At 37.1% G+C, this 118,576-nt stretch overlaps 7 protein-coding genes across 9 annotated transcripts; 1 reads left to right on the plus strand and 6 right to left on the minus strand.

Annotated features, from left to right (window-relative positions):
- Positions 1 to 1,165: 1,165 nt before the first annotated feature.
- Positions 1,166 to 6,432, plus strand: LOC148957191 (hatching enzyme 1.2-like). Its single transcript, XM_089115755.1, has 8 exons — positions 1,166 to 1,257; positions 1,478 to 1,538; positions 2,144 to 2,281; positions 3,077 to 3,194; positions 4,201 to 4,382; positions 5,085 to 5,333; positions 5,725 to 5,832; positions 6,234 to 6,432. The coding sequence occupies exons 2-8, from the start codon at positions 1,490 to 1,492 to the stop codon at positions 6,353 to 6,355; spliced, it is 966 nt and encodes a 321-aa protein (XP_088971881.1). The 5' UTR covers positions 1,166 to 1,257; positions 1,478 to 1,489; the 3' UTR covers positions 6,356 to 6,432.
- A 1,338-nt stretch (positions 6,433 to 7,770) lies between these two features.
- On the minus strand, positions 7,771 to 51,071 carry LOC135688255 (uncharacterized). 3 transcript variants are annotated; one of them, XM_065205029.2, is made up of 68 exons: positions 50,765 to 51,070; positions 49,361 to 49,470; positions 48,553 to 49,062; positions 47,053 to 48,084; positions 46,689 to 46,784; positions 45,983 to 46,162; positions 45,356 to 45,769; positions 44,502 to 44,648; positions 44,176 to 44,319; positions 43,698 to 43,853; positions 43,134 to 43,280; positions 42,616 to 42,771; positions 42,213 to 42,365; positions 41,457 to 41,627; positions 41,171 to 41,308; positions 40,792 to 40,935; positions 40,058 to 40,210; positions 39,403 to 39,432; positions 38,794 to 39,090; positions 38,030 to 38,230; positions 37,268 to 37,423; positions 36,775 to 36,867; positions 34,240 to 34,422; positions 33,877 to 34,047; positions 33,541 to 33,717; positions 33,160 to 33,327; positions 32,749 to 32,914; positions 32,089 to 32,333; positions 31,401 to 31,586; positions 30,964 to 31,134; positions 30,639 to 30,809; positions 30,133 to 30,312; positions 29,512 to 29,688; positions 29,031 to 29,198; positions 26,989 to 27,363; positions 26,393 to 26,578; positions 25,894 to 26,064; positions 25,280 to 25,462; positions 24,679 to 24,849; positions 24,275 to 24,457; positions 23,660 to 23,827; positions 23,111 to 23,509; positions 22,740 to 22,925; positions 22,377 to 22,553; positions 21,815 to 21,979; positions 21,278 to 21,448; positions 20,927 to 21,103; positions 20,492 to 20,659; positions 19,853 to 20,097; positions 19,313 to 19,448; positions 18,996 to 19,178; positions 18,417 to 18,587; positions 18,132 to 18,302; positions 17,860 to 18,009; positions 17,461 to 17,700; positions 16,943 to 17,278; positions 15,925 to 16,092; positions 15,148 to 15,405; positions 14,643 to 14,957; positions 13,940 to 13,966; positions 13,408 to 13,536; positions 13,113 to 13,295; positions 12,562 to 12,716; positions 12,057 to 12,288; positions 11,438 to 11,789; positions 10,443 to 10,627; positions 9,901 to 10,174; positions 7,771 to 9,457 (listed from the first exon to the last, which is right to left on the minus strand). In XM_065205029.2, exons 2-68 carry the CDS (start codon positions 49,422 to 49,424, stop codon positions 8,959 to 8,961), a joined length of 14,034 nt encoding a protein of 4,677 aa, XP_065061101.2. In that variant the 5' UTR covers positions 49,425 to 49,470; positions 50,765 to 51,070; the 3' UTR covers positions 7,771 to 8,958. The 3 variants fall into 3 exon arrangements, with proteins under 3 accessions (XP_065061101.2, XP_065061103.2, XP_065061102.2); XM_065205031.2 differs by lacking the exon at positions 45,356 to 45,769 and having other exon boundaries at positions 50,765 to 51,071; XM_065205030.2 differs by lacking the exon at positions 40,058 to 40,210 and having other exon boundaries at positions 7,772 to 9,457; positions 50,765 to 51,068.
- A 6,098-nt stretch (positions 51,072 to 57,169) lies between these two features.
- Positions 57,170 to 61,492, minus strand: LOC135688260 (small ribosomal subunit protein mS22). The gene is made up of 7 exons (XM_065205037.2): positions 61,202 to 61,492; positions 60,632 to 60,796; positions 60,174 to 60,317; positions 59,354 to 59,437; positions 58,896 to 59,041; positions 58,128 to 58,236; positions 57,170 to 57,316 (listed from the first exon to the last, which is right to left on the minus strand). The coding sequence occupies exons 1-7, from the start codon at positions 61,490 to 61,492 to the stop codon at positions 57,233 to 57,235; spliced, it is 1,023 nt and encodes a 340-aa protein (XP_065061109.2). The 3' UTR covers positions 57,170 to 57,232.
- A 3,402-nt stretch (positions 61,493 to 64,894) lies between these two features.
- LOC148957192 (uncharacterized) lies at positions 64,895 to 66,106 on the minus strand. The gene has a single exon (XM_089115774.1). It carries the CDS (start codon positions 66,104 to 66,106, stop codon positions 64,895 to 64,897), a length of 1,212 nt encoding a protein of 403 aa, XP_088971900.1.
- Positions 66,107 to 66,416: 310 nt separating this feature from the next.
- Positions 66,417 to 75,862, minus strand: LOC135688259 (uncharacterized). The gene is made up of 8 exons (XM_065205036.2): positions 75,732 to 75,862; positions 71,809 to 71,997; positions 70,477 to 70,600; positions 69,248 to 69,463; positions 69,055 to 69,117; positions 68,751 to 68,816; positions 68,479 to 68,532; positions 66,417 to 68,311 (listed from the first exon to the last, which is right to left on the minus strand). The coding sequence occupies exons 1-8, from the start codon at positions 75,768 to 75,770 to the stop codon at positions 67,992 to 67,994; spliced, it is 1,071 nt and encodes a 356-aa protein (XP_065061108.1). The 5' UTR covers positions 75,771 to 75,862; the 3' UTR covers positions 66,417 to 67,991.
- Positions 75,863 to 85,968: 10,106 nt separating this feature from the next.
- LOC148957193 (integrator complex subunit 11-like) lies at positions 85,969 to 111,398 on the minus strand. Its single transcript, XM_089115694.1, has 25 exons — positions 111,241 to 111,398; positions 110,058 to 110,069; positions 109,346 to 109,431; positions 109,014 to 109,087; positions 108,476 to 108,587; positions 107,969 to 108,028; positions 107,480 to 107,536; positions 106,598 to 106,696; positions 105,168 to 105,202; positions 104,482 to 104,562; positions 104,029 to 104,086; positions 101,176 to 101,240; positions 100,834 to 100,888; positions 100,522 to 100,617; positions 99,979 to 100,101; positions 99,415 to 99,504; positions 98,354 to 98,391; positions 90,899 to 90,941; positions 90,206 to 90,287; positions 88,722 to 88,838; positions 87,880 to 87,959; positions 87,479 to 87,621; positions 87,150 to 87,219; positions 86,691 to 86,750; positions 85,969 to 86,343 (listed from the first exon to the last, which is right to left on the minus strand). Exons 1-25 carry the CDS (start codon positions 111,266 to 111,268, stop codon positions 86,281 to 86,283), a joined length of 1,827 nt encoding a protein of 608 aa, XP_088971820.1. The 5' UTR covers positions 111,269 to 111,398; the 3' UTR covers positions 85,969 to 86,280.
- On the minus strand, positions 90,948 to 98,347 carry LOC135695775 (uncharacterized). The gene has a single exon (XM_065214954.2). The coding sequence runs from the start codon at positions 97,621 to 97,623 to the stop codon at positions 91,999 to 92,001; it is 5,625 nt and encodes a 1,874-aa protein (XP_065071026.2). The 5' UTR covers positions 97,624 to 98,347; the 3' UTR covers positions 90,948 to 91,998.
- Positions 111,399 to 118,576: the final 7,178 nt, after the last annotated feature.

Below are 118,576 nucleotides of genomic sequence, written 5' to 3' on the forward strand. Positions count from 1 at the left end.
ACTATACTTTTCGTTGGCCTTTTTAGCTGTCAATTAGATGTATCCAATTTTAAGCCTAATTTAAATAAAAAGACATAAACAGAAAATCTGAAAATTTAAAAAGAAAAATAGTAAAAATCCGAAACGGAATTATCGCCCGATTTCTTTGGGAAAATTCTTTAGAAAATGATATATGATACTCTTTACAAACATAAAGCAGCTAACGAGTTGGTAAACTTGAACCAATCGGGGTTTCGACATATTATTGGCGCTCGTTACTTAACCCTGATCCAACGAGACAAGCAGTTGAAGCGACTTTTTCAAGAAAAAAGGCTTAGGTCAGTTACCTTAAGCTTAGGCCAGTTAAGCTTAGGCGATGTCATTTGCCATATTCCCCAAAAAATGGGAATCCAGTCAAGATACCTCGCTGAATTATCGTATGAATTGCCTGAATCCGTTCAAAATTCTGCTGCACTTGCAGCGTCTGATGCATGGAAAGGAGCATCTGGCGAAGAACTCTACGAGAAACTTGGTTGGGAATCCTACGATGTTGGAGCAGGCGTCTTGTCTTTTTTATGAAATTGTAAACGATATTACTCCGGATTACATGGTTTCGTTCATGTAGCATAGTATAGTATAGAAATTTGTTAGGTAATGTAAGAAATGTAAGGTTTGTATTGTAATCAATTATAAGAATAAATAAAAATATACATTAATGTTGATGATGGTGATGGCTTTCAACCATCTTGTGAAATATGCTTCCGCTATAGAATTTTGGCATTAGCACGTAAGCATTGGGAGTACAAAAAACACTTGGCCTTTACAACGGTCATCAAAGCCAAGCAATCTTTTTATTCTTTGAAAAACATGGTATCGATCTTTCTTGATAAGATTTTTTTGGCTCCAAAGTTAAGGGTTTAAAGCAAATAATTGACATAGTTGTATCTACAGATTATGTTTCCTATGAAAAGTGAATTGGCTCTTCTGGAAAGGGTACTTTAAACGGCTGCCTGTATTTAGCTATTTGCTCTTCCATTGGCGTGGCAATGATGCAATCTTGATACGCGAACATGCATAGTATTTGAGTGTGTTGCTTATTTTAAAGCAAAGGACTTTGTGTGTTGACAAATAAAGAAGTATGGTTGCAAGAGCTCTTATAAATCTTCGATCTATTGTCAAATTTTGAATCATTTTCAAGTGCCTCAGAACGTATAAATGCAGCGCTTTTAAAAGATCTGCACTTACTAATTAACTGGGTAGCTTGCTGGTTGTGTAGTGGTAAGTGAAGGCATGACTGTATACAGGAAATTAGTAGTTAAAATATAAATATTCTAGGTGTAATTCTTTTTACCATTGAATATTCAACTTATTGTGAATTGTAGCGGTTCTTTGCAAATTATAGGAAAATGTGTTGATTTGAGCTTTAAGTTTCTTTACAATGAATTTTTGTTTTAAGATAAAAATTGAACTCAGTTTGAAGTTTGCATTCCTCTTTCAGGTACATTTCACAATGAGGACTTTCATCTTTCTTTCAGTGTTGGTGTGCATATGCAGTGCAGGTAAAAGTTTCAACTTTCAATAAACATTGTCTTTTAGATTTCTTAGAGGATATTTTAAGAAACAAAATTATTTTTTTTTAAATGATAAGGATGCAGACTGATTTTAAAATAGAAAATAGATGCATCGAAGAAAGCTTTTCTATCGACAGTAACTGATGTTGAAAGTGCCTGACTTGCATCAAAGAATTGCTTTTCCTGAAAAGCTTGTCTCTATTAAAAAGCAATCAGAGGCACCAGAGAGTTTCTAAATTTTAGCCAATTCTTTCCTAAGCTTAATGCTATCTTGACTTTTCTATTTTTTTAGTTTTGTCTTTAATTTGGTTAATTTGGTCATTGATCTTCAAAACTGGAGAACTAAAAAAGCTTAGCTATTCAGGCTCTTGCATCTTCATCGGTTATACCTGGAATTTTCAAACAATTTCTAAGCGAAATGTAAATTTGAATTCTCAATTCAAGCTGCGAGAGATAAAAATGCAAAAAAAAAAAAAAACCTTCACTTGATGCAAAAATTGTGCTCTATGGTGGTTGTTGCAGTCCGGACAAAAGTTAGGTGTTATAGATAACTAATAGATAGCTATATGATGTAACTTTTATTTTGCTTTTAGAACCCTTCGAAGGAGACATTATCTTAGACCCACACACAAGCGACATTGTCAACGGTAATTCCGCATATGACGCAATCAAGTCTGAAACACAAAAATGGACCAATGGAGTTGTCCCTTACATATTCGACTCAAGTTTCGGTATGTTCAGATATTTTTGTTAGCTTAGTTGAAATCTTGTTAATCCACGATTAAACGAATTCTTTAGAAAATACCCTGTTTCTAAAAAAAAGTATTTGCCTGCCTTTCACAAATGCAGATTCAAGTTTTCTTGTTGTTAATCTGCTAAAACGCTTGGTATTTTTTCGTTCCCTCATTTGCTTATCAATTGCCAAGTATATATTAGCGGAAAAGAAACGTTAAATATTTTCATATTTATAGTAGAGAATGATACATTAAGGTAAGCCTAGTTGTTGAATGTTTGATATTATAGGTTTGCCAGGACCTTATTTACATCTTTTTGTTGCCATCCCAACATTATGAACTTTCATTATTACTTAAGAGCTATGTCAAAACACCGTTTTAAGTCTATTACAAAGTGTATGTTTTATTTGATAGGAAGTAGTTATTACAAGAAATAGTTGAGAATACCAGTAACGTTGATAGGAGCTGAGTAAGGACTGTTCCAGAGTAGTTTACGTTTATGTATAATCCGCTATAGATGACTAGAGTCTGTTCTCTATCGCCGTTATAAAAAAAGGACATGATCTTACTTTCCTCAACTTCCTCTTCTAGCTTTAGATATGTAAGCAACCAATTTTACATATTTTAATGAATGATTACAGTATGGACAGACATATTCATATAAATAATGTACTTTAGGATGAACCATCAAAGGACTGTGTGGTTTTAATTTGCTCCTGATACAGTATAGCTATTTATTCAGTGTAGCTATCGATAAACTATAGGTACAATATGCGAAATGCTTTTTTATAGAAACCAGTCGCAGGGATGTTGTCAGGCAGGCAGTAGCTGACTTCAATAGATACACGTGTATTCGATGGGTGCCGAGAACCAGCCAGAAAAACTACATCAAGTTCATTGTTGGCGGAGGGTAAGAACCTTTCTGCTTTCCGTTTATTAACTTATGCTACATTTTAGCTGCTCTTGTAGACAAAATGAACATATTGTTTTTGGATCGTTTTCGTCCTAAACAAAAAAGTCTTGTTCTGCCCTCTTTCATTTTTTATACTGGCTTTATATGACTCGTTGGACATCCAGAGTTGATGTATAGGAAACCATCCCATCTCATTCCAAAACTGACATGTTTCTGTGGGCTCAGTAAAAAGGAAAGTTGTCCGTGAATAGACAAAATCTTTTATCATGGGCCACATTTTACAGTTACCGATGGTTTTACAAGCCTTTTTTGTCAAAATCACTTCAGAAAATTGAAAGGATACAGGAACGCGCCCTAAGATTTTTGTACAATGATTATCTGTACAATGATTCTATGATGATCCTCATACTAGGTCAAAAAAGTGTACAATGCAAGTTGCTCGTCAGAGAACCCTCTGTATCGAAATATTCAAGACAATTAGAAATTTAAATCCACCGTTCATGCCTAGCATTTTTAGTTCAAGAACTTTAAAACACCCTTCTCGGAATCCTAACAACTTAAATCATTTTCGACCAAACCAAGTAACTTTCGGTTCCAATAGCCCTAAGGCCATAGGACCTCAGATCTGGAACTGTCTGCCAAATAAACTAAAATCAGCTGACAATCTTAACAGCTTCAAACGTATGATAACACGATGGGATGGTCTAGCAGTGCAACGTTTGCAAATTTAATGATATCGATATCCTGTAAATCTTGTCTATTCATATCCAAGTTGCTTCTAATATCTAGCTTATGTATGTACGTATTTTTTTCCTTAGTTATTTCCTCTTCATTTGTTATACAGTAGATTCAATTTAGATTAGTTGTATATATGTATATATCCATATATGTATGTGTATTGCTAGAAGCAATATCGTATTAAAAAAAGGTAACAAACAAAACAAACAAGCCTAAGATGTTCTCATTGACCATCAAATATGCTCTACTTTCCTTCTGTGCACAGATGCTATTCGTACATCGGTATGTCTGGTGGTGAGCAAGTGGTGTCAATAGGCCAGGGATGTGAAATCAAAGGCATTGTGATTCACGAAATGATGCATGCAATGGGTTTCTGGCATGAACAGTCCAGACTGGATCGCGACCAATATATTAGGATTTTCTGGGATAACATCTCTAGCGGCAGAGGTATCTATTACAATTAAGAATTACTATACAATTAATATATTGCATAGTCAAAAATTATCAAGAATCGTCAAGGGGGTCCTTTAACTTAAAGTTTTATCCAGAAATTGATAGAAATTAAAAGTCATACAACCTTCATGTCCACCCGTCGCAAGCATAAATCTCTTTATCGTATGCTTGTTTTCTTTTTACCAGTTGAATGCATTGTTGTAGTTTCTAACTTCATTTTATGGGCACAGGGCAGACACAGTGTTTTTTCAGTTCACTGAATTGCCTAAAAAGAATAAATGAATCAAACTCTGTATGCAGAATAAGGAAGATTTTCAAGGCACTCAATTGGAAATTTTTCTTTAACCTGTCTTTGAATTTGTCCTTACAGGGTAGATACACTCCCTTGATCCTTGTGGCATCGTTTAAGTAGTGTAGTAAAAGGGTTTTTCAAAGGAAAAATTAGTAATTTTTCAATAAAGCGTTTTATGAAATTGTATAAAAAATCACTAACATGAAAATTGCGAAAATTCTAAAATGCTTACAAATTACTTAAGGTTTTTTCATTTATATAACAAGCTTACAAACATTTTTTGCTTAACTGCCCAATGAAAAACCGATATAGCGGGACATCTTATCTTTGATTATTAATAGTTAACAACATTTCATAAAAATGGGCAGTATTGTGACATTTTTTGTCAATCAATTTTCAACCAGCCAACTACAACTTCAAGAAGTACACTCATGGTCAAGCTGATTACTATGGTGAAGGATACGACTTTGATAGCGTGATGCATTATGGGAACTGGGCTTTCAGTACCAACAACAAGATGACAATCGAGGCAATTCAAGATCGCAGCAGAATGCTGGGTCAGAGAGACGGGTTCAGTCAAACAGACGTTAGGCAGTTAAACAAGGTGTACAAGTGCACTGGCTACGAAAACGTCCAAGTCCCTCCTCCTAAAGGTAAACTGAACCTCTTGTTGACCGCAAAAGCCTATTTTAATTGAACTAACCGCATTCAGCCTGATGGCACAAGCTACTAGCAAAGCTGAAAATATTGATTGCATTTCCATCAGTTTGGCAAGCAAACTTTGTTCTCATTTTGATGATTATTTTATTCAAATGTGTAATTAGAAATTTCAACTGTTACACAACAGACTAATAGATTGAAACAAACAAACTTTTTGACTGATTTATTTTCTTTGAAGAAAAACTGCAGCTGTAATACTACTTCAACATTTCCAGTGATTCATACGACCCAAATATCATTTAGACATAGATAAAAAGATTGTAAAGAGGATGGCAGTGAATCTTTTTGCATTACTTAAGATTCAAAAAACTTTTTTTTCCCAAGGTTGCATTAATCGATATGATAGATGTGCAGAATGGGCCAAAGCTGGTCAATGCCAAACAAATGAGCGATTCATGCTGCCATACTGCTGTCTTGCCTGCAAAAATGGAGGTATGTTACTCACTAACTCTATTGTTATTGCTGTTGAAAAAACCTGAATGTAAATGCTAAATACTGACGAATCTGATAAGAAAAGGAGCCCTGGAGAGACTTCACCGTGCACCAGACACACATGAAAAATGGAAAAACTGTTGCTTAAAATTGAAAATACCAAGCAACAAGTAAATTAGCAGCTTGAATCAGTGGTGCTTACCTTATCTGATTATTTGCCATCATTGCTCATTTGCGTTTTTCAAGCTGGAAGTGAAACAGCAATGTCACTGTTCTTCCCGACTCGATCCCTCTTTACATAAAATAGTTTACATAAAAGACTTCCTAAGACCTTGATGTTGCTTGAAAACTCCTTCATAACTTTATTCGAGAATTGCTGATATCTTATATTTACGACACAGGCGGTGGCTCAAATTGCTACGACAGCAACAGCAACTGCAAGGCATGGGCTGATGGAGGACACTGTCGTATCAACCCAGGTTACATGTTGAAGAACTGCAAAAAGAGCTGCAATGTCTGCTGAGTCAAATTAGGCCCTTTTTATGGAAATGTCTAATTAGAAATTGTCAATTTTTGAGTTTCGAGGAACTAAGAGCTCTATTATTTGTATTTCTTTATGAAAAACTGCTATGACGGTTCAACAAACAGAGCCGACAAAAAGGGGAACAAAGTTAGTACCATATAAAGAGGGTTCGGTCCAGAGCTGAAAATTCTCAACTATTTTATGGGAGAAAAGGCTCGTAAAATGCAATTTTCGCACAAATACTTCGTTTGCATAACACTCAAATTGGCAAACGGAATACATTCTATGATGAAAACAGTATTGCTCTACTTTTGGATAGTAAAACCCGCGACCCTTATTGTTTAAAGCAAAAAAGGAAATATACTTCAGTTTTAACAAGAACCTGAAAAGCTTTCTAGTTTTGCTTTCAACCGAAATAAACATTTTTCCAAATTAAAATGGGAAGCAGCAATCATAAGGGCAGACTTCCAAGGGGGGGGGGGCTCAAAAATTAATTGCCATCAGTAAAGGAGACTGCCAACGGCGGAGGGTAGAAAGAGGCCTTGATGAAGGGTCTAGGCGATTTTCTTTCACGTTGGTCATTATCGTTATCATTTGATCTTGATTAATTCTTGAGATGATTTCTATGCGTGAAACCAAGAATTTCTAAATTAGTGAAACAAATCGATAGCCAACTTTCTTATTTCCCAGGGCAAGGCTGGGTCTCCTAAATATTCTTAAGGAGGGGCTGAAGCCCTGCAGCCCCCTAAGTCTGCGCCTATGGTAGCAATGCATTCTTTGCGAAACGCTGAGATGTCAAATCTTTGATTCAAACACTGGAGGGCACATCCATATAGATTTAGAGTGTGCTCGAAAATTCAGATAATAAAAATGGTGGCTATCCAATGGAGCAATGCTTTATTTTGGTTTGTAGCTTCTTTGGTGCAATGTGGAAAGAGGTCAGCTCAAAATCAAAAATATAAAATTCTCTCTAGAAATTACTTGTAAACTAATAGATCTTGAAGTAAACTCTCCGCAACTTGCGATATGGATCAAAAAGTCAGTTGAAACGCTACGTACCAAATAGAGGAGAGATATTTCGTGTTTTATTCGATGCAGCAAACAAGCTAAAAGGAAGAGCCTAGAGTAGGTTAAGCATGAAATGGGCAAAGCTTCGAAAAGCGTGCTATGATTGAAAAGCACATCGTAAAGTTTGCAAAAAGTATTTCCCTTATCAGTCACAATGGCAAAAGTATTTGTTTCTGATATTCGCCTGCTTCTTCTGAAAAGACTACAATGCTTGCCAGAAGTCTTGGAACACTGACATCAATTTCTAAGGTCAAAATCAATCATCCCCCTCTCTTCTACAGAACAACGTTGGTTTACTATCAAACGGGTTAGGATTTTACAGGGGAAGGGGGCGGAAGTAGCAAATTTTTTTCATGAAAGGAATGAAAGATTTCAAATGCAGCGTAAATTGCTGGGTGTTCCAATAACTTTTGGCAGGCATTGTACTTCTATTATTCGACTACTGGATTACAGAGAACTTTGCAATCAAAAATGTAGAGAAATCCAAGTTCAAATTCGGTTTTACTATTAAGAGATAGACACAGAAAAACAGTTTGAGTTCATTGTGGGAATAAAAATTACGGTTAAAATACACCCTTATATCAACGAAATTAATATTTTCTATTGCTTGCTAGGAAAAATATTGATAATAGGCAAGCTTTAAATCTATCTTCATTAAATCTAGTGCAATCTCTATTTAAAACGTGCAGGCCTACATTATCTAGAATTGCTACGTCTATCAAGTAAGAATGCTGCGTCTTGCTTGATACCAGATCGGTGTTCGAACAGGCTTAAGTCTTTAGGTAAAAATTTGGATTGAGTTTAAACCAGTTGCTTTTATCAACAGGTAAACAAACAACATGAAGTGAAATCATTAAGCTACGGAATTCCTTACTATTGCTGGCTGCTTAGTCCATCAATCCGGCTTCTGTTTTTACTGATTAAAAAGGCTTTCTAATTTTTTAAACACTACTTCCCTAAAATATCTTATCACCTCTACGATGCTAAAGCTCTTACTAGTTCCTCTTTTCAAATGCTAGTAAGCACTGCAAAATAAATGATAAAAAGAGTATGTTTCTACTAACTTAACATCGACACGATGTTTTCAACCTGATTTTAGATTCACCGTTGGTAGAAATGAATTGATAGCATGCATCGTGCGTTTACAATTTGTTTCATTTATCTTTATATTAAAAATGAGTTGTAAGTATTTAGATACAGTTTATTTGTTTGCTAAAAGCTATTCTACGAGCTGATCTGAAATTTAGTATATTACAAAAGCTAGTTAAAATCTTTCATACTAACAAACAAACCATGGTACGGTGACTCTCAACAACATCCCCATCCTCTTCTTCTTTGAAAGGTTGTGACAATAATGTTTAATGATACTTAATACTACACTCTGAGAATCAAATTATGAATTAGCGATAAAAAAAGATGAGATTTCAACATCATCCACCATTCGTTTCCATTAACCTGCATTTTTGTCTCTTAAAGCCATGGAAACACTGATATAATGTTCATAATTGCTAGTTCCTTTTGTCCCTAGGACGATTTCAAAATGGCCACCACTTCCACCATCTGTTACCAGCACCCCCTTTGCGGTCTCTTTTAACCCGTTTTTCTTTCGCGGATCTTTTCATCCTTTTGTCTGGCGAAGACACTGGAGGCGGTATAAGGGTCTGCTGTTGCTGCTGTTGGAGGGTGTTGAAGCAAATTTCTGGTTGCAAGCGAAGATGATCCGAAGGCATGCACTCCGAACATGATCCTCCACAATGAGCTGTCACCACAGTATTTTCTGGTGATATTGTAAATTGTGTTATCCTGAAATCATCCTCAGGCATTCCTGTAGCCTTCCACTTTGGTGCTCCATCTAGCTTAAGATTGGTGCCATCTAAGTTGATTTTGAACTGTCCCTTGCGACAGTCCTCCGTACTCTTTGAATAGCAATCGCCAGCACGACCATACTCCATCTGCCTCCCTTCTGATGTAGCGAACGTAAAATCCTTAGTGTCTATCTGCATAGAGTTTCGTAAAACTCTAACTTTCTTGAACCTAAGCAAGAAAAATAGTAAATTGATAAAAGGAAAACTATTGTTATTCTAACATTGTGTATTACGAAGTAGAATAACTGTCTTTTCGGTGTATGGGGAGGCAGAATTTGACTTTGTGATGGCCAGCATTATCAAAAAACGCGTTGCCAGACTCAGTACATAAAAAGGGGACAACTCCTTCAATTACCAACAATATTGATTTATCCAGTTATTTATTTATGTACTCCCAACAGCTTGACAATGCAGCATAACATTGTATGGTGATTTGCTGCATCTTGTTAGATACACACTCCTTGTTTGTAAGCTAAACCCGAAATGACTTTCTTTAAGATATATGATTCATATTTTGAAACCCACTACGATTTCGCGCTCTAGTCGTGTATTTATTGGCGACAAAAACATTTTACAATACAAACTTTTGTAACTGAACGAAGGTATCCTTACCAGGTTTGGCCCCAATACGCAGTTGTTTCCATAGGTTTGGCGATTTCTGGGCCACTGCAGGTAGCATAGTTCTGCAGCCTTGGCCGATAATACATTGCAAAGTTCTCATTAGCTCCAGATGGTAAGGTGACATACTCTAAAGCTCTCGTTAATGGATCAGTTAACTTCATGTTGCGACAGTAAATGCTCACAGCATCGCAGGACGGGCTCATTCGAATCATATAATCGTCATCAGGAAGGTTATCGAACTGATCAGCAATTTCAGAGCAGTTTCCTGGAAGAAAACCAGCTTTGGTCATAGATCAAGCAGTGAACACAGATACCTTGTTTGTTCACATCCTGGACATCCTGGCATTCGGTAGCCAGGCAACGTCTTACTAATTCTTTAATTTTACAGTAAACATTATATGATTTAAGACTATAACATATGCATGACTGACCTCAAGAAACGCTGATTTCATGTTGAATAATCCCATTTAAAAATAGACTTTGCAGAGAAAATGCAACGCAACAATCAAATGCTTCACAATTAGGCAACTTACGGGGCAGTCTGGACTGCAAGTACGAGTCTTGAATTGGTTTAGAGGTGCACAACTCTGCTCCACCCGGGCAGTTCATCGTGAAATTGAAGTTCAGTGAGTTCATCTCATCACTTGATAACTGAAGCACTTCGTAGTAATAAAATGCTCCAGCTTGCATGTTAACCGACACATTGGCATTGCGGATACTAAAGGTATGTAACAAGCATTAATTAGCATTAAATCAGCGGTAAAAAGATATTTTTTGTGTCAGTTATTAACTTGTTGTCAAAGATTAACTTCTTCAATCTGTAAATTTTTATGGAAACAACCCTATTTGCTGGTTGTAGATTCTTACTGTATGCTTCTGTGTGTTCTCTTTCAATCGTTAGCTCCGCTATTAATTATTGCATACATAGAAGCCTAAGATAAATATCTTGAAGCAGATGCATTGCAAATGCAACAAAGTAACATTTAATTTCCACAGGATCTGTTCGCCAAGTCCTTTAAGAAACGAAAACGTAGACTGCGACTGGGAGCAAGCTACAACTGAAGCGAGTTGAGAAAGCTTCGTACAAGAAGGATTGCATAAAATTCTTCCAAAACTAAACTGGGATCAATCTACTCACAAGGTAAAACCAGCAGTTTTTACGAAACACTACAGAATGCCAAACCAGCGGAGCAATAGAAAGAAGTAGGTTGTATTTGGGTTTCTTTTCAAAGAGGCGCATGCGTATAGCCCGTCAATCAAAGGAGGAATTCAACGCTTGTACTCATGCATCATAGATAACGAATACAAACTCAACACTGCATCGCAATTGAACCATGTCTTGAAAATCTTAGTTTGGTACAACCCTAAATAGGCGAGTTATTTTAACCCCGGGTGCAAGTGGGTGGGTTGTTTTTAACTGCAGAGAAATTTATCTTGGTTGGTTCAACCTTTATTGAGCACTTACTAGGGTGGTATAAACAGTGTTTTAACCAAGATGGAAACTAATGATTAAATTTAAAACACCTACGTGGCTGTATCTCCGTTAAAGGAGGTCTGTCTTTCGATGCCTGTTTCTATGGACTTCTTTTCAACCGAAAATGATAGCATGGCTTGGAAGTGGCCTTCGATCACGAAATTGTACAGCCCAGTCAAAGGAGGCACAAAGTACCCAGAAATCACTGCAGCAAAAGCTCCGTTATAGATACTAGCATTAAATTTCTCCTTTATTTCTTTGAAAGGCGGAGCAGTGGCATGTTTAATTGTGAAAGCAGCCACTGGAGACACCTGCTTTACTTCGTTCTGGAGAGAGGCTAAGTCGGTACTCTTCACATTGCCATACACTTTGTAATTTGCACCAGTAAATGCACCACTGAATGGAGCTGTAGAAGAAGAAGGCAAAAAGTGAGTGGAATAGTTATTCATCTTTGACATGATATTAGTCATATTTGACAGCTTTATAATAAGAACGTAATGCCATGCAATCAAGTACTTTTCCTTTTCAGCACTTTATCATTCATGAACTTTTCAATAATGCTCCGTGTCATTCAACTACTATTCTCATATCCCCAGGCTTCTAATGACTGAAACTCTAATTTTCTTGAACTGTAAGACAAAGATTAAAAAAGAAAAACTAAGAAAAATCTCACCGTATTCGCCACAACGTTTTTGAATCGCAACGATATCAATATCAGATAATACACAGGGGAACAAGTAGACTTCATCGATCAGACCCAAAAACTGAGCAGTGGGATTCAGCTCATCATCAAAGCCAATGGCAACCAAACCGGCCCAATCCATGGAGAAGAACTTAGGCCCATCGGTCTTCACCTCTTCAAACTCGTTATCCTTCAATGCGACCCCGTTTATGTAAACAGTATGCTAGAAGAGAACGGGTGAGTGAATATTTTGTAGAAATTTGAAGTTAATAAAAAGGGAAAATGTCAGAATCAGGGTAATAATAAGTTCAGATAATTATTTATTTCAGGCCTTACTTGTTTGGCATTTGAAGGTATTTTCAGTTTCCAAAAAAGCATGATAATAACTAAATGAGCTATGTATCCCTGAAAATTTTATACATTACAAAATTTATTGGCAGTTTTTTTAGTAGATTTCAAAATGAATATTCTTTGACTAAATGACATGATACTCTACCTTCTTTGTCGCAATATCGACAGTAAATGCAACGTGAAACCAAGTAAAGAAGGTGATCTTGTTTGCAACAGTTGTAAAAGAGAAAACAGTTTGATTTCCATTGGTGATCATGGCATGCACTCTCTGCTTTTTAATAATTTGGAACGATATTTGAGCTGAAAACGAAACAGAATGCGTAAATTTCATAAAGACGATAATATTTATTTTCGCAATGATGTAGTGCATATAATGTAACGCAATAACATGATTATAACGATATATTCTGAAAAATCAAATATTCTTAAAAACATGCATATTCACAGACAGAGTCACAGAGTCAGTGCTTCAGTCGATAAAATCTGTAAGTCCCTTGTTTCCTATAACTGATGTTTTGTTAAGGCTAAACACTTACATATTGCAATCACTGTATTCATTGAGACAGCTTTCCTATATAACAATCCGTCCTGCCTTTCTAAAAAACATTAAATCTCTTCACCCCGACACGCCGGTAGGATGGCAAATCCTAACTTTGGTTTTTAGTCAGTATTTTATAATTCAAAATAAATACGTACCTCTTTGCTTTGAGTCTTTGGCTATAAATATCTGTTGGACAGCACCCTCGTCTGACAAGGAGTAAGAATTAACCCAGGCAGCTATGGTAACTGCTGACGATGGTTTGCTTCTAAAATTAGGACCATCAAGTTTTACTCCTCCACGCTCCAACATTTGTATATTATTCTGGCACTTTGTTTGATCTATGGAACGAAAAAACCGCTGATGAAAATGAAAGATTACTCCTTAAATCAGTAAACAAAATTCTACAACTACAATTAACAATCAACGAAGAAAAATAGCCCGTCAGATTACCTTGGGATATTTTCGGAGTTGAAACGATCTGTCCATTGTTGCCTTTACCGGATTCATCGTAAACAGTTTTGTCACAAATCTTATCAAATGTATACAGAAGCGATGGTTGGCAGCTGTAGCCAGTGTAGACTAAAAAAAAGCAAGTTGAGCTCATCACAATACTAAACAGGGAAGCTGTTCATGGTAAAACGCTGGTTAAAGTGACCGATATGTCATTAGTATCTGGCATTAATCATCAAAATCAGAATTTGTAGATATCATAAAAGATAAACCCATAAATGTAGCTGAATGTTCGTACTAAGCGTGAAGATCGGAGATGCAGATTAGAACTTTCCTGTTGTATACACAATATCCTGTTGTTGATATAAACAACATTGGTTTGTCGAAAAAAAATTGAATCAAGTATAAAAGAAATAGAACGTCATTTAGTATCTCCATTCTTATTCTCAAATTGAGAAAATTGTATCACAAAGTTTTTCATAGTGAAGATTACAAGCTGTTACAAGATCAAGTTAAAAATAAAGATGTTTACCTCTCTTTGGTCTTGGACGATCAACGACTGGAATAGAAAAATATGAGGATTAGAAACATTCATTGATAGAATTTTTAATGATAGTGCCCATTAAGCCTTGAAACTACCGACTCGGATGAAAGTAAAAATGGGCATTTGAAACCTTTGAAACAGTTTTTGGTACAGGAAAATTAGAAGATAATTAAATAAGCTTTTGGTACAGAAAAATTAGAAGATAATTAAATAAGCTTTTGGTACAGCAAAATTAGAAGATAATTAAATAAAATTTTTGGTACAGCAAAATTAGAAGATAATAAAATAAAATTTTTGGTACAGCAAAATTAGAAGATAATAAAATAAGCTTTTGGTACAGAAAAATTAGAAGATAATTAAATAAATTTTTTGGTACAGCAAAATTAGAAGATAGCACCGAAAAACGGAAGTAAAGCATACTAAAGAACTTTTTTCGAACACTCCTCAAAGTATAAGCGTCGGATAACGTCTAAAGGTAGTTAGAAATTTATATCCAGGTGCGAAATCGAAGTAACGAGAGAGGGAAAATGATGCGAGTTGTCTTAGCATCTTCCACAATATTTTTGACTTTTCAGGCGGTCTTGTGGCTCAAATATTCAGTAGGTTGTTCTCTTGGCAAAGATTTGATAAAATTTCGAAGCAGATATAATAAATGGAAAACAGTAAACGTAGAAAATAATTTAAAGCATACCCTGGCATATTTCCTTCGCAAGAGAGTCAACATATGTTACAAGTTTCTGGAGATCGCCAATCAAAACTGGTCCGGTGTCCTTGAACGTGGAGATTGTTTTCAATTCTTGGATATCAATATCCTTGCCAAGGCCAACAGATATGACATGAATTCCCTGTTCTCGCAATGGCTCTGATGCAGCCTCTAGAGGTTCCGAGCCCGGATCAGACTTGCCATCGGTCAGTACAACAACGAGGTCTGGAACGCCTGGCCGGTCTCCTTTGTCAGAGAACACGTTTTCAGAGGTGAATCGCAAGGCGAGGTCAATGCGGGTACCTAAAAACAAAGGTATATGTATAATTCAAAAGACGCTTTCTAAATATTGAGCTGTGACAATGAGCTGTACGGTATCGACTCGAAAATTGTAGGTATTTGATCAAAGCGGTCATCAGGTTTTCTGATGTGCAAAGAACAATATCAAGTAAATCATTCAAGAAAATCATTGAATAAATCATAGAAAACATACCTCCCCCAATCTGATCGAGATGCTCAATATCAAACTTGAGGATTTCCTTCGTCATTCTCGAATCGAAGCCGAAAACCTTTCTTGGGGTATCCGAGTAAGTAACAACAGACACGAGCACGCCATCTTTTCCAATTGAAAAGGCATCTATAACATTCTTAATGAATTCTTTGAGGTCTTTCCAGTGGTCTGTGATGCTGCTCGAACTATCAATCACAAATGCTACGTCGATGACCGAGTTACACTTGAAAGGGCCTGGGGCTAACAAATATTGTGATGCAGTTAATATCATGGAAGTCAATAGCTATTAACAAAACTGCAACAAATACAATTCAGGCAACTCTGAATTTTTGTACACTGCAGGATATTAATTTCGATTTTAAAATATAAATGGTGAATATAGCTCTTTTATAGGGGCGTAAACCAGTATTTTGCAATGTATTCAAGATATTTTACCTGAATTTCTCTAATATGATAGTTTGCCTGATATTCTATAGAAATAAACCCATACATTGATGGAATCGGCTTTCTAATAGAGGAGAATTAGCGGAAGAAATGAAATAAAAAAACCCCAGTTGATATTGCTTGTGAATTCCTGAAGTCAGTAGAGGCATGTAATTATTCTAAGGTCGAAAGTGGAACTTTGGCAAATGATTGACTAAAACTATTTCAAATGCTAAAAAATCTTTTCCGAAGGCGCGTCTGAGCAACATACATTAAGAATGGCAGTGCAGGCAATTTGCGGTGCACGGTTTGGCTATTGTTATGAAAAGAACATACCAACACACGGTTTATTGACACAGACAGTCGTTTCGTTTTTATTTCCCTGACAAGAACCGGATCCAACAAGGCCTCCTTGGCAATACCTCGTTCTTTCACGTGTACCATTGCCACATGCCACTGAACAGTTGGTCCAAGCAGTCCATTCGCTCCATTTTCCGCCTTCGACTACGAATGATATGAAACATTGCAATCAAAATAACAATTAAAGCAAGGATAACAAAAGAACAGGGCTTGCACAATTCCTGTCACGGAATGTGTGATGAGTTGCAATTGCAAAATTCAAATCAAAGCAAGTATTATTTTTTCGAGAATTAAATTTTAAACTGGCAATATGTTTGCATTTAGGAAATTCCTTAGAAGATTGTTGTTGTTGAAAGTTTATTTTAATTCGATATAAAAATAATAGCTAACAATATATACATAAATATACAATGTTAACCAATCAAAATCGAACATAGCTACCAATTATTACATTTAAGTAATTAAAGATACTAAGTTAAAGATTAATTTGCATTTACTGGCAGAAGCTGACAGACCCTACATTTGCAAATCGGCCCGTTCCACTGTTTTATTAGATTCTTAAAACTTTTCAAATTTTCTGCGGATTTCGTATCGTTGGGTAGGCCATTCCAAATCTGTGGCCCGATTGAGATAAGACTTCTGGATCCAAATGTTGTTTGATTAGGTCTAACATGGGCTAAGTTATTTGGATTCCTTAATGAATAATTTGACGAACGTAATTTAAAAATAAAAGGTAGGTTCAACTGTTTTACTGTTTTGAATATTTCAAAGCACAGAATTTTTTTGACGAGCAACGAGCATCGTGCATTTGTCTGACTGCGCAAGCAGATCGTTGTACGAACTTGCATGATCATTACAGAGAAGTCTTAAGAATGTCTAAGAATGACTGCATTTAGGAAAGAATGCTTGCAACCAAATCTCCATTACTTTTCTTTTCAGTCAGCTGCAGAATACCTCTAAATGTGTTTTTTAAACATGCTTGAAAAATATTTACCTGAACACAAGGCTGTGCTGACATTGTAGACCAATCGATAAACATCATTATACGAAAGTGTTCTGAAAATGTAATTGCTATCAGATGCAATTTTCGTAAGAGTTTCATTGTTTATCCTTCCTTCTTCCCCAATAGCCACAACCATAACAGTAATGCCTCGAGCTTTTAATGCATTTATTGCTTCATCAAGAGATGGGGGGTTCTTCCATACATCCATTGTTTGCTCCCCATCTGTTAACACCAGAAGGATATCGGGTACCTGTGGGCGGTCTCCATTCTCGACTGAAAACATCGTCTTGTTTGCACCACCAAGGGCAACGTTTATGTAAGAATAGCCTATGAAAAATATTATTTAGTCAAATTTAGCCGACTCCAAATGGTTTAAAGTGTATATCAAAAAGTTATTCCATTGCAGTTGTAAGACAAAACTGACAAATAATGAAGGGTTACCTACTGATAAATGAATTCAGTTTAAATGTATCCTAAAAACAAACTCTTAAGTTGTGGGTTTCTCTCACCTCCTTGTATGAAGGTCTGAATGTTTTTCTCGAAGTCGCTGTAAGAATTGTGTCTGTTGAAAGCAGCAATAACTTCATCAGGCTTTGTCGAAAATGCCAGGTACGATACTCTTGTATTCTCTTGATTGACAGTAAAAGTAGAAGCCAGCGACAAAATGAACTTTTTAGCTAGTTCATAATGATTTACAGTGCTGCCAGATACATCATGGAGAAACCCAATATCGAAATTCTTGTCACAACCTGTTAAGAAATGAAAAATAAAACATTTGTTTACGATATTCCAGAAAAGTTTTGCATTAAATCAAATGTCTAAATTCCTTTACGTAAGCGAATTGGCAAATACTTTGGTATTTCTTTGAAAGTTTTATAGAAAACATTTAATAAAGTAAATGAACTCACTTGTAGGGCAGTTCTGAATGTTGCAAGCCTCTGTTTCACTTAAATCCCCTGAACATATTTCACCTCCTTCGCAGGTTCTCCGACGTGTACGCGTTCCGTCTCCGCAAGTGTGTGAACATGGAGACCACTCTCCCCATGGCGTAAGCTTGCCTGCAAAAAAGACCAACTCTCACAACAAGGTGCAAACAACAAGCAATTGTTTATTAAATAGAAAATCACATGTTTCCTACCATTTATTACAAAATCAACTGATTCAAATTTAGATAGCTAACCGTAACATGGTTCCTGGTTGCAGGTAACAACTTCAATTGAATTGCCTTCGCACTGTTTGCCATACTCATTTGCGGCAGGGTTGTTGCACTGTCTCGTGCGTTGGCGCTCGCCCTCTCCGCATGTTTTGGAACACTTTGACCAGTCGGTCCATGGAGACCAGTTTCCATCAACTATGGAAGGAAATAGGATGTTTCACAGAGAAATGCAAGAAATAAAAAAAAATTTCTTTCAAGTCATATATCGTCAACATATTGAATTATTTTGACGCGGCAAAAAATACTAACCTTTGCATGGCTGTAGGCTGCACACAGTTGTCATGGTTGAATTACCAGGGCATGGAAGTCCCCCGTTCGCAGGGGCAGGGTTGCTGCACTCACGTGTTCTCGTCATCGTTCCATTTCCACACGTCTTTGAGCAGGATGAGGGTGTGTTCCAGGCACCCCAGTTTCCATTCACTTAGTAATAAATAGCAGTTTTGTTAAAATTACTGGAAAATTATTGAAGAAAATTATGCGAAAAACAAAATGACACTTGAATAGGTATCTCAGTAACTTTATGTACAAGTGTGTCTCGGTAATTTCAATTCATTTTAAAACATTTGCTAGTAGTATAACTAGATTTAAAAATGATTAAAATTTTAACAATAGACGAGGAAATACTTAAATTGAATACTATGACAATTTATCTGATATTTTTTCTGACAAACAAGATTTCAGAAGGTCTTTTGGCTAAAAAGAGTTTATCCTAAAATTTTGGAAAATCATGATTCGAAATGACTTTGAAAAGATTCTATAAAATTCATTGGGGAGAAAATATTGACGGTCATCTGATAAGCTTAGTGAAGAAATTGCAGAATATTTTACCTGGACAAGGTACCACTTGGCATGGTTTTACTTCGATATCGGCCCCTAGGGAAGAGCAATTATTGCCTCCGAAAGATGGGGCTGGGTTGGTGCAGTTCCGTACTCTCGATGTGGTGCCTACGTCACACGTTCTGGAACAGGGCTCCCATTCAGACCATTCAGTGTAGTTTCCATTAACTGCGGCTGCATTTAGGAGTGAACAAAAATGAATTAGCATCAAATAGTGCCACAGTAAATATATATTTAGTTTGTGGGTTGAATATGCAGAGTAAGTGAGAGGATCTTATTAGGATCGAGAAAGAAATGAAGATACGTACGATAATCGAGGCCATACACGAAATTTGCACCAGCCTTTCCTGCACAGTGTGGATCGGTAGAGCTGCACTTTAAGTGTGAATCACCAGCGGCCCCAGCTCCTGAGCTGGTAGACACACATTCTGATGAGCGGCCATCCTGCAAAAAGAATTCAAAATTTTCTTTTTCCAAAGTCACTATGCGAACATCAATATGTTAACCAATAAATTAATGTTTCCTTGTCCCGTAACATTTCTGTAGATATTGAGATTTTTCCATTCCTCTTTCTCTTGGGTTTAACATGGTAACATAAATTACTTGGGCATGGCCAAATGACAAACTCCCCCACCAAGGAATTTTGGAAAAAAATGGAGAAAAACCTTTTCCCATACTTAAGCTACTCAGAGCATGAATAAATTTATAAAATGTTGGCTTATCGAGATGGCTATTTCTGCTGACTGCTTAAGTTAATGATGCCCCATTTCAAGATATCAATTGGTAAAGTTAATGATATCAAATTTCAAGATATTTACTTTAAACTACTTTAGCAAAGAAGCACTTGCCTTATCATAGGTGGTCTTCACGTTAGAGCCACTGTAACACTTTCCATAGTCTTGTAAACCAAAATGGGTGTACTTTCTCTGTTTGGCTTGCTCTGCACATTTACAGACCATTTCAAGTAAGTAAACGTTCCATTGTTGTCCGCTGAGCTTCGATGCATTTGCAGATACGTCGAACAGGAGTTCGGGAAGAGGTCTTGTACCTCCTTTGTCGCTATAGCAACCCAATCTCTTGTAAGGAGTTTTGCCTAAAACGATAAAAAAATTCATACAGAATTAAGCTAGGAAAAAACTGCAAAATTAAAAGTGAAATATACCCAATAAAACTCAAGAAGAAACCTTCTTCAGGCGATTTAAAGTTCGGGCAAAGCTGAATTGAAAAAATGTGAACGATCAAAGCAATCTAAACAGTAAGGCTAGGCTTGTTTTAAATTTTCATTTAAACATGACACAAGATCATAAGACTTTCTTTTTTTAAAAGTATTTCATACCTCTTATAACCTAGGTATATTGAAATTGTTTGGAAAAAATCACGTGAAAATTTATTTCGAGCGAAACATCGGTGTTGATAAGGTCTTCAAATCATCGTCAAGGTATTTAACTTTATTTTTCAAATATTTTCTTGTTTTCGTTGAAACTTACAGCAATCCTGGATTTTGCATGCCTTGGCCCGGGTCCGCTCTCCCATGCAATCTGTTCCATTATATTTAGGCTCAGGGTTAGTACAGGCTCTTGAACTGTTCTGATAACCATCGCCGCAAGCTGCGGAACAGCTCGACCAAGAAGTCCATTCAGAAAAGCCACCATTTTCTAGCCATTCAAAAAAGAATATTATTCATTTGATAAGGTATATCAATTTATACCTACAGATTGGGTTAACTAATATACACAGTATGCATATCTTGATTTCTCCTTTCACTTGCAAATGTGGTAAGAATGGTATTGCCTAGGAATTCACAAACATTGTATGCTAGTCCATGGAGTAAATTGCTGTTAATATTCAAGTTGGTGACAAATATTCTGGTACACATTAGAAGCAGGTTGCACCTGGTATCAAGAATCTTAATTATAACTTACGAGGACACGGTTCCGGATTGCAATTTTCAGTTTCTGACGATGGTCCGAGATCGGAACAGCTCTTTCCGTTGAATTGAGGTGTTGGGTTCGTACAATAACGGCTTCTTTGACGAATTCCTCCTCCACACGTCACAGAACAATCGTCCCAGCCGGTCCAGCTAGTATAATTCCCATCAACTGAAAAATTTGAAATAATAAAAAATGCAAAAATTGTTTATTATTACTCAGTCAGTTTCCAAATCGTTTATTATATGTAAATGACTTATAGGTAAATGACTACAAGACTAAAAAATTCAGTAGGTGGAGGCAGATAAGTTTAAACAATATATTGCAAAACAGAAATCTACAAACTTGGACAAGGTGTCTCATTGCAGCTCAGAGATTCTGTTTTTGAACCATTGCAGCCCTGCCCTCCAAATTTAGGCTCCGGGTTATTGCATGTTCTGTTCCGGTTTTTCAGTCCTGAGTTGCACGAAGCCGAGCAAGAACTCCAAGGCGACCAGTTGCCCCAATTACCATTCACTAGAATGTAGAAGTATTATTTGTAATCTTGTCTATTTTCAATGAATTATAGGATTGTATAAACTAGTAAATAGATATGTATGTTATTCATTGGATTCCGTTACCCAAACTCGTATACTGTTACCCGGAAACCAAAATTGTTCCTCTTAAATTGAATCCGTCTGGCATGGAAAGCAATGCCATTGGTTGCTGCGAATTCGGGACATTGTTCGAATAGAGTAATCATCAATCAGCATACAATTATTATCATAATCATTATAAAAAACCTATTGAAGAAATGGAAAGATCATTCTAGACAAGCAAATCGGAATTCTTATGAGTCTATTCAGATCCGTAAAATACTCAAATAACTAAAAAGATATTTACCAGGACAGTCCATGACTTTGCAGCTCTCGCTGTCTTTCTTGCTGCACGTGCACACTTTTCCACCGTACAATGGCTTGGTGCAATTCCGTGTTCTCGTTTTGTTACCGACCCCGCATGTCACTGAGCAGGCGCTCCATGATCCCCAGCTGAGGCAATGACCATCAACTGCGGGTGAATTTTTTGTTCGTTAGCGGTGAAGTAGAATGTCAAGCAATATGAATTGAAAATATTTTTCATTAATCTGATAACTGGTAAGAACAGAAAATCAAGTGGTAAAATGGTTACAAAAAATCATAGTTATTCTTTTTGGAATCATCGCTGATCCCTTAAAAAGCCTTACTACGGGCAGGCAAAAAATGATGGCCTTGCTAAGGACAGATAAGAAAACCATGCTTGCTTTAGTACATACATGGTTCTAGATACATTAGCCTCCAAAAGCCATATGGAATAATCTGAATATCAGGCAGATTCAAAAAATAGCTTTACTAAATCCTGTCTGCAATATAAAGTTATCGATGTGAGATTCACGATAAAAGCATCTTCATAACATCTTATTCCTTACCTGGACATTGCCCTGCAAAGCATGCTGAAACCTGTTGGCTGCTCGCAGCATTAAAGCATGGATCCCCACCGTGCTGTGGAGGCGGGTTGTTGCATGCTCTTGTCCGGACCACCGTACCGTTGCCACAGGAGACACTACATAATGACCATGGGGCCCATCCACCCCAGTTACCATCGACTGTGAGAATAAATAAACGAATGATTAATTATCATGTATATAAACATGAATCATGTATAAAATCTTCCTTAATCATGAGCAACTCGGTACAAGAAATAACATATAGAACCAAAAAATCATATCAAATCAAATCGGTTCTAATCATATCAAATCGTAACATGATCATTCATTCAAAATCTGCTATACCTGGACACGGGTTTGTATTGCAACTGGCAGTGCTAGTATCCGGTCCAAGAACTGAGCAGTCTTTACCACCAAAGCTCGGTCGTGGATTAGTGCAAGTCCTCTCTCTTTGCTTCACACCTCCTCCGCAGGTCACAGTGCAGTTGCCCCATGCGGACCATTCCGTGTAGTTACCATCAACAACAGTCACTTAAGACAGAAAGAATATGATTGTTATTGGTTTTATCATCCTCATTCAAATAACCATGCATAGAAAAATGCACCTAGCCCATAAATAGTTCTTAAGAAAACACTCATTTTCATAAGCTAGGCATTAAAATTTCTTGCAAGAAGAAGACCAAATCGACACAATTGACGTGTTTTATTACATTTACCGTTTTCAACTCCATATACGTAATTAGTCCCCAGCTTTCCTGCGCAAACCAAGTTGTCTTTGAGGCACAGCTCATATTGGTCTCCTGTTTTCGATGCATTTGCAGTGGCATTAGCCAACGGCAGCCTTGTTGTGCTAATGCACTTCTCCGATGCACCATCTTTCTTATACGTGTCTTCCCCGTTCGGACCACTCCAGCATTCAGCAAAATTTTGAATGCCGAAAAAGGCATATTTCTTCTCTTTGGCAGCCTTTGCACAGGAGCAAATTAGGTCCGGAAGGAATTCTTCCCAACTTTCGGATCTTCGTTTCGCTTCGTCACTGAAGAGCATTTCGGGGAGAGGGCGAGCCTTTCCTGCGTTATCCGCGAAACAACCGATGTCCTTATAAGGAATATCACCTAGAAAAATCAATATTGTATCAATTGTACATTTTGCAAAGAAGGCTTTAACTGAGGGTGTACAAGCTCATGTATATGCTAATTTATTCCAAAATACGATAAGAGTTCTTACATATTCACTTATATACACATACATCTAGTTTTACTTACAACACTCTCCCAGTTTACAGTATTTCCTTTGACTCGAGTCACCAGCACAGTCAAGCCCGCCATACTTGGATGCAGGGTTACTGCAGGCTCGTTCTCGCGTTCGGAACCCGTCCCCACAAGTCTTTGAGCATTGCGACCACTGACTCCATTCGGTGAAATTTCCATCAACTAGCAAAGAAATCAGAAGGCGATAAACAAAGAAACAATGTGTGAAAGAATCGGGGATAAATCGTACAACCACTGATGTTCAGATATGTTTATAATGTGCAATGTGGAAACAAACCAACTGCAATGAACCCATTACAATTAAAATAGAAATGTTGTCGAAATAAAAATGATAATCAAGGGACAATACTTGGATCATTCAATCGGATAAATCTAAAGTTGCGTCCATATTGGTAATGTTAGCTTTTCTGAAATCGAAGTCAGTCGCAAACAGTCAAAGAACCATACAACAGAGATTCATCATTTTCATTTACATTTTTCTGATCGATTAACTATTTCAGTTCAAGTAGCTACATTGCAATTGCTTCTACTGAAGAAGTTTCCATCTCGAACACTTTGCATTAGAAACTCTCTTTTTGTTAAAAAGAATGAATATAAGATGCAAATTACTTGGGCAGTGAAGAAGGAAGCATTCTTCGTCCTCTATGTCCTCCCCTAGGCCTTGCTCGATGCACGTCTTGCCACCAAAGGCAGTCGAGGGGTTACTGCAACTACGCGATCTGGTTCGGGTGCCATTCCCACATGATTTGTCACATGCAGTCCAAGATGTCCAAGCAGTGTAGTTACCATTAACTAGAGAAAGGGAATAAGATTACTTTCGTAAGTCATGTTGTGTCTAAACGAAGAAAGTCAAGTTGCTTTACATGTCAACCGCTACAAAAAAGCTTCAGAAATAAGCAGCGAAGGAATCTAATTTGACAAGATGCTTGGCAAAGAGATAAAATCTTAAAGCAAGTATCTTAAATGATTCCTGATAATGAAAATACAGAAACTAAACAGCTAGCCATCAATACCTGGACATTCGACAAGATTGCAAGACTTGGCTTCTTCCCCACTTCCCGGGCATGTCTGACCACCGTTTGCAGCTCTTGGACAAGCACATTCTCTGGTTCTGTTTCTAGAACCTTGACCACAAGTTGCAGAGCATAGGCTCCAAGGCGCCCACTCGCACCAGTTTCCATTCTCTAGATGAACAAAACAAAGCAAGACATTGGCGTTAACTAGCAACAGATGAAAATTTGGTAATTGGAAGCATGAAAACTCAATGCTATTGAAGAGGATTGCAATGTGATTGGTTGGAGATGGTCACCGACACCTCTTCTTCTATATCCATACATATTTAAGCCGGTCAGTGATAGCCCATGATTGTCAATACGATTTTTGATATGTGCCTCTATTCTAATTTATTGTGATCGAGACAGTAACAAAGATTGAGAAACTTCAATTCAGTTCAATTGTAACAGAGCCTATTATTTGCGATTGAAAAGCATCACAAGCTTCTTACGCAATTGAGGGTGGCAGACCATCAGCGTTTACAGCTGCAAAAATACTACAGAAATCTCTTCAAGAAGCCCCATTCACAGCAGAACAACATAAGCTCTAGATAATACGTACGTGGGCAAGGACCATTACTACAGCGACGCTCCTCTGTGTCATCACCCAATCCTTGTTCAAGACAGCTTCTACCCCCATGGGCAGGCCTTGGGCTAGTGCAAGTCCTTTGCCTTATTTGAGTTCCGTTGCCACAGTTTGGGAAACATGAGCTGAATTCTCCCCACTCCGTGTAATTGCCATCCACTGAAACGAACATTGAGCCAGATAAGAACGAATAGAAATGTCCTTGTTTCATGAATAGAAAGGGGTGAAAAACTGAACAGAATTTTCAACATGCAAGCTGTTGTAACTTCCAAATTCATTTTTTATCCTGCAATTTGTAATTTCTAAGCTAAAAAAATTAATTTCAATGTCTGAAAAAATAATCAACACTTTAGCTATTTGATAAGATTAGAATCTAAAAATGGCTTTGAAAAAAGCAAACATTTCACAACACACTACTATAAACGCTTTTTCGTCTGACACTCCTCAGAGTATAAAACACCAGAATAAGGTTCTGAAAGAACACGATGGAAAATGTATACCCAGTTGTGGATCGAAATAGGCCAATCAGAAAAACGCAAGCACATAAACCCTAGTTGTATAACCTAAATCCCTGATTATTCAATCCTAACCTGGACAAGGGGGTAAATCGCATTCCTGTTCTTCGATGAAATCTCCAGTACAGTTTGCTCCTCCGTTGGCAGGTTCCGGTGAATTGCACAGTCTGAATCGGAAAGAATTCCCTTTACCGCAACTTGGGGAACATTCAGTCCAATTTGTCCATTGACTCATTCCACCATCAACTGAAAAAAATTAAGCATTGCCAAGATTTGTTTGTAAGTGCAAAAGGTTCTTAATCTTTAAAAATACCACTGAAAATGAATCAATTCATGGAGATCTATTGTCCTTAATTACTTATCAAGTTCCAAAGCAATGTGACTGCCTCTTATTGAACTGAATTAGAGAGATTCACATAACTAGCCAATTTCAAATTCAGAAAAAAGAGATTTACGTAACTAGCAAATTTAGTTCTTTGCCTGAAAAGATAAAATAAATACAAATAACTAACACATCATTGCATTAAGTTATACGAAAAGTGAACGTGAGAGCAAAAAAAATAAATCTTCGTACCTGGGCATTTCTGAATTTCGCAAGACTTTTCTTGATCTGGCTCGCCAATGGAGCTGCAGTCTTTGCCGCCAAATGCAGGCGCTGGGTTGGTACATGAGCGATATCGAGACTGGGTGCCTGGTCCACACGAGGCACTGCAGTCTGTCCAACTTGACCATGATGTGTAATTTCCATTAATAGCCGTTACTAAGAGAAAAGAATCATTAAGCTATATGAAACACGAATTTAGATGGACTTGTGTACTGTGAGAAAAAGCTGCTCACAAGAAAGTAATCGATTAACGGATCCAATAAGAACGACAAACAAGCAACAAAAGATGTAATGTTTAAAGGAAATGAGCAAGCAAAACTTTTAATAAACAATAAAAAAAGATGCCTGAAGTTTCTGGTGTGCTAAAGAATTTCTTTAGATTGTGCTAAAGATTGTAGAAAAACTGCCTGTCCAGAATAATTGGACATTAACAAAAAACATTGAACAGGTACAAAATATGCATTGGTACTGGTACAGAAATGCCCTCTTCAGTACAAAATTGAACGGCAAGCGCAACAAACTTGACTGTAGCTAAAAACGTTCCTTTACAAGAAATGGACACTTACCATTTGCTAAGCCATACACATAATTTGCTTTCTCTTTACCAACACAGACCAAGTCTGGTGACTTGCATGATTCGTACTTCCCTAGAGTTGGCGCTCCCCCTCTTGCGATGCATGAGCTAGACGGGCCATCCTTATTGTATGTCTTCGCTACATTAGGCCCCGAATAACATTTTGACAAAGACTGGATTGCAAAATGCGTGTACTGCTTCTGAAAGGCTGCGTTGGCGCATAAGCAGATCACCTCTTCGATGTACTGATCAAAGTTTTCATAGTCAAGATTGCTGCTATCATCAAATAACAGTTCTGGCAATGGCTTCTGCACCTGCGCCTGCAAAGTGTCCGCAAAACAACCGATGTCTTTGTATGGAACAAGGCCTGACAAAACAGAGAATTGCCTTCAGTAAAATTGCAAAACACGGCCTGAAATGCTTTACCGAATAGTTACAAAATTATTTTTTTCATAGAGCAGCTTAAAGTTTCTGTTCCCCGATACTTATATTGTGAACAATTTTTTTTGCGGTACAGAATTTGAAAATGGCTTTGAAAAAAGCAAACATTTCACAACATACTTAAAGCTTTTTCGTCTGACACTCCTCAGAGCATAAAACGTCAGAATAGGTTCCGAAAAAACACGATGGAAAAATATATACCCAGTTGTGGATCGAAATAGGCCAATCAGAAAAACGCAAGCACAAAACCGGTATAGTTGACCAATCAGTGCCGCGAGCCTAAAGAAAAATTACCAATGGAGTCCAAAAGAGAAAACGAACTCCTTTTGTCTACACAATGGCGGCTTTTTCGTTTTTATGTAGATTGACTCCAAAACTGCTAGATGGAAGGACGACCGGGCTCTGCCAATTATCCGAAACATGTCGTCATTATAGAGTTTTGCACAATCTGGGTTGTCTAAAAGATGTTGACCAATGGCAGAATCACTTGTTTTAACAGTGTTTCTAGACCTACAAGATCGAGGAGGCTGTTCTCTTTGAGGGGCAGTTTTGTTTCGTATGTTGGAAGGAACATGCTGTTTTATCCTATCCCCCAATCTTTGGGTTGTGCGCCCTACGTAGCCAGAATCACACTGGCACGTAAATTCATAAATGACGGAACTTTTTTGTTGGGTAGGGACGCAATCCTTTTGAATGGATGGAAGGGCTCTCCTAGTGCTGTAAACAATCCGAGGATTGACAGCAAAGAAACAATTGGTTATGGCTTGCCTAATCTGACTCTCAAAAGGGCGCACAACCCAAAGATTGGGGGATAGGATAAAACAGCATGTTCCTTCCAACATACGAAACAAAACTGCCCCTCAAAGAGAACAGCCTCCTCGATCTTGTAGGTCTAGAAACACTGTTAAAACAAGTGATTCTGCCATTGGTCAACATCTTTTAGACAACCCAGATTGTGCAAAACTCTATAATGACGACATGTTTCGGATAATTGGCAGAGCCCGGTCGTCCTTCCATCTAGCAGTTTTGGAGTCAATCTACATAAAAACGAAAAAGCCGCCATTGTGTAGACAAAAGGAGTTCGTTTTCTCTCTTGGACTCCATTGGTAATTTTTCTTTAGGCTCGCGGCACTGATTGGTTAACTATACCGGTCTTGTGCTTGTGTTTTTCTGATTGGCCTATTTCGATCCACAACTGGGTATATATTTTTCCATCGTGTTTTTTCGGAACCTATTCTGACGTTTTATGCTCTGAGGAGTGTCAGACGAAAAAGCTTTAAGTATGTTGTAAAATGTTTGCTTTTTTCAAAGCCATTTTCAGATACTTATATTATAAATTTATTTACTTACAAGCACTCCCTAAACATTTAAAAATGAGCTGTTTAATGACACCGTTAGTCTGCGAGTTAGCGGCGTCCAGAAACGAATACTTTTCCTGTCGAAAATCTCTTACATCATTATCTAAAAAGAACCCATCCAATATACATTAACAATGCACGCGGTCGGAGCCTCCAAGGACAAAATTATTGCACGGTGCTAAACTGGCTAAGAAGGCACTTATTTGCATGTTCCTACAAAATAAATGATACTCACAGCAAGGTCCTTCATTGCATGGCTTACTCTCCGTATCATTACCAGAACAAAACTTCCCACCGTATTGAGGCAGGGGGTTGCTGCAGGACCTAGAGCGGTGCACTTGCCCCAGGCCACATGTCTTCGAGCAAGCACTCCAAGGTGTCCATTCCGTGAAATTCCCATCAACTAGAAAAGACATTGGAATATTGTCGAATGAGATGAAGATTGTTTTCGTGAGAAAAATTTCGAATCTTTAACTCAAGATAATGCGTTTTGATATTGGATATTCTTTGAAAATATATATTTGAACTTGTGTGTTAGCTGTTTACGAATTGCTGTTTACGGGTCTGTCAGAAAATGCTTGATGCCGCATAGGCAGAGCTGTACATAACATAACAGTATCCTGTCCAATACATTAATAGCGTTTCGATTTATCATACAACCTGTGTTTACATTTCACAAACAAAATACGTAGCATGTAAAGAGGTTTCAGCCTTACTTGGACAGTTTGATAAGTTACACTGTCGCAGATCTTTTGCTGGCCCAATAAGAGAACAGTTTTTGCCTCCATTTAGAGGCGATGGGTTGTTGCACTTTCGTGACCTCGATTGCAGGCCAGCGCCACAGGATTGATCACAAAGAGACCATTCACTCCACTCTGAATAATTTCCGTTTTCTGAAAAGAAACAAATTATCTTATTTAACGGCATATATAAGGTATATAACATGGTAAGTTCACGATTTTAGACCTCAGTCTTTTTAAAGTAGCGTACAGTAGATATTTATGCTACGCACTATTTCAAATCAAATATTCCAAAAAAAGTTTGTAATAGATTTATGCAAATAAGATGCAGTGCTGAATCAAGATAGAAATGCTTAATAAAAAATAATTGCTTAAAAGCTTAACATGTAACGAACGGCTGGAAGATTCCTTTGCGTCACAGCGAAATCCTAACTATTCTCTGATAGCCTGCAATTGCCCATTACAACCCCTACCTGACCCCAAACAGCCCTGAATTGACCCCAAACTAACTTTGACTACCCTGAACCAATTCTAACAGTAAGTAGCTACTAAAAACCAATGTGAAAGAAAGACTAAGGTTATCCGATGCAAACTCACGGGCACATGGTGCCACACCACATTCCTTTGTTTCTGAGCTCGATCCTAATTCAGAGCAATCTTTACCGCCATTGGCAGGAGCTGGGTTGGTACAAGTCCTGCCTCTCAATTTGTAACCTCCACCACACGTGCGAGAACAAGATCCCCATTCAGACCAATCCGTGTAATTTCCGTCAATTGCTGAAGCATGAAAAGGCAAAATTTACTTTTTCACATCAGTGTACATTCCCTCTTTCAGACTCAGTCATTAATTTTAATACAGATTGTTTCTAAGACACTTAAGTTTGGCAATCATGAACATATATGGTTCCTATCATTTAACAGCTTTATAACTTTGATTTCCATGTAGCAAAAACCATATTTCTCAGAACAAAGCTATTAATTATTTATCAGAAAAAATTATTTAGTGTAAGGGTCATAATGCATCGATTTCTTCGTCAAAAATATAACATTTAGGACGAGGTTCAAGGGCTGATTTTGTCTCATTTTTTGTGAGGGTCACTCACGACATTTGAAGCCAGTGTAGCATTGCTGCAGATCTGTGGCTGGACCAACACATTCTGCTCCACCGAACATGGCTGGTGGATCATCGTCCTCTCTATGGCGGATCTGCACGCCCTGATCACATGTAGCACTACATCTGCTCCACTGACTCCATTCTGACCAGGAGCAGTTCACTAGTGTAAAAAAGTACAAAAAAATTGTCAGTAAATATTACATAAATTACAATTATGCGTTAAGTGTCCTTCATTTGGCACGGTGGGAAAGTACCAGACCCTAACTACGGCGGATACAAAACGGCCACAAAAACTATTCATATGATCAGCGTACCTGGACATGGCACATTTTCACAGGTTTCTGATTGCACAGCCGGACCTTGGCAGCCAGGTTTTCCATAAGCTGGGGGAGGGTTGTCGCATTCCCGGAACCTTTGCCGGATTCCTTCTCCACAGGATAAGGAGCAGGCAGTCCAGTTTGACCATTTTCCCCAATTTGCTGGTCCTGCATGAAAGAAGAAATACATAAATTTTTTACATACCAACTCTTCTAAAAATTTTCTCTCAAGCTCCTGGTTTTTTTTACCTTAGTGGCAGATGTTAATCTCAACACAAAAGAGTTGTGAACAGCTTTCCTTTTTAACTACCGCCGTAAAATAGTAGCAATTAACCGTCAGACATTTGCAGTTTCAAGAAACTTCCTTACAAATGCGAACCAAAAGTAAATCTTTTCATTGCACCAAAAAAATGAAGATTTTGTTTATTCTGTACCTTCACATTTAATTTTCATGCATGGTTTTGTCTCAACCGGTTCACCAAGATGAGAACAATTTTTTCCTCCAAATGCAGGTTTTGGATTGGTGCATTCTCTGACACGTGACTGCTGGCCCTCGCCGCAAGTTGTAGAGCATTCACTCCAGTCGCTCCACTGTGTGTAATTTCCATCCACTGCAGTAACTGAAGTACAGAAAAAATTGACACATTTCTATATATTTCAGTTTCATACACAACGATACAGCTGTAATATTATGCACAAGTATGCTGCCTGTGATTGTCAATGCTGTTAATGAACAGGTGAAATGGTAAGACGTTGTTTGTAGTGGAGTCGGGCATTGGAGTCGGGCTTTTAAGTCAGAAATATTATTATATCTCACAAGCATGTAGAGGCGAACAATTCAGAACAGATTATGTAGTCTGTCTAGTTTGTCCGTAGCTTTTCTTATAAAGACTTTAACTAATTGTAACAAACTTTTCAACAACTTGAAAAAATACCCACAATACCAAGCCAGGAACAAGGCCTAACGAAACTCAGTGCTGGACATTTGAAGGAAATGGAATATTTCAAGCTGTTACAACGTGGTTCTTATTGCAATAGCAAAGTGGCTGCTAAAAGTCAAAGTTTGCACTTAGAGCTTCTAGCAAAAGGGTTAAGACGTATGAAGTGACATTTCTTGCTCACCATTCTCCAAGCCATAGACAAAATTTGTCATCTCTTGCCCGATGCAGGTAGACGAGGGTTGTTGGCACTGTTTGTAATTTGTATCCATGCATCCGATCCATGGCTTGTTATCCGGCCTAAATCTGAACAGCGTCTCTTTTCCTTGCGAGGCGTAAGTCTTTGCAACATCGGGACCGGAGTAGCACTCTCCGTACTCCTGGATTGAAAAATGCGTGAATTTCTTCTCTTTAGACACTTTTGCACACCTGGAAAGAGAGACATTTCGAAAAAACTTTATTTTAAACTTTATTAAAATTTTATTTCGACAGGTTTTGGTTGGCCTATTCATTCAGAAACTGAAAAAATTAAAATGTTGAATATAAAATGCGACACTATTTTTGCTAACCATCATTGGTAATTTACAAATGGTGCTCAATGGTGAAGGAAGTTAGGATAAAATTCATAACCTCACGGCTTCTTAATTAATCACTACGGATGTAGGAAATAAATGGTGCAGGTAATTTTGTGCAATTGGCTTGTTTTGCGTTGTATTACTTTAGATGAAGACATGCTCAAAAGACAAATTCTGGTTTCTTCTACTCCAAGAATTTTCTTCTTGTTTGAAATTGATAATCAAAATACTGAACACAGAGAGTAAATATCATGATCGTTCAAGCATACCTGCAAATCAGCTCAGTGACGTACGAATCAAAGTCCTGGCCATGAACAGGAATACCACTATAAACATCATCTTTCGGGTCTCGATCAGTAAAGAGCAGTTGCGGAAGAGGGCGTGGAATTGCGCCAGTGTCCTTGAAGCAACCTATGTCTTTATAAGGAATGTCGCCTGAAAATAAGCGTAGAAGAATAAACAACATTTCGAAACAGGAATGTTTGAACATAGGATATAAATCAACAGAGAGGAAGATTCATATGCGGCGTGAGGTTCAGCGTGTACTTTGTAAAAAAGTATTTTCTCAAAAGAAAACAATTACCAGTTTAAACACGACAAATATTCGACACGCAAATTTATACTTGTAATTCTTGAATTTGCTTAAAAAAGTTATTCAAAAGACATTCAAAGAAACTCACAGCATTCCGCCTGCTTGCAGAATATAACTGAAGTTGAATTTCCAGCACAGGAAGTGCCACCGTTTGCTGGTGGCGGAGAATCACAACTTCTCTTCCTAGACATCGTTCCATCACCACATGTCTTTGAGCACTGGCTCCATGGAGACCAGTACGACCACGAGCCGTCACCTGTAATGAAAAATGATGATTTTATTTTTACAGTTTACATAAAATTGCAAATACTGCATTTGGTGTAAATCGAACACTTGTTTTTGGCTTCAAAAGCAACGATCATTCGACTGAGCCAAATGGCCAATTTTATAAGAATAATAATAATATTTTATTGTTACCATGAAAGTTCACAAATTTGCATATTTTTATAATTGTATTTGCCTAACTTACGTGGACAGGGATCTTTCAAACATCCCAGAACTTCTTCGCCAAGCCCAAGACTGCTACAGTCTTTACCTCCATATTTTGGGGAAGGATTAGTACAATCTCGCTGCCTGGATTTTGTTCCATTACCGCAAGTGACAGAGCATTCGGTCCAGCTGGTCCACGACGAGTAATTACCATGGACTAAAAGATAGATCATTGTTTTTCTATAACAAATACACAACAGGAAGCTGCGAAAAAAGGGTCCTTCTCAGTTGACAACTTTGACATAAATTTTTTAAATTTTATCAGTCGTAAGTTTTTTTAGAGCCAGTCGAAAATCTGAAGTTTAAGAAGGGATACCTGGGCATGGGGTTTGGTGACATTCATCTTGTGCCATATCTGCTCCTTCGCATATCTTGCCTCCATTTGTAGGCATAGGATTGTTGCACTCGCGCCAGTGGGTCCTGTACCCGATACCACAAGTAACGCTGCAGGCGCTCCACTGCCCCCATGCGCCCCAGTTGCCATCAACTGAAAAAAGCACAAATGCTACGTTTAAGAAACTAGCAGAAAATGACGCAAAATAAATGGACTGGTCCTTGCAAGACACGATTTCAATTACAAACTGAATTTCACGATTTAAATTACAAACTGGGGAAAAACGAGCTTATACGATCTTAACCCTCCCGTACGAGACACATTAATTGTTTCCAAAAGACCTACTTGCGCATGGTCCCATATCACAACTGGTCGACTCGTCTTCAGGGCCAAGACCAGCCTCGATGCAGTTAAGGCCGCCATACTGAGGTTCAGGCGTATCGCACTCCCGATGCCTTGTTCTGTATCCAACACCGCATGATACGGAACATTTTGTCCAGTTTGACCAGGATCCAAAGCCTCCGTCAACTACAAGGAAGATGGTATTTGTAAATTGCACTGAATGTATATAGCCTTTTAGTTTGATGAATCTAAACTCTTTGCTTATAATTTTCATTGACATTTTAGCTAAGGACACTTAGGAAAAATTGCTATTTTGTAATGTTTTAGAGTCAGAGCCTAGAGCCTTAGTATGAATGTTACACTGTAAACGGAATAACTATCTTTCAACAAAATTATATCTATAACTTGTTTATACTTCAGAATACGCATTACTTTTGTTGCACACGCAAATGCCTGTCATTAATTTTAATAAAGAGCTGCAAAAGCCTCAAAAAGTTATTGTAGTGCATAAGATTTTGAGTTTCTAGTAGCTACACCGGTCCTAAGTACAGTGAAATCCTGTTGTTACGAACTTTGTAGGGACAGAGAAAAAGTTCATAATAGCTGGAATTTGCTCTATAGAAGTAAAATTTCGTGGAAAGATTATCAATAAAATACGTCTGTCTACCTAATGGACTCTCTCCTCCTATTATCAAGACCTAATTGGCACATTGCATTATTCGCTGTTGACAGACTTGCAATCCTTGCTGCTCTAATAGTTGTTGTCAATAGAAAGTACACGTTGTGAATTTTTTCTGATAACTTTTTTGAAAACGAGGCATGACAGAGAATTTTTGATAGCAATGATCAGTCAGTATCCATGAATTTCTGAAGAAACCAGCAAAATTTACTTCTTTTCTCTTGACAACGGCTTTTTCATATAGCATTGAAAGAGACCCTCTTTCTGACACAACCCTCTTTCTCAAGAGATCGTTTTATCAACGTTATTTATGGGAAGGAGACCAAAGGTTTGATTCACTATAACGCAATTCTGTTATACCGAGGGCCCGATATATGGAGTGCAGCTAAGATTGTCCATCACCCCTTAATATAAAAACATTGTCACCCCTTTTTTAAATGCGGGTTTTGTCAAAAATCACGCTCTATCGAATTTGAGATCTGATTGAGAAAAGTTTGTTCGAGATCTCAATAAAACAAGTTTGATTGAGATCTTACATGTTTTTCATTCAATGTATATCGGTTTCTAGTATGCCACCATTGGTAACCACAATGAAAGCACGTGTAAAAACTTCTTTTTTAGCGTAAAAACGAAACGTTAGAATGGCTCGGAGGGATTCAAATATTGGCCAGAAAAATATTGTCTATTTATAGATTGATTTGTGCAATCCAAAAACAAAGAAGCAGTGAAAAAGCCAGATGTTTTGTGTCATACGATATTTATAAAGGCAAGCGGTATTGTGTCCGGGGAAACCTTAGTTACAGCAACAGGTACTGTTTATGATGGGGTGTTGAAAAGAACCCTAGATGTTAGCAATAGCAGTAGTTGTCTACGAAAGTGGTTGCAGTTTACTTTGCCTCTGAAATACATTCACAAAGGGAATATTTGATAATCCTTAATAATAACGAAAAAGTTGCATCGACTTTTTCTGTTTAATAAAATTCTGAAAATGTTCTGCATTTCAAATTTGGCGTCCTTTAGAAAGTTCGTGCAGCTATTGCTGAAAATGTGTCCAATAAAAGCTGTTATTCTTGCAGCTTTTAAAGCCCATAATATAACCCATCAAATGCCGATGAATGACAGAATATGCTCCACCCTCAAAACAAAGCATCGTATTTAGAATCAACCCCGCTATAAAGAATAGGCCTCTTAAGGTTGCTGAAAATTCTAGCAGTTTATCTATGAGCGAATGTGGTTAGAACAAGCCGAACGCAGCAGGAGATTCTCAGCCCGTACTAAGCTCAGAACATCAGTTTTCGATGCTTGGAGCATGGGTTGCTTTAACTAAAGGGCGAAGTTGGCTTTCAAGAGCTTGTACTTAGCCGTCGAATTTCCTTCTGCATTGACTAACGTGTGATAATCATGACAGAAAGAAGCACAGAGAAAGCCACTTTATTTTTTCGAAGTTTTTAATCGTGAAATTCCATGACTAAGTACAAGGTCTTGCAGCAATTACGGGCTATTCAACACAACTTCGTGTAAGCTTTAGGTCAATCTACTAACAATATAATATAATCAGGTTTTGAAGTGTTTTAGATCTCATTTAATGTCTCTCTTCTTGCGGTACAGCTCTACGGTTCTGAGCCAAGGAAAGATAAAATTTGACCTTACAAGCATCGCCTTATCAGAATTGGAGAACTGGGACGACTTTTTTGAACTCTTGTTTCTGATATTCTGAGCTTTCGGGCCGGACTTGGACAAACTCCCTTGATGCGTTTTAAGGTTTGCCGGTAATTGAAGGGGCTGACCCAACATAGTTTGTTGAATGGTCTGAGGTAAGGGATTATTTCGCCCAACACTGTACTTAGCTGCAAACATACTTGGCTCGTCCGTGATTGGTGGTCGTGTTGGTGGTGAAGTGCAGTTCTCACAGGGCGGGCAGACGCCGAGAAGAGGGGATGGACATTCAGTACCTGTAAATTGAATAATAAATTTAGTAAAATTGTTAAACTTTAGTAAGAAAGCTTTGCTTAAGTTTTTAAAACATCGTTCAAAATCAGGCCTATATAAAGTAACTGCTCTTATGGCATTTTTGGCACTATGGAACTATTCTTATAGCACAAAATGACCACGCGAAACCGATGAGATTCTGCTATTCTTAATAATCAAGGCCAATTAACAATTCTAAGGCAAAAGCACAAATTTATATGACTTCACAGATTGCAAATTTAACCTACTTCACTTTAGCCATTCCCTTTTACAAATATTTCTTTTCATTACGATCTTCTACAAGACACAAGAGTTGCTTCGCGATAAGACAATGTCAAGCAATTGTTATACTTCTGAGCTCGAAGAAGCTCAGCACTTTCCTACCTTCTCTCAACTTGCAAGTGTCTGCTACAACGCGAACTTGTTCGTCGATCAACGAGCAATTGAAGATGTAAAATTCATCGATGAGACCCTTGAACTGAGTGCCAGAGCCACCGCCTGCTATCTTTGCATAAGCATCCCAGTCTTGAGTAAGAGGACCTAAAATCAGTGTTTAGAATTCAATGTCAATTGCAGATATAAACCTTCCACATAAAGGAAAACGGTGAAAGGGCTAGAAAGAAAATTTACAGAAGAAATCGAATTCTTGAGAAGAACTTCACTAGGTGAAATCCACTAAACAAAGTTGAGATAAAAATCAAAAATTTCTTTGTCAATCAAATTGGAGATGATCAAATAGTCGTCGTAAGGAGATGATCTAAGCGAACTAAGAGAATCATAGAATGATCAGAATTCATTATTCATTAGAATCATCAGAATCATAGAAAATCATAGAATCATAGAATCATTCGAGAAGAGAATCATAGAATCGTTAGAGCAATAAGAGAATCATAGAATGAAAAATAATACATTTTGTTAAAGGCTATAAATTAATCAATAAGGATATCTAAAAGGTTATCAATCTGTGCAATGCGTAACATTAGAGTTATGATTGAACACCTCCAGCTTTCCAACGAACACGACCTTTAAACAATAAGAAAAGTGAGCAAAGGCTAAAAATAATCATTGATTTCGCAAAGATCTTATGCCGCAAATTTTAACAACGCTAATGAAACCAGCTGGATGATCTAGCAATACAAGATGTACCTTGGCCGACTGTAACCTTGCTTTCTTCTGCGTTGACAAAGAATCGGACTTTTCCACTCGTAACATCGTATGATCCAGCGATGTGAATCCAAGTCTTTGAAGGTATCAATGATTCGGTCACTATGAAAAAGACTCTTTTCCCAACTGGATCGATGTGATACCAACGAATTTTTCCTTGCTCCACCTCCAGGAAGAAGTTGTCTATAACAAAATCAAATTCTTAAAAAGTCATTCATCTGGAGGGTTCTTTGTGTTAACGCAATTCCTAAATGCAAGAAAGCAAACAGCAAAATTGGACCAGTTGAGAAATATGAAAGTTAAATAACTAATACAAAATATTCTGATGCATTAAAAGTATCCACATGAAGTCAAATGCTGTTTTTAAGCAGTATTAACTATTCATAAGTGATAATGAGTTCTTTCTTTGAGACTGTAAGCAGTGCTCTTCTTTCTATGCCACGAACGTCAAAGAATGGAGCTTGGACAAAAAGAAATCAAAATTGTCAAATGTTTTACTTCAGGTAGGCCATTTGACATATATTTATTTAACCCTGTGGGTAATTCGCAGAGTTCATCTTTCATTAGAATAATACCGTTGAGCTTTGAAAATATTCCTTCAAAAAAATGAGTTAAAGGCGAAGTTTTGGTACTTCCTTAAGCAGAGGTCTTCAATTGGGAAGGCCAAGGGGATGAAATCTAAAAGTCGAAACGGGAAGGAACGATACAAACTTAAGATAAAAGTCATAGTACATGACCTAACTGACCTGCACTACTCCCACCAGCTCTAGTTGCAAATATGGTTTGTCTGTCTACACTCGACTCGATGTAAATCCAAGCAGCAACTGTAATGGCTACTGATGGCTTTGGGTTGAACTTTGAGCCATCGAAAACTATTTCTCCGCCATCTAACTTGACGGCGTAGCCACAGCTGAAGTTGCCATTGACAAAGGTAAGATTGCCATCGAGTTGGGCATCGTTGTGATAGGGACTTTCATCATAAACAATTTTGTTCAGCTCGTCAATTCGGTCGAAGCTCAGGTAGGCAACAAGGCATTCTGGGTCTGAATTCACAAAAACAAACATTGAATGAATTGAGATTTCTGTAACTTGGATATCATAAAAAAGCAAAAGTACTTTCAGTCTGATTGGTTGAAAATAGAACGATGCATATATCACAAGCCAATTAGATGATAGCTATTTCAGTCAAACCTTTGCAAGAAATTGTGATATGGTCTAAAGTGATGTCATTGCATGATTCAAATTTATTTAAATATATTGTTTTCTCAAAGTGAGAGTTTTGGAATCCACTTGTTAATGCATCCCCAAAGTGGTAGGTAGCCAAACTGCTAAAATTAAGTAGAAAAACAGCTTACATGGCCCTGGTTGCGGTCTTGGCGTTGTTTCTAGAAGAAAAATGTAAATTTTATGGGTTTTATAAAGATGGTAAGAATAGTAGATAAGACAGAAAATAAAAACATCTGTCATTGAAGATGTTTTGACAGAAGGAGTAGCTGATCCTTGAACTTTTTGATTCTTTGAAGGAGTAGCAATCCATTCCAAAATGTTAATAAGCAGAACAAACTATTGTGGAGTTGGAAGCAATCGAAGTGGCCAATGGAAAACTGAGGAAAAAGCCTTTTAACAAACTGGTAGTATATTTCGAGTATGGTTGAAATGCTGCAATTATAGAGATCCTATCCGCTATTATTCTATTTAAAAAACAAGGGAATATTTTAATGACTTTCAAACTATGTGCAAGTTGGAATTGAACTATAATTATTTGAATAACAGAACAGCTGGCTGGAAGTTTAGAAAGAAATACATTGCGAGCACATTAGACTATTGTTGTGGATGAGCACATTAGACTATTGGCCATCATTGTATATACTTATTAGAGCAAAACGTGGCGGTGATCGTGCAAACATAAGCTAGGACTGGGAGCGGAGTGATAATGACATATGCACCATCAGATAGGTGCACCTTTGATAAACAAAAGCAAGAAAATCTGAGGGTTGTGTTATATCGTACTTGGTGGTGTGGTTGTAGAAGGGGGGCAAGGCTGTTTATTACAAATTCGGCTTTCAATCTCTTGTTCAAAATGGGAGCACGTCCTGAACCGCTCTTGATATCCTCCTCCGCAGGAAAGCGAGCATTTCGACCACTTTGACCACTCGGTGCATTCTGCAGTGATGGAGGATATCAAGAGATTAGCAAGGAAGCTTTCACAGATTCGAGGCTGCTAGCGAAAAGAATATAAATAGTATGTTTTGCCGATAAATGATCTGAAAACAACTCGAAAGTTTACGAAACAAGAAATAACGCGGATGACTAAAACTTTCGAAAGAGAGCACGATTCTGCGATCTCATCAGATTGTTGATAGAAATAGTATTGAGATGATTGGTCTAGTCATGTGGGGTGAATTCTTGAAGCGTTGTAGTACAATTTGCGTATTTTGCTAACTAGACAATGCTTTTGCTGCCACGATGTATTACTGTTCATATCAACCCTCCCATTAAATGGAGCAAAATATCAAACGTTCAAACGGTTTACAAACGTTCTCTGAAATCAATTTTGCTAAAATGTTTAGTTCATCGCTTACTTTTGGATTTTCCGACGCGTTCGAAATCGGTTATCAATTATCTTGCTTTGTTGGCTTCCCAACCAAGAGGTGCTTGAACAAACAACTGCGCATTATAAAAGTTACCAAATCGAAAATAAATTATTGCATAAAAATGTTGTAAATTACTGAGACTTCACTCACCGGGAAGAGGGGTCGTCGTAGGTACAGTGGTTATATTTGGTGTTGAAGCAGTAGTGGTCACATTTGGGGTAGAAGGCGTGGTTGGCGGCGGAGTCGTAGTTGATGGCGGCGTCGAAGGAGCAGTTGTTGGTGTGGTGGCATTTCCTAATAGGTAAGTTCAAGTTAGTAAGCAGGCAGTAGAGCTCACGGGGCCTTGGATAGCTTTGTAATATTGAAAATAAATCGGATTGAATGGTTACAAACAGTGCTTCGGCATTTTTAGTAGGCTTAATGTGTTTTGCGTTTGTATTTAGTGTTTTGCGAAAGATTTAGTGATAGCCAAAGCAATATTCAATGTGTTAAGTTTCTCTTTTACACGCTAAGCTTAAAAATAACTCACCGGGGCAAGGCAATGTGTTACAAGGTCTTGCTTGCAGCTCGTCGTGTTCATGGGTGCTGTTTTTGCAATGCCTTATTCTTGATTGCAGCCCGTTGCATGTAGCGGAGCATTCAGACCAATTTGACCAAACTGAGCAAACTAAAAGAGCAGAAGACGAAAATAGATATATAAATGTGATGATAGAAAACGCTTACTGCAATGAGCAACAGAACTTGCTTTATCATAAAATGCAACAATTGTTATCAAATACTTCAGCCGAGAAAAATGCAGTAAAAATTGGACAAACCTGTTGGAGAGGGTGTGGGTGTCGTTGGAGGCGAAGTCGTAGTTATGCACGGGAATGTGTTACAAGAAACACTATCTTCCTCTACCTTGCCATCACAGGTCCTCCATCTTTCTGAAAAACCGCCCCCGCATGACTTAGAACATGCTGTGAAGGCGGACCATTCACCACATACTAAAAAATAAGTGAGCAGCCGTTAAATACATTATAGATGAGAGAGCCAGGACAATAGTAGTCATGATTACACTCGGAAATGATGGTTCTTTAAAATAGTCTTATAGAGGGAAATAAAACTTAAAAAATGACAAGCGTCACAAAGATTAACATTCTACATTGAATCATATATGAGCGAAAAAGCAAGAAATATTTTCATTTCCTCGTTTGTTAATACAGGCCACAATACCAACATGATTATCGAATCCACTTTAATATAACACACAATCACGGTCAATTGTTTCAAAACAATTGCGTCAACATTCCATGTCAAATTTTTTGGAAAATGTTAGTTTCCTAAATTATGAGGAACGGAGAAGCAAAAGAAAAAGTGTTCGAGAAGAAAAATTAAAAATATAAGAACACGACTCAAGCCGTGTTTCAAGTGAATTTAACAAGCATTGTACATCTTAGATCAAATATCTGTCGAATGACGCTTGGACACTGTAGGGAAAACCATGAACGTGTGACGTGACATAATCAGGATACTGAAAAATCATAGCCGGTCTATTTCGTTCTAGTGAAAAGAACATGCGTAGAACGCACCTCTATCGCACTGCTTAGCATTACAAGTCTCGATTTCAGGCTGGTAAAACTTGATTCCATCCTCGCTGTGACATTCCTTCACACGCATTCTGTCACCACCGTTGCAGGTCGCAGAACACTCAGTCCAGGCTCCCCATTCATTGCACTTTATTTCTGCAAAATTGTTTCAGTTAATAGAAATGAGACAAAGAAAACGTGTTTTACTCAAGCCAAATAATTAAAAAGGCCTTAGTAGGCTTCCAAGTGATGTATTGACTTAGCAAAGAATTTTCAAAAGAGAACCCAGCCCAGTTACACGATGGCAGCTTTAATAGAACATTGAAAATAGACTATTCCGTATAAAACAAAAGGAAGTCAGCAAGTAAAGAGATTGAATGAACAAGCTGTGGCAAGCATCACGTACTTGGTTGACAAGGCTGCGTGTTGCACTCTTGCACTTCGCCTTCGCTAAACTTTGTCGTTTTGCCATGGCTATCTATCGAGCAGTTTCTTACACGATGCTGTGATCCTCCTCCGCAAGTTTTTGTGCATTCAGACCATTTTCCCCATATTCCGCAAACTATTAAAATAAAATTGACGAACATATAGAATTTCATTTCTATTCAAAATCTATTCAAAGAACAGTAATAATTGCTCCCAGAAAGCAAAAGCAGCCTACAAGCAGAATCAAACGAACTGAATTTGGAGCACCAAAGGTTTTCCCATTCTTTAATAATTATTCATATTCCTATGGATGGCTATTTCTATTTTATTTTATCATATACTGATTGCTGCTCTTTGCACCAGTAGACCTCTTTCACATGCCTATCGCATCACGTGTTAAGATAAAAAAGTCCTATATCCTGTCTTGTTTTGACTAAATGTCATATTGATAATCTCATATTGCGGAAAGTCATAAAAAGCATTACAGTACGCTCCCACCTGGCGGACAGTCTTGGGTGTTGCACACGCGGTGGTCATAATACGTCATATTGTCTCCATTGTCCAATTTGCAATTTGTGTATCTGTATTGCGTCCCTTCCCCACATGACTTTGTGCAGGCCGTCCAAGCTGACCATTGATTACAATCTAAAAGGATTTACATGCTTCAATGTCACTACTGCAACTGGCACATACCTTACTGGCACATACCTTATTACTTATCCCTAGGGGCGAGACTTGGTACTTTACTTCTCGTTTCGGAGGTGTTCGCAGAAAGTTCTCTAAAAGAGTCTTGATTTTGTCTAACGACCGACGATTCAAACAATTGTTTGGCCTTAGAAAATAATCAAATCCTTTGAGAAAACAAATGCCGAGTAAATCGTTGGGCAAACATCTCGATACTTGCGCGACGAAAAAACCTTTCAGCCTTTCGGCAGAGGGGCCTTAATCTCTTAACAATATCAAGACTATTCAACCAGCTTAACTTTACAACATGCAATGAAATCTAAACAAGGTTAAGGGCAAAACAGCTAGAGCATTTTGAGATTAGCTTTCATTTCTTACCTGGCGGACAAGGGTCAGGATTGCAAACTCTTTGCTCGTAGAATACTCTTGAGAACGATCTGATGCCGTCAGTCAGGCTGCAGTTTCTGTATCTAGCTTGACTACCTTTACCGCAACTTTTGCTGCATTCTGACCACGCAGTCCATGGTTTGCAATCTATATAAGCAGAAAATAGAATAAAAGACAAACCAACATCTTATCGGTAAGTATCCGCATGGCTTTAGCGGAAAACTATGAAGAGAGCATGGAGTAATGACGTCACAATGAATGATGGAAACAGGAGAAATTTTGCAAGTTAAGGATGCAAAAAGGAACTATTAAGTTTCTTAGACTATTAGGATGGAGAGGTAGGTCGCTAGCCTCAATTGGACACAAGACTGATTACAAATGGCTAATTGTGTTGATCAGCTATACATCTCACGTAAATGGCGCACGGCAAAGAGGTTCTGTACACTTTACGATTACAAAAGCCACCTACCAGCGGGGCAGTCTGCCATGTAACATTGCTTCCGATCAATAAAAACTTTAATTTCCCCATTCATACTGCAATTTCTAAATCGCTGCTGGAATCCATAACCGCAAGTGGCAGAGCATTCACTCCATTGGGTCCAGTTTCCACATTCTAAAAAAATTCACAGATTTAAGTGGTGTTCTTCTCGTGGAAACATAAGTTAGATATAAAAATTATATAGTAGCAAAATCTACCTTCACCTGCGATAACGCAAGTTTTCAGCTATATACAATTAAGAGATCTTTTGCATATGTTTCTACAAAATTTGTGTGTTGATAGGAGCTGCCACTCACCCATAGAACAGGCGTTCGTATTGCATGGCTGAGTTTCATACTCGACTTCATTGACAAGGACGGCCTTTGTGCAGTTTCTATATCTGTACTTTTGTCCCCCACCGCAAGTCTTGTCACAATTCGTCCATTCTGACCAAGTTCCGCATCCTGTTCACAAGATATAGAAGGGTTGAATCTTTTGCTACTCTCTTTGTACACTACCCTATCAAAAATATTGCACGACCTCGAAGGAGGAAAAATGGCGTATAAAAGATCGAAAGATGTTGTTATGCAAATTAATTGTTTTCTTAAGTGACGAATTGGAATGGGTCGGACGTGAAACGGCCATCAATTAAAACTTCAAGCTATTTCGAGCACTTTCTTAAAAATTAACATCAAATAACGTTTTTTAACATTTTTGAATTCCAATATCTTGCTCGGCATCAATTTTCATGTCTTTCATTTTATAGCGACTTACCTCTCATTTGACAAATTCCCTCCCGTGGGCATGGTCTACATCTTGAGATTTTTTGCGTAATTTAAATATTTCTAATTAAACTTTCTAGTTAGAAATTTTCAACAAAATTTTGAAATTTTTCCCGCCAAAATTTGCTATAAAATACGCTCTATTCACCCAATTCGTTTATTCAAATGTCTTTGATTGTCAAAAAGTTGACCAAAAATGTCGCCATTTTGAACAAAGTGGTGCAGTACTTTTGATACCCTAGTGTACATTCATTTACGTAATAATGCAATTGCAAAGAATAAGTCAACCTCATGGGCAGGCAACTTCAACGGATTTAGGTATGATCAAAGAGTTAAGCAGTGTTTGAAAAAACTTTGTCCACATGATTACAGAGGATGAAGGAAATTACCGATGGTAGCAGGAGTTACGGTTGGGGAAGGTGCTGTGGTCTTTGGTGACTTGGTTGTTTCTTTGGTGGTCGGTTGTCTAGTGGAGTAGGTTGTTGTTGACGGTTGTGTTGTTGTAGGAGGTTGTGTTGTTGTAGGTGGCGCTGTTGTGGAAGGCGGTGCTGTTGTTGTAGGTGGCGCTGTTGTTGTAGGTGGCGCTGTTGTGGTAGGTGGCGCTGTTGTTGTAGGTGGCGCTGTTGTTGTAGGCGGCGCAGTGCTTGTGGATGGAGCTGTTGTCGCTGGAGGTTTGGTTGTTACCAGGCTTCCTGTTGTGCTTTTTGCTGTAGTTAAAGGAGTCTGCGTTGTATATGCGGTACTTGCAGTTGTGTATGGGGCTGTTGTTGTTGTGAGCGCTGGACATGGGTAATATGGGCACCCTGTAAAAACAGACTTATTAGCGAAAGATCGAGAACATACATTGGAAGTTATCCTAATGGGAAGTCTTCGTGTGCTTTGGTCGTATAAGGAAACTTGAGAAGAAGAATATGAGTAGGACACACATTCTTAATAACGATGAAGAAAAAAATGAATTAATAGCCATTGGAGTACAATTTGATGTCAGAAACAGGACTCTGATGACACAGACATACCTGCGCAGTATCCCCATAATCGATCTTTATCAAAATTGAGGGTAGTTCCACACCAGTATACTTGTCCGGGGTTCATAATGCAGGAGTAGTACGGCTGCCCGTTGTAAATGAAAGGAAATGAGCAGCAACCGTTGTTGCCAGTGCCACCATTAGAAGGCACTGTGCACGTAGTGTTTTGTCCTGAAATAGTAAAGGCTGCTATCAATATTGCTTCGGTGTTTACATTTCTTACTTTAATATTGCAACAGATTTAAGAACACATTACAAAATGCCGATCAAACACATGGGATCGATAGCTGTATTAAACATTGTACATAAAGAGAACTCAGAAGAATTCAGCCATTATTTTTTTCTATGTCAGGAACTTGCTACGGATTTAACTATTAACGCAAGACCGTGATTAATTAAACAAGAAACATTGTCAGCAGAAACAAGCTGATTTTTGTCGACACACGAGTTATAATAACATATACACAACATTTTATTATTTGTCTTTTCAGCTTCAATCTAATACCTTTCCCTGAATGCTTAGGAATTTTAAATCGGTGGGATGATTGTAAATTGATGCAAAGCTCATAAATTGACGGCTCCTTCGTTTTTTGAGGAAGACCATAGCATTTAAAAGAATGACTAAACGATATGATTGACGCCATACTACATGAATGTCAGCATTTGATTCATAAGATGAATACGAATCAATGAATACCTTTGCATCTGATTTGACAGTTTTTCTTTAGCCATTCCTCGCCACACCTTGACAAAGGATACTCTACACAGCGTGAATCATCGGCTTGTGCTACGCCTGGTAAGAAATGCACCTTTACGTTAAAAAACATCACAATCTCAAAAAACCTTCAAGTTTCCTGACTTACTACTTTCTAACATTGATTGAACTAATTTACTTGGCAATACGGAATAAAAAATGCTATCCAAGTTGAAGGCAATGCTTGTAGCAACGCATATTTTGCCAGTTAAGAAGAATGTTAAATTCTGGTTACTTAGACAGATGATGCAAAGATGGATCATACTTCAAGCATCAATCAATAATCAAATGTTGGCAAAAAACGCACCTGCTTGGCTGTTCTGGATTTGCTGTTGCGTAGCAGATCCGGCTTGTGGTTGCTCCGGTTTCGATTCTGCCACAACTGGTCTTGCTACGGATGGGGCTGGCTTTGATTCGCTTGGTCTTGTTTGAGCTGCAGACGGCAAGGTAGAGGTTCCAGGCTGACTTTGCTGTGCCATTGGCTTGGTTAGGGTCACCGAAGCTAGTTGGTGATTTTCTTTTGAAGAACTGGAGCTGGCCTGTTTCGGTTGATTCAACAAAATCAAGTCAATTGGGTAGTTTTTGGCTGATGGAACCTTCTGTGGTGCGGGGGGTGGCGATGGTGCAACAACTGGAACAGATGCTGGTGCAGCAACTGGAACATATGCCGGTGCAGCAACTGGAACATATGCTGGTGCAGCAACTGAAACAGGTGCTGGGGCTGAAGCCAGTGCTGGGGCTGGCGCTGGTGCAATAGCTGGCGCCGGTGCCGGGGCTGGCGCCTGTGCAACAACTGCTTGAGCTGGCTTGGGAGTCAGGGGTGCCGTCAGAGGGCGCTTCTCCAGCTTTAAATCAAGTGTGTCAGTTACAGGTGCTAGCTCTGGTTTCTGCTTAGGCAATTTATCTTGCTGCGCTGCGTTGGTTGTGTCATATATATTCTGTGGAGGAGGGAAAAGGTACTGAACTTTCGAAGTTCCCGTTTTGATATCGTTGTTTGTCTTATTTGTGCTAGGCACGGCCGCGTTCTGGTAGTAAGCAGTGGCTTGTGGATACGATGGCAGCTGGCCTATCGGATATGTGGCTTGCACTTGGGAAGTTGATAAGTACCCATCCTTGTTCTGATTTCCCGTTACGGAAACCTTATACTGCGAAGGCTGCGCATTCGGCGGCATTGAGAGGCCAGCCACGACAGATGATCCAGCTGGCTGTGGAGTGTTTGAGGTATTGTTAACTGAACCTTGGGCTGCCTTCCGTGTTGGTGGGTATCTACTCACTCCATACCACGTGTCATTTTCGTGAGTCAAAATGGCATTGTCAGTCACGTGTTTATGCGCACCCTCTAAAATGAAAAGGTTATTTTAAAGTTTGCGTGCTTGCCTTTTAAACTTTTTGAAAAATAGAAAAAGGTGAATGAATGAAAGAATGAACGAATGAACAAATAAATGAATAAATAACCAAATGAATAAATGAACGAATGAATGAAGGAATAACATAGACGTTGCATTTTCTTAATAGTTCTGGTATAGCAAGGAACAGTGGAAATATACTGAGGTACTTTTTGTCAGACACTTTTCAGAGTATAAACATCGGATAGTGGTTGAATGTAAGATGAAAATTTGTATCCAGATGCGGACCAAAAGTGACGTGGGAAGAAGAAATAGCCTCTCACCTAGTTGGAGGTCCAAGAGAGAAAACGATATCTTAAAAAAATACCTTATATAATATCTACATTTGTGACTTAACTAAAAAGAGAATATTTCGAAGCTTCTACCAACACACTTTCAAAATCTTATTAGACTCGTTTTACCTGGATGGGGCTCGTTCAGCGGCAAATTCTGTTTGGTAACAGTTGATTTCTTGTATCCATCTTGATCCGGATAGCCAGCAGGCATTTCGAATGGATTGACACCTAGCTTCGAATTCCCTGCCTGGTTCAGGCCCGCCGTTGTTTCGTATGATTTCGCCTCCTCGACCATACTGTCAGCAATAGGACGGTTATCTACGTATTCAGCACTCGGTCGTTGTACCTCGCTTTGATCTAAAAATCCTTGCTGTACTTGCATTGCCTCCTTTCCATTTCCATACTGGTCCGCCCCTCTTGAGGCTTCTTCATTTCCTTGGTAACCATTGAAGAGCCCAGTTGAAGCATCGCTGTTCGCACTCTGATAAAACCTGTTATCTTGCTCAGCATTTTGGTCTTCAAACGATAATCTTGAAACTTCAGCTGAACCAGGATTATAAAACGCATTTTGTGGCATAATTTCTTGGCGCTTATTCAACTTTCGTATATCTCTTTTTGCAAATTTTCTTGGCTTAGCTGATAATAAAAAAATTCTACCATAAGTTCTCCCAGAGAAAAATTTACCGGAAGTAACAGTGGGAGTAAATGCATGGAAGTCATGATATGCAGCAAACCCATAAAGGCAAAAACAATGAAAAATTCAGCGTCGTTTATTAATTATGCCTTCAATCAGGCAAGTACGCGAAAGGTCTTAGCAGGCTTACAAGCAAAATATAGAAAGTGCAGCAATGAGTCCAGATGTCATTGCATATGACGTAGATCTAGTCACAGAAAACTAATTGTTAAAGAGAAAATTTAGAACAAAAATACTTACATAACCCATAGCCTAAAAGCAAAGTTGCAATGAACAATGTTGCAACATATGACAGGGGTGCCATGTTTCTTTATGGCTGGTTTTTGCTACTTGCTTTTGTCGACGTCACCCTGCAAGAAATCAAAACAAAAAGTCAATTGGAGAAAGCTATGGCTTTCAGGTAAGAAAATGCTGTATACCAATTTTAATATAATACCAAGCACAATGAGAAAGGTGGGTCGCAGGTGTGATGCATTCCCTGCACTGGTACTTTGACGTTCTAGGTCAGACAGAAGAACGCGTTACGTAATCAGCTGTAATTTACTGTACATGCCATAAAATTTCTCTCTTCACATTAAGAAATTTATAGAATACACAGGAGCGCAGTGGTTGGGAGAGCACTAAATTTCGAGAAATTCGGAAATTTCCCAGTTTTGTCGGAATTTTTGCAAAATTTCCTTTTCTCCCCCTTTACCTTTTCTCTCACAACGTCACTTGGTTTCACTAGCTATCAAACTGAAATAGGTCCAATGTATTACCACAAAACCTGTTAAGTCTTGGCAATCAGAAAGGGCAGTCCTGGGTTCTTCACAACTATTCCTCTGTCTTAGAAACAAAATAAAAAACCCTTCCTCAAATAGATTTGGTGGCAAAAGTGGAAAAATGCTGCTTTCGATAGTTGAAAAATTTTCAAAGCGCCTTCAGCGGATTCAATTTTTCATTTGAATTATTAAAAAAACAAAGCCGAATTTATTTTGAACTATTTATATTTAAAATCTTTAATCCATTCTATCAGATATGGAAGGATGGGTGTTAAAGGAGAAACAAGACCTCTTTGGTATACAGCAATTTTTCTAGTGCAGAAAGTTCAAATGAGCAAAAATGCAACTTTCTATCATTACGGCGAATATTAAGCTCCAGCCTTTCTCCATGTGCATAAACCTTACTGTTTTTCGACACATAGATCTACTGTGCTTTATTCCTAACTTTTTTATGGAAATGGCAATGACTGACAATGTCTTTATCGGGTATTGCATTATCATGTACACGAAGGCAGCTTCTTCAAGTGCCGTTTATAATAACAACAAGCGCTACATATGTGTTACATACACGTTTGATCGAATCCTAATATATAAACATATATTGTACATCGGGTTCCTTTCACTACAAAGCTACCTAACGAAACTATGACTGGGTACGCCGAGCTGATAAATGAATCTTGTTCCCCTAAGCAGTAATTATGAGTACTGTGCTAAAAACCCTTTGCAAGGCCATACGCAGAGTAAACAATATCCAAGAAAGGCAGGAAAAGTCTGACAGAAAGCAGTTGCCTAATGAATGCATTATATTCTCAGACCCTTTTTGCATAAGGAATTACAGCAAAAACGCTACAAACACGAAAAAAGCTACTTTGAAAAAACTTACCTTTTCAATCCAATGAACAGATAACCATCATAAACGAAGATAAATTTCTCCCTTCAAAAATGTAAATATCAATTCAGGTTAATTGAAGACGCTTTAATTGTGGAGAAAAAAATGAAGTTCGATGAACAATGAATTAGTGCTGAGAACGAGATGAATAGAAAGGATTGATCGATCAAGTAAAGGTACCCACTGGTCACTTGTAAAAGATCAATGAATGTTCAAAAGATCTCCAGACACCACTGCCTTCTACCAGGGGGAACGATATTGAATGTAACGCGACAGGTTCCTACGCAGCGGCTTTCAAAAAGAGGTCTCCGAAGCGGCCATTACTACACGGATGTCGCAGTGATCCTCTGCAAACATTAACTTATACTTTGTACAGGACAAAAAATGAAAGAAATAATTTGCTGATTTGTGTTTACATTCAAGGAGCGATGCCTTTAGCTGATTTGCAACAGCAGTAGCAAATTCACTACCGATATAGTAGTATCCATTCTTATCTTGTTAAATGGGAAAAGCCTCAGGTTGCAGTTTATTGCTAATGTTTTTGTAATATCACCTCTTATGTGTCCGGTTATAATAAAATTGGGATCCATATAAAGTCATTGAATAATTAGGTTTAAAAAAGTTAAAAATAAAGGGATACTTTTTCTACCTTATAACTACAACATAGGTCACTTCGATCTACATTTCGCTACCATTTGAAATGTTTTATTGAATGTTGCTACAGAAATGTTCAATTAGCAATATGTAAAATATTTTAAAGGTGTATGGCTTGCAAGGCTCAGTCCAGCTTTATTAGAGCAGCGCTTGATTAAAAAGTTGAAGATGAACCAATAATTAAATAATTAGATCACCCCGTGATATTTATTGTTTGGTGGTTGAGATCATAGGGATGACTAGCTCTGACAATGGAGTCACCAAAAACAACGATCAAAGTTATAAAGACCACGGGACCTTATGAATGTGTTAAGCAGAGGCATAGCTCCTTCCCCGAGGAATTGCAGGTGGGATACGCAACTGTACTAACATCTATGCATCTACCGTGGCATCATTTTACTTTAGAGGTAAACTTCATACCGGGTTTCTATAGCAACAGACTCATTCAAGAGCTGCAATGATAAAGATTGTGATATGAGGTCGGAGCAAGTCAAAAGAAAAACGCAAAGCCCTGGATTCAATTCTGTTTCTTTAGATCTTCACCAGAGGGTACTTTCAACCAAGTCAGTGGCGAACAAAAATTTATCGGGTTTGTATATTTAAGCAAAAGTAAGCAGAAGAAGGTTTGTAGATTTTTAGAAATAATACCTAGAAATAACAGGGAAAAGAGCAGAGATTTAAATCCAAAAATAATATCGGCAACTGCAAGGCGTACGATAGACTTCTACCGGATCTTCCTGGATGGTAAAATGTCTAGATTAGGGCCAATAATATGCTTTCTCGTTGCAGTGCCTCAGGTCCCATTGTCTTTCAAGCCGTTTTATCAAAAGCGTTCATTGCATACTTTCACTTTATTTAGCAAAATCAACCAAATCAAAAAAAAGCAAGAACTCTTTTCTGGAACGACGCTTTTAACGGCTTGCCCAATTTTTATCATTATGGGCATCACCAATAATATTAATGAAGATTTCAGTTTACCAGTCTCTTACATATTTCTCAATGGCTTCAAGGCAGATGTTTGGATAGCCTCGAGTTCAACACTTCATCTTAATATCATATGTGACCATGTTTATCACTGACATTACTCAGTTTATGATGATGTCATCAACATCAATGCTTCATTTATTGATTTACCTCATTTATTCGATAATAACAATAATAATAATTATGATTAAAGTGCATAATTATAATACAATATTCTATACAGTTTACAACTTAAAACCTATTACATAACATCATAAGCTACTTTTAATAAATGAGTCTTTAACGACGATTTAAAATTATCAAAATTGTCAACAGAACGAATTTCAAACGGAAGAAGGTTCCAAAGACTAGCTGCAGCATAGGCAAAAGTTCTAGCAGTTAAGCTGAATTCACACTGGACGCGTCACGGCGCGGCGCGTCACTGAGCGTCATCGAGCGTCGCGTCATGTACTTCTTCATGCTATTCACACACGATGCGTCATCGAGCGGCGCGTTTTCTGTTTTCCAATGCTGTTCACAGCAAACTTGCAAAATTATTGACAAGTTGTACTGTATTCCTTGCATTGCAAAGTCAAGCTGGACATTTAAGTTTGCTGCAGAAACGAATGAAACGGTAATCTGAAGCTAAAATATCAAAAACAGCATCTTGGCCAAAAAATGAGGTATTCTAAGTCTCGTGCGGTTTCGTCGACATTTCGGTTCGAGAGGTTGGCCAATGTTTTGACAGGAAGACGATTCTCTTCAAGCATTCATTATAGAACCGAAATTTTTATTGATATTAAAGATTTGGAAGGTGTACTACAATTAGCAAAACGTTTGGCTTTACGGATTCATGGGGTTTCCCTTCCTGCCAAAATTCGAGGGAAAATTAAACAGCTTATTTTTATCAACACTCCCCAAAATTTCCATGTATTAAATCCCTCGGAAGTAAACCTTTGGAAGGTATTGAAAGCTTAACGGGGAGTGATTGAAATATTTTTTTACCAAAACGGAACATACAATGACTCAATATCATTGTTGAATTGAACATCGACGAGGCAACTTTATATCATCGAAAAGACTCTAAACACGAATAACACTGTTACTTATCATAAACTAATAAATGTGATTTATTTTTGTCACTTTCAGAATTTAGCCCCCCGATGCTTTAATCAGAGAGACTCATCATAATATACTTCACCGTACAAGCAATACAGTTTTATAATGGCCTATTTCAGAAGCTCCTTGTTTACGTTTCTGGCTGTCATGTCGTCTGGCTCCTTGTTTATTCTCTAGGTTTTCTATTGTTCTGAAGCGTCTAAATAAATTTAACTTTGACGCTCGGTGACGCGTGGCTGAAAAAACGCGCTGCGTGCGCATAGCTGCCGAAAATGCTAACCATATTTGGTCAGCGTCATGACGCGCCGCGCCGTGACGCGTCCAGTGTGAATTCAGCTTTAATGTTCTGTTCTTTAAACTAGGAACTTTAACAGCAGCGCATTACTCGATCTGAGAATTATGTGGGGCACATACCTCTCCACCATGTCCCGTAAATACACAGGTGCATTTCCTATCAAGCATTTGAAGGTAAGCAGGATAATTTTAAACCATATGCGTTGTTTGACTGGAAGCCAGTGCAGATCAAATAAGGCTGTACTTATATGGCCAAATTTAGGTAGTAGCAACACAACACGAGCAGCAGCATTTTGGACACGCTGCAGTCGCTCAATAAGATGCTTTGGCGTGCCATAAAACAGAGAGTTACAGTAATCCAAGTTGCTAGTGATGAATGCATGAACAACAACAACAGTTGATCATGAGACGGTTAGCCAACATCCATTTCCTAACACCAGAAACACACATCTCCATGGCCTTAATAGACTCTCTCTCGGAAGCAGGCTCTGGTTTGAACCATATGTATAGCTGGTGATCGTCCACATTGCCATGAATATTTGGAAGGTGTTGACTAATGACATCATATAAAGAACTGATTTAAATAACAAACAGTACAGGCCCTAAACAGCTTCCCTGAGGTACCCCGCAGAAATTCAATTATATACCGCTTTTGTTTATAAGCCGTTCTCGATTATAAGCCGCAGAAAATTGGGTTCATAAAAAAATCTAAGCCGCCCTTAATTATAAGCCGCGCCCACAAAACGATGTAGAGATACTTGGTTTAAAATGAAGGACGCGAAATCTGATAAAAACTTGATTGTGTACTTAAGCCAATAAATAGATATTATAAGTTCAACCGACAATATCGTCCAGTATGGGATCATCAATAGCGCCCAGAAGTATTTCTTCCTCATCTTCCACATAATCATCCTCAGCTTTAAGGGAGCAGGAAAGCGTGGCAGGACTTGGGTAGAAAAATGTCAGCCTTCCTCGTTTATAAGCTGCCCTCGTTTACAAGCCGTCCTGGTTTATAAGCTATCTTTGTTTATAAGCCGTTCTCGTTTATAAGCCGCCCTCGTTTATCAGCTGCCCTATTTTATAGCCGCCCTTGTTTATAAGCCGCCCTCGTTTATAAGCCGCCCTCGTTTAAAAGCTGCCCTATTTTATAGCCGCCCTTGTTTATAAGCTGCCCTATTTTATAAGCCGCCCTCGTTTATAAGCTGACCTATTTTATAAGCTGTCCTCGTTTATAAGCCGCCCTCGTTTGTAAGCCGCCCTCGTTTGTAAGCCGCCCTTTATTAGAAACCGCAGCAAAACGTGCCAAAAATAATTATTAGTCATAATCGAGCAAATACGGAATGCCTTTGAGTTTCTCTTGTGTAATTAAGAGGTAGTAATTGCAAAATATATGGTTAGAAACTTAAGTATCTGTCATTTTTCTAGCTAACACCATGCTAAAGAAGCAATTTTACGATGAGAAATCATAGATAAACCGAAATACTCAAGATCAGTCAGAAGCCTCGTTGGCTCTTTACAAAAGGCTAAGCTAAGGAAGCTACATAAACAGCTAAATATTAAGGGCTGCGATTATAAAAGGAAAATGTTGTGACGAGCATAATCCCTATTAAGAGAATGGGATTCCTAATGAGGACCCCTTCGAAAACTTGTGTCTTTTTATGTAGAATCGACTGATGTATAAACTTATATAAATTTTATAAGGTGCAACATGCTATTTAAAGTGTAATAATTTAAAGAGTTTTTTTGTCCACAACCATTAGAAATTGTCCGAAATTTTCTGAAAAAAGTGAATTTTTCTGCATTAAAAACAATGTAACCTCAAAATTTAAAAATAGCAGAATAACATAAATGTTTTTGATCTGAAAATTCAATCTTGGTAAACACAAAGCTGATTATCTGCAAAACGAATAGAGTGTGTGCCTCTCAGGTTAACTAGAGACAACGAGCAGCGAGGATAAGTCCAAACTTCACTGGCTTTCCTTAGTGACGGGGTGTCATCTTACAAATTGTAAAGCTTTGGAAATTCCCTTTACGCAAGATATACCCGCGAATGAGATCACAGAAAAACCGGTGCAAAATCGGGCATACAAATTTGAAAATAAAATTGAAAATACCGTCCGTCGGAAGGTTCTTTGTAGTACTGGCCTTCCAGATGGTCTTAGAACATTTAAAAGCTCGATGTGGACATCACTTTAACGTACGCTGTTTGAGCGGGGATCCAGTATCTACTGAAGTCGAATTTTTTCTGTCCTTTCTGGCAGTGTGTTCTTTTAGTAAGCTGCGTTCACTGCTTTGCTAATAAGATAGCTTTTCTTTAAAGTTGGGGCCATTTTATATTTCTATATCTATATCAAAAAAATTTATCCTATCGGAGAGGAAATTAAATAGAAAAATACACTGCAGAGACATGCTTTGCCGCCTTTTTGGATTGCTGCTTCCTTTTCCCTCGTTCAGTTTACACTGAAACATTCCTATTTTTTCTAACTTTTTCAGGATGTTGGTGAAACTAAACAATATTATTCCATGACGCAAAATGAATTCTCCAAAAAGGCGTCAACATATTTATATATAATATTAACTTTCAAATGTGCAGAATCCCTTTAGTTAAATTATCAGCAAAATTTGGATTGCCTCTAAATTCACTGCTAAAAACCTTTTTAAAATGTAGTTAAGTACATGGCTGTAAAAACTCATTACAGAATTGGTGAAAATATTTCTTTAAACAGGGCATTCTGCGGAAACTCTTCCTTGAGATCCACAGTGAGTATTACCATCGATGAAATTTGAGTGAGATCTTTAGAAGAAATTGAACGCTTACGTTTTTTTACACTTTATAAGTCAACTCAAGAATGTGTTAAGCTCTTCGTAGACAACGTCAATGAGAAATCGCGGAGAGGATGCCCAAAAGAAGTCTAGCTTTCTTGTTTACAAGCTTGGAAATGCTACAAATTTATCCAGTTGCAATTTTGTCAATACAAATATTCACTCGAACCCACTCTCCAGAGCTCATTGCAGTCGGCCGTCAATAAATTTGGGAGATTGACATCGACAAATACGGAATAAAAGTGTAACGGCACAAACGTGTATCATTATAAAAATATCCGTAGAAGCAGGCAATATCTTGGAGAAATCCTTGCTGGATCTGTTGCAGTATTGGTAAGAAATATTTTATGTAAGATGAAATTTCAAATTTTCAACTATCCAGTATATATAGTGGTGTAAAATGAGGCTTTCTAGACGATCCAGCTCATTGATGATAAATGTAGCTTGAAAACTTTGTTATGATATTATCATGGAAACTGTACCAGAAATAGCCGAGACATAATTAGGGGAAAAAAATTGATGTATTTAGACTAAACCAAAGAAAAATTCATTCAACATGGCTCTCTATCCTCTGCCAAATTTCATAATAACCATTTACATTTATTTACATCAAACCTCTATTCGTTCCTTGCTCAAACCTTCATTTTTTAATAAATCAATCATTTCTTTCAGTCCTTCCTTTTGTGCATATTCCTAGAAGGAGATCCAGATGATATTGAATACACCAACCAAAACAAATAAATAAGACTGGGCAAACCAATGCCAAAGTCTTTATGAATGAATGAAAATAGCTGTTGAAAAAACAATGATTTCGAAAGACTATAGGATAATCGTAAGAAAGCAATGAAAAAGAGAAAGACTGAGAAAGATACAAAGAAAAACCTGCAACTTCTAGTTTAACTTTCATGGACTGATTATTTTCATACTTTGAATTATTAGAACAATCTCTGTTGACTGATCACTTTATAGCATGATTCTTAGTGATCTTCTGTTGTGGACCTAACCCCTGATGATTTGCCATTAAATGTAAGTTTCCACTTTTAGCACGAATACGGCAAAAGGAAACGAACGCATCAGTGAATCGGAGAATGCAGCCAGTCACTCAATCACTGAACCGAGTTTACCTAGCCAGCAAATGGTCGTGCATTTGCAGTGGAAGATCAGAGGAAATCAAGTGGAGGCTGGCAGTCAGATAAAACTGAACAGCCAGAAACTGTGTCTCGTTTACTTCATCTGGTCAAAGTAAATATTTCTTGTGCGCATCCACTTCAAATGAAAGTTTTTAATCGTCTAGAAATTGCCAATAATACAAAGGCCATGACTATTTGAACTTCTGCATGAAATCGATTGCCTTTCAGCAACAAAGGACTAAAAGCGTAACTATTATTTCAGAAAAAATACTGATACAAATTTCACTCTAATCTAAAAGAAGTAATTTCAATTCGATATGTACATAGGCTCTATTTGACATGACGATATAAGGTAATATGAGAAATAGGCCTACCAATACTATGTCATGAGAGTCAACGTCATCACTACCGTGCTCCTTCGCGTGTTCGGTGTCAGGATGCAAAACGTGATGCAACCTCACAACATCAGCAGCGTCATCAAGGCTATGGGAGAAAATATCACATGTGTTAGTGGGAAATCATAACAAACAAATTATGATACCCAGGAATAGCAGAGGAAATATTTTTCAATTTATAAGATGTCACTGTTGGAGTAAACGTAATACGGGGATACCCAAATACCATTTATAGAGTTTAGCCTTGGTTTGAAAGTGACAATGTTAAGCTAAAAATGGTTGTTAATTCAATTTTTGCAAGCATGCGTATCTTGTTACAGACACAGCTCATATAAGATACAAAGGTGATCCTTGTCTTAAGCTCTTTAATATGGTACAACGTAAACATCAATAGTTTTCTCTTATGGATTGCTCCATAGATTTGGAACAGTTTGACATTCTTCCATCCATTAAGGTGCTTACAACTAGGAAATACATTCTATTTGTCAATTTGAATCCAACATCTCCTGTAATCTATTGTGACCAGTCTGTGAAGATAGAATCTCAATACATAACCAATCAAAGTAACAGGATCATTGATCCGTTAACCATGACACTAGTTTAAAAAAAGAAAAAAACGACCAAAATACAACGATAATGATAAATGATAAAACGAAATTTCAAATAGACTAAGTCCAGTTTTGATAAGCCAACAATGAAGCATGAGTGGATAACACCTTTTCACCATGATAACGAGAATAGACATACCGATCTTCCCTCACCAGCCGCAGTATTAGCGCCTTTGCTCGCTTTTGGGTTACAAAGTAATAAACCATCCCACCATAATGCCTTGTTGACTCCAGCAAACTGTAGGCTTCTCTTTCTTCTAAGTCGTGGTACGTTCTTCTGTGAACCTAAAACAGGAAAAATGCTGTAATCCAATTCAGATCATTGGTTGATTAAAAAATACATGGAACAAGCGATATAATTTGAATTTCCTAATAGGAGGTGAGGGCTTAAAATGGGAACATTGGCAAAGTCCAAAAGTAAACAATCCATTGTAAAAAAGGGTCTACTTCCATCAAGGATGCACCCTACTTTGCATCAGAGTACCTAACCATGCCATAATTGTTGGAATTCAGTCTCTGCATAAACAATGACAATTGCCATGCTGTTGTATTATCCAGCTTGAAATCAGGCTCTTAACCCCTACAACAGATTCTTACCCTTAAATAATCAGGAGAGTCATCAGGACACTGGATGCTAACCAAATCAAGCACATCAGCGTGACGTAGTTGCTCAAAAACAACCTTTAGCAAGAAAGAAAGCAGAAATCAATTCAAGAAAATATATACTTGGGATATGGCATTTGCTTTCATGTGTGCAAACATTGCCATGCATGTTGCCATGCATGATGTCCCTTGTGACACAGCTCTTTTGGGCATTCTACATTCAATTTTTCAAATGGGAAATATTTTGGGAAACAAAAGATAAGGAAAAAGTGATTAAATTTTTTTGAAGTGACTAACATTTTCCCCAGATTTCATTTACTGGTATTTTCTCTGATTTATACACCCTTTTCTGCCCTCAAAAATTAACCATTTTCAGGTCATAGTTGGTTTTAAAGAAACCCTTTTTACCCTCAAAAATTAGCTATTTTTAGGTCATAGTTAGTTTAAAAAAAAATTTTCTTATTAACCAAAATGGTTGAACAATTTAATTTTAGTGTATGTGACTTATTTCAAATATTTTGGTTTGAGCAAAGTGAATCCATTTTTGAAAGTGATAAAGTTTCCCATCAACTAATTTGTTTTCTTTGACTTATATATTTACCCTGATTTCTTTCTCCCAACAAGGTACATTTCTTACTCTTACTTCAATTGAGAGTTTTGAGAACTTATAGTACAAACATTCAAGCATTGTGTTAGGCCACTCTTGAAAACTACACAAACAGAACTTGCAATCCAAGTTACACATGTAAAACAAGAATGTGAAACAATTGGGTTGAAAACATGAATGGGACTGAAGAAATAAAGAAAAACTCACTGGAAGATCCTGATCAGTAAGCATTTGTGGCAGCCGGTAACTTTGGCCTTTCTTAGGAAGATATAAATAATTCATTCTTTCTCTTTCCTCCCATGTTGCTTCCCTGAGAATGCCATTTGGTTCTCTGACAACAATACGCCTATTCTGCATGAAACGTTAGAGGATTGTTGGTTTTGATTTAACTGTAATATATCCACCAAAATCTAATAATTGGATTGTGATAACTGATATTTCTCAACAGACAACCCACAACAATAATTTAGGCACATATTCTTGAAAATTTTGATAAGAGTTTCTTTGAATTACCCCTACGAATAGTTTATAATGGCAATTTAACCTGCAGTAATTTCAAAATAAACCTTAAATAAAATAAAATGAACAGGAAAAATATCTGAACAAAATTACCTAATAATGAACGATGAAAATTAAATTTGAATGATGAAAAAATTGTTTCTTACCATCTCATTTTTGCTAGTGCTGATATCTGTGAAAATAAACTTAGACTCGTCATGACCTTCAATTTCAGGATCATTTTGGATAGCAAAATCTATTTCTTTCCTTTCAAATTTGACATCAGGCATCTGCAATCGTTTTAGTGCTTTTTCTCTTATATTCTTCTCTTCCTACAAACAACAGATACCAAAATCAAACTTTGTACACTTGGATCTCTAATTATAGATGAGGAAGAGGGAAACCTGTGTATTCAGTCAAGGGGCAAACCATTTTTTGTGCACGTGTTTTCATAATGTTAACAGAAAAGCAAAAATGGCTAAGATACCATCTGCATCACGTTACAGATCTGCATTTAGCTAAGGAAAAAACAAAATTTCCAAGCTTGAATTTTGATTTATCTATTCTTCATCTGATTATTTGTGATAACACAAACAGTTAATACAAATGTACAAGCAAGTGCCAACCATATACAAATGAAAATGAAGCAGAATTTTGTTCCATTTATTTTCACACAAAACCAATGTACGATTTTCAGGAAATAAGTTCGAAATCACAATCATAAACACACAACAAACCTCAAAGAGCTCTTCATCTGAAAGCAACTTATATGTAGGAACTTTGAGAGTCTCCTGTCGTGGTTTAAAAACTTTGTCAAGCTCGAGGCTCCTTTCTGTTAGTCGCGTGAGCAAATTTTGAACTTTTGAATCCCTAAATTTTGTATCTATTTCACCAGAAAACATCTCAGAGTTTGATTTTATCATCTCAGGAATTGAATTTGCCGATGAGATGAATCGGAAATTTCTGCATGTTTTAAGGCTCTGGGCAATCTTGTAGAACAGATCGCTCGCTCTCACATGCACCGCCATGTTTGATTTGAAGTGCCTAGTCTCTTTTTGACACTGGCCTCGTTCTTTGCAAAATTGCTCCTCCTGGGTCCGATTTTTATCCTTGCGGCCAAAAACTGTTCTCTTTTTGCCTTTCTGGTGTAAGACTTTAAAATTTTTACGTTTTCGATGTGCAAACAATTAATTTTGATACTTTGAGTTAACAACAAGGGGTGACAAAGTGGAAGTGTGAAAAATTCTAACCGGTTGGTCCCAGCACTTAGCAAATTTTAATAATTCAACATTGCATAATATATTTTTATAGAAGGGCATCCAGGTTTTGATTGTGATAGCTGGAAAAGAGGAATACAGGGGAAACTTGTTAGAGATATAAATCAAGTCTTACCTTATCACAGGGGCGTTGTGGCTAGGCGGCACACCGGGAGATTTCCCGGTGGGCCCCTTACAAGTGACTTTACAAAACCCAGGAAAATATTTGAAGGGGAAAATTTTTTGGTAAAAAAATCCCTCATCTATGTAAAAACTCAAAGTTATGGACTAGAGCTTTGGAAATAAACTTAAGAATAAAAGGGCCAGTGAATGGGGTGCGTGAAATTTGAAAGACATGAAGGTCAAATAGAAAATGACCCGCTCGAATGAGGCTTGGGCGACCTGAGAGAAGGGCCTTTGATTTCGAGGTGAAAAAATTAGCCCTTCGAGGCCTATTAATTAGACAGTTTTTAATTGAGGCTTCTTTTTGGGAGCCTGTATGTAAAGGCGCTTATAAAAGCAGAAGAGGACTCAGCCTGGTGGCTAATCGATGTGGCTATTTAAGGGGTTGAAGTTAGCTCCTCTTATTGTCACTCCTCGTCAATTAACACTTCATTCCAAACATAAAAAGCTATTCAATTTATCTCTGCTTACAGTCACAACTTTTCATGTAACATTAAGTGTGACTTTAAAAGTCTTCTGTAGAGGATTTCCAGAACGCAAAGAGATAAAGCGAGGTCTAGCTGCATTTTTAGCCTCGAAGCTTCAAAAAAATCGAAGAGCTGCTTGCATATGATAGAAATGCCCTTTTAAAGATCTCCAGCTTAGCAAAACTCTAAAAGAAGTGCTTTTGTTCAGGCACGTATCTTGTTTGAGCGTATCTTTCTTTAAAAAACAGTAGGAAATGAAACAAAAAGTGAACAAACAGTTTATATACTGTTTGATTATTTGATCTATTTACTAACTTTTTTAGGTATATTTCTATCATTTCTCTATTATTTACATTGATTCAGTAGACAACTTTCTATATCTGCATTTTTGTTGTGTAAACATGGCCTACTTAAAATACTCGAGACAAAGAAGATGCACGTTTCTGTACAAGAAGTAAAATTCTCTCAATCAATACAACATCAATACAGCTTCTTGTTATTCACATCGATATGCACTCTGAACCAAAGGTCAAAAGACATCTTTCTTTCCCCAACGTCTGTCATAACAAATTTATCTTAAATATCATCAACTAATGCTTTTTGAGAATCGTCGAATTGTCTATTCTGAGCGGTATAGTAATTTGTTAAATTTTAGTCTAGGAGATGCCTTTTTAGCCATTCTAGAAGGCTTAATTAAAAACAATTTCTTTCGCGTCGGACCCAACCATGGTGTCACTAAACTTGATTCTTAGACCCCCCCTCCCTGATTTAATTTGGTGGCGCCAACTCTGTTGTTGTGTCATTACTATTTATGCTATTCTTACCCAACTGCCCCGCTTGCACCAGTAGCAAAAATGTTTTTTTCTGGAAACAATGGACCCCGTTATGGATATTTTTCCCAAGCTCTCTTCTAGGAGCCACAACGCCCTCGTCTTATCAATATTAAGTCACAATTTGTTAACATAGAACCAATATCGAGCAAATATTGAAACCAATTCTTCGTTAACTGTCCTCTTCTTTGAAGCAGTTCAAGCTTTCAGCTCCTTAGTCGATATCGCGACCATATCGGTATCACCTCTGAGCATACCAGCCCAGGTCCAATAAAAAATCGAGCTTTATTACGAAAAAGACTTTCCGCCAAGTGATGTCATGATATCTAAAGCCCTGAAGGGTGGGTATGGAGTATTTACTACTCGCCGAACTCTAGGTAGGATTGTACTGCACTGCGACGAGGAAGCATTTTCTGCACCCTCTGGTAAGAACACAGAAGCTGACCCTGGTATCGTTGCGAAAAAATACTAGAGTAATAAAGTCTTCAAAATGTCTTTGGAGTTTTCTTGGTGTAAAAGTGTTCAAGGATAACCGTAAAAAAACCAATAGAGAAGTAAAATCAAAAAAAGGATCCAACGTTTCATTTTTCTATCATCACGTTGGATCAAAAGTGCATACCAGAAATATAGCTAATGATACTACAAAGCCGAGTTGCTCAAGCATTCAAAAAAGTATTTCTAATTTCCTTTTCATTTCATTTTATAATATTTATACAGGTTAAAGGTTCATACATATATATGTTTTTCAACCTGATCTGTTTAAAGATTAAAATAAGCACTAATACTACTAATAACAAAAGAAATTTACTAACCTAACCTAATTTACAATATTAGATAAAACTAAGGCTATAAAAAGAGAATGTAAAGATGAAATAAAAGTTGTCCACGACTATAGCTGTTCTTTGAAGGTTTTCAGGGAGGGGGCCAATTTAGTAGCTCTTTCTAGACTGTTCCACAGTTTTGGACCGCGATAAGAAAAAACCTTTTGGCCTTTTATCGTTTTTAGCAGCGGTATCTTAAGATCAGTTTCTGATGAACGCAGAAACCGTTCTCTATCATCCGAACATTTTGCAAATAATTTTCTCAAGCCTCAACAATTCCTCTATACATTTTGTTGAATATGTCAGATAGAAGATATTTCTTAGAATACTTAATAAGTCCAAGGGCTCGATTATCCTTGGTCTTGATAGTATCGATATGCTTGTCCCATTTGAGTTTACTGTCTATCTGAACACCTAAGTATCTTGTGTTGGTAATCATTTCAATGTCCTGATCACCTAATGAAAAAGATGGTGGAGCATCAGGCTGGCTTTCGATCTTACGGATGTTTGGACCAGAGCCTCTAACAATTGATTGCGTTTTCACAACGTTCAAGGAAAGTTTGTTTGCATGCAACCAATCCTGTAGCTTCAAAAGATCTAAGTTTAGGTCATTTTGCAGGTCATCAATACTCTTTGAAGAGAGGGAAATGGCCGTGTCATCAGCATACATGCTGACATGAGATTTCTGCAAGAAAAAAGGCAAATCATTGATGTACATCAGGAACAAGAGTGGACCAAGACAAGAGCCTTGAGGAACTCCACAACCTAGTCCCCTGACATCAGAGGAGGTGCCATCTACCCTGCAGAATTGTTTACGGTTATCCAAGTATGATATGAACCAGTCATGTTCCAGGCAGGTCACTCCGTACATTTTCAGTTTTTTTCAGTAAGAATTTTATGATCAATCGTGTCCAAAGCCTTCCTCAAGTCAATAAAGATTAGACCAGCGTATTTTCCTTTATCTATATTCAGGTACCAATCATTGGTGCTAGCCAGAAGGGCTGTGGCTACCGAGAGTAAGAGTCGAAAACCAGACTGATGCTCATATAGTGATTTATTTGCATCCAGGTATTCATAAAACTGATTGAAAATTAATTTCTCAAATAGCCCAGATATGAAAGGAAGAACTGATATTGGTCTATAGCTCGACCTATCATCCTTTGCGCCACTCTTGAAGATGGGTGCAATACGCGCTATTTTCCATTCCTTCGGAAATTTTCCTGCAAACGATGATTTATTGAAGAGATCACACAAGGACCCACCAACAACTGGCAAAGCAATCTTCAAATAAAAGCTCGCAATGCCATCGTGACCGGAACCATGCGATGTCTTCATCTTATTCAAGGTTGATGATAATTTATCTGTCAAGATGGCCGAAAAAGAAAAACTCAATGGAGGAGTTTCAAACGGGTATTCACCAGACAAGAGTGGATTGGCTTTCTTTGGAATTTCCTCACTAAGTTTATTCCCAATGCTGCAGAAGTACTCATTCATTGAAGATGCAATCGCTTTGTTACCCCTAATTGTTTGCCCGTCTACAGTAAGGTTAGGTACAACTGTAGTGTTCGACTTTTTGTTAATGACTTGGTTGATGGTTTTCCAAGTTTTCTTGAGGTCACCTTGAAACTGCGTGATTTTTTCAGAGAAATACTCGCGTTTGAGTTGAGTATTCATGTTATTTAACCTGTTACGAATTTGCCTGTCGGACTCCATCAACAATTTTGAGTTGCTTTTTACAGTTCGAGTTTTTAACTTATCTCTCGTTTTAGCCAATTTGAAATAATCAGCATTCAGCCAAGGCGTATATCGATCAGACACGCGTCTTCTTAATGTAGGCGCATGCTTTTCTAGAATAAGCGAAAATATTTTGGTCCACTTGCGTACTGCATCATCAATGTCTTGAGCATCTGCTATGAATGCTTCCCAATCAACCTCAGAGAGATCTGAGAGGAAAGCCTCTGGGTTGAAATTCTTGAACTGACGAGATGTAATATATTTGTGCTGCAGCCGATCAACAAAAGCGAACTGGGCTGGGGTGCTACAGTAGGGTGGTGATTTTATGTTCTCTAGAACGAATAAGTCCATGAAATTAACATCTAAGCGGACAATAAACTAAATATTATAGCAAGACCTTTGAAAATACATTAGTCCAGCACACCGATGTTTTCTTGCTCGTGTCGCTTATGCCGAACAGCGTGCAATAAATACAAGGCTTGGCAATGAAAAGGCGATGGCGATGGTTCCAGATAGGAAAGCCCATAGATCAACAGCCTGTTTCGAGGAATTAGCCAGAAATAGGTTTGATGTTTCATGCCGATTTGACAAAGAGAAGGTGGCTGTGACCTCGAACATTGCGGACCACACTCACTTAGATTTGACCAGAAAAAACTTGGAATGAATGACATGAATAAATCACAAGCAACTACAACAAAATAGATGAAAACCAGTTAATAAATAACAACGGAGATTTTCATTTCGTTACTTACTGATTCAATTCAAGCAACTAGAGGTACCTATAAATCATGTTTATTTTGGAAATGGGTTCCTCCAGATTGGGGGTACAGCCAATGGCTAACATGGGCACCACAAGTGAGATAAAACTACATAAATCTCCTATAATTATCAAAGTGACTGACATTTCCCAATCGATATGCGTCTCAACCACCGCTATTTGGAAGCTAATCCTAGAAAAAACTCCTTATAATCTCCGTATTATATCGAAATAAGAGTTACTTCGCATGGTTTTAACCGCCACTTGGCTTTCTCTTGGGTTCCAAATGTGTACAAATTTGAAATCTACCTTAAAAGTAAAAGCGGGGGCGGGCAGTTAGTTATTCTAGTTAGCCGTTTTTCGGACATTGGGACGGTGCGTTACAAATATCCTTACAATACACAGGAAATTATCAATGCGTACTAATACAACTCAAGTCAATAAACTCAAATCAAACTGAATTTTTTCTTGTAGCAAATAAAAGAGAAAAATAGAATTTGTCGTCGATGACAAAATACATTTGTAGTACAATAATAAAACAAACTGAAAAAGTTTTTAATATATTAATCACGGAAACTGATATTTAATAACGCGTGGTCGACATTTTGGAAACATAATATATGTTCTACATAATAAACAAAATTTTCTTTGACAAAAACCATAATTAAGATGTGAAATACTGAATTAATGCATCAAATTTGTAGTGATTGGTTAACGCTTTTAAATGATGTTGGAAGACACGAACGGGGCTCTAACAGGGAAAAAAGGACTTGTCAGTTTTCAGAAATCAAATCACAAAACGATTACGTGAAAAAATTGGGAGCTCATGCTAAAGTCTAAATGGTGTGAAACATTTTTCAAGAGATAGCAATAATCGTATCATTACCGATGTCTTTGTATTATCAATTAGAATGGCAGCCATTTCAGCTGTGGAAATAAGCAAGGCTGTAATGGTAAACAAATTCTTTACTCTTTTAATATGTTTTGAATGTCACTAGTACTAGTCTCGCATTATTAGAAAACTACATGCTTTCCACTTCATTTTGAACCGGTATGCAAAATAAGAGCTCAAGAGAAATCGTTCATGCATCTAAAGCTACAAAATATATACTTAACAAAAAACAAAAATATACAAAAATAATTTAGATTGATACTTAAAACTAATAAATCATTATTGGCAAATTCAGAAACAGTGACGCACGTGTAAATAGATTTAAAGGGCTTTATGCCACGGTGCATTTCTACTGCTCAAAGAAATTTCCCAAAATCCATAAGTTTTTACTATGTACAAGTATCATAGACTATACTCTCGACAAATTGGTATCTAACTCTATATGTAAAAACGCTTGACACGCTGAACCTTTGAAAAACCAGTCAAGCGTCGCATGGCAAATTCTTAAGAGTTATCTTGCTATAATGTGTTATCTCTGTCCATAGAAAAATGAGTTGGCCATCGGACGCGAATTTGTTGGTGCACTTCTATACAGTGACTTCACTGCGTATCGATGTCGACTTATCGATGTTATATAGAACACTAGCCGCATCTTCTCTTGGTATCTCAACAATAATTTTATAAAGGTCTCTTACTGTTGCGTTTGGTTTACGCGTGCACCAATCCATTAGCACTGTCTCCGTAAAGTCGTTGGTGGATCTAAGCTTCCAGTTCTCTATGTCAGTTTGAGTGTATCCCATTTTCCCAGCAAGGGTTTGCCAATCCTTGTACTGCTGAGAAGGGTTTAAAAGTTTCCCCAGGTCTTGGTATACAGACGCTGGCAGTGAATTGACCAGAACATCAGGGTCTGTAAAGCAGAAAATGATATATTGAAATCCCCAATAAATCATGTTCGTTATTTGACCAATATTACAAGCGGGCGGTATAAGCCAATCAGTTATTTGATTCATAAATCACTGTAGAGTTAATCAAGCAGAGAATAGCTCTCGTGAACAAATGAAACAAAGAACATACTTTTCAGAACTCTGTACGAAGATCCACTGTAATTGTCTGAACTCAGTAGACTACCTGAAAGGAGAGCTGCATGTATTATTTTCAGTGATTCAAAGATGGGTTATTGGACGAGGTATAGGTAGTCAAGGCGAGGGCAATCCCAGTGTTTAGCATTGATCATTGTATAAAAATAGTTGAAATGAACTTCAGGAAAACCACTGCTTAACAGAGGTAATACAGGAATGCAAATAAATAAATACCTAAAATGACCAAATACCAATGCCAAAACTCACTTTGTATAGAGTCTCTATCTTCTTTTGATTTCTTCCATTTTTCTTCCAGACTGGAATAAGATGACCCTAGCATGCAAAAATTTAATAGATGTAGATACTTCTGAAATAACGATATCTCATTTTATAGCTAATAAATAGTACAGTTCTCAAGAGAAAACTGACTGAAACACATCGAAACAGAAACACATCCAAATTTTCACATGCATTTTAAGACAAAGGTCACTGGTTAACAGGTGAAATGTGAAAGTCACTTTAAAAAGATTCAGCCAGTATTAGCTTTCATATATTAGCTTTCTGTACTCACTTTCGATTTTAAAACGATCTCTTCTCCATCGAGTATCTCCATCGAGACTTGAAAACGAGGACCCTGGGCAAAATATTGCAATATTTCAGTTCTTTTAATCGACATATAACTCTAATCTAGTGAAATTATTGTATAGGGTACTAAGAATATGAAAAAATAACAAAAAAGAAGAGTAAAATATCGATAATTTTACCATCACAGAGAGCAGCGTCTGATGCCTGAGAAGCATCTGTATCATGGTACTGTTGAGAAACGTAATCACGGTACGGTTGAGGTGGTGCTTGCTGGCATAGACTTCCTCTCGTCCGATAGAACGCCCAAATCAATAACACCATCACAAGAACAAAACAAATACCAAGTGCCACTATAATCCATATATATGTTGAATGGTCCTTTCGCACCTTTTTTACTGCAAAAATTGTAACAAATTTCTTTTAAAATACACAGAAAAAGCTTATCTGAAGGCTACGAGACTGCAACCCATTTATGTCTACACGACAAATAATAATGGATCATCAAGAGGTCATTATTGCTTCTCGTTTTCGTGTGGTCACTCAACAGCTTATTAACTATAGGTAAGCCACACAAAAATGGAACTTTATAACAACCGCCATGCCGACCGCATGTAAAGATCTTATCATAAATTTGTAGAGTTGCGTGCATATTGGCTAATTATGTGGATTTAACAGTTTTCAGTGTTTCTAAACTGTTAGATTTCTGTACTTCCTCCACCCCTAATTAACAGAAGGGCTAGGAACCGCAAATTTCAAGCCAAGGAAAAAACTTTACATGGTTCATTTCAGTTCAGTTTTTTTAAATTCAACTGTATACATACATCCACGTTTAAAAAGTATAAAGAATGTAAAAGGAAGTTTAAAAATAAAAAACATTACAGAACAAATATAGAGTAGAAAAACAAGCCAGTATTTTACACAGGGTATTAGTTAAAGGTGAACTGACACGCAAAATTAACTTAACCTGAGACGTTATCATTTTTTTAATAGTCGACACAGTTTTCAATTATTGAGCGTCAAAGTTTGCCACCGAACATTTTCCGAGCACATGTAAGTTTGCCCGAGTCTTCCGCATAATTGTGACGTCACAAACACCGAAGGAAGCAAAAAATAAAGTTTCCGTGCATCGTTTTCTGCATTATATCAAAAAATAGTTTTAACTAAACGAGGAGAGGGCAACCCCTAGCAAGATGCCTTTTGCATAATATGTAGTACTTAATTTGATTTGCTTCATTTTACTGAGTAAACCGACACCTAGTTCATAAATCTAGCTGCAAGGCACTTTGTTGTCATATTTTAAACTCTGATTGGTCAATATAGTATGGAGAATTGACAATTTTGATCTCTAAGCCTATGCTGATGTGAAACCTATGTTGGCTTATTCTATATTTCCAAAAAAGCCATTTACCTCTCTCCTTTGCAAGGCATACTGCATCATGTGTTTTGTTACACACTGATTTCCGAATTTCATTTACTCTGCATTTGGTGCATGGAGTGCAGTGGCGATTACTATCAAGTCTTGAAAATGTCCCCTGGGAAAAGAATCAATAAAACAGACAATGAATCAATAAATCAAAAGAACAATCACTGCCAAAAGTTTTGGAAGTCATGTGACTGTCAAATGTTTTGAGCTGAAAGTAGAATTATTCAGGAAAAATAGGAAAACACAGCACAAAATAATGGGTGTTTTGAGTTATTTTGAAGGCACTGTAGCTTTGACAACGTTATCTTTGATGTTATCTTTTTGCTACAGTATAACTTCCTCGGACATAAAGAACATACTGATTCAGAAATTTGAAACAATTACTTGAATTTAAATATTTTAATTTAAGAAGAATTCATTTTATTGAGAAAACCATTTATTCAACAGAGCTAAAACACCAATTAAAACACCAATATGCTATCTTTGCAGAGTAGCCATTTACGTTTCTCCTTGGCAATGCATAATGCATCAAATGTTTTGTTACACATTGATACACCACCAAATATTGAAGGTTATTTAACAAATTCAATGAATTTTGGACTTAAACTAAAGAATATGTATAATTTATAATAGTCTATGCAGTGGCAGACACTCGGAAGTTCCAACCTAAGAAGATTGAAAATCAGGATATTTCTGATCATATATCAAAATCCCCATAGCTAGAGCAAACAAACAAAACTTATGAAAAATAAATTCTGATTGGTTGAAAGGCCAAAATTTTAAATAATCATCTGATTGACAAACAAAATGTATCATTCCTCATTGAAAAAGGGCTGCTAATTTTTTGCATCCCAGATAAGCTGACAAACCTCACAGATGGTCATTCTTTACTTGCACAATATGTTTTTCGTAATTGAATTTTAGAACAGATATATAAAAAAATTCCTGAAAATGAGTGGTTAGATTTGAAATTGGGAGAACAGGAGCTGAACTCCTAAAAAGAGAGATTCCCTCCAAAATTGGGAGAGTTTGAGCCTTTTGACACTTGGTCAAATATTGGGGGCAAGCCTATTGCTTTGACAAGATGAAGTCATATTTTTCAAGTGTTTAAGAATAAAAGTCCATTATCATGTGGGGATGGAGGGGTGATCCGTCCAAAATGGCATTCTCACAGATGTTTATTGGCAGAGAAGTTACCAGACACTCTTAAGCTAGGCCTGCTCAGGTTGCCCTTCCCCTAAATAAGCCATCTTGGCTATGTTTCTGTAAAAATGTGTGTACAGGAAATAACATCATATGGCAACCTCTTTAACTCACCTTTGAGCATCTTTCACAGACTGTGTTTGTATCACCGTTGCATGGGCACCTCACTCCTTCACCCACTCTACACAATCTGCATGTCTGGCATAACTGTTTGTTATGATTAAAGTATGTGCCATTATGACACATTGTGATATTTTTTGTGCTCTCTGGGCAATTTTCTGTTTGTATTCCAGAGATCAAAATCTAAAAACAAAACAGATTTGAACATGAAAAGGAGTATTCAAATGATACTTGCTACTGAAGTGTCTGCATTTATTGACAATAAAATAGCTAAGCATTTGGAAAGTTGTTCATTAATGTGTCTAATCATACTTTCGCTGGTAATATAACTCTTGTTTTAAACAGGTTCTGTCTGTCTGGTGAACTACTCTGTCTGGTGTTATCAGAGTGCAATGTTACTTTGATTTTTGCTCACACTTTGCAGTACCCTATTTTTTATCTGCCATTCATTGTATCATCATTCATTGTAGTTCATCATCATTTTATGGTGTGTGTAAGCTAAAGTATTATTTGTTTTTTTTGTTTTACTCATTTCTATTAACTTTGCTTTGTCACTACTTGAAACTTTGTTTCTTTTTGTGTATTTTCTTCATTAATTGATTATTATTGAACAAAAACAAGTATTTACCTAAGATATGTTGCAGAAAGGTAAATCTTTGTTTAGTTAAAGATTCAACAAGATGGTAACTGAAGGTTCTTCATAGGTTTTCAATCTTCTCTCTGCACTACACCAATCTTAATTAATACAAAGAAAAAGCAACCACACAGACTTGCAAAAATAGATTTCCTACTGTGAAAAAATATTTTTCACACATTCGAGTCAGATTTTACCAATATGTAATAAAAAGTACTGATCTCATTCAATCGATTTTTAAGCAACCAAATAAGTTTTCCACAGTAAGATGCCTACCCTGTCTATTTCTAAAAACCTGCATGACTAAAATACTGCTAGGGGTGGTTCTTTCATAGCAGGAATGGCAAATAAGATTAAATAAGCCTTTAATTCAAATTTGTGGTGAATTATCTTTGTTATTTCTCAAGAGGACATCTCTTTACTGCAGTGCTAATACTGACCACTGGTTTTAGGCTTAGAAGCATTTTGATAAATTAAACCAAAGTATTATAAATAATACAAAACAGGCATGGCTGTTTGTGAATTGCTCCCCTCGTGTGCTCAGCCAAGCTAAAAACAAACTCCTTCTGTCTAGACAATACCGGCATCTTCATGCTTATGTAGAATAGATAGATTCCAAAACTGCTAGATAGAATGACAATCAGGGTCTACCAATAATCTGAAAAATGTTGCCATTATAGTTTTTCATGCAATCTGGGTTCTTCAGTAAGTGCTGCTTGATAGTGGCATTGCATGTCATTTTGGATCTGCAAGACCCAGTAGGCTGTTCTCTTTGAGAGACAGTTTTGTTTCTTATGCTGGAAGGGACCTGCTGTTTTATTCTATCCCCCAATCAACAACCTTAGGTGGCGAGAGGAGCCTGGAGGTGAGCGCGAGCTATCGCCTCAAACGTCCAAGACTGACAAATTCTCTTCAGTAACTTTGAGCGAAGGCAGCACACACAGAAAAAGTGTCTAGTCTACAATAGTCTACTTAATTTGGATGTAGTCTGCTGGAAATCCTGCTCTAGTTATCATTTGTAATGAAAGAAATAATATCTTTATCGAATTTATTTACTCAAAAGTTCAAAAAACCTTTAACAACATATTCCTAAATCTATGACATTTTGGTTGATGCAATCTAATGCAGTGTTATTAACATCTGGGGAATGGTTCCAGGTTAGCTATTCATAGACATATGAAAATAGAAATAAAGGAGGGCTACTTGTTTTTTAATAGTTAAGGAAAGCAATCTACCCTTTAACATTTGAAGGGAGCCTGGAGGGGAGCAAGAGCTATAGCTCTCCTCAAGTTGCCAGGCCTAGGGATGGTTCTTTGATAGTAAAGGTACCTAGGGATGTGCTTTGAGCAAGGGTATACTTTTTATAATACTAGTATAAAAGATACCTTTAATTTGTAATTTTGGTCCAGCCAAGGCCTAGCCAAGGGGATCATATCTGACAATTACTGTTCTAGGGAACAGCCTTTGAAAGTAGGAATTTTATCCTGAGAACCCATTTTTGTTGATATTAAAATAGTAAATGAAAGAAAAGATATAGGACATTTCCAAGTTCAAACCAACACTTTTGTGATATCTCCTATTTCAAATTGCTTGGAAAGGAGTCTAGCCAAGGGAATCATTCTTTCAAGACCCCTATAACAAATTAAACCAAGAACCCCTCCTGCGGTTACTTGAGTGAAGATCCCTTATAAGGATGCTGATTATAAGTTCATGAAATCTGATTACAATATTTCACACAAAGAAATTCAAATATGGTCAAGGCCAATGTCACTAGATAATATTTTTTATTAATCTTTATGTGCGTGAGCATTTGCTGAATTTAAAGGGAACTCACAAAGGAAAATAATAGCATATTTTTAATTAGATACCAGATTACTGAGTCTAAATTATAAGATTCTACCATATTTCTTGAAAAAAGGCATCATAAACATCCCTCCACTCGATGTGACCATGTAGTGATTCAGCTTAGGCCACTGAGTTACTTTTGTACAATCTATCATTGATTTTTCTACATACCTACCCAATTCTATATGCATTATTCTCTATGCTAATTACACTTCATTTTTAACCTAGTTCATCACATCACTGTTAGCCACCAAGCACATCTTTCTCTTTGTATATCACTCAATTAAGTTTGCCAGTTTTTTATAACAATATGCACTTTCATAAATATTATAATCAGTCAGCTGAAGTCATGTTATACACTGCACAAACAATTTGTATCTCTCTGGCGCTGTGTCTATTGCACGTTCAAAAAATTCACTGGTTGGAAACAGCAGATTAGTTGTTTAATGTAAATTTCAGTCAATCATCAATTGATGTTCTGATGAACACTAAAACCACACCTCCTGATTCCTATGCCTGGAATTACAGAGAGCTGGCAACTCTCCTCAGTCTGAGGGAAAGTTGGTCATGTCAGAGACACAAACCCAGGATCCTTGGGTCTGCAGTCAACTAGCCACTGAGCCATCCTTGCACCTACCATTAAAATTTGTGACTTTCAGACAAAAAGTGAAACTAGTAATTCTCATTTTTCATATTTTAATAAATTGATTTGTAGCATTTATAACTGGCAGTCCTGATGAAACCTGGACACATAGACCTAGTTGGCCGTTTGTTGCAAATTTTCGCCACACAAATTATCCCACTTGTATTTAAGCATACATAGGCTTTAGTTGGTGTCATATAAAGTGTACGCTAGCTGGGACAAAAAGGCTTATTGACGATCCCATATAAACAGGTGCAGCCGATCCTTGGCAGTGTTGCAATGCGCTGGATTCCATAAGTTATGAAAAAATTGCGGAAACTAAATTTTTGCGACTGCTGTCGAACGCTGTACGAACAAAGCACTTAAATTTTTTTGCAGTCAAACAATACAGATAGCCTTTTCTATGGATGCAATCGGCAACTGAGTTTGCAACTGCTTCCTTTGTTCAAATCTATCAGTGAGACAGCTGAGTGTTTCTTGTTCTAACGTCTGCCTTAAACATGGCAGCTTAATCTTTGAAGTGCGGGACGTGTTGGGTCCTGTCTGCACAGAGAGATCACTCAATGAAATATAATCCATTCACAGTGCACAATCTTAGCATAGAACAAGATCATGAAATTTATCAATCAAAGCTAAATTTCAATGTGAGACTATGGCTGAGAAGACATTAGGCCTGTTAACATTAGGCCTGTTTTAATCACAGACAGGCAACGGCTTTGATTTCAGCTGCTTTGGTGTCTATGATTCCCCTAATAGCTGGAACGGTAAATTACACACTAAATAAAATTTACTTACATTTACTGTCAAAATCACAAGGCAGTTGAACCAGTCCATGGTGACCAAGATCCGATGTGCAAAACTGCGAAGAACTCCTTACAAAAAATTTAATAATAGATGTGCTCCATCGCAGCGCAGATTTTCATAAACTTACCCACCTGCAAATCTTAATTGCGTAATCTAAAACTTATTCAGTCGGTAACATGGAATAAAAAAGTCAGTTTTTCCTGAGATTCTGGCCCACCACCGTATTATTCCCTGTTCTGCTTGTGGGAGACAAATTCTTGGAGGCCGTAAGGAAATGGCTATAAAAGTTTCCAAGCGAGACGTCATAATTAATCTATTTTTAGAATTCTTGACTTTTGAACACATGGAGAACACCATCTAATAATACTTCTGTATATGCGCAATCAGCACAGTATCTTAAAAACTTGGTGAGGAAAGGGCAGTGAATTTGAAGTTTGCTAACGGAATCCTGTTAATTTTTCTTGATTCGTATGGTGTTAAAAAGGTAGCACGTGTTGCCTTCATCATTAATGGGAAACGAAGAAGTATCGATTCACTGTCCTGCCCGTAGTTTTAAGCTCAGGTGATCTACTTCATTAATTTGCCGCCCAGGGGTGTGCCCGGGTAAGGTAAAAATGAAGGCAACAAAACAGAATCCCTCTTTTGACAACAAAGGCAAGAATGCAGCAGAAATGGCATTTGCTGTTTGGCTGAGTCAAAGAATATTCGCGTTTTACAAATAGTGACTTTGGCTATTCTGTGGTTGTTTCGTGTGTGTTGACATTGTTAGTTTGAGTAGACGGATTGTTGCACTACTCTACCTACTTTCCAAAAAATATTTGAGGATAGATAATATCAAGAGACATTGCATTTTTCATCATATACGCACAGATGTGGTAAATCTTAAAAGTTAGGTAATCGCTTAAAACGATATATTTCGTCAGGGACAGTATTAGACTTAACGCACGCTGTCGTCAACCGTGGTTTCTTTGTTTTGCAACCAACACTACAAATTGCTTGTCTGACGCAATATCGATTGCTTTGTTTTGATTTGTACTTAGATCTATTTTAGCTTTAGAAAATTACGTAATGTTTGGTTTTGTTTTGACCTGGTTTCCATGACCAGGGCTATTTAGAAAATTGTATAAATTGAGCGCAACTATCAGTAAAAGTTAGAGAGGGTTTGAGGTTGCCTCACGTAAGAATGTCATTCTGTGAGCATAATAATCATCATAACCAACGAAAGTGAGTTTTCTTTAGTGTCACTGGGAATTTGAATCAGGTAACAGGGCCTTAACTACGACCTTACGAGATTCCCCACACAGATACTTATTTGGTACGGCGAGACATTCAAGAAACTAAAGCATTGGGCTGGTAGAAAGTTTCTTGAATATTTTGACCATTCTCTTAACATTAATTCTTAATAGCGAGAAGTAAAAAAAACGTGAATTGAAAAAATCTGGGTGTGCGCTTTACTGAGAAAGATGCATGTCAAATGTATAGTGGCAGGAAACAACTGCGATCAACGTGAGAACTGTTGAGCAAGATTGGAAAAATCTAACCGCAAATTTCAAAATTATCTCTCCTTCGATATTCAGGTAGCAGTGCTTCATAACTAATGATACACTGTGCCTACTTTTGGTTATGAGCTGCTTCTCATAAAGATATAAATACATTTGAGTTGGTGACAAGCCTTGGTCCTGAACTGAAGTCACTGTCTTGTGTGCAGGGGCGTAGCTAGAGAGGGTGTAGGGGTTGAAATACCCCAATATTTTATGAGCTAGTCATTAAATCTTCAGGTGGACCAGGAAATCCTTAGATTGTCGGTAAAACCATCTATGGATAGGTAAAATAGCCCATCAATTTTTCGTCACCTATTTCTTCGTTGGTAAATTTCACTACTGATGACCCTCCATGCCCATAATCTCGAAGGTGAAGCTACGCCACTGCTTTCGTGTATTTGTACTGGAAGAAAATATGTTTCATTCAAACGTTGAATAAGTTGCATTTCTGGATGATTAAACAAAACTAATTTTTAGAGGAATTTAGACAACCAAGCTCTTGCAAAATACCTTTTTAGTGAAGTAACTTTTCTGATTCCCGAGAAAAAGTTCTTTAATAAACCACACACAGTTTATCTCCAATTTCAGCTGATTTTTATGGAATTTTTGCTCTGCATACATTTTGCTGTGGATGTCAAGTGAACTGTTGGCTCCATTGTTGTCCATTCAATTGAGTTTTACGCCAAGAAGGGGCTAACTTTCCATATGAATTAACATATTGTATTCTAAATAACGGTAATTTTAGGCGAACCGTTGGTTTCTTGTATCTTTTTAAGGACAGATTTTTTTCAGAATTTTTTTCCAAGACACATTTTTCAGAGTTTTATCACAGGGCAGGATCATAAAAATTTTTCTGCCAGGCACATTCACATTATTTTTGTTTCAAGGTTATTCGAAATTATAATCAAGCTTATTCATAACCTTCTCTACGAATATGTTGAATCAAATAGGTACTTTTTCAAGGAAATGTACAAACAATATTGGTTCGTAAGTACTCAAAATTGGGACATATATTGCCATTACTTTCATTGATCTAAAAACTGTGCTCTCTTGACACAGTCAGCCATCATTGCACGGTCAGCATAATTACGGGATCAAAGGGAATGAATATCATTTTCTTAGCCTCGTTCTGTTGGCGCTTAATTAGTTACATGCAGCTCTGACACCTCCGATATAGCTGAGATCGAAATAGGGGTACTCCAAGGACTACATCTCGGGCCGCTTTTTTCTATTATTTACATCAATGGATTTAAAAGGGCAAAAACGACAATATATTCTGATAATGGAGCAATCCTATTCTCACTATCTGACAAAGAAAAAGGTGCTGTTGTCAATGCAGAACTTGCCTGCCTTATGGATGACAAGCTTTTCAGCATTGTCAAGCATATGTCATGACTAGATAGATGATCGTCGCAAAAGCTGAGAAAAATTGACACACCAGTCGCACCTATCCCTCATTTTCAAATAAATGGAAATGATATCAACTTTCCGAAGTAATTATCTTTGCCTTACGATTAATGATAATCTAGAATGGGAAAACTATGTTGAATGTACACAGTAGAAGATCTTTAGAGCAATTTGACTCTATTAATATGCGAGACATTATTTCTAAGGTGATTAAAAAGAATTATCTCATACTACTTCAGAACCCCATCACGATCACTGTCGCTCAGCTCCGGAATGCTGTCGGGTAACGTCACTTCAGAAACCCGAACAAAAATTACAGAACAAAGCTGCTAGAATTGTCTTGAATCTTTCTCAAAATACATTGTGGCTATTAGCATATATTTGAAATAGTGTATTTTTGTGTCCATTAGTGCATGGTTTCAAATGTTTTCTTCAAGATTAGATATAAGATTTACATAAATAACTTATAGTCTCGTTGTTTTATAAAGCGTGTTCTTATGAAAAAGAGTACGCCATACACACACTCCTGACCGTTGGCTTTTGTATCAAGAAAATAGAATGCTCTTAAAGTTATAGAATTGCTTAAGTCATTTCACGTGCTCCGATTTACGGAAGACTGTGAGCTTAAAAGTCAATTATAACTTTGACATTTGACGGAAAAAGGCAGCTAAACTGACTATATTAGAAGGCAGCGAACCGGTTAAATTTTGACAGGAACCCTTGGTATCGATTTTCTTACAGCCTTTGACACCATAATAAGTCATTTTGAATATCATGAACAAACTCCCAATTTGTAGAAGAGCGCGCAGAGAGCAAGTTTGGTTAACAGATGACCTTCGAAATGGAGGGTACGAAATGATAGCTTTCTTGGTCTATACAAGTGTTCCACAAGGCTTACTGTTTTTTTCCAGAGTCCAGAAAACATTACGGTTGCACGGTCATTGACCGGAGGAAGGTTTGAGAAACAATATAAATTTGGAGGAAGGTTTTGCTAAAATATAATTTTAAAAAACAATTCAGACAACTTATTTTGCACTTTTTTCTTCGTTGCACTTTTAAAACACACGTTGAATCTGTCGCAGAGTTGATTGGTGGCAGGAAAAGACACAAAATTTTAGGTCCACGCCCTTTTACGGCAAGTGAATACATATGAAAAAAGCATATTGCTCGTGTTCCATGGTGTTTTTTTTTTCAATTAATACTATATCATTTTTCCATCGAATTTATCAGTCTACAATTAAAAAGAAATATTATTCTTGGGCTGTAATGTGATTGTTATTTTAGCAAAGTTTTATCATCTGCATTAATCACCGCCACTCCCTAGCCACGCCCTGTCACAGGGGATTGTTTGAAAAATCGGAGGAATTTTGACCATAAGTAGGTTGATGACTTTTCTGGAATCTGCCTTTTTCATAGAAACGAGGCTCAATGGATGTCTGCGCACCCCTCGATTATCGCGCATGGAGATGTCACTGCGCATGGAGATGCCACTGCCCATGGAGATGCCACTGCTCTATTCATTTCATTTGAGTTTGTACATATAAAAAGAAAGGTGTGCAAGGATATTAACAGTGCCGACAAATGGATAAAGGGAAAAAAACCTATTGCTCTCCTGCATCAGCACGAATCTGATCGAATAGTGAATTTGTTAAATCGGTGTGATCATTGTGCGACTTTGTGAATATGTGTTATGAAATCACAAGATTCTTACCGATGGGCCACGATTTGGGGTGCAATTACCCTGGGTACCAGACTCACTATATATTACCGTGCAATTACCCTGGGTACCAGACTCATTCAGACTCCAGACTCTCTATTTTATTTTATATATAGTGAGTCTGGTACCCAGGGTAGGGTGCAATACACCTTCCCACTTGAAAATTCTCTTGGCCACGTAGCACTTTATTATTTTTGCAAATGCATTTTCATAGATTAAGCCCCCCCCCCAAAACTATTTCCTATATGTCTTCTACATGAAAACGCAAATCAGAGCTGTATGAATCGTTTATCCGAACACACTGATTTCGTCTTTTGAGATAGGAATAAATTAGAACTAGAGCATCTTCATTAAACCCATACGAATGTAGTTTGGCGATAAGCAAATCATATGGGATACAATCGAAAGCTTTCGAAAGATCCATTAAGACTGCACCAACGAAATAGCCATTGTCAAGGCTAGTCTTCAGGGGCAAAAATACCGCGGGGAGTGTGGGGGGGGGGGGGGTGTGACACCCCTCCTAATCTAAAAAATAGTCGATTTCGCAGGGCGCCAAGAAGAGCTTTGTTGCCACGCAGAAATGTCACCTCTGAAGTTCGTAAAGGGCTGTTTAGGAATTTTGAAATGTAAATATCATATTTGTTATGAACCTACCTTCCTGACATTACATGTTAGAGAACGGAACAGGTATGTGAGGAAAAGCTCCGTTATTTGCAAAGCGAAAGCATGTCTTACCGAAAGTCACAGCCAATGGATGCAATGATTAATGCATATGTTTATGAGGGCAAGGTTGAGTCCATACAAGTTAATTTAAGTTGTAAATTATTTTCATAACAGGCACGGCGTCACTGGGGGGAATAGGGGATGAGGGCCCCCACTTTGTTCAAGATAAGAATTTTCTATCATTTTTTCTATTACTTTTTAACAGTGCATGAAATAAAAAGAGAATAAACTATTAAGATGCCGATTTTGTTTGATCTAATTACTAACTTTTTCACGTATATTTTTATTATTTTTCTTTTATTTGCATTAATTCAGTAAATCATTTTCTGTATCATTGCAATGTTTTAATTATGGATGTGTAAACATGGCCTTCTCAAGACAAGAAACTGCACATTTCTGTTCAGGAAATAAAATTACCCCAATCAAAACAACATCTTCCTCTGTCATTCACAACTATGTACAGTCTGAAACGAAAGGTTGACGTTTCTTTTCTTCCCCAACGTCTATCACTAGAGTTTTAGCATGACATGCCCCTCCCTATTTTTCCCAATGAACAATAATCAGTTTTTTAGCACAATAGTATTTTACTAAAATTTAGTCGGAAAGATGCTTTTTAGCCCTATTACAAGGTATAATTTCAAAATTTTTCTTCACGTCCGACCCAGCCATGGTGGGTCCTCCTATATCACACAACATGATTCTTAGTCCCCCCGGGCTCAATTTCGTTGCTTCGCTCATATACTGCACCAAAAAATCATATGCCACGAGATAGAAGCTTTATTATCAAAGAAAATCAAATTTGACATATAATTTACGCTCACGTAAAGAAATAGATATTTCATAGGCAATGAAGTTTCAAGTTTGTTTTTATTGCTTAGAAGTTTGTCCTTGGTAAAGACCAGTGTACACTGGTGAAGCTTTCACTAGTAACCTGTAGAGTATAGACAAACCTTTGCTACGAGGTCTGCAGGGCATCACTCAGTTTTGCAAGGCAGAAACCCTTTTCACCCCCCAAATCTACTGGCCAAGTTACGCCCCTGCTAGTCTTCCAGTCTTCTATCAAACGTATCAAAACATGTTGGGTTGCATACGTTTGTCGATACGCAGCAATGAAGACTGAAAGCGGGAAATCTAAATGTTGAGCCAATTTATTTTTTTAAATTTTTTTATATATCTTTGAAAAGGTATTGAGAACACTAAATGGGCGGAAATTTCTTTCTAATGTACGATTTGATTCCCCTTTATCTAGTGGGCAAACTGCCGCTTTTTTGCATCGTTTGGGAAACGGAAATTTCGAATGCTACAGTTTATTGCCGTAGTTAAAGTGTTCGTAAGTTCATTCGCAGTTAAGGATACAAGCTTCGGGGGAATTTGATCTTCACCAGTAGATTTCATGCCATCCAAGGGTTTTAATAGTTTTGCAATTTCATGACTGCCTATCTCTTGAAAAGTGAAAGTAGCCAGGACTTGCTCTGGGCTTTGAATAATAGCTAGGACACTAGAATGGTTTTTATACTAATCAAGAATCAAGCGAACGATTTGGCGGTCGTCAGAAATTCCGGTATTTTCTGCAAGGCATATAATGTGCAAAGAATCACATGCACTTTTTAGAAGCCTCTGTTTCTTCTCTTGCTCTGAATTGGCAGCATATGGTTTTGTTCTCTTCCTTCAACTTTTCTTTTCCATCACAAGGGAAAGAAGTACTCTTTAGCTTTAAAATTAGTTCACCTGCAAGGCTAGCAAGTTTATTAATGACAGGATTAAATCATCGACTTATTTGCCTTCACTGGCAGCACTTTATTTTCCTGAAATAGCTTTGTTCTCATTTTTTTACCACTTTCAGAAAAACTGAAGCTTTTTGCTGTGGCTGTCTTTAAAATTCTTTCAGCGTATTGGCAGCACCAATGTCTGAGGATTTTAATGTGATTTATGCTTCACACAAACTTGCAAACATTGGTCCAATGCCCATCCTTACTGCATAAAGAGTTCTCACAAACTTTGACCAATTTTGCCTTTGTTGTCTTGAGTTTCATTACCATTTGATTCTCTAGATGGGGTATGAACTTTTTTCTATTTTTGCAATAGGTTATCAAGATTTTTAGAGGAAATTGCAAGGGGTGTGAAAATCTCTAAACTTTTAATGATTTTAATGGTTTTATTGTTTTGTAAGTTTTTACTTTTCATTTAACTTTAATAACAGGGCTCTAGCGATAACAGTGTTATTTTTCACTTATAGAAGATCCTGATAGAAGATTCGCGAGGGCATATGTTACTACGGAGGACCGCAGTGGTACGAATGTCTTACAGATTTAACAAAAAATAGACTTCGGAAAAGACTATAAAATCGCAAACACATGAATAAAAACAAAAACTCGAGACCGAAAACGCGAACGCGACAGAAAATACAAACGCGACTGAAAACGCAAACGCGACTGAAAATGTAGACACAGAATTTCTGATCTGCACTGTTTTTGACGAAATGCAATTTTTAAAAAACATAGTAGATGATTATTTCTGGAAATGACCCCGTTAGATTGAAACCAGACTGGTAAGTTTCTCGAAGCTTGTGGCAAAAATATTAATAAAGAATCGCTTGAACAAAACACATTATATTGCAGAAAAGCCTATAACTGCTGTATCGTTATGTAAAGCGGATTAAAAGTTTTGAAGATTCGGGTTTAGTACGCCACAAGGGGCGAGTTGGCTACTCGAAACTATTGGCCCTACCGTTTCAATACGAGATCCTTAGCGCTTTCATATCGAGCTTTCCAAACCCAATGATATTGTTTGCCCTCGCAAGGAATGACTGAAAAAAGACAGAATAAGAAAATTGAAAGCGATTTATGATTGAATGGTGTGCTCGATGAAGAAACAGAGACCGAATAATGACGATTTTGAGTCAATTGTGAAAAGCATTGTGCCATTCGAATGGGAGAAAGGATTCTGCTGATTAAGAAAGAATCACGCAGTTGCTATGAGTCTTCACATCACGTTAAACAACCGAAATTATTTGAGAAAGCACTTCGCAGTTGTAAACATAGTAGAGTATGCGGTTGTATAGAAATATACCACAAGAGAACTAAAATAATTGCTGAGATAGTGAAAAGCAGCTTTCTCGTTGTGTGATAACTGGCGTTTCCAGAGAGGCAAGTGTAAGAAATAATACCATCTTATCTTTAACTGGACATGTTGATTTATGCCTATTGTGCGATCAAATGCAACGCGAACGCAAGAAGCTCTAGAAAATTCGCATTGAACATTTTTCCATCGCCAACAAAGAATTGTCACTCCATACATCAAGGAGCTTGAGAGACAGGCGTACAGGGAGGCTGCTGTACAGGTATCAGTATATATTTTTTAAATATTGTCACCAATCGTTAGAAAACAGGATCAGCTCTCTGGAGAACACAAATAATGAAAAATAAGTCTTCATTGAGAACTAACAGCAACTTATCAAAAGTCAAAAAAGGTTGAGTGAAAAGTGGATCTAAAACCTCCACCCCCACTCCTTACCTAATCACGTAAGTAAAGACATGGCGGAACAAAAGAAACGAGTTGAAAGAACTTTATCATGGGAAGTGTTAAATAGGGGCTCTGCTGTCAAGATATCTGACTCACATGCAGCTGCCGTTACATCGAGACCTCAACTGTCAAGAAAAAACCAATCCTTGGAGAATTTGAAAACAATCAACTATATGCCAAGAGAGTTAGAGCATCCGAAATATGTCAGGAATAAAAAGAGGCGCTTGTTATCTGCAAGTCCGATTGAAAGCTCAGTGGAAGCAAGCAACGAACAGCGAGCAGAATATAATTCGACAAAGCGTAATTTGTGCAATGAAAGGCCGGTCGAACAAGGAAAAGAACAGCAATTGAATGTGCTTTTATCAAAAGACAATAAATGCTCTAGCATATTGCGAAATGAATACAGAAATCCAACTAGTGAACTTCATATTGACAACAGCCTTGATGCCCCTCATATGAAAGGCTCATCGGGGCGAGTGGTAGCTGCTTTAAATGGAGATATTGTTCCCTGCAATTCTGCAAACACAGTTACTCAAGCCCTGATCATACGCAAACCTATGGCTACTGCAATGGACAAACATCGTGGACGACAATTCCAACAATACACAGTTTTGCCATCAATTGGAGAGAATTTTGCAAACACCTTGGAAATGATGAAGAAACACGAAAAAGATGCATTACAGAGACGAACACAAATAAGTCAAATTCAAGCTCAAGCAAAAATACGCAGCATTCGTAGAGTAAATAACACATCTGGATCTTACATGGCCACTAAAACAAACTTACAGTCGAAAGGACTGTCTCCTATTATTGACAAGCCAAGCAAAAGGCTCCAAGCTCCATCATCATTTTTTGCTGTGACAGAACCTCTCAAAGATACAAGATTCGTACGTTTGATACAAACTTTATCAAAGAGCTTTTACTAGTGAATTACATTCCTTTCTTGCGCTTTTGTTGGTCGTAATATACATTATCTGGAAAATAGAGTAACCTGATTATAATATATTCTTGACGACCTAGTTGCAAAATAAAATGGCTGAAATTGAGGCCAACTTCATGCCAAAACTTTTCATAAATTAAAGTGAGAAGGTAATTCAGTGGCTGTTTATTTGGAATTTTTTCTTCAAAAGCTCTTTGGGAAAAAATAACTTTTGGAATTGTTCGAGATTGTATTCAATACCCTCTATGGATATAATCATCAAAATTCTAATATTTCATCTAATAGAGGTATATTATAGGTATTTTTACAATTGCCTAATGTATTCTTAAACACCAAGAACTCCAAAGTATTGATGCAGCAATCGCTTTCCATTGAAAGTGTTACGGTAACAATATGCTTACTATCTGTCATCTCGAATATATGCTCTCTGAAAAGATATATACTACAAAGATGTAAGAGAATGGCAGTCGATTGATGTGTAAAAATGTGTCAAAAAAACTGTCTAAAACATCTTCAATTGAGTCAGCATTGCACCACTCTCAAACTGAGTCAGCAATAAAGCTCTCATATGGATTGTATTCTGCAGATATTTTTAGGCGCAAGCATTTCATTGCATCAACTCAAATTTTACGGCTTGCCGGTGGAGCAAACCTCTTCCGCAAGTTCATATGCCCAAGATCTTTTTGCAGTTCATCCAAATTCTTGAGCCTGAGATCTGAGAAAATTCAGTACTTTGCCCCCAAGATCTTCATCCTGAAGAAAATACCACAATTAAGTTTCATTGCAAATAAAACTAAGTAGGTTTCAGGGATAATGTAAAAAGTTTAACTTCAACTGTCAACTATAAAATCCCGCAGTTGCTTTAATGAAAACACCATTGTTGAGATGTTTCAAGTTTATTCAAAGAACTCTTTCGCACAAGCAAAAGTAACAAAATCGTGGCGATAGATTAGCAAATTGAAGTTGGAGAAACTCCGTGAAATTGTCGGATTTAATTAATAAAGTACCGACCGTTTAAACAGTGCATTTAGTGTCATTTTCTTATGATTACGTTAAAGCGGTCATGCAAATTTAATTGTGTATGTGAACAGAAAAGCTACCTGAAACTGCCATGATACAAGTATACTGCTTCTGTCTTTGGAGCTCTTCGATAACAGGAACTAGGTAAAATTTTATTGGTCAGATGAAATTAGAAAACGAGCAAGCACAAAAAACATCCAATTTTCCTATGTATTTGTAAAAATTCCAAAAATTCATTTTTCTAAGCAGCTTTATTCTATGTGCGACAATACTCATCAGATTTACTGGGTTTTCTTGAGGTTTTTAGATTAAATTTTGCAGTTAACCCATCCGTAAAACACGTAAATGCACCTTCAACACTGTTTTGTACGTATATTTTAAAACATTCATGTATGCTGAAATTTGTTAGCTGTAAGAAATTAGTTACAAGAGCCGCGAAAAAGCTGCTAAGAGCGGCAAGCATCGGCAGACAAAAGTGTTTTAAAACTCTTTGAATCCACGATAAAATGGAGTCTAGATTCGATATAAAATAGACTTACCTTGATAAGAACTGAGTCTAAAGCCAGGGAATGTGATCCTAGCTTGTCAATACTGCATTCATTGAAATTCCTAATTAAAAAACCAATCAATTCGTGAGAAAGCAGGTTAGAAAGGAAATAGGGTAATGTTGATACGTAAAGCCGAGAGAACCCATCATTAGAGACAAGCGTAAAAGTAAATTTTATGGGCAGCTAAAATATCTACAATTACTCTATGGCTCATGAATGGCATAACAGCCTGGTAACTCTAAAAGAATCCTTAAACACGCAAGGATGTAAAAGCAACATGGACGTAAGAATCAATAACATATTGAGTGGGCTGAACTTACTCTTCCAAGTCTTTTCTCATTTTGCTGAAAAAAGCTTCAGGATTTTCGCAAGAATCTAACGAAACTGTTGACGTAAACCTCAGCTGATGCTCTTTCAAAGCAAATTCTTTCATTACTTTCTCTGTCTCCACCAATTGCAGGCTCTGTAACAGAGAAAATAAATCAATTATGTCGGGAAGAAACCAGTAGCTTAAAAACTTGACAAGGCAAACATATTCTTAGTGCTGATTTTAGTGAACTGAAAGCTTAATGCACTCACCAAATGAAAGAGTGAAATAGTTGATCCAATTCTCAGAACTCTAACTTCAAAAATCATACAAAGTTACAAAAAGTCCAACTAGGTGACTGCCTTTGGCGCGTCAAAGATTTTACTTCAATAAACAAAAATGCTCAAATGTTACCCCTTCTCTCATAACGAGAATGCCACTAAGGTCTGCTTCCGTATTCCTCTTTACCAAGTTTTTCCTCTTCGACTGATGCTCTGAAAAAATCATCAAATCATGCTTCATGAATTAGAATTTTCATCGACAACCCCTTTACAGACTTAGCTAAGAAATGCCAAACACCAATAAGGCAAACAGGTTTGCACATGCGCAATGCCAACCCATTAAAGGCAGTCTGTCCCTTTCGTGATGCTCAGGGAAATTACGCTATGGTGGTTCTTCACTCTGATTGTTTATTTGTGCATTGAATCAACAAAGCATGAATATCGTGGCCATGAAAAGAGATTGTAAGAACAATGGGGGACATACTGCCTTTAAGGCAAGAAAGTGGTTGCGGGGATTGTCAGTCGTGGGGCTTCCCGAGAGATAAACGATCGTGGGGAAGAGGTACAATGAGTCTTGCAAGTAAAATAACCGCTATCGTTTAAAGGCGATCGAAAGATATTAAAGTGGCCCGCCCAAACCTTCTGTCAACATCAATTGGCCAATCAGTGAGCGTGATAACACTCACACGCTTGTCATTGGCTGATATTGATTGGCAGATGCCTTCAGCCATTTCAGTATCTATCGATTGCCTTTAAGCTTGTTTGATTCTTTATCGTTAAACAGAGGACTTACTCTTTTCACTGATGTGACAGTGACATTATTCAGAGGTAAATATAAAAACTCTGCGTTTTAAAGAATAACATTACACAAGAAGAAATCTACATTCTTTAAATGCAATCAAACCTAACATTAAAATGAACAATAATGGCACCGATGTAAATGGCATCAAAAGAAGTCCGAAGTTTTAAGGTAACCTTCTGAATCCGCCATCTTTCTCTTTGCAAGCAATGATTTTGAAACTTCGATGTTTATCTTCGTTTCCACAGGAATTGAAGCTGTTTCGCCGTTTGCGGGCATGTAGCATTCAATGTCTAAAATGAAAGAGTAATGCCTTTTTAAATTCCCGAAAGAGAATTCATTGAGTGCAGGGTTTGAACATAGAAATGCCGATTAATCAGTAGGAGCGAGCCCTTTCTTGGGTCAGACCATTGACAAAAGCCAATATAAGAAGGGCTGCTTGGATGTTAAAGCCTGGTTTTCATATATCGTAACCTGTCGGCGATGATCCCCGATGCACAGCATCCCTGATGGTCGGGGACGATTCCCGATGCTATAAACAATATTGAAGCGCCAAAACTATAATTTTGATGCAAGTTTAGGAATATGGCTGCTGATAAAGGCCAATAGTCAAATTTTGATACTATCATCGATCTATGATCAACACATTGACGTTTATGAGCAACACATTGATAATTTCGGGATATATTTGCAAATGAAAATTTATTACAACAAAGTAAGAAACTTTCCCCGCGAACCCGTCAGAAAAATATTGCTCCAGAAGAAGCCATTGTTACAATGAAGATAAAAAAGAAAAGGCAAATTCCAGTATAAATCTTCTTGGCAAAATTTCTGTTTAGTGGATTATGTAATGATCATGACATAGCTTAAGATTCACCTTGATTCACCTTAAAAAAATGATGAAACTCAAACTTAAGACTAGGAATCAAACTAGGAATTATAGCCCCCTTAATGTTCCCTGTACTATCAAAAGCATTCCAGTTTTTCCGCGAAACAGTTACCCTCCCTTCAGTTCAAATGAATTCACTTTTGATATTTTGACAGAACATTCCTGATCCATTGTCCTCTTCACTATTGTTCGTCGGAAGCGTCGGGAAAGTCAAATTATTTTGACTTTTGCGATGATCGGGGATGATCGCCGATGGTTCCCGATGACCCGGTTTTTATATGTCATAAACCATCGCAGACTGTCATAGACCATCGGGAAGCTGCGTCGGGGATCATCGCCGACGAATTACGATATATGAAAACCAGGCTTAAAGAAACGATATTGCCCTTGAAAAAAAACGTAAAACACCATTATCCCACATTAATTTTCAAACAATTATATTGAAATAATTAACAATGAAAACAAATTTGCATTTAATGGCTTTTCATCATTCTAAATTCTAAATTTATCATGATTTAGGCATTGTAAGCGTATTCTGTTCAATTATAAATCTCTCTTTTGATGGAAGAAGGATACTCATTCGTGACAGCGCATTGTTAACATAAGAAGAGATAACAGTTGAAATAGATTTTGAATGCTGCGTGCGTACTCTTCCAATATGTTTTATACATTTTTCAGAATAATAATGAATTTTTTTACCATTTGCCAAAGTAGAATTATCTAAAGGAGATGTAATTTACTTTTAAAAGGCTGAATAGAAACGAAACCTACTGAACTCTTGTTGGATTTTTTGTTTTAGGAACTCCATCTTGCTTGCTTCACCGTGAACTAACATTACATTAGCAGGCTCGCACTGCAATAAACCATAGTAAATATTGAGGCAGGATAAGCAGTTGCAATAATTTGCGGGAAAGGAAGAGGTTCTGCTTAAAATTGCTTTTGAATTAACGAAAGATACATTAAAGTTAGCAGCGAAATTTGGAAAAATCGCAGATGTGTTTTTCACATTAAATCCATGAAAATGACAAATTAAATCAAATATTAAATATAATGTTTTCTCATAATTTTAACGCTTAATAACATATCGGTCTCTGAAGACGAACGAGCAAGTTGGTAGCATGGATGCAAAAGAAAGGCAAACAGAACAAGCAATTAACAAATCCTCTTTTAAACACTCTGCTGAAATCTAAAGCATGAAAATTTAGTTAATGCTTTCATGAATATCTGAGGTGATAGCCCAGAATAGTTTTCTATCAACTCGGTTCAGCTACACTTTACTTTGATTGCAAACTACTTCTTTCAAAGTAAATACAAAATGGGATGATGTAAAGCCACAGGAGTGGCAACAAAAAAGCCATGTCACATCACCCTTGTCGCAACAAAAACCAACTCAAAAAACAGACAGAGGATTAGGGCTAACAACGGCTCTCTTCTGGCATTTCTGACCACAATTGAGCAACATACCTGTCTTATGAGTTGCATTATGCCAGATGCGTCTGCGTGGGCGCTAAAATTAAATGAAAAATTGTAGGATAAGTTTTGCTTGTGGCTCTTAGGCAAATAAAAAAATTGGGAAGATTGTCTTACGGTTTGTACACATGAATGTTTAAAACAGTTCTCCATCTCAAGTTCTGGCTACAAGTTATGAACACAGATCTGTAAACGCTAGCATACCTGCCTAGTTACAACCCTGATAAAAAAGAGAATGAGTGAATCAATAATGTACTTGATGCAGGAATGGGGGAAAAGGGCCAACGTGCCTAAGACGAGAGGCTGATCAATGGTGGGCTTTATGAAAATCTAGTTATTCAGAGCTACCAACCAACATACTGTATTATTGGGAATCACAATATGGCAGAAAGAGAGTAGAAAGAGATTGGCCTGTGTAGAAATCAGAAAAAGATGCAGGGAAAGACAACAATATAGATTTGAATACAAATATGTAGGCTAAGTAGGACTCATAGATCCTTACTAGGGCTGGCCGGATGCCTTCCTACAAGAATAGCTTGTTGCAGAAGCAACCTTTATACGAAGAACATCTCTACGGTTCTAATATAGGCGTCAAACTAACACCCAAATTCGTACAGCAGTGTGAAAAGTCATCACAATAGAATACCTTAAGCAGTTTCTTAGCTTGAAATACCCCTTTTATGCCTGCGTGAACATATTTGTATCACCCCTCAAGGGTAATATTGTTCAAATTGTTGTGAGGATTGTAAGACGTGGGCTGCAATGATGAGCTTGAACTTGGTTTTATCTCATTTTCATAAACATAACAACTATTTACATTATTAAAGCAATAACTCAAAACTCTGTTGTAAACTCCATAACTCGCGAACTCGACTCGACTCGACTCGTGAACTCAACTAACTCAAAACTGTCACACCTATCTCGCGTTAGCACTAAAACGAGGTTGTGACGAACGCATTATAACACACTCCCCCGGTTTGAATCATGACATGATCAAACCCAAATTAACTAAAGATATTAGTATTGAATTTACTTGATTACACATAACAAAATCAGAACAATAACAAAGTTAAAGATAATATGCTGCAAAAACGTTAATGCATATTTTGTCTTCGAACTGTCTCTCCCAAAACTGCTGCTCTACGTCTAGGTCTAGTGTTTGCCTGCATAGGCAACTGCGTACGCTGCTGCGAAGGCGATTGCGCTGCTGGCTGCAATGGCAACTGCGTAGGAGGATTTTGAAAAGAATTTGTCAAATGGTTAGGTTTTACTTCTAATGGTATTAGTAACTTTAAAGGGCGACGCAAAGTCTTCTTACCTATTTTGCCATCGTCTGATCCTAGTCGGATAATCGCTGACCTTACCACCTCGTCTTTACCTACTATGAGCTCTTCTATGCGGCAGATTTTCCAAAAACTCCTTTTCTTGCTCTCATCTTTCAATAACACTACATCTCCAACTGCAACATTTGGCTTTGCTTGATATTTGGTGGGTCTGTATGCTTCCATTAACCCTAATAAATATTCGTTTCTCCATCTACGCGTAAACTGACCTAAAAGAAGTCTATTATATCTTGCACGTTTAGATAAAGTTTCATAAACACTTACAATTTCTAGGTATCTGTATTGAGGCAAATGCAACAAATTTCTCCCGTTTATCAGATGTGAGGGGGTCAATGGGTACGAGATTCCCTCGGTATCGTCGTGTACGTAAGTTAAGGGGCGTGAATTGATAACACCCTCAACCTCTACGAGAATTGTACGCATTTCGTGAAAGTCTAATAGGGCTCGACCAATGATTTTTATAATACACCTCTTTACACTTCTAATTAATCTTTCCCATACTCCACCTTCCCAGGGACTTTTTTCCGTTATAAATTTCCACTCAACACATCTCAGAGACAAGGACTCGTAAAACCTGGGTGATCTTAGTAACTTCTTAACTTCTATACTTGCTGACTTAAATGTTTTGGCATTATCACTCCAAAGGGTAGAAGGTAACCCTCTACGACCGCAAAATCTTCGGAATGCTTTAAAAAACGCATCAACCTCTAATGACTCTACTAATTCAAGGTGAATCGCTCTTGTAGACATACAGGTGAACAAACAAACATAACACTTTTTAGTGGTGTCTCCTGCATACTTGACCACAAGGGGCCCTGCGAAATCGAGACCAGTATTTGAAAATGGTGGACCGTCGTCTACTCGAGCTTGCGGCAAATCTGGGTTGAAAGTTGTACGAAATGGCAACCCTTCTAGTTTCTTACATAAAAGACACTTGCGAACATATTTCTTTACCATTTCTCTGCCTCGTGGAACCCAATACGTTTGACGCAACAAATTTAATGTTTCACGCGTTCCATTGTGAAATACCTTTCTGTGCGACTCTTGAATTAATAAGAAGGCATAATGATTACCTGGGGGAAGTAAGATGGGATTTTTCCCTGAATCAATGACCGAAGATTTGTTTACTCTAGATCTACACCTCAATACTCCGTGCTCATCCAAAAAAAGATTGAATTGGCTTACATACAGCGGCGCCTTACTTCTACTCTTATTATCTTTAGAAAGATACTGCAATTCTATCTTAAATGCTTGGTTTTGAATAGACTTAACAATGACCATTTCAGCTCTGCAAGTTTCGTCGGCCGATATTTCGTTTTCCTTGTTAATCGATTTGCAACTTAGCCTTGCTTTTAAATTGTCTACGAAGCGCAAAACCCAAGAAAGAGTTCTTAACAACTTGCCTTTGCTACTGTATTTACGAATGTCGAAAACATTATCCAGATTTAAGGATACTGGCTCTTCTGAATTAACCATAACGTGGGTAACTTCAGGCTCATGCTTTACCTTCTCCTCCATTGCCTCGGAACTTGTAAACTCGTTTGGGGGTTGTGGCCATTCACTGGGGTCGAGCTTGAGGAACTCAGGACCCTCCCACCAGAAAGAATTAGTGGATAGAGAAGACCCAACCTTACCCCTCGATGGCAAATCTGCTGGATTCTGGGGTCCAGGGCAGTAAAACCATTCCTCCCTATTGGAAACATCTAAAATGTCATTGATGCGATGGCGAATAAATTGTTTCCACACCTTCTTGTTCTTAATCCAGCATAGCGTGGCCATGGAATCAACCCAATAGAATGTTTTTAATGGCGTAGTTGGAAACTCTTCTTGCAAAACGTTACGCACAGAATTAACAAGACGGCCCATAAGTGTTGCCCCTAATAGCTCAAGGCGAGGGATACTTTGTTTCTTGATGGGGGATACCTTGGCTTTCGAAGAAACAAATTGAATTTCGACCTCCCCCGATTCATACAAAACGCGTAAATATACAACACTAGCATATGCCCGCTCGCTAGCGTCTGAAAAGGCATGTATTTCGACTGCTTTGACCCTCTGTCCTAGCTTCGCAAAACTACGTGGTAATTTGATACCCTTAACGCCACTGATATCTGAAATTAATGTGTCGTAACGCTTAAGGTTGTCGCCTAATAACGGTTCGTCCCAGGGAACTTTCGCGATGCACAACTCCTGAAAGAAAACCTTTAGTTTTATTGTGAACAAACTAAGACACCCTAGAGGATCGAATATTTTTGCGGCGACCTTCAATAAGGAGCGTTTCGTTGGCGGCAATTGCTTAGCAAATTGGTGTACTTGGTGTAAATCGAAAAACAACTCATCTGCCTCAGGTCGCCAGTTTACCCCCAATATTTTAGTTGTGTGGTCCGTGGTGGGAAGCCCCATACTAAATTTGCTATATGACTGATCGTCCTCTGCAACTTGAGGCTCACTGTTATTTTCATTTGCCCCCACGTTAGAGCCTTCGACCGCTTGGATACGTGCTAAGAGTGCCTTGTCGTTTGTTTTCCACTTACGTAAGTTGAATCCGCCCTTAGCTAGAATTTCTTTTGATTTCTTGTATAAATGAAATGCCTCTTCTCTAGTATTAACACTACACGAAAGGTCGTCGGCATATAGATGGCTCAAAACATTAACCACCTCCGGGCATTCATCATCAAATGATGAAATATGTTGTTTAATCGTGGCCCCTAAAATCGAAGGCGAAGGTTTGAGGCCAAAGGCTAGGCGGCACCAGCGGAACTCAACTACCGACGGGTTTGAACGTGTTATATCGTCAAACCACAAAAAGCGCAAAGAATCACGATCTGACTCTTTGATCTCTATTTGCAAAAACGCCTTCTCAATATCGGCAGTTAATGCTATTGCATGGGCGCGAAAACGGATTAGTATGTCAAACAAAGGAGGCATGAAATTTTCTCCTAGCAACAACGTGTCATTCAAAGATAATTGTTCAGGACCTGATTTTTGACTACCGTCAAACACTATACGTAATTTAGTGGTATCATGATCCTTTCTTACCACACCATGGTGACACAAATAGTGTAATTTACTCTGATTGCTGTTATTGTGTTCAACTCGCTCAATTATCCCCTTTTGCAACTGCTCTTGAAAAATTGCATTATACTCATTTAAAAGTGTAGGATCAGATTTCAATCTTGAATGCAATGAATTCAATCGTTTAAAACACAACTCGTAATTATCTGACAAAGGCTCGTTAGATAAATCGTGTCTCCAAGGGAGACCTACCTCATACCTTGTTCCGTTGAATTTTATGTCGAATTTCTCACCCTTGGACTCGACCGCTGCACTGCATTCGTCCGGTGTTTCGGTTTCATTTTGGACAATTTCGGGTAAACCTAACGATTCATGTCTCCAAAACTCTCTCAGTGACTCTGTAATCTCCTTTGCATCAGCTGATTTTTTCTCTTGGCCTGCCTCTAAATCTGAAATAATAACTTTCTGAAGGCTTCTGTCTAAAACAAGATGACAATTCAGATTAGTACTTGCAGTAGATACATTTGGAGCCTCATAAGGCCCTGACAAAAGCCACCCCAACTTACTCTTTACAGCTACAGGACCTGAACTACCCTTAATGATGTCCCCTGTAATGAATTCAAAGTAGTAATCAGCACCAATCAATAAATCAATATGCTTTTCAGAAGCCTCCACGCTGTCGGCAAAATGTAGGCCGCGCAAATGCGGATAATCGCCAACTGTAACGCAAGCTGAAATTGGCGAGCAAATGGTAGGATAAGCTAATGCATTTACTAGTACTACCTGATCTGCTACCTCTACTTTTACCGTTACAGATTCACACAATTTCTTAGCATATTTATCTGTCCCAAACGTGTTAATGTTTAGAGTTTCTGAATGCTCCACTGGTAAAGATAGCTTCTTCTTCGTTTCTTCGGACATGTAGCTGCGTTGACTGCCAGAATCAAACAATATTGTGATTGGAATTTTCGTCACACCATCTGCTGCAAATGCCTGAGCTTTCGCCGTCTGGAGCAAGACCTGCTTTTTGTCGTTGGCTAGGGCTGTCACTGATGCCACTTTTTCACTTGAATCCTTCATTGATTTGAAGCAAATTACTTGATGGTGTCCTCCGCCACAGTTTCGACATGTTCTTTGACATTCTCTTGCTAAATGTCCTGTTTTTAAGCACTTAAAACAGCGTTTCGCTCTCTTCAAAATCTCTGTACGTTTTCTGACATCTGTAATTTCGGTGCATTCGATGGTAAGGTGCCCTTTACTGCACAAATAGCATGTTTCTCTTTCGCTAGTTCTGGCAACAAACGATTTGGTTGTCGCTAATGAAACCTTCGGTGGTTGTTTCACTGTGTTTCGTGTAACAGAAACGCTTTCGCTTAACTCTCGTGCCTCGATCTCTCTCCGTATAATGTCCAAAATTTCTTGTATTGGCCATATGTCCTCCGTAACCTTTCTCGCCACTTGGACAGTGATTTCACCGGGCATTCTTTGCATGATTATTGGAATCAAAAGGCTACCATAACTTTCTTGCGGCATTCCTAAAGATTCCAATCCCCGTACGTGCACATTAATTTTATCCAGCATGAATCTTAAGTGTGAAACCTTGTCGTTTGGCAATTCTTGAAGCTTGAGTAGCGCTTGCATATGGGCGCTTATTATACGCTGCTTATTTCCAAACCTGGCTCTCAAGGTTTCGACTGCATGGTGGTAATTCTCTTCCGTTATATCAAGTCCGGCAACAACTCTATATGCCGGTCCTTCCAGCAAATTCATGAGGTAATTCAGTTTGTGAACTGCACTTATATTCTCGTTGGCGTGTACGGCGCACCCAAAGCTCTGCCAAAAGGCATTGAATTCCGTAATGTCGCCACCAAACTTGGGTAAATTAATTTTAGGCAGCCGAATGCCCGCATTTTGGGCCACAAAGCTTGAACTGAAACTTCTATCCTGTTCCTCTTGCTGCGTGTTACTCTCGATCTGGCCAATCGGTATGCCAGGGGGCTGTGGATCTCGCGTATAACTTCCCAACTTTATTTGCTCAATTTTGTTGATAACTTCAAAAACCGTTGCATCCCATTCTGAAGTCTCATCGATCTCTTTGTCTATGAGCGGTGTGTCGATTTTGTTGATTATTTGTTCGTTCAACTCCGTAATGTATTGATGTTTCTGCTTCAGGGATGTTGAAATAGACTCGACTCTTGCAAATAAGTTAGCCTTTGTAGCTGAATTCCTAGAAGCTTCACTGGCACTAATTCTCGAAATTATTGACGAAACTTCATTCTCTAGTTTAGTGACAACGGAACGATTTCCTCGTCGAATTTGAATCAGCCTCTTTAATTGATCGTCGTTGGTAGACTCGGTCGTCATCTTTCTCGTTTGTTTACTCGAATACTCTATTCAAACTTCATCTGCAAATATGCCCTCGCGCTTGGGCGCCATGTGTTGTGAGGATTGTAAGACGTGGGCTGCAATGATGAGCTTGAACTTGGTTTTATCTCATTTTCATAAACATAACAACTATTTACATTATTAAAGCAATAACTCAAAACTCTGTTGTAAACTCCATAACTCGCGAACTCGACTCGACTCGACTCGTGAACTCAACTAACTCAAAACTGTCACACCTATCTCGCGTTAGCACTAAAACGAGGTTGTGACGAACGCATTATAACACAAATCTCAAAATTTGAAATATTCCAAAAAGAAACATCAGGGGCGAGAAAAACAGGCTTACTAGAAGGGTAAAACTAGAATAGATGGTGAAAAATAATGAAGATTTTGATAACCGCTGATCTAGAAGTGTGTAAGAAAAAATCAATCCGAATAATATTTTCTTGGTTTCAAACCAAAAGGGATGTCCTGCTCGTGAAAAAATGAAAAGTAATGTTGCGTAAAGCTCTTCGCAAGACCTAGTTAATTAGGGCAAAACCCAAAAGAGTGATGGATGAAATATCAAGTAGACCAAGTCACCCCATCAACGAAGAAAAATCAGAAATTTGTGCCTTCCTTTTATAATCTATACAACAAGGCATGATGACATAATTTCATAGGTATTTGAACAACAGCATGCATGAACCACATGACGTAAACATCTCACCTAAAGGAAAGATGCTGCACAGACAATTTAACGTCAATCTAAAAAAGAAGAAAAGATGACCAATGGTATGACAATATCTCGATGCGTGGTGTAGGGATCAAATATAAAATGCAGACAAGAAAGCAAAATAAAAAAGATGCATCCAGACAAGGATTATAAAATGTGTACAAACAAGAGAGGTCTGCAAAATGATAGAAAACGAATGTAGCAGTAAAAGATGTAATAAAAACAGGAACAGATGAATTGATATAGAAAATGATGAAAACTAGATGACGTTTTAAATAATACTTAAAACCAAAATCAATGTGAAGTTGTTATGAATTTCATAATAAGCCAAATTAAGGTCAATTTTTTGTTTATCACAAATGAAGACATTGGTGACCTTAAGTAGAAAAAAAACTGGCTTTTCTCTGCTGGTCCAATTAGCTAGCGAGAAAGTGGTTTAAAGAAAATAGAAACAGAAAGCTAAAATAGTAGGACGCTTAATAATAAATTCTTTCACGCAACCGTTCAGATTACTTGAGAAATGGACAGGTATTCGTCATGAGGAAATTCTGTGTAATGGTAAACGCTGGATATCATTTAGATTTTTAATTTGAAGCCCCTTGGCTAGAAAAACGATCTGAAAATCGGATTCATAAAAAAACAACTTGGTCTACAGAAAAGATTTGTACCAGGATATCTTATATGAAAACGGTATACATTATGTTAAATAAAACTTTGCTTCAAATATCGCCACGTCATGGACAGTTTTAAAAGGAAGCTATCGAACCCATTTCCTGACGATTTTCACTTAAAAAGTTGAACATAAAAGCGAGGTTTCTATACGAGGACGAACGACATTCTCCCGAAAAAATATCAGATTTGAAAGAAGTCAGAATACTTTAAGGATATATCGAGGCTCAAAACGAAAATTTCCTAAGAACATCAAGGCTGGAAAAACTCTATAGTATTCATATAAAAAATTAGCCATCGATTAGGCAAGACATAGCATGCATCTAAGATATAATTTAGATTTTCCTCTCTTTTGTAGATATACAAGATAAAGTAGAGAAACATACAGTGGTTTTTTTATCCAGTTCGATCTTTCTCTGTCCCGAAAGAATTTTATGACCAACAGTACCAGCAACGCAATAACCTGGCATAATTACCTGATGAGGAAATAAACTATCAGAAACTCGTGATATCAATGGTTATGACGAGTAATTGGTGAACAATTTTTTCTTTGCATTGCATAATTTTTTGGTTAAAATTGTAAACTATTTTTGTGTATAACCAGACAGGATGCAAGAAGATACTTAAATAGGCAAAGATATAGCCAAAACTTACACAGATGCAAACATTGGTACAGATGCCTTAAATGGGCATGAAACAAAACTAAATTTAAATGTACAAGTTAAGTTATAAAATCATGTTATTGCTTTTGTATAGAAAAAAAGCATAAAATGGTCTTTTATGGCTGAAATACAAGACTCCTGCGTGAGCAATCTTTCTACTGGCGACTTAAAAATTGCTGCGATAGATATTTGATGTCTATTCTATCTACTTAAAACTTAAGATTATAGGAGACTAAACATTGCAGAGATAGAATGCGATAAACAATGAGGTGATTAATGCATACTTACAGTGTTGTTCTCATCGGGAGCCCATTTCTTAAAAACTTGCAACGATAGTCCAGCATGTAACATTCCAGGGGTCGCAAAAACAACCATCGGCCCAGGGTTTTCTATGTACGACCGATCAAATGGCTGCAAAATGAACAAATCAAGAATGAGAAAAGCAGAAGAAACAAAGGACAGAAATCAAAGAAACAGAAATCAAAATCAGAAGGACAATATTACAACACTATGATGGTGATATATGATCAAAAGGAGAGGATAAATGAGAAACTAATAGAATCAGTAGAAGAAAATTGTGCTCTCATCTCCATTAAAAGTAAAATAAAAATGAAATATCAAACAATCAGCTTTCAACGTAAAAAGAAAATCAAGGTATTAAATAAAAAAGCTAGAAATAAACCGTTCGAAACGAAACAATGAATTGATAGAAATGAAGCTCCTGATATTTTTCCTGTCGTGATAAAACAAAGAGTTACAAATTTCTAAGAAGCAGTGAGTACAAATAAGGGCTTGAAACGGGATTGAAAAAAATATTACTGCTCTGCATACCTTGATGTGCTTGAATTCAAACATGTTTCTTTGAACAAAAGTACTTCTGATCTTTTGATTGGTCCACGTAATGAAAAGCTTGTAGTAGTGGTTAGCCTGGTCGATTCCGAAACAAAATACATTTTAGATTTTGAGAGAGGAGGGAAAACAAAACGAGGCATGTTTGTGAGAATAACTTGAGGAAAATGCATTTTTGCGAGTATTACTCGTGAGGAGATTCCCTAAAAAATATCCTGGTGTGTATATGTGTTGAGAGAATTTCGTTCACAACAATTCGAATAACCACATGTATGACATAAATCAACAAATTACCTTTTCTGTAAGTCCAGTTGAGAAGTAAATAGGAGCCTTCAGATTCATGCGGTCCCTGGTTGTATCAGGAGATTAACAAGCTTTAATTTCATATATATACACGATGGCGTTTAAAATTATCATTAGAAGATCAAAGATGTTGTGGCAATTGTGATAATATAATTGTGACAATTGTGATTGGTTTTGATTGTAACAACAAAGGCAAGGATTATCAAAATGTTCGCGATGTGCCAAAACAGACAACATAGCTCCAAATTAACATGGTTTAGGTACTATCCATTAGAAGCAGACCAAGCATTCTGCATATACAAAAAGATTTGGCTATAAGAAATTTTAACGTACCAAAAGGTTTCAAGAAGGATGCAAAGCTCTTGTGCTCTCCCAAGAGCAAACACTGGAATTAGCACCTTTTAAAAGGAAAAGTAGCTATCACTTGTGAACGGGGAAAGAAAAGACATTTTAAACAGATTGGTTTTTCCAGATACTGTTACTGGCTGTAAAATGAGCCCATTTATTTTACATAACACATTCATGATATATAACACATTCGAGCTACTCATCAAAAAATAAATAAGCTAAACAGAGAACAGAGCACTTCACCAGTGGTACATTCTACCAGCTTATTAATGCAACAGAAAACGAGAGGTGCACGACGAAATTAGGGAATTTACTTAAATCATATTTTAAAAAAGCAAGCAAAAATCTGAGCACCATAATTACTTTATTTGAATACAGAACAAAAGAGTGGAAACATATCATACTAAAGTACTTTTTGTCCGACACTCATCAGAGTATAAACTTTGGAAAATGTCCAAAGGTAAGCAGAAAATTCATTTCGAAGTGTGGATCGAAAGTAACGCGGGAGGAAGAATAGCACATTGTAATTGGCTCTTTTTTAGCAATAGCAGGCGCTATTCTCTTACCTAGTTAAAGACCGGCTGTCTACACAGGACCGGCCGGAATCTTTGTTTTGATGTAAACAGATTCAAAAACACCCAAATGAAAAGACGACCTTGTCTGCCCGACGATATTCAAATTGTCGTTACAATACGTTTTGGCGAACAATTACTTCATATATGATGTAATGAAGCAACAATGTGCTTATCTAGCAGCTAAAAATATCAAATGGTGGCTACCAATGCATGCATTTCAAATCATGCCCAAAACAATTGTTTCTGGCAACATTAAGTACCTTCATATAAGATGCAGTTTTTTGGACATCTAACTTAAACTTAAGGATGGCAAACATGATAATAGACATCCCGGGCAAGGTTTTTGATTTTCATGCACTACACATAGGGAGCTTTAGTTAGTATGTATGCTCACTGACCAAGTTGGAATAAAGCTACAGTATACTCTCGTTAAGTGGGACCCCGGATAAGTAGGACGCCCACTAAGTAGTACACTTTTTCCTGGTCCCTTGAAGCACAAACTCACTTAAGTGGGACTTTCTATGCAATGACTTCATATTTTTTATCGAGACGGAAGACGTTGCACTGAAAGCAAAGTTTTATAAACAAATGTAAATATTCGTTAAGGTCTTTTCACGTGTGTGGTCATGGCGTCTTAGCTGGGCCAAAAAAGGAAGTGTGCATCGACCCCGATAACGGAAAAGTATAACATACTTAAACACATTGAAAAGTCTTTCATCTGTTGCTCCTAAACATGAAAATTACAAGAGGGGGTTTCTCGAAAAACTTCTCAAAAATGATAGCAGAAAGTAGAAAAGGGTTCATTATTAGAATTTGCAAGGTGGGCTCTACAACTCTGCCTGCTTCCACCGATGATAGGTTATACTATTTCAAGTATTTCAGCATGACTGTGACTCAGTTCGAAGCACAGCTTGTTGCTGAAGTAACGACGCAATGCCTTGAACATGATTGGTTGAGAGGCCAAACGGTGCGAATTCCAAGGAAAAAGTACCGTTCTTGAATGTCAAAATACCTTCTGCGCATGCTTGTACCGTATACCGTTTTCCGTTTCCCGTCCATACCGTGAAGAGGAAATCCACCTTTACCAATAGCTAGTAAAGCCATGTCGTTATCGTGGCCAAAAGAAGAGCTGGATGGACGCATCACTCTAATTGAAGAATGGGTCAAGGAGCTTGACGAAAAAAAGGAGAAGGATAATCGGAACATCGCCGTCATCATTGACAACTGTACAGCTCATCCAGAAATCGGGGGTTAAAAGCAATTGATCTTTTTCCTTCCTCTTAACAACACCTCCACCCTTCAGCCGATAGAACAAGGAGTGATCCGTTCTTTGAAAGGAAAGTACAGAGTGAAAGCGATCGAAATAATGATTGATGCAGTCGATAACAAAAAGGAGCTCCTCCCTCAAATTTCTCTGTTGGATGCAATGAAGATGCTGGTGTCATTCTGGGATGAGGTTACAGAGAAAACCGTTCAAAACTGTTTCAAGAAAGCAGGCTTTACCGAGATTGATGACAACAAGTAAGCATCCGACGATCCCTTCCATGCACTGAAAGATAGTCTCCGTCAACTTAGTAGAATGGATAAAATGTCAAAGATTTGTCTGCTGAAGATGTCGCCTCTTTCGATGACACAATTTCTTTCGATGACTCAAGCTTTGTTGTCTGATGAACAAATCTTGTAGGATATTCTTAGAAAGGATGCCGAGAAAATTCAAGAAGATGAAGACGATGATCAAGATACAGTTCATGCTTAAGAGAAACCAACTACATCTCAATTACTCGATGCCATTGATACCTTGATGAACTAACTACTCCATGATGATCGATACTACTGAACTGAAAGCGCTTATGATCAAGGTTTCTAGAATTGTAGAAACTGAAGTAATTGCTAACAGTAAGCGAAGAAAGGTGACTTGACTTTTTCTCTGCTCGATGAAGAATTTATAGTCGTATGTTGTTAAAGAAAATATAGAAAAGTTTTGAACACAATTATCACCGTTTCTTGTTTATAATTTAATTAGACCCTATAAGTTTTAAATTTTTTTTCGATAAATGGGACAAATTGAGCCTTTTGAAGAAAATCCTGCTTAAGAGGAGATTCGGATAAGTAGGACGCCCGCTAAGTAAGTATACTTTTGCTCGGTCCATGTGTCCCACTTAACGAGAGTATACTGTAACTTGAAAACGTCATCTGGATGACTTCCTAAAAATAGAAGCATTGATGAGATGTTGTTTTCTTAAGAAATTCTAAGATTAACTACCTTTCCTCCCTTTTCTACAGTTTCATGAACTTTTTTCAAAAAATCCATTTCACGACACCTGTGAAAAAATGTTAATGATCATAGTGCGCAAATAGCAGGGAGAGGAATTGGTCCCTAGGGCCTATTTTCTTCTGCTTGACTAAGTATCCAAGCTCGAGCTTCAAGTAAAGCATACAGAGAAAAAGGAAACTATTTACATCAATAGAAGCAAGTAAATCAAATGAATAGAAGCAAAAAATCATAAGCAATACAATATAACTGGCTTTTCCAAAGGATAAACAAAATCGAATTTCATTTGACAAGAATCCTCAATAAAACCATATAGGACATCCAAATCAATAAAGAGTATTATTAAAATGAAAACTGACGTGCTGACACTAACAGCTAAAACAATACGAAGACTGTCATTCATAATTTCTCGTTTATTCACTTAAGCTACAACAAAAGCTCTACCTTTTCGAATCTCTGATGGTAGTTGCGTACGTTGATTCAGTTATCAGCAAATCCGGTCTGCACTTATCGATCCAGGCAGCCCTAAATAGAAAGCATTGTGTTATTACTAATGTCATCCAATTGACCAAACGTTCATATGGCTATGGCTTATGAACCTACTTTAAGAACTCTCCTTTAACAGACATCTGGCCCATCATCTCATAATATCCCCATAAATCTTTTTCATACTCCGGACGGTGTATTCCCTATTTAACGCTTGGGACAATAATAGAATTTTGATTAGAAAGGTAATTTAACGCATAGTTGAAAGTAACAACGATGGTTTCAAACATGGAATTTAAGGTGACTTTTGAACTACCTAACTTGCAATCGTGAACCTTTTTCAAATCTTTGAAATTTCGAAAAATTTGGTATACTTCTTAAAAAGCTCGGAAGTAACAAATTAATGTTGGAAGAGCTTACCAACTGAGAGATACAGACAAAACATGATAAATGGATGAATAAATCGCTCTGTGATTAAAGTCGTAACCATTGGGAAGTATTTACATGTTCAGTTCCGTTTAAAAACATTCTCTATTTACTTTACCCGCTACAAAAGGGGCAAAACACAGAAAAAATGAAACATAAATGTATCAAGTAAAATGTAAAAAAAAGTTTGAGATCTTTTGAGCCAATGTAAAACCAACCCCAGATGCCTGTCAGGCGTCATGTTGTAGTCTCCCTGCAAAAAAAATAGAGTTGTGAATGTTAAAATCCTTTGAGTGAAAAGGCATTTGAATTAACTCTAAGAGTACGAGGGCAGAAGCAGGGTTGTCTCTCTTATGCAGTGGCGTTTCTACGGAGGGGGGGGGGATTTTCTTTGCCCCTTGTTTGGCCCCTCCCTAGTTTTTTCAAAATTCTTTATTGAAAATTCAATGTTTTTCTCGAAAGCTGTTCAATCGTTTTTGACTTTGTTTGAGGTGTTTTATTTATTTTGCTCACGCGATCTTTTATTACATTTATTTAACAAGCTAGGGGCCCTGATAAGTGTTTTAGTTTGTAACCGAGGTGAAAATTAATGAAATTTTGGCTCCTTCCTTTAGGTACCAAGAAAAAATCTTTCTTGAAAATCGTTAAAATCCTATATTGGTTACATATTGTCACGAAGATACACCTTCTTGGGGTGCCGTGCTCAGGGCAAGCCCAAACCAAGATTCTCCGCATCCCATCAAAAACCCTTTTCGCTCTGGAACCAAGCGCAGAGAAATACCAATACCATCCAAGTATACCTTGACAATCTACTATTACTTATCGAAATTTTATTATTTGAAATTTTGTTTATCAGAATGATCTCATGGAGGTCGGATATATAACATAACAACTATGGGAAAATTTTAACAATCAACCTCACAAAGCTATTAGCCATTTTTTTTAGAAGTACATTTCTTTTGTTGAAATTCTAAGATTCATGATGCATTATTGTTAAATAGATAAAACTCAGTGGAGTAACGGCCCAAAGTCACCTTCAGTTTAATAGCAAATGGTCCCGCACCTTAAGAGGCTCTTAGCAACAATTTTTCTTTGTTATTTTTCCTAGGGAACACAGCTGCTCCTTACACCACAAATAAAGCTATTTGGCATAATGATAACAGCCTTGTAGAGCTGTACCAAGGACACACTTATCTAGGGGGCGCTAAAAATTGGTGCCTTGTAGCTAATATTGAGCCACCATGCCACTGCTTTACATTCTACTAGTTCGCAAAGTAATGGCTAGCGTTGGCCCCTATAACTTTAAGTTTGGCCCCCGGCTAGCCCCCCCACCCCAAGATTTTCAAAGCTAGATTCACCACTGCTCTAATGAAGTTTCATATAAGATCCAACACCAATATGGAAAATGGCAATCTAAGGGCAATGGCAAATGATGAGCAAGAAAGATGTTATTAACAATCAATCGTGAATAATTGTTTGATGATTCGCTAGAAAATAGTTGATTATTGCAAGGAAAGTATTTACTAAGCATCTTGTGTGCCATTAGCAAATAAGAAAACAGTTTGCATTCGCTTCAACTAAGTGTGTGAAAATAACTATGCTTGGCAAACTAAAAAACAATGAGATGTACAAAAGACAAGCAACAAACCGTATAAACAAATGACTGTTGTCCCACTTTAACTTGGAACATTGATGCACCCAAGACATGGCCAGCGTAGTATGCCTTAATTTCCAAATCGTCATCTACCTAAACCAATAACAATATATATATATATGAAACTCGAATAACTATTGCCAATAAATCTTTCTGTGCTGAAAGCAGCTTTCAAAGATCGGTGAAAACATTTTGCAATCAAACAATTTTCACCAGGTCTTCTCAACTTTTAAGAGAAGTGAACAGATTTTCTTTACAAAGGGCTTCGCATTTTAAATAGGCGCTTTAAGCTTGTTTTTATTCAATATCAAATCAATTGAAAATCAGATATAATACAAAAGCTCATCTTATGAAGTCTACCTTCACTTTAACTAAAAAATCTTGGCCTTAAAATATGTCCCATTTAGATGGGTACAACAATATCTGGAGAAACACTAGCTGACAATCGCAAGTAGGTGCAAGAGTAAAACTTTACAAGTGAAACAAATCTTTTCAAAATAACAGCTTTTTTCACCATGACATAAAATCAAGACAGCACATAGGATAAACTTATATGGAACTCTATAAGAAAGGTAAAATAATTGAGAAAGACGAAATAGGATTTTAGAAAAATTTCTTTTGTTTCTTTGGTATGAGTTTATCTATTGTATACAAGCAAATTTGACATAAATAATATGGATAAACTTAACAAATGGGTATACAAAATTATCACTATTGCCACACTGACAAAATCTTTATGAATAAATTTTAAAAAATGTCTAAATATCTAAAAAGCTTATCTTAAATGATACAAAATTGAACAAATAGAAAGTAGAAGATAATTTGTGATTGAAAAACTCTCTATGAAACAGAGATTGAAGATAATGCAGTATATACCTGGACAGTCTGATGGAGATTGACAGCAATGACTTTCTTCATACAATCTTTGATCATCTTTAAAAAAGCAATCAATATATCAGTTCCATATATATTGTAACTTTGGGCTTTCAATCACATACTGCTGCAGTTTGATTGGCCTTTTAATCATCTACTGATGACCTCTATCAAAATGAACTTCAAGTAAGAGTTTAATGAAAGAAAAAGTTTTTCCCTTTTGAGGTGTTTTGTTACCCAATTCAGTCTTTATAGTCAATAAAAAGTTCATAAATCTGTAAGCATTCTATTACAGATCAAAATGAGGTTTTAAATAAAATTATTCATCACTCTGCTAGGCACAAAGGTTGATCAGCTCAGTTGGGGATCAGAAGATTTTATCATTTTAGGGTTTTTATAAAATGTCAAACTTGAAATTGGCCTTTGCAATGATTTTACTGTGGAAGAATCACTCCTAAACCACATCTCACAGCGAACTTTAGTTAAACTTACCTGTGAGGTGAAAAAGTTTGTTTCTCCTTTTCGTTCAACACTTATCTTTCTAAAATCTTCCTACAAGGAAATATTCATTTTTCACATAAACATAAGCACATAAAAGTAAATTGTTAGTAATAAATGTTTAATAAAAAAATTAAAGACTTGCTAGGAAGCAAGAAGAACTATCATATTTCTCTATACAAAAATGTGAAAAGAAGAAAGTTGAGAAAAAAAAGGTTGAAGCCCTTGCAAAGCAGGTGGAGTTATCATCTAAATAACATCTGGGTAAATAACAAGTTCTAAACAGCATCATTAAGCAATTTTTTTAAAATCTTCTACTACAACTAGAAGTGTCTCATTGGAGTTTCTCACCCTGTCTTATGCGCTCAAGAGAAAGTTAGAAAAGAGATGTTTCTTGAAAAAATTGTTCATTTTGTTCCCCCTTACCTGAAGAACATGAAGAACAACAACTTGTTTTACCCATTAAAAAAGCCACTAGCCACAGAGAGCAAAACAACTTACCAACAGAATGGGACAAATGGCCTTGGTTGGGTGTGTCATGTAGATTGGTCCATCATATTTACACATTTCACTGAAGTAAGGAAGTGCACCACAATGGTCCAGATGAAAATGACTGAAACAGATCAGGTTTTTAGTTTAAAAAGGATTCACCTCCTTTTTTATCAATGTTTTCAGCACTTTTAAAAGCTAAACTACCTAAAGGAAATCAATCATTTGCTTTTGCTTTCCATTACTGTTTTACACTTTAAATAGAAAAGCAACTCTATTTACAAAAGCACTATCTAGAAAATAGCCAACACAATATTAAAGCCTAAACTATAGATAAAATGTACAGGTTTTAGTTACTGATTTTCACAGCGTGATACTCATAATAAGTTTTTATACATACAGTTTATGAAAACGCTTTGTACCATCTTATTTCCTTAATCTATTATATAATGCAAGAAAGTAAAATTTCCTATATACTTTAAATAAACAACAAAGATTATAGCAACAAAAGTGATGAGAAAAAGTAGGTCAAATCCACTATTTGGCCTACCTGATAATAACAGCATCAATAAACTGTGTGTAAGGCCCAGTTTTTGCAATGTATGTGAAATCCGGAAACTTTCTCTAGAGTTCAGAAAAAAAAAGATACTTGATAGTACTTTGAGAAAATGAAAAATACATATGATAGTCTAGTGAGCAAATGCTCTGTAGTGCAACTATTATTCATGCAAAAGAATGACTCAGAGATAAAGGGTAAGTGAAAGAGAACTAATTTGTACATATACTGCCAAGTTTTGTAGCGGAAATATGAATTGCAAAATTCCTTACTGAATATCATGTAAGCAGTAAATTTCTAGTAAACAAACTTATGGGGCTACTCACGCTATCATTGAATCCCATGTGCATCCCACAGTCAAGCATAATGTTTTTACCTCCAATTGTGACAAGTATGCAACTCCTTCCAACATCTTTTGCAAAATCATAACAAGCAAAACAGCTTAAGAATTTATCAAAGTAGGATGCAAAAGATAATATGTCAATAACTGGAATGGAAGAATGCCTTCTGCCAAGTGAAGCAGATTTTGCTGTAGAGTGAAATTCCAGACTGACCTAAAATTTTCCTCTGGTAGTAGTGTTATGTATTTTGATTAATTTTTTATGACTTATTGTTGAAAAAAATTAAATTGTGAAGACAAGTAACCAGAACCAAAACTATTCTAATATTTTTAAGGAGGAAATTATTGTGAAATTGCTGCAAATTTAGATTTTCATTTGCAGTCATGGTTGAATTAATTGACAATATTACTCATCCTGCATGAATGAAAAATCATTGATGTGTTTGTATGTTCAAGTGATTATGCTTGTTCTTTGATCTCATTTACTAAGAGTTGGCTGAAAAGTAGGGGCTTTATAGGGTCTTTTTCAAGGAGAAACATGTGCAATATGTATTAATACACAGTTACAATTTTGAAAAACCACGAAAACAGAAAGAAGTCTTAACCATGTGATAATGTTAAATGTTAAATTAACTATGCCAAAACATCTTGCAAAGAGAAAAATAGATGGTTAAGGTTCAAAAATTGAGAGAATATACCTTGGCCAGCACCTAAAAGAGAAATAAACTCAAACTCAAACCAAAGAAGTTGATATTTTTCTAATATGGCTAATATGAAATGAATCATTTAAAGTTTAACAAATCTTAAGATAATGTTAGTATGATGTAGACCAGTAAGTGGCAAGCTGGAGCCAGCTGAGCATTTTAACCCCTTAAATATTAAATAGCAGCATTGTGTAAGGAACTAAGGGGGGTATCCTATTCAAGTACATTGTTAAAATAGACTGTGTCTACATGTTCTTTTGCAAATTATGAAAATTTTTAAATTTCTTAACAAAGTTTTCATTCATATTAAAGGCCGCTTTGTGCCCCTGCAGAAATGGCTATTAAATGTCTGTTAAATGAGGAGCAAATTTTTGACAGTTTAGGCACAAAGGTCTAGAAATAATAATAAATATATTTTCATACTTTTATTGGGAATGCCTCTGGCTGAACCCACAGAGTGTTAAGTTAATGTGATTACCGGCACTGCCAATTGCAGCCAAGTGGCCATGATGCCCATGAAGCTTGCTCAGTGGCAAAAATTGTGGAGGGTATCAGGGGAGGGGGGGTGCAATCAGAGTTCTTGTCAGAAAATTTGGGCCTCCATCAGATAATTGATAAAAATTTAACTTGCCAAAAGATATCATCAAAAATTGTGGGCTTGAGCCCAACTCCCATGCCCTCCATAATTTCTGCCACTGTGCATGCATCACGGGCAGTGTGTGTTGGCCACTTGGCTGCAATTGGCAGTGCCAGTAATCACATTAGCTTGACACTCTGTGGGCTCAGCCAAAGGATTAACATAAGTGCAGTAATGACAACGTAGTAAAACAATGATTAAAATCAGAGCAGACTACACGGCAAAACAATTAGCAACATGAAGAAGTTGGTTTGGCTTTACGAACTGCCGCTTGATAATTTTGAGACACCTATAACCATTTCCACTCAAAATTACCTAGCTGATTATGAGTACGACATACATAATGAAATAAAACAAGCAACTTTCTCGTCATGTTCACTGTATGACAGAATCATGAAATTTTGATGCAAAAAAGACTTATAATTGATTCTCAACTACAAAAATAAATACAAGTCTGATTGAGAATGACGCGAACACAATGGTATCGTTTTCTATCACCAGATAATAAGACTACAATTAAAATGACTGATGATGATTCACCTAGTGGAACAGCTTGTATCTCTGCCATCTTCGATTATCGTTTTTTTTCGAATTTTGCAAATCACGTAAAAAGTATACTTTTTGAAAACACTGAGCGCGACATCATTTCGTCTTTACAAGCCTTTCGGAAAAACTAAGGTTTACCGCCATTGCAGACCACCCTCAGAATCGGGAAGAGGCTCGAGACCAAATTTATACGGAATTTTGTTTTTTTGCCGGCCGGTCTTTTTCATCGGACAGCAGACCGAGGCAGGTAGATCAGTGACTTTCCCCGATATCTCACGCTGACTCACCAAATAACGTATCAAAAAATATTTTTGAGATATTGTAGAAAATATTTGAAAGCCTGATGAAGCTTGAAAGGTTATCCAATAACTCTGGAATGAAGCTCACCCTCAAATCCCTTTTTAGCAGTAATAAGTTAATGACAATATACTGAAAAACAATTGTGGAAAATACTTTATTCCAATACAGTAATATTGATTTTTATATTGGACAGTCTACCAGCTTTAAAACCTTTATGAGACTTGCTAAAACTTTATCAAAAAGATTAATTCAGGTGTTGAAGTACCAAGTTGATCATAAATGGCCTTGTATTTGGTGGAAAGTGGCATATTTTAAGCCATTTTATTATGTCCACTCTTTTACAGTTGTTGAGGCACTTGAGTGAACCTGTTTTTCGCGGGAATTTTGGTATTTTCATTTAATGAGAGGATGAAATGCTGTTTTACGCCCTTTACAAAATCGCAATCGGTTGGAAAATATGGACTTTAGGATTTGTGATACATTTAATGGATGAATTTTGCTGCAACATATCACGAAGCGGGTGCTGCGATTAGGCCCATTGTGGCTCGAAAAATTTCCGATCAAAACATTTAGCAGATTCCCCAACGAAAGTGATAGACCAGACGGAAAATGAGGTAGGGGTAAACTGGAGCCGATATTTATTAGGTAATGTTTTTCCGATGTAGAATTATGTGCTGAATAAGAAAATCTTTGGTAAACTTACAGTACCCGCTTCGTTTACCGTATATGGACATTTTTCGAACCGGGAGTATGGTAATCAATTATTTCGCAAAAACATATCTTTTAAAGGTCGGTCTCGGTGTTAAACTTAATTTTATGCCATTTTAAACATTGATGTGATCCAACTTTGTGTATACTACCAGGTAGCAGCAAGTTATAGGAATCGGGGGGAGGTTGAGATTGTGAAGACGGGGGAAGACATGATTTTTAATATCTACCATTTTATTGTGAAACACTAGTTACTCAATATTGCATGTTCAATATATAAGGCTATTTAGCATACACGGCAGCAGGACAGACCGACGGTGATAGAATAAAAGATTGTTATGTTGAAACTTGATCTAATGCATCTAATGCTGTCTCGAACTGATCAAGCACGAAGGAATTTCAGTTCAAGGACAGAGTAAGTACCCTTGCAGAACTGCAATTGACCAGCGAGGGGAACAGACAATAAATCGAGACGCAAAAGTAGTCGGTGGTATCAAGTACTTTGCATCTGATTCAAACTCCATACTCAAATGGACCTTAAATCGTGCTGCGCAAGCAAGAAATACAGAGGCTCTTTATGATTTAGCAGAAATCAAGAGAACTGATCGCCCATTTGAAATCATCAAGTCTGGAGAATCCTTCGTAAAGATTCACAACGTTATAACCCAAGAATATCTAAACCCATTCGACCCAGGCATTGATGCCAATCAGTTTTATAACCTAAGCTCTGGCTGGAATGCCTCTTGAAAGAGAAATAACAGAATCCATCCTCACGAAACGGAAGAGAGGGGAAAAGTTATATGAGGAATTTGTAAATGAACGCATATAATCAACAGAAACAAAGATCCATGATGCAATCAAGCGGCAAAAGTTGGCACTTTTCAAAAATACCAGAAAGAAAATTGTGCTCAAAGTTGAAAACAAGCAGCAAATGATTGAAGCCAATAGGAATGTTCTAGGAAAGCTCCTAGCCCTCTCGGCAAAGAGTAACAAAGCAATCGATTTTCAGGAGACATTGAAATTTTCCTCGCATTCTTTACCGTTGTGCCTAGCATTTCCAGTTGGTTTCCGAAGGACAACAGCAAAGAGTCAATACATGGTAGTTATCTTTTCTTCTTGCAGCGATTCTACTGATCCCGAAGATGTTGATTTCTCTGAAAGAGCCACTTTAACCTATTTTGTGGACCTCATGGCTTTGGTACGTACAATGCCTAGTTCCTTTCGATACCTACCACAACCTGGCAATGAGCCTTTTTGATATGCTCCCAGTTGGTTACAATCGTATTTGCCCTTCATTTGCCTTTAATTCTACACATAATTCTGCTATCAACACCCCCTGCAAAGAATTATTCAGCCTCACATCACACTGATCAACTTGCAAAAATAGAGAAGTGGGACAAAGACAATCTTGTAAAGTTTAATCAAACTAAAACCATGCAGGTTGTCATTTCACGCAAACACAACCCCAACTTTCCTCCCGTCTCCATGAATGATTCTGATTTAGACATTGCTCCATGTTTCTTACAACCTGGTCTTTCTGTACCTTCCTAAATCAAACTGGAAATCTCACATTTCCTCTATTGCTAAACATTCTTCTAAAAAACTTGGGGTTCTCTCTAGAGAACGTTGATTCTTCTCGTGATACCAACTTTTAAGAATTTATAAGTTCCAAATCCGCCCTTCCCTAGAGTACTGCTCTTATATTTTGGGTTGTGCTCCTAAATCTTCCTTGCGCCTCTTTGACAAGATCCAATCCAAAGCCACTCGCCTCAGGAGCGTAACTAGCGGGGGGTGTAACTCCCCCCAATACTTCATGAATTTGTCGGTAAATCTTCAGTTTGTCTACAAAATCCCTAGTTTGTCGGTAAAATCGTCTGTCAATAGGTGAAAGAGTACCTAACTTTATCTCCATCTATGTCTTTGTCGGTAAAGTTTATATTGATGACCCTCCAACCCCCTAGTCTGAAAGGTCAAGCGACGCCACTGATTCACCTAGTTAATAACTGCAACCTAACCAAGTCTTTTGCGCCTCTCTCCCATTGGCACTGTGCTGCTGATCTCACTATTTTGTGAAGATTTTACCACGGCCATTGCTCTTCAGGAGATCAGAAGTAGTGTATAGCAGGGAGCCGCCTGTGGTAGGTTAAACATAAAGCTCCTGCACAGCGCCGCGTTGAGGTTGAGATTGCTCCGCAGCGGCTAAGCGAAAAATTTTGAGATATAAAATTAATTGACTATTTAAAATTATTTTTCTTAATGCTCATTAATTACCTTTTGTTGCCTTTTTTTGTGAATTAAGAAAAAACATCAAGTTCAATGAACATGAAGCGTATGACACCAATGAATAGTATGATACCCACCATGCCCTGAATTGGATGTAAATCTTTTATATTCTTGAACAAATTTGTACAGTTTTCGAACTAGTAACATCAAAATTTCAACATATAAACTTACTTTACTGTTTTTAAAAATTGATTTTACGACAAAGTTTTCTAAAATGTATAAATAGTTATACCTATTTTTTATTTTAGTTCTATTTTGGAATAATCACTGTATATTTTTTTATCATTCCTAACGAAAACATTGATGTATTTCTTCAATATTTACACAGTTTTGCTGTTTTTTGTTTTTGTTTTACATTTTTTGTTTTGATGAAGCAATATCTATATAAAGATTTGATGTTGAAGTTTCTAATTCGGAAGAAGCGAATGAGTTGACTACTGCTATGAGAAAAATGCTGGCTTACGATCGATTTTTGCACATAGAGTTTCAAATGTCCAGTTTTTGTCTTGGCAATAAAGTAATTTCAGTTTATTCAGATGATGTCAAGTTTTTCAAAAAGAATAATTGTTGTGAGCGTCCTGAAATATCTTGGGTTCGAGAAGCTGTTGGTGATACTTTGTTCGAGAAAGTTTTGAATATTCATTTACACAGTTATTCAAATGAAAGAATATTCAAATGAAAATCATGTCAAGTTTTTTAAATATGAAGTAAAAACTCATATTGATATATAGTTAAAATGATGTTATTTGAAATTCTGTATGAGTACTATGCAGATTTGAAGAAGAAAAAATAGTATCTTTTTTTTATTATATTCTTGATATGAGAAAAAACAAAGACGCCTCGCGTCTATTAAAAAAGAAAAGCTAAAAATTCTAATGGATTACATAATACATAATGCATAACAAAAATTTTTCGATTATAAATGTTAATTTCGTAACAAATAATCATCAATAATTTTATTATAATTAATACAAACAATCGACATAATCTAATGCTGTAAAAAAAAGTCAACATAATCCAATAGTTTAAGCATATGGTAAATTTATTCTTAAAGTTATTTTTTCGGTAAATTTTGCAAATATCGCCTTTTCAAAACGAACAAATGCATAAATTTCTGTAACGATAAATTCCTTTTTTACAAGCCACACAAAATATTCATCAATTAATGATATATTTTTTCCGAAATAAGAATCGATAACGGATTTCCTTCCTTCTTTAGGAAATACAATTTTCAAATCATCCGCCAACTCCTTCATGTAATCACCAGTGTCATCATATTTTATATTCGCATGTTTGATAATTAGAGCAAAATCTATATCACATACAAGTTCAGTACAATGTATATCACACACAACTATTCCATGAACTTGACCAGAAACCAGCATACCTTTCACAAATTTGGTAGGAAGATCATCAGTACCCGCATCAGAATAATATTTCATTTTATCCTCATAACTTCTTTTCTTTTCAACAAAGTCTCTATAACCGCTTGTATTATTTCTCAAGTGTTTTCTTATTCTGCATTCTTTCACCAAAGTAACTTTGAAGTTTCTAGATTTTTGTTAAAATATTTTTCGTGTTGCGTCTATTTTTCTTATTTGTTTAGCATTGAAAACAATAGTTTTCTTTAGTTCTTTATCCCATCTGTTGAATTTTACATTTTCGAATTTGTTACATTTTTCGCAAGCGTGATATAACAACCTTGAAATTCAATAACATGTTCTTTCCCTTTCACAAATCCGTCAACAAAAATACTTTTGGGAGGCTCCAAATCGATTCCGTTTAATACATACAACTCTTTCATTATTTGTCTTCATATTTAGTAAAAACAATTCTATGATTCCTCAATATAGTATTTTCTGTGTAAACGTCTTTTTGAATATAATCTAAGTAATCCTCTTCAGCTTGACTTTGAATTTTTGATGATACTATTTTTTTCTTTCTTTCAACCATTAATACATCACTTAAAATATGACTGGTAAAATTATAAGATAAATCTGTACTATTTCGAATTAGGAAATTTGGTATTCCCAAAATAACGTACAATGACGGTTTCCCAATATACTGATCTTCTCCCAAACACCAAAGATACAACGAATTAGAATCATAACCGATAATATATGGATGATCTTTACTATTTTATCTCGTAAAAAACTATCGATTGACCAACTGCTTCAGACTGTTTCACTATGTTGATTATTTCCATATCATTCAAATAATACATAGATCCTTTATGCATATATCTTGATAAAATCTTTTTAGCTAATCCAGGTAATGAAATAGCATTTGCATACATATCAACATGATTGTCTCTCAATTCTTTCGAATAATTCTCAATCGCTTTCACAAATGGTACTACATCCATTTTTTTGTAAAAAAATTGTAGATCTCTTATTGTTTGTAAACCATATTCCGTCCACGTTCCTTTCACTACTTCGTACTGTTCCATACCTGATAATGGTAAATCTTTACCAATTTCTCGAACCTTTTCTGGCTTTTCTTTTAAAAGCATTCTTTTGACTTTGTAGTTCTTATCAAAATAGCTCAAATATTCCTCTTCCAGCACATTTACTTGCTCAAATGTACTATAAAATGTTTCGTAAGGAGGAATATCTGTTTCCTGCAAGACGTCAAAACTTGAAATGTATTCCTATGGAAAAAAAACGTTCCCATTTCACAATCTGAAGCAAACGATTGAATAAAATTTCTCAAACTAAATCCAGGTGCTAGAAATTGCATAACAACCAATAATTTAACTCTTTCCGCTTCAACTTTCATCATCAATTCAATACATTCACTTCAGTTTTTTATCACTAGTATATCTTTCTCTTCAGATTTTTGACTTTTTTTTGCTCAATATTTGTAAAATCCAATCCTTTTTCATGCAAAGTATGTAACAATTCTTTCTTTATCAAAGCTTTATTCAGATTCGTTATCATGGCCACTGCTATTAAATCCAAAAATTGTCAAAGTGCAAATATATTCCAAAAATCGTTTGAAAAGTCTGATTTGTGGGCTATAACATTCAATTGAAGTATCCTCGTCTTTTCCAATTTTTTCCATTATTTCTTTTTCTTGACTCGTTGTTATTAATCGATCGTTATTAACAACATCTTCCAAGTCTGAACTTATTTTTACAAAACCTTCAAATATGTCCTTTCTTCTTCATCATTGTTATCGTCAATAGCACTCAAAAAATCATCATCATGTTCAACTGATTTGTAAATAGTTCAACTCTTCAGCAGTAGATTGAATCAGTATAATTCTCTCCGCGAAATAGTTTTTTATATATATAATTATTTCTTTATTCCTTGAAAATTCCACTTCTTTATTCAATCTAGTCAATTCTGACAAATCATTTACAAAGTCGTTTATTAAGTCAGAAGGATCCTTCGAAACGAGAAATATAGTTGAATAACTATTTTCATCACCCGCAAGATAATCTATATTTTCATCTGCCAAATTACTACAAATAGCATATGATATAGGAATATTTTCGAATACATATTCTTCTCCTTCAACAGTTAATTCAAGTGTTTTTTCTTTTAAATCTTTCGATGTAAGTATTGTTAATCCATCATCATTAAATGTGTATTCCTCATCGTATAACTCCTCCATTACTTCTCTTTCTATCAAAAAATTATTTTCTTCCATTTCTGTTCACATTCTATCGTTTTCTTCCGATTCAGAAAATAAGCCATTCCTTATATTTTACAATCTTTTTTCTTTTAATTCACTCAAAGTTGTCTTTTCCAACAAATTTTCAAAATCGTAACATGCTATATTTTTTTGAAATATAAATCATTTTGATTTTTTGTATTATCCATCATGCCATCATCGTTTGTTTCGAGTTTGTTAAGTATTTCGTCGAGTATTTGAAATATATCTTTCACTGTTTCTATAATCAGTTCATGAACATCCACAGCACCCGTTACACTGATTAACGTCACATCTGTATTACCGCGTGTAATTTTTTTAATGTTTCTACTTTCATGTTTCAATAGATTTTTCATAAGAGTAAAATTTTGCCCACATACCA

This window comes from Rhopilema esculentum, unplaced genomic scaffold (assembly GCF_057945365.1).
Source record: "Rhopilema esculentum isolate cy_ngs unplaced genomic scaffold, ASM5794536v1 HiC_scaffold_36, whole genome shotgun sequence".
NCBI classification, from domain to species: domain Eukaryota; kingdom Metazoa; phylum Cnidaria; class Scyphozoa; order Rhizostomeae; family Rhizostomatidae; genus Rhopilema; species Rhopilema esculentum.

Bases quoted from the DNA above. Each gene is read 5' to 3' on its own strand.
- LOC135695775 (XM_065214954.2), bottom strand. From the start codon at position 97,623: ATGACGACCGAGTCTACCAACGACGATCAATTAAAGAGGCTGATTCAA.
- LOC148957191 (XM_089115755.1), top strand. From the start codon at position 1,490: ATGAGGACTTTCATCTTTCTTTCAGTGTTGGTGTGCATATGCAGTGCA. The intron at 1,539-2,143 runs GTAAAAGTTTCA...TTTTGCTTTTAG, and splicing joins GGTGTGCATATGCAGTGCAG to AACCCTTCGAAGGAGACATT. The intron at 4,383-5,084 runs GTATCTATTACA...ATTTTCAACCAG, and splicing joins TAACATCTCTAGCGGCAGAG to CCAACTACAACTTCAAGAAG.
- LOC148957193 (XM_089115694.1), bottom strand. From the start codon at position 111,268: ATGGCAGAGATACAAGCTGTTCCACTAG. The intron at 88,839-90,205 runs GTAGGTTTCGTT...CTTTCATTTTAG, and splicing joins AAAAATCCAACAAGAGTTCA to ACATTGAATGCTACATGCCC. The intron at 87,220-87,478 runs GTAAGTTCAGCC...TTTTTTAATTAG, and splicing joins ATGAGAAAAGACTTGGAAGA to GAATTTCAATGAATGCAGTA.
- LOC148957192 (XM_089115774.1), bottom strand. From the start codon at position 66,106: ATGGACTTATTCGTTCTAGAGAACATAAAATCACCACCCTACTGTAGC.
- LOC135688259 (XM_065205036.2), bottom strand. From the start codon at position 75,770: ATGGACTGGTTCAACTGCCTTGTGATTTTGACAGTAAAT. The intron at 71,998-75,731 runs GTAAGTAAATTT...TTTTGTTTTTAG, and splicing joins TTGTGATTTTGACAGTAAAT to ATTTTGATCTCTGGAATACA. The intron at 68,533-68,750 runs GTGAGTTTTGGC...CTCTCCTTTCAG, and splicing joins AGATAGAGACTCTATACAAA to GTAGTCTACTGAGTTCAGAC.
- LOC135688255 (XM_065205029.2), bottom strand. From the start codon at position 49,424: ATGGCACCCCTGTCATATGTTGCAACATTGTTCATTGCAACTTTGCTT. The intron at 40,211-40,791 runs GTGAGTGAAGTC...CCATCACTGCAG, and splicing joins TACGACGACCCCTCTTCCCG to AATGCACCGAGTGGTCAAAG. The intron at 25,463-25,893 runs GTTAGGATTGAA...TGTTCGTTTCAG, and splicing joins CGATTTACCCCCTTGTCCAG to TGGATGGCAATTACACGGAG.
- LOC135688260 (XM_065205037.2), bottom strand. From the start codon at position 61,492: ATGGCGGTGCATGTGAGAGCGAGCGATCTGTTCTACAAGATTGCCCAG. The intron at 60,318-60,631 runs GTAAGAAACAAT...CGTTTCATGCAG, and splicing joins GCACTAGCAAAAATGAGATG to AATAGGCGTATTGTTGTCAG. The intron at 58,237-58,895 runs GTATGTCTATTC...TTTCTCCCATAG, and splicing joins CGGCTGGTGAGGGAAGATCG to CCTTGATGACGCTGCTGATG.